This window comes from Caretta caretta, chromosome 2 (genome assembly GCF_965140235.1).
Source record: "Caretta caretta isolate rCarCar2 chromosome 2, rCarCar1.hap1, whole genome shotgun sequence".
Lineage (NCBI taxonomy): Eukaryota > Metazoa > Chordata > Testudines > Cheloniidae > Caretta > Caretta caretta.
The window spans coordinates 171,378,874-171,523,052 of record NC_134207.1 but is presented as its reverse complement, the minus strand read 5'-3'; the positions used below and the strand labels follow the sequence as shown (position 1 = coordinate 171,523,052).

The 144,179-nt window shown below is 42.8% G+C and overlaps 1 protein-coding gene and 1 long non-coding RNA gene across 4 annotated transcripts; one reads left to right on the top strand and one right to left on the bottom strand.

Moving 5' to 3' along the window:
• Positions 1-24,039: 24,039 nt before the first annotated feature.
• Positions 24,040-53,345, bottom strand: LOC142071134 (uncharacterized). Its single transcript, XR_012667132.1, has 2 exons — positions 53,206-53,345; positions 24,040-24,723 (listed from the first exon to the last, which is right to left on the bottom strand). It is a non-coding gene; the product is annotated as an uncharacterized LOC142071134 (long non-coding RNA).
• On the top strand, positions 32,546-134,051 carry RAMP3 (receptor activity modifying protein 3). Of its 3 annotated transcripts, XR_012667131.1 has the most exons (5): positions 32,546-32,874; positions 62,837-62,866; positions 71,378-71,510; positions 78,725-79,301; positions 79,701-80,294. XR_012667131.1 is itself a non-coding variant. In XM_075125581.1 (4 exons), exons 1-4 carry the CDS (start codon positions 32,589-32,591, stop codon positions 130,502-130,504), a joined length of 705 nt encoding a protein of 234 aa, XP_074981682.1. In that variant the 5' UTR covers positions 32,574-32,588; the 3' UTR covers positions 130,505-134,051. The 3 variants fall into 3 exon arrangements, 2 of the variants coding, with proteins under 2 accessions (XP_074981682.1, XP_074981683.1); XM_075125581.1 differs by lacking the exons at positions 78,725-79,301; positions 79,701-80,294 and adding an exon at positions 130,249-134,051 and having other exon boundaries at positions 32,574-32,874; XM_075125582.1 differs by lacking the exons at positions 32,546-32,874; positions 78,725-79,301; positions 79,701-80,294 and adding exons at positions 33,121-33,453; positions 130,249-134,051.
• Positions 134,052-144,179: the final 10,128 nt, after the last annotated feature.

Below are 144,179 nucleotides of genomic sequence, written 5' to 3'. Positions count from 1 at the left end.
GGGGGGGGGGGGGTGAGCCAAGGCCTAGAATGTCTAAAGGCACTGCATTTTTGACTTCTTCTTAATCAGTGTGGTGATATAGAAGTTCACTTTTGTTACTGGCTTGGTATAATAGAATAACCACCAGTTTGGGGTGTCTGCCCTGAATTTGGTATTCTTAGCTGTGACCCACTGAGGCATGGTGAAAGAACTACAGTCTCTTTTTATGTCTTTAGGTTATTTTGATCTGAACAGATTCTTTTTTTTTTCTAATAAAACTGAACTGAGGCCAATGGACGACAAACAGCCCACAGGTTTGGGGTTCAAAGGAGTTAATTAGAGAGGGCTTCCTGCAGCAAGAGTCCACTAAATTAAAGCATAAGAATTGCATAGCAGGTTTCTCCTCATCACAGGGTGGATCTATGTCTCAGAACTATGGTTCAAGGACCATAGATAGGTTGCTGGTACTCCCCTGGTACCAGCTGTCCTTGTTTCCAGCTGCTATATCACACTAAAGAGAGGTAAAAGCACATTACTTTTACTTTTCCACACAAGCAATTACAGTAGCTGCCACAGAGAGGTGAGGGAAAGTGATGAGGCAATATTTATTGAAATGTGATCAACATCATGAAAAAGTTTGAGAACCCAAGTCTAGCTTGTAACTCAGTCCAAGAACCCAGAGAAATGAACTGCAGTTCACTAATTTGTTGTGCCAACACTACAAACTGGGCCAGCTTTTTAAGAAATTATTTTCAAGAATCAATTTTGACAGTGGTTTCTGGTAAGATGGAGGTATCTGGTCAGTGTGGGCAGGACATTAAAATTGTGCTTGAAATTGAATTTAAGTCCTTAAAGTTTTCTGGGATACTATAATTCCTTCCAGCTGGTCTCAGCCACATTTTCCTCATGAACCCTCATGGGTTCCCTGGCCATCCCTGTAATGAAACAAAACTCTGGCAGCTTTTCTACTAAGGGGAAGAATGTTAACTTGTCGATCAGGGTAAGAGGTCTAGGATTCCTGTAAAAGTTTTGGCTTTTCTTTCAGTTCTATAGGAACTAAATTGTCTACAATTTTTTTGGGGGGGATGATGTTTCCATGTTCTTCCATACAATCTAGTTCAACCTTTACTTAAAAAATAAACAAAAAACACCCCAGTCTCTATTTTTAAGTGTAAGTATATTTGCCCTTCATGGGGGGATGAAGGGAGAGGAGGAAGACTGGAGGAGCAGATTCACACCTGAACACATGCCCTGAGAAACTATTCCAGATCCTGAGTCTGGGATGATAGAGGAGGTTCATTTTCCAACTGGGAGTCATGGAAAGACTCTCGGTATTTCCTTGTTACCAGTTTTATTCATCATACGTAAACAAGTCCTGTCCACCTTGGACAAGAGAGGTCAAGAACAATGGCAAATCTCCGCACAGGTAGTTCCACTAGCAGAACCCCAGATGAGATACCAGTGTGTTGACCTCCTTTTTATCAGGAGTCTTATGTCCCATTTTTCTTGTGCATTGTCCTTGTACTCTGGCCTGGAAGTTCCTCCACCCAATGACACCACCACCACATGGTCCCCTTGGTTCTAAGTAATGAACATGATTAAGCCCTGTGTCCAGTTCCTTTCCAACACAAAGCAGCTCTTCAGTCAGGCCCAACCAATCCCTATCTCTAAGGCTATGTCTACACTATGCAGCTTTTAGTGACACAGCTGTGCCGCTACAGTCGTGCTGCTAAAAGGTGCATAGTGTAGCTGCTGTTTGTCGGCAGGAGAGAGTTCTCCTGCCGACAAAAACATTCCAACCCTAACGAGCAGCAGCTTAGTTGGCAGGCAAGCACTCCTGCCGACAAAGCACTGTTCACACTGGTGCTTTTTGTCAGTAAAACTTTTGTCGCTCGGGGTGTGTGTTTTAACACCCTTGAACGACACAAGTTTTGCCAATGAAGTTACAGTGTAGACAAAGCTTTAGAAATGGGATTCTCCAGCCAACTAAAAGAGAGTATCTTTTAAGGGTTGTGATTGGATGAACCTGCAGAAGCCAGCTCATATATGTTAAAATTTATTTTGCCTGGGTCCTCTGTTTTTATAGTGTTTCATGTAAAATACTCATTTCTGAGTTTAGCAACATGCATTTCGCTACCACCTTCACCACAGCAATAAAGTAAATTTGACACTTTTGGGTTGTGGTAGGGGGAAGAGGGTGGTGCACATGTGGTGGAAAGGGATTGGATATAATGGTAAAATTTGAACAAACTTTGCAGAGAGTTCCAAAATTGACACTAGCAGCTAATGGGAAATAAGAGCTCACTCAACATTGTAGTATGCCAAAGACCAGTGGCCTTTGTAGTGGGATGGACACCCGCTTGGGCCCAGAGGCATTTAAGATAACCCTGGGAGAGGGCTGGGGCAGGGGAAGAGCTGGGCTGATTGGCAGAGCAGTCGCAGCTGGGGGTCATGCCGCAAACAGACCCAGGGGGGCTTATAAAAAGCCAGGGAAGCCAGGAGCAGAAGAGCACTCTCTCTCTGAGAAGGTGGGACCTGGCTGCAGGCTGAATAGAGGACCTAGTTTGGAGCAGGGCTGGGGAAAGGCTAAGGGAACCGGGGAGCTCTGGGCTAGGAAAGCCCCAGGCTGCAGGCCTGGGAAGGCCTGTTAGGTACTGTGGTTGCAGGGGCAGCCATGGGTAGGCGGGGGCAGCAGGTCCTACCCAACCTTGCCTGTGATGAGTGGCTCATACTGCAGTTTGCCGCAGGGCGTGGGGCTAGCTGGTGACTGGCAGGAGCGTAGCCTACGATAGAGATGACGTAGGGATCGTGGGTTGGGGTTCCCCTGGGAGGGGGAGATCCAGTACTGTGGGGTACTGCCAGGGGGCAGCACCCAGTGAAAGGGGCACTGAGGTCCTGGGAGGGACATGGGAGCCAGCAGCAAGGCGAGACACCGGCCTGAAGAGAGCGCTCTGGAGGCTGGAATGCTAATTCCCTGAGACGACCAGCAGGAGACGCTGCCAGTCAGTCATTGCCTGGTTACACCTTTCAATGAAAATGTGAATTCTCCAAAGGAACATAAAAGCTTTTGGCTCCTAAGTGAAAAAAGACTCTCTGTGTGTAAATAAACTGGGGGAGATAGGAAGAGTTTATCAAGGAAGGCTCTCATCAAAATTTAGTGGATGAGCTCAAAGGTTCCTGGTCATTAATGAATATCCATATATTCATGGGTTTTACAGCTGTCGGGACTGCATGCTCACATTGCTGTTCTCCAGTGCATAATAGACTGATTACTTAATTGGCTCCAAACATTCTTTCAGAGTCTGAGACAGATCTGGTAAAAATTGGGTACTTTTTCCTATTATACCAGCCTCAGAATGGTACTGAATGGTTCTGGCATTCATCACTTTGACAGCTATTCCTTTGTTAGAGTAAGTAAGTATCAGTTGGACCTCCAGGCTCTTCACACAAAATAGTATTTGTATTCTGTGACATGCTTATTTCTTCCTCTGTTATTCAGTCTAAATAGATTTTCCATTTTTGAATCTCCTGGTAATTCAATTTTTTCTGCTCCTACCAGTTAGATTTACTGTGGAGTTACTCCAACGTGCATGCATTGCTTGACTTTTCTTATGGTTTCTACCTTTTTGTTAATGTGTCAGTATGTTTTTCTTTTGATACTTCTCTGTTCCCTCTGGCCCTGCTCCAAATTCTTAGTTTCAATTTTTGTAATTATTTTTTGTTGATTTTCATGAAGTAGCAGACAATGAAAAGTACAAAAAGGTAAATGATTGTATATGTTTCCAAATACTGCATGCTTCACAGGATTTCCACTAGAACTATGTAAATATCCAATATTACAACTTTTCAAATCTGGAAGATCAGAAAATTTTAAAAAAGCCCACCCTATATAAATGTAGAACATTACTTGTCTTGTCTGGCAGTATCCTAGAGAACAGTTCCACTGAGTGTCAAGATACCTGTATGGAACATCATTTCCATGTGAGTTAAACCGAAGTTGCATGATTTTTCTGGATAACTGATGCAAAATTTAGGATACCTGTGGCATAAACAGTTCATGAATGTGACCATTTCTTGTTCTCTAATTTTAAGTAAAATGAGCCATTGCTCCTACTTCACTTCATGAATAGCTCATTATTGTTTATTTTAAGTTTCAAAAATATCCTCAGTGCCCACAGTTTATTGCAAGCCCAAAATTGTTCCCTCTGGATGGAAGATTCACTAATAAATACCAATAACCTTCAATTTAAAAAAAAAAAACCCTTGAAAGTGAAGAGGCAAAATACAGTAGAACCCCATTTATCCGATCTAATTGGGACCAGGACCAGATCGGATAATCAAAAATTTGGATAATCAGGAGAATGGGCAAAGAGCTTTCTATCCGTTATCTTAAGACATGGAGTTGCTTTTAAACTAACTGAACCTCCCTGCCCTCCCCAAAAGCTTTTAAACTAACTGACCCCTCCCTCCCTTTCTTATCTAATAACAGAATATACAAACCATTAGTTCTTGCAAACAATGTTTTGTTCATTATTAACAGAAAAACAGATGTGAATTTTTAACAAGTATTATCATTTTTACACTCTTTACTGTTTAACCCTGAACATTATAGGGACCATCTACCAAGTCTGTTTAATGTTATACAAGGCACCATCTCTATTCAGCTTGTTTACACATACCATCACAAACAGTACATTTTTGCATTTAAAAAAATGCAAAAATGATAATCCTTACAAAGCATTAAAACAGCTCCCTTCTTTATTTACAGCACATACAAACCATTACTAGTAAACAGTACTAGTTTTTAAAAATGCAGAAATGGTCATTTTAAGTTGCAACAACAGCAATACTAATGGTAACAACAATAACAATACATAATATGCATAAAGTATCAAATTAAAATCAGTCCTGTATACAGAACAGCGGTAGGTACAGCAACACTCACGTTTATCATGGCTGGAAAAAAATCTGACAGTTTGTGTTGTTTTTAGATGAGAAGTTCTCTTCTTCACTGCGCGATCATGGAATGGCTTGAACAACTGTTTAGTGAGGTCGTTATCAGCCTGTTGCTCCAAGTACTGAAGGAAGATGTTTCTTGCTGTTGCAGCATCACAGTAAGAAATTTTTTCCATCCCTTCTTCTTTGGCAGAATCTTCACCTTCTTCATTGCTGTCAGCATGTAGTACCATCTATGTGATTTCAGCATCCTCCAGTAACTGATGGCCAGGGACAGTTTTCACTTTGTAGTCACAGTCATTTTACAAGGCTGAAAAGACACAGTGGTTACAGTAGTGCTACAGAATGTCAATTTCCCATATTTCTATGTGTGCGCTGGTTGTTCGGTTAATACGGAGAGCCGGATAATGGAGGCTCAGATAAACGAGGTTCTGCTCTATGAGAAAATGTCTAATTTTGCTGTTTCTTTTCAGTTTGCCAAATTAAAATTGAAATGTGTAATTTCTGTGCTTAAAATGTGAACTGTTGATGATTCAAGTTGGGAGAGTGATTTAAAACCATATCTCTTGAGATCTTACTGCGATTTATTCTGTAGTCTTGTTTTATCTTTAGTTTTTGTTTATGACCTTTGGGCCAAACTTGGTTGTGTCAGTTTTGAAAAGCAGTCATTCTTACCATGACTTGCTACACTCTCCTGGCTCTGCTATATTGATTTAGAAACTACACAACAATTTTTCCCCTGTACTAAAGCGTTCCTCCTTAGTCTTCAGTAATTTGTGTGAAACCATTTTTAAAAAGATCAGGGCAGTGTCCTTGTATTCAGATACTGAGCCACTTGGCTTTTATCTCCAGTATCTTTTATGTTCTTCCTGTTGGGTTCTTTGTCCTGTTGTTCAGAGATTCATCATTAAACTGCATATCCTAAAATCATAGAAGTAAGAAATGGAAAAGACCCAGTCATTCATGTAGGTCATCTTTCATATCAGTGCAGGATTGTTCCCTAAACTATGTTCTTCAGTATTTTGTTCAGTCTATTTTTAAATGTCTGAACAGATGAGGGTCTCACCCATTTCACTTTAAAAGATTATTCAACAGCTTTATAGATCCCACTGTTATGATTTCTTCCTGATACTCAACCTTTAATGTTCTTAATTTTATCTCATTAATGCTATTTATATGCAATACTTCCAAAAATGTCCTTCTTTTCTAGTGAGCTTAAGTGTTGCCTCTTCAAACCTTAGCCTATATTCAAGATTTTAGTTTTCCTTTTAGTATTAATTTTCTTTTAATCTTGTATGTTTTCTCATCTAATATTTGTCTGTCTTTCAGCCTGTCTGTTTAGGGCACTGTCTCTGTTAATTATGATTGATTTGAACAATGGTTTTACCTCAGCAAACTTAATTGTTGTCTCTAATGCCTTTATCTTCATTGTACCAAAGACAAATGCAGCCTACTTAGCAATCCAGCTGGTCTCTTATCTGTATTAGTATTTGTAGTTGAAACTACTGTCTGTTCCTTCTATGTCAGCTAGGAAAATATTTGGAAAAAAATATTTCCCCCTTCCTAATCATATCATTTAAGCATGTTGTAATTTTACATTCTCTCATAGGATGGACACACCATTCAAAAAAAACAAACCCCAGCACAATATGGTGGTGAGGAGGGGGGAATTGGAATAATTCTTTCCTAGATCTTTTTGCTGCAGCCTCTGAATCCCCCTGTGGTGGTATCGCTCACAAGCTATGCTGTGTTGGACAGGGTCAGTACTTGGACAAAGGAATGTAGGTTCAGAAGGATGTGGTGTTGATGATTCACTAGTAGGTGGAACTCTTACTTTTCAATCAGTAGTTGAGCCAGTGCCCAGAGTGGTGCTGAGGATCAGTGTGCTACTGGAAGGGGTCCTCTTTCAAAATGGGTTGCTGAATTTTTATTGAGATGTGAAACCGAGTTCCTGATTACTTGTGATCAGTGGAAATCCTGCCCAAATTCCAACATAGGTAATTATGTTATGCCCATATAACTTCCCCTTGCAGTTTCAGTTGTATTTGGTATTCTTCTTTACTTCCTTCTCCAAATTAGTGGTATTGTTTAGTGAGATTAAACAATTGCTGTATTCCACTATAGCGGAGGCTGGATTTCAGTGGCACAGAAAACAGATCCCCATAAATTCTTAACCTACGTTGCAGGAATGTGGATGGAGCTTCATTAGTAAATATTCATATCATGCTTTGAGATCCTTGGATGAAAGGGGCTATGAAAGTGTAAAGTAGGTGGATTGCCTACCCCTGTGTGGGGAGAATAACCCTCCTCCCCAACCTAACAACAACACAGGAGGGAGAAAACTCTTTGATGTTCCCCTCTGTGTGGCATTTCCTCTACATTCTTCTGTTATAGGGTCAGGAGTTCAGTCCTCAGATTCCATGGATCCTGCAAGATCTAGCTTCCTGCTGACAGAGCTTCGTCTGCCAGCAGCTGACTCTGGATTCCCCAGCGTAACAGGATTTTACTGTGTAAAGGTGGCTCCACACCATAATTCATACATCTTTGGGCTTTGTGAACCCTTGAGGAGATTCCTCATGGGGTTAGTTATAGCTTTCTCCACAAGCTGAGCCTTTCCACTCCTGAATAGAGCTTGTTGAAAAATATTTTAATTTTTTTTTCATAAAAGCAAAACCCCAAATTTCGGAGAAGAGAGGCCTCTGTCATAGATTATGAACTCTACAGAGAATCCTCTGTAGGATCCTACAGAATACCAGGGTTGGAAGGGACCTCAGGAGGTCATCTAGTCCAACCCCCTGCTCAAAGCAGGACCAATCCCCAATTTTTGCCCCAGATCCCAAATGGCCCCCTCAAGGATTGAACTCACAACCCTGGGTTTAGCAGGCCAGTGCACTGAGAGTAGCTTCAGATACTTTCTGAGTCAGAATTTGTAGGTCAGTCTAAAAAGAATGTGTGATCAGATCTGGTTGAACCAGAATGATAGAAGGTAGAGACAAGTAGAAAGGGAGACCTTTCAGTGTTCGGATTGGCATTTGGATGTATTCAAAGATTTTTTCATCATTCGTAGTTTCCCTGTTTTTTTTTAAACATTTCCTGCATTTTAAACAACAGCAGGATCTGCCTGATTTTTCTCTGTTTCATGTTGTGTACAGCTGGTACATTTTAGTTTGATCACTTGTTTGATCTCCCTGACTCACCACCTTTCTCTCTGCATATGTCTACGCTGCAATAAAAAACCCTTAGCACTGACTCTCAAAGCTCAGGTCAGCTGACTCAGGTTCATTACGCTCTGGTTGCGGTGCTATAAAACTGCCATGGAGCCCAGCCTCTGAGACCTTCCCACCTTGCGGGAACTCAGAGCCCAGGCTCCACTGGAGTCTGAATGTCTACACTGCTGTTTTATAGCCCTGCAGCCTGAGCCTCATGAGCCAGAGTCCGCTAACCCAGGCCAGCCTTGGCCATGCTGCGGGTCTTTTATTGCAGTGTAGACACAGGCTCAATGACAATCATCGGTATGGCTTTTCCCCCACCCCCTTCAAATAACAGAGAATAGAAGATGGCTTTCAGCCAACTCTAACTTCACACTCTTCACTCATCAGCTTTTCCACCTAGTGCATGCTCTCTGCATAGTCCTGGTACTCCTGTGAAGCTGTAATTTGAACACAGATTCTCTGGCTTTTCACTTCAGAAGCAATGATGTGCTGTTAACTAGCAGACAGTCTGTCACCTCTGAAGTGCTCATTTCACCCTGAGACCAGGAGCGGTGGAAGCTTCTTAAAAGTGGGGGGGATCACTGATGCCCAAACCGTGGTCCTGCCCTTGCACTGCCCCTTCTCCCTGAGGCCCCACTCCTGGCTGCCTCTTCCCCCCCACGACCCTGCCCCCACTTGCTCCGCTCTGCCCCTTCTCCCCCTTCGCTTGCCCTTAAGGCCAGTAAAAAGAGGGAGGGCATAGCCCTCCCACTTTTAAAAGTGGTGGGGCCATGGCCTCCTGGCCCCTGCATGAGACTATGCCCTTTCTGGAAACTGATTTCCTGCAAGAGAAAGTAAATCCAGCTTCCGCATCCCCATGATTAATTTATTTGCCCCCCAGTACAGTGTTTGTTACTTTTGAAAGAAAAGTACATGAGATGCTCCTTTGTGATCTGGGATACCACTGCAATACTACAAAAGCAACCTGCTGAATCACCTGAGGGTTAGTGCCCTTGTGAATTTGTATTGCGAAAAAACTACAGATTATTCCACTCTGGAACCAATGTTATGAGACTGTGTGCAGTAATATCGCAAGCATGAAGAGGAGTGCCATTGCCCTACCAGGACAGGGATGGGTTAAAGATGTGGCTTGCATGAAACAGGAACCAGTCTCCATTTTTTTTTTTTACCCCCAACTTAAACTTTTTTTTTTTTTTTTTTTTAGAATTGAGATATTTTGGTTACTTCTAAAGTACAGTTTTGCTCCAAGAAATGATGGTGGAAATGGCCCTGTAGGATTCTGCTTCCATGGTTTTTAGATTAAATGTAATCAAATGACGACTGATTTTTTCTAATGGCTCTGCCAGTGACCTGCCGTGTGATCTTGTGCCAGTCACTTCACATCTCTGTTCCCTGTTCCTCTCCTTTGTTTTGACTGTTTAGGACTTTAAGCATTTCAGGGTAGGGATTGTTTCTTACTGTAGGAACTGAGATTCGAGCTGAGGTTTTATTTCTCATTGGTTATCCCCAATAAGATATTCTATAGGCCCAAGTATACCCTTGGTTTTTATATTTTGCCCTTACCAGAGCCTCTTACCCCTTACTGATGGGAACCTAGTTAACAATTTTAATGCCTAAAGAGGGGCTGCTCTCATAGTATTTCAGACCTAAATGGAAGGCGCAAGCAACTGAAATCTCACAACAGCCTGTTTTTGTGAGAGTTCAGGCCCAGTTTTACAGGTTTGAATAGGCATCCTTACTTCTGAGTGTTCATTCTAGCTGAACCTCCAAACTATTCAAGGGTCACTCATTCTTGTTCAGTAATTGCATCTTGCTTTGGCCCACTTCATCTTTGATGGGTTGTATGACATTTTTCCACTATAGAGGAGATGAAGAACTAACTTCATTTGCCCTTGACATAACGAACCCTCCAAATAAAATGAGATGCATGCATCTGATGAAGTGGGTATTCACTCACGAAAGCTTATGCTCCAATACGTCTGTTAGTCTATAAGGTGCCACAGGACTCATTGCTGCTTTTACAGATCCAGACTAACACGGCTACCCCTCTGATACTTGACAAGATGATCATGTAGAGATTGTGTGTAATATCTGTTTAAATGCTGAAATACTTAGGATTTTGTTTCAATATTGTGACTACCTTTTGTATTCTTTTTCATGAACACATTTTAGTGAAGTTTAAACACATTCAATATCAGTGCCTGCCATTCACATTTTCGGTATAGATTTGACCTGAGGTAAGTAAAATGAATGGGGTGTAGGCAGGGCCAGCTCCAGGCACCAGCGTTCCAAGCAGCGGCTTGGGGCGGCAGTTAGAAAGGGGCGGCAGTGTTTCCGTGGCGCCGGCAATTCGGCGGCAGCTCCTCTGTTTCGCTGCCCGCAGCGGCAAATTGGCAGCAGCTTCTCCCTTTTGCCGTCCGCGGCAGCAGTTTTTTTTTCACTGCTTGGGGTGGCAAAAACTGTAGAGCTGGCCCTGGGTGTAGGCTCTAGTATCAGTGATGGAGGTCATCACAGTCTGAGTCTGACCAATTCTGGTATAGTTTTTAAAGTCCTATGCCATTGCTCTTGTGCAGGCTTAAAAAAAATAAATAACCTGAGAGCAGCTGAACTCTGCAGAGTGGGTAGACAGCCTGATGATTCTGGTCAGTGTTTGATCAAAATCCACTGATGATTACACACTTTGGGGAGTGTCCCCTTCATTGATGTTGAGATCTGCAGAAGTCAAAGATTCTGTTTACTACCCAGCTATTTTGACTTCCTGCTGCTGCGTATCCAACTCCCTTAGGCTGCTGAAAAGGAGGCAGTTTCTCCTATGTCTGGTCTTCCCTACAGCACATGTCCTAACCTGAACAGCCTCATACTTTAGGGAGTTTTAAATACAGAGCTGAATTTTGCAGTTTGGAGCCAGTAAAGCCCTGGATCCAAACATGAACTTCAGCGAAAGTTTGTATCTGTATCTTTGTAATTGAGTTCCATCTCTGCTGTATAGGACATGTGACATTGTTTCTGGTCCAAGATCATGGCCCCCAACTCTGTGCACACAGTGGAGAGAGTGACATTGAACCAAGAAAAGGGAGGCCTAGGAAGCAGCTTGTGAGACTGTGTATGTGGAGGTGGGTGATAGACAATTCTGTGATATATTGTGGCTGAGTCACAGATTTTAGTAATCTGATTTTTTTTTTGCAAAATTTCCCATCACTAATTTCCCTGAATTAAAAAAGCAACATGAATCAAAATCATTGCACACCAAAAGGACTCACTTTCCAAATTTTTACAACCATTTCTAATAAAGTTTATTAAGCATCATTAGCTCATTTAAAAAAAAAAAGTAAAATGTTTAGATGTTCAAGAGTGGGTTTGAAAGACAAATGAGAAGCCAGGGAATTTTATAGTCCTAGTGAGTAGCTGCTGTGTAACTAGTTCAAAGACCACTTCAACTTAATGAAATTTTACTCTGACTACCCTGCACTAAAGTTTGATAAAAATGTACCAGATTACTTTGCGGCAAAATAAAATTAAAAGGACAAAAAAAGTCAAAGCTCTGAGATCACTGAAAGAACGCTCTCTATATACATGAAGCATATTGTACTGAGTGAGGGGAAGAATTTTTACTGTGGTTTCCATTAACCCCATAAATGTGTTTCCTAGATGAGAAATATATTAGCTCAAGTACTCAGGAATGCTCATTTCAGAGGAAAAGAAGCCACATCCACAATAACGAGAGCAAGAGCTTTGTTTTCTCCCTTGGACCATTTTGACATAGAATCATAGAATATCAGGGTTGGAAGAGACCCCTGAAGGTCATCTAGTCCAACCCCCTGCTCAAAGCAGGACCAATTCCCAGTTACATCCTCCCAGCCAGGGCTTTGTCAAGCCTGACCTTAAAAACCTCTAAGGAAGGAGATTCTACCACCTCCCTAGGTAACGCATTCCAGTGTTTCACCACCCTCTTAGTGAAAAAGTTTTTCCTAATATCCAATCTAAACCTCCCCCACTGCAACTTGAGACCATTACTCCTCGTTCTGTCATCTGCTACCATTGAGAACAGTCTAGAGCCATCCTCTTTGGAACCCCCTTTCAGGTAGTTGAAAGCAGCTATCAAATCCCCCCTCATTCTTCTCTTCTGCAGGCTAAACAATCCCAGCTCCCTCAGCCTCTCCTCATAACTCATGTGTTCCAGTCCCCTAATCATTTTTGTTGCCCTTCGCTGGACTCTCTCCAATTTATCCACATCCTTCTTGAAGTGTGGGGCCCAAAACTGGACACAGTACTCCAGATGAGGCCTCACCAATGTCGAATAGAGGGGAACGATCACGTCCCTCGATCTGCTCGCTATGCCCCTACTTATACATCCCAAAATGCCATTGGCCTTCTTGGCAACAAGGGCACACTGCTGACTCATATCCAGCTTCTCGTCCACTGTCACCCCTAGGTCCTTTTCCGCAGAACTGCTGCCTAGCCATTCGGTCCCTAGTCTGTAGCTGTGCATTGGGTTCTTCCGTCCTAAGTGCAGGACCCTGCACTTATCCTTATTGAACCTCATCAGATTTCTTTTGGCCCAATCCTCCAATTTGTCTAGGTCTTTCTGTATCCTATCCCTCCCCTCCAGCGTATCTACCACTCCTCCCAGTTTAGTATCATCCGCAAATTTGCTGAGAGTGCAATCCACACCATCCTCCAGATCATTTATGAAGATATTGAACAAAACCGGCCCCAGGACCGACCCTTGGGGTACTCCACTTGATACCGGCTGCCAACTCGATATGGAGCCATTGATCACTACCCGTTGAGCCCGACAATCTAGCCAGCTTTCTACCCACCTTGTAGTGCATTCATCCAGCCCATACTTCCTTAACTTGCTGACAAGAATACTGTGGGAGACCGTGTCAAAAGCTTTGCTAAAGTCAAGAAACAATACATCCACTGCTTTCCCTTCATCCACAGAACCAGTAATCTCATCATAGAAGGCAATTAGATTAGTCAGGCATGACCTTCCGTTGGTGAATCCATGCTGGCTGTTCCTGATCACTTTCCTCTCATGCAAGTGCTTCAGGATTGATTCTTTGAGGACCTGCTCCATGATTTTTCCAGGGACTGAAGTGAGGCTGACTGACATTACACCCCATAATGCTTTATGGGAATATGCTTATGAATGTATATATGACAAAACTGGAGTATGTCTTATGCTACATATACCATGTAACATATCTCCGTAAAGGTTATGATCTACTGAATATATTCATCCTATTTGTATGCATGTGTCATTTTTGTACTCGAAGTTATGAATATTGGCTGTGTACTTGCTTGATTTTAAGTAACCTTAGTAAAGCATTTGGTCAGCTTCTTGAGAAAGGGATGTGCAAGTTAAGTGCCCAATCAAGAAACACTTAATGGACAATGGATCTTGGAAGGCTCCAATCCACATAAGAAGTCTACTTGAGGACTTTCAAGATAGCATGTGAATTATGGCTGCTACCGGTAAGTTCTGAGTCATGCGTGGACATGTGACTTGCCCATGTGACTCCAAAATTCCATCTTGGAGCTGGAATTCTACACGGGAAGGGGTATCCACCCACAAGAGAGTCTATTTATAACCCCTGGGAGACCCCTCCATTTTGTCTTCAGCTGGCTCAAGAGATAGCCTCTCCACCCCCAAAGATACCTGAAAGAAACTGGAACAAAGGACAGTAACTATAGGGGGTATAAGTGATTGCTGGACCCAGACTAGAAGGAGACTAGTCTCTAAAAGAAGCTTACTGAAACATCTCTGAGTGTGATATTTTATCTTATTCAGTTTCTTCCTGTATTAGGCATAGACTTGCATGTTTTATTTTATTGTTTGGTAATTTACTTTGTTCTGTCTGTTACTACTTGGAACCACTTAAATCCTACTTTCTGTATTTAATAAAATAACTTTTTACTTATTATTTAATCCAGAATATGTATTAATACTTTGGGGGGGGGGGACAGCTGTGCATCTCTCTCTGTTACAGAGGGCGAGCAATTTGAGTTTACCCTGTATAAGCTTTATACAGGGTAAAATGGATTTATTTGGGGTTTGGACCTCGTTGGGAGTTGGGCATCTGAGTGTTAAAGACAGGAACACTTCTTAAACTGCTTTCAGTTAAGCCTGCAGTTTGTGGGATGTGGTTCAGACCTGGGTCTGGGTTTGCAGCAGGCTACGGTGTCTGCCTCAAACCAGGCAGGGCACTGAAGTCCCAAGCTGCCAGGGCAAGAAAGCAGGGGCAGAAGTAGTCTCAACACATCAGTTGGCAGTTCCCAAGGGGTTTTCTGTGATATAACGCGTGACAACCATATCACATTAACAATGGGGAGAAAAATCAACCATCCCCCTACAGTTGAAGGAGTGAGTCAGCTTCCCAAGTTGATTTTTTTGGGGGGGAAGGGGGTGTCAAATATTTATACCGCCGCTGGCATTTAGCTACATCTTAAAGGTTATACCATGACCTTTGCATATATGGTATTTAACTCAGATTTTCAAGTATTTTATGATTGAGCCAGATACTTTTCTGTCTGTATTAAAGATAATTTGCAAAGGAAAAATGAGCTTTGACTCCTTTTGTTACTTTATGATGCATAAAAAAGTCATAAAGTTGACTTTTTAAAAAGTGTGCATAATGTTTACCTTAAATACTTGTCTTGTCTACTCTGAAGATTTTATCGATGGTGACGAACTGGTAGGATTTCCTTTCTGGCTTTGAAGGAAGTTAAACATAATTGAGAGGACCACAGATTAGTGCTCAGAGCTCTTTAAAACTTTTTTGTTGACACTTATTTGACTAAAACACTTTGGAGAAAAGCTCTGTCTTTTTTTAAAGATTAAAAGCTCTCCTACCCCTGTAATCAGGTCTGAGAAAGCTGCTAATCTGTATTACTGAGGCCTCTGTCCTCTTGAAACATCAGAGATGGCCAGACTTTGACAATAAATTAGTCACGAAGTAGGAACATCTTTTTCCCCCTTCTATCCTCTAGGAAAAGAAAAAGCCCTTCTGAGTCATCTGTCCATCATAAAGAAACAAGAGGGACACAAACCTATTTTTTTCCTCCTTATTTGAAAATCTGGTGCCATCCACTCGGCCACACTGTGCATTATGGACACCCCATTATGGACTCATCCCAAGAAGGGGAAGGCATTGGATGAGGTGGCAGTAGGTGGGTGGCAATGATTCTCCATCTGGCAGGTGGGGGGAACATTCTCACCTTTTCATGAGCTCCAGGGGATGATGGGTGGTAACCACACCTAAGTAGGGCAACAGTGCCTTTCCACTGGCTGCCATACTACAACCTCCTAAGCTCTGCCCCCATACCTGTATAAGCCCCTGTAGACACTGGTATAGCAGTGGGAGGTCCCTAACAGGTGAAAACATGGATCCATTTGGCTGTGTGAGCCACCCCACCAATGTGGGCCATTAACTGACAGGTAGTTGTGCATCCTGTGCAAAGCGAGGTGGAATGCAGCAGTTGATGCTTCCCCTTCTGTGCCATTCCCCGTCCCGTCTGGGCATAGGTCCGTCTTGATGTCACACTGCATCCCATATTCTTCAGAGTTGTATGATTATAACACTTATGCATCTGGTACCAGATGCATCTTGCGAGGTGTCATTGGAAAAGTTATGATTAGCTGAATATGATTATCCTATTTGTGTGCATGTATTTTTGTATCTAAATTTATGAATATTGATTATGTATCTGTATTTCAAATGTGGTGACACCCACTAGGCAAAATGCTGGTTGAGAAGGGCCTATTCAAGTTAATGGGCCATTAGGGGAAACAAAAAGCCTTAACAGAAGCTTATTCCCCCACCTGGTGAGCCTTCCTGAGAATGCTCCAGACAGCCTATGGATAATGGCTGCTGTGACTTGGCAAGGCATGCAAGGGCATGTGACCAGACCACATGACAATGAACTTCATTTTGGTACCCGTATTTTTCCACAAGCTGGTCTGGGAACTGAGTTTGGAACAAAGGGATCCCACCATATGGAAAAGCTATATGAGGCGGGGAGTGACTTCTGGGCTCACTCCCCACACAACAGAACTCCTGGAAACACCTGAGGAACAAAGACTGAACCGGGGGAAGTGCTGGTCCCAGGCTAAGGGGATTTCTAACCTGTGCATGGAAACTTGGTGGACTGCCTGTATCATCAGTCAGTGTGAGAAACTGCTAATTCAAACCCTATCAATCTAGTATGAAAGACTTAGTTTGCATTTTTGCTTATTTGCTAGGTAATCCACTTTGATCTGTTTGCTGTCACTTATAATCACTTAAAATCTATCTTTTTGTTTTATGTTTTATCTAAACCAGTGTGCTCTTAAGTGAAGTGTCTAGGGAAAATCTCAGCTTGGTTAACACAAGCTTGTTGTGCATATCTTTCCCACATCGATGAGAAAGTGAACTATATTAATGAGCCCACTTTGTACAGATCCCTGTGTAGGGTAAGATGGTATAATTCTGGGTTTATACTCCAGCAGGGGAGCTGGGAAATTGGCTGTATGTCCTTGAGTGGCTTAGGTAAAGCACTCAGGTAACTCAGTTGGGCATGTAGCGCCACCTGCTGTCGTATTGGGTGATAACAGGGCCTGATGAGGCTGGCTGAATCTCCAACAAAGCAGTGTGAGAGCGGCCTGCCCAGGTAGGGGGTTAGAGCCCACAGCGGTTCCCACGGCTCCCTGACTGTACCCTGGGGTGACAACCCATCACACTTGCTCATGCTTCTGTGGAGGACATTACCTTGGTGGCCTTCCCTAGTGGACAACTTCCTCAGTGGATGCCACTACAAACACACAGCTATGGCAACACTGATCATCCCCACCACCACCCAAAAGCTGTCACCCTATGACTGCACAATACCTCTGATTTTGGGTGTTATGGGGATAGATGAGGCAATATGGCATGCTTGCTGAAGTCTCTAAGAGCCCTGGAATGCTAATGATGGTCTTGATGCCACACACTTCTTCACTGCTGGCAGCTGCAAAGTGGTCAAGGCCCACAGCTAGTCTGCAAGGCATCTCATGAAACTTGTCCCTGACCAGATCCTGCCACTTGTGCTTACACCTTGGTAGCATGGCTATCCACCCCAAAGATGACACATTGTTGGCACTATTTCTTCAGACCATTTGCCTTCTGGTGATCTCTTGTCTTCTGCCCCTGGATAACCTTGATGTTTATGATGACCATGCCAACCAACATATCTGCCTTTGCAGTGGACCAATTTATTGGCAGCCTGCTGTGGGCATTGCCCTTGCTATGTGGCTGCCCCTCACTGTCTTTGTCACTCCCCTGGGGAATGTGGCTACTATGGCATCTTTTCACTTGATGTCTCTCATTTGCAGCTACTTGTCTAGCATAACCTACTGCACCTGGCACAGTGTTTCAACTGATGTATGGGTGTGGCTTGTCCCAGTCCTCCTGCTGTGTTTGGAGAGGGATGCCTGTCTTGTTGGTGTGATTCCGCATGCCTGTCATGCTTTCTGCAAACCCTCTCAATTGTTACCAGGGATTGCTGTGATTTGCTGGCTGGCCATATGGGCTTCGGTATGTCCTAGCTGTAGTGCTTTTCCATTAATGCTTGTGGTCAGTGCAGACTTGGCCTCTGCCCTACCTGCCACCGCTGGGGCATTGCTTGTGGGTACCTGTGTAGTGGGGACTGGCAACTGAGTAAGCCAACCTCGGGGAATAGCTATGGGTTCCTGCTGTGGTTCTCTCTATGATCCATAACTCTGTCAGCATCAGTGCGTGCATTTGTGGTCATGTTGGGTGTGTGCAGGTCAGTGGGAATGACTCCAGGATCAAGAGTGGTTTGCCTCTGTGGTACAAGATGCTACTGTATTTCTTCTGGAGCAAGCCATGGTCACTGTGGTGGCCTTTCCACCAGCCACAATCTGAATGTGATCCCTGACAGCTGTGAGTGTACTCACCGAGTTACCAAGTTACAGCTGTGAGTGTACTCACCAAGTTACAGAGGTTTGCTTTGTTGCTCAGTCTATACTGTATGTTGCACGTGCGGGTCCTTGGTTTGACTCTCTGTGACAGCGTGTACAGTAGCTGTCGTGAGCAGTCTGATTTTTCTCCATCTCGGTGTGTTGACCTTGTGGCTGTGCAGAAGGGTTGGGATCCAGGAACGTTGGGATTTTCATGGAGAAAGGTTATGTGTGCAGTTTGCCGAGAGGATGGTGGGGAGCTGCACTGTGGGATTGCACAGGTGATGACATGGGTCTTAGTGACCACACATCTGGTACTGTGCATCCACAGCTCTATTGAGGTGTACACCGTGCTCTGGGGTTGCTTGACCAACACCTGTGGTGAGCTAAATCTCATAAAGGGACCGAGGGGGCAAATCTGGAGCTTGAGGGAGAGAGCCCAGGCATTGAGGGCTCATAGATTCGTAGAGTCCAAGGCCAGAAGGGACCATTGTGATCATCTAGTCTTACCTCCTATAGAACACAGGCCACAGAACTTTCCTAACATAATTCCTAGAGAATTTCTGTTTTAGAAAAACATCCAATCTTGATTTTAAAATTGTCAGTGATGGAGAATCCACCAAGACCCTTGGTAAATTGTTCCAATGGTTATTTACCATCACTGGTAAAAATTTACACCTTATTTCCAGTCTGAATTTGTCTAGCTTCAACTTCCAGCCATTCGATCGTTTTATACCTTTCTCTTCTGTTAGATTTAATAGACAATTATAACATATGGACTGTAATCAAGTCACTCCTTAACCTTCTCTTTGTTAAGCTAAATAGATTGATTTCTTTCAATCTATCGGTATAAGGCATGTTTTCTAATCCTTTAATCATTCTTGTGGCTCTTCTCTGAATCCTCTCCAATTTATCAACATCTTTCTTGAATTATGGACACCAAAAATGGACACAATTCCAGCAGCAGTCGCACCAGTGCCAAATACAAAGGTAATATAACCTCTCTACTCCTATTTGAGAGTCCCCTGTTTATGCATCCAAGGATCATATTAGCCCTTTGGGGCCACAACATTGCTCTGGGAGCTCACATTCAGCTGATTATCCACCAGGATCCTCAAATCTTTTTCAGAGTCACTGCTTCCCAGGATAGTGTCACCCATCCTGTAAGTGTGGCCTACATTCTTTGCTTCCAGATATATACATTCACATTTAGCCATATTAGAATGCATATTTTTTGCTTGGACCCAGCTTACCAAGTGATCCAGATCACTCTGTCTTAGTGACTTGTCCTCTTCATTATTTACTAATCTCCAATTTTCATATTTCTGCCAACTTTATCAGACTTTGTTTTTTTCCACATCATTGATAAAAATGTTAAATAGTGTAAGGTTCAGAACCAATCCCTGTGGGACCCCACTAGAAACACAAGATGATGATTCCCCATTAATAATTACATTTTGATACCTATTAGTGAGTCAGTTTTTAATCCATTTAATGTGTGCCATGTTAATTTTATATCATTCCAGGTTTTTAGTGAAATGTCACGCTGTATTGAATCAAACACCTTACAGAACTCTATTACATCTACATTATTACCTTTAGCTATCAAACTTGTAATCTTATCAAAAAAGATACCAAGTTAGTTTGACAGGATCTGTTTTCCATAAAACCATGTTGACTGGCATGAATTATGTTGCCCTCCCTTAATTCTTTATGAATTGTATCCTGAGTCAGCTGCTCCATTATCTTTCCTGGGATTGATGTCAGACTGACAGGCCTACAATTACCTTGGTCATTCCATTGATCCTTTTTAAATATTGGCACCACCTAAGCTTTCTTTGAGTCTTCTGGAACTTCCACAGTGTTCCAAGAGCTATTGAAAATTAGCATAAATGGTCTTGGGGCTGTGGCATTTTTTTCTCTTTTGCAGTGTATGCACCAGTTCTCTATTTGGGGGACGAGACGCTCTCCCCTGTCACATGGATGAATCATTATGCCTGGTTTCACACTGTCTGCAGGGCACTAGGGTAGCCCTGAGCCGTACTCTGTAGTACCGGTTGATGTGAACAGTACGAAGAGGAAGTAGGAGACATTTGGGCATTTCCTTATGCTGTCACGTGGACTTTGGTCTCCAAGTCTGTCAGGTCAATGAACTTCTGCATTCTGTTCACTCGTAAATTGTTTTAAAAATGAAACACAAAAACTCTATCTTTAAACTGTTTGCACAGCAGAGGGAGCTGAAAGTTAAAGAATGTATTCATTCTGTGCTAGTCTGAACAAGTTCAGGATGGGGGTGGAATAATGCATGAGGCTTTTTCATTCCCGCTCTGGGAGATGATGGACATTTATTCCAAACTGTGAAGTGAGTCAGAGGATGTAAAGCCTCAGGTGCTAATGCAGTGTAAGTTATAATATGTAAGACAGCAGTGTTGAGTCAACATAGCGCTTGATTGTATTACTTTCAACTAATATTAAAATACCTCTCATCCTTGTGTAATCATATTCACAAATATAACTTAAAAGGACAATTTAAATCAGAGGTTTTTGTATGTATTGAGTGACTTTTTCAATTAAATGTAAAAGTGTTTGTAAAGCATCTTGTGAATGTTTCAAAACTCCTTTTTTTTGTGTTTTTTCCTGTGTTGGCTTTTTAAATCTTGGTCTAATACAGTCAACTGTTTGTGCATGTTTTACACATGCAGTTTAGAAGTGTTTTTGAAAATGGGGTAATTCTTGTCTTTTTCGCTAATCAAACAGAGTCTGAAATTCCAGAAACATAAGCAGTAGTTTAATTTGTAATTGCAATTAGACTTTCCCTGGATGAAGAGGAAGATGACATGATCTCTGTAGAAATTCAGGTTGTACCTTGTACCCATTTAGAATTAATTGATTTAGTGTAGACCTGTAATCATCTGTCTGGCTTTCCATTTGGGCCTGATCTTGCAGGCTTCAAGATCGGGCCTAGTAGTTACACAATTAAGTTCTATGAAACATCTTCTCCCTACTAGTGTGGTGATCAACTTTCCAATTGTGACTTCATATTTTTAATTCATTTAATTTATTGGGCTTTATTTCATTTCAGACCATCCAGTTACTCTACCTAGTAGGCTGTAGTTTGCTACATTTGTAGCTATTGGACTACAACCAATTAATCAGCCAATATCTCTGAAGGAGACAGAGTCATCAGTACAACACCTGCTTGACCTGTCTTACTCTTGTCTGTATTATTCATATCCTTGCTCTGTTTTAGAAATCTCAAGAGAATATGATAAAGATAGCTCTGGTGAGTTGGAATTATTTTACATCTGAAGTTAAAATAGCTGCTTATCTCATCTAATTGAGCTATTCAGAGTTTCTGCTCATTTGTAGGTTATTCACTTCCTTTCCATGTAGAGTTGGATAGTTTTAATGGCTGTAAATTTAACTTGTCATGATCACCCTAGTGACTATAACACAACAGAAAGATACTACTATATTATCTACTATTGTGGTGTGGATTCACACCCCTGATCAACAGAGTTATATCCATGTTCATTTATTATAGTGTAGACCTGGCCTCAGGAGTATGAAAAATCCACACTCCTGAACACCGTAACAGAAGTATAATCTAGGTAGCATTCATCACTATGTCTTTTTTACAGGTTCCCATGTCCCATTTAGGGCTTATGTCCTGCCCTCCGTTCCCATTGGTGTCAAGGCTTGGTGCCGTCAGCCATTTTGAATTTTTTTTAAAAATTATTTTTATGTTTGACTAGGGGGAATGTTGCGTGCTTGTGTTTTGATACATTTGGTTGATTGTTTAGAGAAAAAGCTTGAAAGAATAAAGTGAGAGAGCTTAAAGATAAAAAAAAAGAAAGCTTTGGTAAGGTTTAGAGGGGAAAAAAGGAAAGAGGTTATTAAAGAGAAGAAAGATTGTTTGGTTAGGTTTAGTAAGGAGAGATGATTTTAAAGGCTTAGTTTAGCATGTTATTAAAGAATAAAAAAATTGAAATAAATTTAAAACACTTTTAAAATATCAAGTTAGGTTAAAAAAGAACACATGGCAAAAAAAAGGGAATTTTATAAAGTGGAGACTGTTTAGTAAGCAGATGGTAAAAAGTATAAAGGAGGTTAATAGAAAAGCATTTAAAATATTAAATATAAGGGTAGGTTAAAAGAGCATTTAAAAAGAGTTAAATAAAAGAGAAACATATAAAGATAGGTTAAAAGAGAACACGGCAAGAAAAGGGAAAAGAAAGCCCCTTTGCAAAGGGCAAAGATAGACAGCACGTGGTTGACTCAGAGAGAGAGAGATTACTTACCCTTGCGGCCCCTCCTGGGGAAAGAGGGTGCTTCCAAGGGTCAGAACCCCCTCAGACTAATTATCGCCGCCTTTGGATCGGACCAATCAGATGATGTTCTACAGCTGCGTCATAGAATACATTTCCCTGAACCAATCCTACAGTCCCTCTTCTGCCCCTCCCTACCCCCTCCTTTAATTGCCTTATTCTTATCTAAAAGAACAGACCCCAAGCATCTTTCCCGCCACGTAGCACTTTTACATAGGTGCTTTAATAAAGATTAAAGATTAAAACCATCGCTTTGTGACTGCATGAAGCTCAGAGATAGATTATGTGAAGAGCACCCCCACTCCTAGACTTTCCCCCCATACTTTAGCACTTTCTAAACATGCCATGTTTCATTATATACAGGGTTTTTTTACATTTAACATGAAAATACAACATTGACTGAGATGTAACATAACCTGACCTTTTTTAAGGATATTCTTTATGCAGTGAGGCCTATTTGAAGCATGATGTTTGTTTTTTTTAAAAGTTTTTAACATGAAAAAGCAGTATTGACTGAGCTGTAACAAAACAAGGCCCCTCTTACGGATATTTTGTAGAAGTTTAGTGAACTAAAAAGGCTTAAAATACTAGCTTATCCTTTAAAAACTAGTATTTTTAAAGTACCAAAACAGCAGCTAGGTAAGAATATGAAAACTGGCAATTGAGGGGAGTTTACATATGTGTTTTAATGACCCCCCCCCCAAAAATTAACAAAAATATAAACAAGATTGCTTTTTAAAGTTGGGTTTTATACCAAAAAAAAACAAGAAAAAATTAGCGTAACCGTTTTTCTCCAGCGATAAGGAGTCTGCTCCCCGCCGAGACTTTTCAACCCCCCTCCCCCATCTAATTTTTTAAAAATCTAAACCAAGGACAAACAAATTTTTAAAAAAGCCACAGCCACAGGAATCAGGCCATGGGGGTAAGAAAGTTGTCCTGAGTTTTAGGGGGAATGTTGATAACTCTTTTTAGTGAAACAGTTTTGTAGGCAGCCATTCTGTGTTCGTTGTTATGCTTTAGCAAGGGCAAGCATTTGTCATTCGGAAGCACTTTCCCACTTTATGAGGTATTATCTCCCCCATCCTATGGCCTATCAGAAATATTAACAAAAACAAACTTAAGGGTACTTTGTGGCAGTGCCTGCAAAGCAACAATTACAATTTTGTTGATCATCATCTTGCCTAGAGAATATATTTTTGTTTTTATAAAACACTTTTTTATGCAAACTATAACCCTAGATGCTGTACAGCATTCAACAAAATGAAACAGTAGAGGAGAGACCTGAGACATGGTTGAAATCAGAGGGTTATGATTAAGTCCTAATGCAGAGGGCCTGGGGTGGAAAATGAAAAGGTACAGCCGAAGTGGAAGATGGTATGATTTTAAGAGGGGTTCTGGGGCTGCTTTGCAGTGGTCCAGATGCCCCAACAGCCTATATCCCTCATGCACAAGCACCAGGACTGGATGGGGTGGGTGGGCCTTTGTTAGAGGAACAGGCCGCTCATATACCTCTTCTTGTTGTTGACAAACTGTAACCTAACTGCACGCATACCATGGGGGCAACCTACTTCTTTTTTGACGAACCCCACACCCCTTGAACTCCATAAAAACATGCTTCACACAGTTATTTTCAACTATTTTATTTTATAACACGCCCTGTTTTGTTCCCAAAACATGTTCTAACTGTTAGTGTTTTTTCTTAGCGAGGTTTTATAATTTGCTGAACGAAGAAGACGTTCAACATTTCGCATTAAACATTTATCTGTCGGTTTGATTTCATTTAAAATGCTATTTGGGTCCTCGGCCTCTGTCACTTTGTCCACCAATTCTGCCCCTAGAGCTAACTGTTCCTGGGTTAAACAGAGGCACTGCAGCGCATCCCAATGTGGTGATGATGATATTTAACACACTCTTCATACACAAACTACTGCTAATTTCTTTAATTTTACAGTTCACATCATCTAAAGACCAGTACATACAGTCATCATGCCTCTGACTGAGGGCATCTATAGCACACCCAGGAAAATCCTCATTTTGTTTCTCTCTCAGGCAGCTCTTGATGATTTCATGCACAGCCTCTCGTACAATTGGATGTATCACGGTTTTACGGTTATGAACTTGCACAGGCTTAATACTGAATTTCTCCCTCAACTTTAGATAGTACAGGCCTATAGAATAAGCATCCTCCTCTGTTACAGCATTCCATTGAGCATCTGGTTTTGGGTCTGGGCAAAAACCGATCGGGCCCAATCCACTCGGCGTCGGTGTCCAGAACCTCCAAGCCCTCTGAAGAACCATCGCTCAGCTGCTGAAAAAATGTACAGTAAGACATACGTGTAAGGCATCTTTGTACTTTTTCATAACATGATTTTAAAACCTTTTACACCATGTATCAAGAGACCCCTTCCATATGCAGCTTTTAAAAACAACAAACGCAATATGTCTCTGGGCAGGCTTGATCCAAAAGGCTCTAGCTAACTGAGCACCAGTGACCGGGTCCCTGCCAAGCCATCCCTTGAACGTTCTTACATAGAACATTCCTGTGCCTCGTCTCCATACAGCCCTTTGTTTGAATTGTTTAGGTTCTCCCACCCTGGGTCCGGAGTCTCAAATAAATCTTGGCCCAGTGGTCTGGCCTCTTGTTTCTCCACTGTGTCGTTCTTGTGGGTACAGACATCATTAGCTATCCCTGTTTCCCCACTCCCATGACCCATCTCAAACACTGTTTGCCACAACTGTATGTTTGTTTCTTCAGGTCCCATAGCAGCAACCGTATAACGTCTCTTCATGAGAGGCTTGACTGCCGATGTTGGCCAGAGCCTTCTAGGTGCAGCCATCTTTAATCATCAGACACATTTAAATAGAAGCTCCTCCTTACTTAGGGAGGGAAAGCAACGGCAGTCCTAAACTATTGGCTAAGAGTACCATAAGAGTACTCAAAATTTCAAAATGGCCGACGGTGCCAAACCTCAACACTAATGGAAATGGGAAAGGAGGGCAGGATATAAGCCCTAAATGGGGCGTGGAAACCTGTCAAAAATACATGGTGATAAATGCTATCGAGGTTATGCTACTCAGAGGTATGCTGACCAAACTCCCAGTGTGAATGTAACTAGGTCAATACAAGAATGTTAATGTTTCTGTTACTGTTACCATTGCTCGGGGAGGTATACTTACACCAACAGAAGCTCCTCCTCCTAGCACACACAAGTTTTTCAAACAGGAAAAAGAAAAAAGGAATTTTATGTGTGATTTGTGTAGCAGTAATGCATGGTGTTGAGAACAGTCTCTTTAGATTATTGTCTGCAAATAAGCTGAAATATTTAGAACTTTGCATAATGTACTGTAAAGGGATTTTATTTTTGTTTAAATATGTCAGGGTAATCTTGTGGCAAATGCTGTGGGAATTGCGACTGTTTTCATCAGTTTGAGTAAAGAGGCATAAATTGTGCACAAATTGTTGTTGCTTTGGGGCGGTAAAGATTTAGTGATTAAAAAAGAGGATTATTTGTTACAACAGAGTCACAACTGTGTGAATATAATAGCTAGTTGAAATCACTTTAATGCAGACATGCATCTTTTTTTCTATTTCTTATTTTAAAAGGAGAAATTTTTTTATATAGATCTGAAAACATTTAAATACACTATGTTGCAGTCCACATTGTGTACCCGAATCACTTTATTTGCACTGGTAATGCCCTTATATTTGCATAGTACTACTTCTTTCTGACCTTTTTTTATGGAAGATTCTCATGAAAGTACTGAACCAGCTTTATCCTGCTTAGTTCACAGTCTAAGACTGTGTCTTTCATGTGTCTAAGAAGGCTAATTTGTCCATTTTCATACAAGTAAATACAGGAACTGATACAAGATCACAGCACAAGGTGGTTTAGTAAAATCTTAGAAGTAGAATGATTCAGAAGCAAGAATGGTTTTACTATCAGGCTGGAAGTCAGAACTCCTGAGTTCACATTAAATTTGGGTAGCCTTTATTTTCTATTCTAGGCTGCTGTGTAGTGTTTGTTTCACCGCAGAGCCAGCTGCATTACAGAAGTCAATAAAATGATCCTTTTATATCCCTTACTGAGAGTGCCAAGATGGTGTAATTGAATTGTTAGTAGCTTTTATCCAAAAGTCCTTATATGTAATTACAGAGTATTTTTATTGTTAAAACATTTCCCATCCTACCTCTCCCATTTTCCTCATTGACTTACTTCCTTTTATTCTAACAGACTTCAATCACTTGTGGAACAGTCTGCAAATTTCTCACTGGCATTCTGAAAGGCACTCCAGCAGCCTATCATAACAGTTTTCAATGCATTTTCTGTGTAAAAAGCCCAATGGCTACAGCACATGTGACAGTGAATAAACTCTTTACTATCTTAAACAATTATGAATGAATTTTAGCTTTATTTGGTTGAAGATGAAATATAATTCTGTGTATTTCATGAGGCTATCACTTTGAAAATTAAAACAAGATTTATTTTCTGTGCCTGAGCCAAGTTTTTTTTTTTTTTTAAGTTAAAGCTTCTGCCTGATGTAGAAAGAGAAGAATAGTCATGTACAATGGGAGGAAAGGATCACGGTGCTTATGACACAAACGAGAACAATTTTAGGATGTTTCTTGCTATAGGACGTTTCTTGCTGCAGGAGGAAAAACAGTGGGAAAGAACTGCAAATCTTAACTGATATGGTCTAGATCTCAGGTGCGTTGTAAATATCCTCTTTATAGCACATAAATAACTCAGATCAGTTGAGTTAAGACTTGTAATAATTAGTATTTCCAGTACACTGTTCATCTGCAAAGCTCTTCACAGTGTTGGTTGGTGTTCCCATTATAGAGTTGAGAAAAGCAAGGCACGGGGAAGATAAGTGATTTGTCCAAAGCCGTACAGTGGTTCATTAGCAGAGCTGGGGATAGAATATTGTCTGACTCCCTGTCCCATCCTCTTCTAGACTGTGCTGCCAGGCTCAAGCACTCAGTTAACTAGATGAGTACGTCTGGGGGAAATCAGAAGACATTTTCCATGGACGGCCCTTGACTCTGGAATTCACTCCCCCACCCAGTAAAACAAAGATTGCATGTGTTGACTTTCAGGAATGTTGTTTGACTTCTCTGTTTGCCTGGACTCTTCCTCTGAGGTGATTTGAAGAGGAGTAGATGAGGAAGGGGTCAGAGTGGCTGTTTTTAGAGTCTTTACTATCACTGGTGGTTGACCTTTTGTGTGAAAGGATTAATGCATTTGTTTGGTTTGAAAGATTCTTTTTTTCATGTGCCTAGAATGGGATCATTTTTATACACTGGAAAAATTAATATATGACAACTCCTTCCCCTCTTGTTATAGCAACCAAGCTAAGACCTGACCAGTCTCCCAAGTTATTTATTTGTTACAGGAACCTCCAATTGAGATATCCCCTCTCTTCCCCACACATCTGTTCTGTTTTCCTTTGCTGTCAGAACTAAGAAGTTACAGTTGTGAATCCATTTTTACTACCCACAGTTGCTGGCTTTATGATGCCGAGTATCTAAATGTCTCTAACGTTGTTTGCCTCAATCAGTGCTTAATTTGTAATGAAAGAGGTGCTGGGGCTCAAGCAATTTTTTTACATTCATAACTGATGCAGCAAGCCCTGGAGTGAAGGGGCTATGAACTGCCAAGCCTAGAGGTGATGGGGCTCAGCCCTGGCAAAAATTAAGCACTGGTCTCAATACACTTCAAAATATCAAAAATAATAAAAATATTTGAGGGGTCGGGTGTGGGTTTTTGTTTTTTTTTGTTTTTGTTTTTTTTTCCAATTTAAGGCCAACATTTTCTGCCTACAGTTAGGCAGCCAGATCATATTTTATCACCTTTGGTAAACTGGCCTATTTTTTCAGAGGTGCCAAGAGTTCACAATCTAACACCACTGAAAATCAGGTCACTTTTATATTTAGATACTTACATTTTGGATTTAGGTGTCAACTTTAGGCATCAAGAATCCACTGAAGTGAGTGAGGCTTTGCACAGGTGCAGGGATCTTCTCATATGTTTCTTCTTTCAAGAAAGGAGTCCAAGTTGATTTGAGTGTTTGTGGGTGTTTTCCCAGTCTGTGTCTGTTTCCGTCTGGGAATCAAGATATTTACATACAAATCTATCTTCATTTTCTCTCTGCTCAGACCAGATCATAGAGGAGAAAAGAATTTAAGACCATAGAATTTGTTTTGCTTAAAATTCACATAATCTTTAAATGCATACAAAGTCTTTGAAGAATATTTCTCTTTGGTCATAGTAGTAGTCCATTTATCATTGTGTTTGATATTTTCTCTGGTGAAAAAGACTTGGATAAAACATTTGTATGAAATTATGCAAACAGAGTTCAGAGGAGAACACAGTTTTAATTACCTGTTTATGTCTCTTTTTTTTTTAAACTTGTAGAACAAAGAAGGCATGCTTTCAGAAGCATGAAATGGGAACCGAAAGTTTAAAAAGTTCTGTGCAAATTGACCTATTTTAGCTAAAAATAGAGATGAGCTGAACTTAGGCCCAGTCGTCCAGCCCTCACTCCAATGAGTGGTCCAATTAAAATCTATCTTGAAAATGTTAATGTACCTTTGGATACAAAGAAAATGATTTATTGGCCCTAGGGTATAGGGAAGTAAAATTTACCCTTCAGTACCAGATGAGACCATCAGTCCATCTAGACTAGAATACTGCTCTGTCAGAGGCGAATAGCAACCCAGCAGCTTCCACAACATGCTAGGTATAATCAGTTTCTCCCTGACATCCACAGTGGATCAGCTTAACCCTGGGCCCTGAAGCATGATATTTCATTACCTTACCTGGCATAAAAACGAGGAGTCTGGTGGCACCTTAAAGACTAACAGATTTATTTGGGTATAAGCTTTTGTGGGCAAAAAACTCACTTCTTCAGATGCTTATGCCCAAATAAATCTGTTAGTCTTTAAGGTGCCACCGGACTCCTCATTGTTTTTGTGGATTCAGACTAACACAGCTACCCCTCTGATACTTGTTACCTGCCATAGGTCATGAAGTAAATAAATAAATCCCGCTATTTATTTGACTCGATCTTGTGTTATGTCACAATAGGTCCTTGGAAGTTTTGTATTGGAACTACTACCAAGCTGCTATTACCATTATTTTATTGAGAAGTAGGACTAAAAGTCAGACTTCCAGAAATGGGATTGGAACATTTGAAAATGCTGGATGGCTCACACTATGGTGATGTTCTGTCAAGGCAGTACTTCAGGGAACTATAACAAATTGTACTTTTGGGAGTACTGCTATCACATATTGTAGGTGGAGGGGTATGGAGTTATACATGGATAATTGGTATTTGCAAGATCTCTCATATCCTAGTGTAATAGCTTTTTACTGTCATGTTGTTGTTACTGAACCGTAACTGCACAATATAAACTTCAGTTTTCCTGAAGAGGTAAATTTCATAGAGCTGTTGATGGGCGTGAAACATTATTAGTGAGTGTCAAGGTTCCCTCCCCACTCTGAACTCTGGGGTACAGATGTGGGGACCCGCATGAAAGCCCCCCTAAGCTTATTTCTACCAGCTTAGGTTAAAAACTTCCCCAAGGCACAAATCCTTTGTCCTTGGAGGGTACGCTGCCATCACCAAGTGATTTAGACAAAGAATCAGGGAAAGGACCTGATTTGGAGTTCCTATTCCCCCAAAATATCCCCCCAAACCCTTACATCTGCTTTCCTGGGGAGGCTTGAGAATAATATCCTAACCAATTGGTTACAAAGTGAGCACAGATCAACCCCCCTGGGTTTTAGGATGCTGAAAAAATCAATCTGGTTCTTAAAAGAAGAATTTTATTTTAAAAAAAGGTAAAAGAATCACCTCTGTAAAATCAGGATGGAAGATAATTTTACAGGGTAACAAAAGATTCAAAAACACAGCAGAACTCCCTCTAGGCTTAGTTTCAAAGTTACAAAATACAGAAATAAACCTCCCTCTAGCAAGATAATCTAATGAGCCTTGCCTTACTTTCTTTCTCTTTTTGCAATATTGAGACTCATTTTAGGATGGTTTGTAGGAGGAGTTGTCTGACCTGATGCGTCTCTGCTTCCCAAGAGAACACACAAACAAAGCCTTTCCTCTCGCGCCACCCCCCCACCCAGATTTGAAAGTATCTTCTTTCCCATTGGTCCTTTTGGTCAGGTGCTAACCAGGTTATTTGAGTTTCTTAACCCCTTACAGGTAAGGAGGAATTCTAGGCTACGGAGCTGTATGGTTATGACAGTGAGTGTCAGGATGGTAACTGAAGGCCCATCTATAACTAGTTACATCACATCGAAGGTGCTAATCCTAAAGCCTTTTTGCTCACAAGGTGTTCACAAATACATCTGCTTCTAAGAATTATTCATTTTTGTTCAGTTTGCTGAAAATGTCAGTTTAAGCAGTTAGCCGATGAATTTAAAATAGCTTCACTATCTCCAACTTAGTGCACCTTCCTCTAAATTTCAGCTATTATTCTGCCATAGGGTTTTATTTGCATTATGGTATTTCAGAAGTAAGCTTAAAATGGGTGGGACCGGGGGAAAGATCCGCTGAATTTTACAAGTTGAAAACAATTACTTTCATAGAAGATATTTGCTATGTGTTTTGTGCAGTGACTTTTCCACTCTGAAGCAGATAAAGGGAATGAACATGTGACCAGAAACACTGGCCACATTATATAAAAACAAAACTTGATTCTTTATTTGAAATGTTTCTTATGCGTTGGCCACATCTTTGTATCCTGTGTCAAAAAACTTTGATAACCAGTATAGTAAGCAGAACATATCTTAAATGCTAGTGTAGATCATGTCCCCTCTAAGTCCCTGGACTGTTAAATATTTATGATTTATAAGGGAAAATTGACATCTGCCAAAATCCTATTTTTTAAAAAAAGAAACAATCAATAAACATCATAGGGTAGCAAGCCTGTGCCTATATAGAATGTCATGGTTATCATTAAGCATACAGACAGGTTTCAGAGGAACAGCCGTGTTAGTGGTCACTCAAAACTTCATGTGGATAGTGGGAATAGAACTCAGCTCCTCCTTTAGAAGCAGAAGTGCTAATCACTGCAGCTAAAGCATGATCTCCAATAGCTATTAGTTGTCTAGGGCCTTTGATATTTCACCAGATATGCTTCCATCCAGGAGAAAATAGTGGCATGCACACACTAGCAAGTTCAATACAATATCTTTACAGACTTAATTCCCATAGCTATATTATAGTACTGAAGACTTAAAACCTTTAATGTGATTTGTTTACATTTTCCATTTCTCTCAGCTTGGACAATAAAAATTGGCGAGTCAATTTCACTTTGATTTATAGTCAATTTCACCTTGCCTTACACCTGCAATAAATAGCACCATGCTGCAATGTTTGGACTCTCCAAACCCTGCTTTGGCCTCTCCAAATTGCTTTGAAAGGCTGTTTCCCTGGCAGAGTTTCCAATCAATTGAAACATTACACACACATAGTATTCATAAAAATAAACGTATACACAGGCACACACATAAAATGCAATATATTATAACATTCGGTTTTATAAAAGTTTATTTTTTAAAAATTCTAAATGGTGTGCTTAATCTGACTTTATCAGTGACAGCGACTTCATGTACTATTGAAATGTAATTCCCTAGGTGCAATCTTTCTGCTTATCTAGAAATACTTTCCTGCTGTGTATGAAACTGAACAGCATACATGGTTTTTAGTTGTCTTGCTAGGTCTCCAGGAAGGCTCTCCTTGTTGCTTTGCCTCCTGGCATTTTTAAATCAGGAAGCTAACTTCAAATGCTTATGGATCGAGGAAAATAGGGTTTAAATATTGATGAAAATGAGCAATGTATGGTTCCCCCCCTGGACACGGTCATGCAGAAGTGAAATGGCAGCATTAAAACACATCCAGCACTTGCTTAAGGCTACTGGCTGTTCTGTCCTGGACTACATATTTTGTAAAAGTGTAGCGGCTGCCGATCTATAGGTATTAAATTTTAAATAACACACTGGCATTTGAGATAACTCATGTTGTCCATGAGAAAAGGTATCGAGGAACATATCTCAGCAGAAGTTTAGCTCACGCCAACTATGCGCCGAACAAGATGGTACCTGCCCTATGGGTGAGTCAGCCTATGGGTGAGAGTTGCCAAAGAGAAGAGAGAAAATGCCAAAACTTCCCACTTTAAAGGAGAGGTTTGCGACTACAATTTTACTGATCAATGGGCAACCGGGGCCCGCCCCTTTTCTGTGTGGAAGGAGGGACCGACGAGAATACGATTACTGCAGGCAGACAGATGGACACACAAGCCGACGGAGAGAGACCCACAGACACAAAGGCACGCTGCAGATGGTCACCCAAGGAGCCACACAAAGAGAGCCAGGGGCTCAAGAGGCTCAGATAACAGGCAGAGAGACAAGCGCGCACACACCCCCGCCCCAGCTCCCTGCTGGTCAGTTTCACTCTCGCCCCAGACAGCTGTGCAGGCAAACGCCTCCGTTGTGGGCCTCCCCCTTTCTCCTCCTTCTCAGAAACCTCCAGCTGCGCGAAACTCCCCATCGGCTGCCCTGGAGGATCCCAGAATAGCCACAACGACATCCTCCTCCTCCTTCCTCCCAGTCCAAAGGCGAGCCGGAGAAAGGGGGAGGACGAAACAAGGCGGGGGAGCGGGGGTGGGCAAAAATGAGAAATGGAAGTTGGAGTTGATTGGTGCTGCTGAGAGGCTGATGATCGCAACTCAGGGTAGGGAGAGGGAGGAGGAGCGGAGCTGGGGGAAAGCTTGCGGGCGCCCACCCACCCCCAGTTGCTGCTGCTGCTTATGCTTTGATGCAAAGGAATGAAGAGGGGTTTCCTGACAGGAAAGCGTGTGGTTGATCCGAGGTGTGTGTGTGCTGGTGGCTGCAGACCTGCCGCCCTCTTTCCTCCCCATGCGGGCGCTTTCCCCCCTAGGCTCTGAGTCCTGGTCGCTCCTACTGCGGGATGGAGACGCATGCTTTCTGGCTAGTGCAACTTTTCCTTTTTGCGCTGTGCGGTAAGTAGCTGGCTTGCAAGCTGATGCTCAGACCATCTCGGGCAAATGATCAGTAAAAGCACCTGGAGAAGTTATTAGCACTCCTAACTTATTAGCATTTATGAGTCTTTGCTGTTCTAGGAAGGAGTTTTGTCTTAAATAACTTAAAGCATTTATTATATTACCCTAGCAACAAAAGTGTTTAACGTACTGGTTTGTGGGTTTCCCTTACAAGGAAACGGAATCGATTTTTGCCAGGCATCTTTAGCTGAATGTAAATGTGGAAATGTAAATCCTTTCTACTAGTCCTGATTCTGCTGGAGAAGCAGAGCCCTTCCAGAAAGGTGATTTCAATAAGGGTGTTTTCTCTCTGGCATGTAATAAAATCATACACAACCTCTCACTCCCTAACTCCCACCTCACTTAAATTATTCAGTAACAGTTTGAGTAAAAAGAAAAGGAGTACTTGTGGCACCTTAGAGACTAACCAATTTATTTGAGCATGAGCTTTCGTGAGCTACAGCTCACTTCATTTGAGTAAGGGAGCCTGAAAAGAAGCCCTTCCCTAAGGCATTAATGAGTTTGTGGCTGTCCTCAAGGAAGATGTGCAGGGTTGTATTTTGTAAGGTTAGTGGCTTTTTAGTGTCATAGGCATTTTTGTGAGACTATATTAGCTGAAGTCTATTTTTAATATACAGCTCCAGCAAATGAGGTGAAAATCAAAAACTAGGGAAAGGCGACTGGGTTATAAAAGAACAGATCGTCTGTTTGGGGAGAGGGTTTTTCTAAGAGCAGAAGGAATCTCTTCCTGTGATATCAAGCACTGGGAACAGACCTCTGATAGTATCCCGGTGAGAAAGGAGAAGCTCTCTCCAGCCCTTTCCTTGTTTCCCCACACACGCCTTATCAATTAGTTACAGCGTGAGAGATGTGTACATTTCGCCCAGGGTGTTGGTGATGCCGTGACAGGCACGGAACCACCTCCTTCTCAGCCATGCCGCAGATGGCTGCTGTAAGAACTAGAGAACAAGAGTGAATAAATGTAAAAATAAGATACCAAAATCCTGAAAAGTGTTGAGAACTGAATTGGGGTTGTGCACCCAGGAACTGTATGGCTTTCTCCCCCTTTCTTCTCGCACTGATATTAACTAAGGGAGCACATTTTTCTGTAAAATAATCATCTTTGCCATGGTAGCTGGCTTCTTGTAGATTTGGCCAATTCCCAAAGTCCTCACTCAGGCACAGGGCTCATTTTCCTTGAATGAGAGCTGCAAGATTGGTAACTTAGGTGTTGACCACCAGCCCAACATCCCGTAAGCCAATTTTGCCAGGAGATGAGTCAAGAAATACATTACTATATATGCTCACTTTCCAGGAAGAATGAATTAATTAACTTCTGAATTATATTCATCCTTTTCACACTAGCTTCAGTGTGGGCTCCCTCTCCTCTCTTTGGGAAGCAGGGAATTTTCATGGTCCGGAGGCTGGATGATTCTATTTAGGATTTGCTCAAACAGCTACTTGTAATTGTGCAGATACCTTTCAGATTTTTCTCATTCTTTAACTTCAGTTTACACTATGTTGTTAATCACTGAGATTTCATTTTTTCCCCTTGTAGCTGTCTTTACGAATTCAAGATTTAAAACCTTACAGTCAAATCCAAAGTTACTGACCGAGTCTTATTCTGATCTTATTTACACCAGTGTGACTCAGGTGATCACAGTGGAGTTACTCTTGATTTACACAGATGTAAGTGAGAGGAGAATCAGGCCCAGAGTATTTAAAAGGGTATTCCAAGTACTTTATAGGGGATAAAACCTTGCAAGACCAGAAGTTAGAGATCTTTACATGAAAAGGCCTCTAAATAAGAGGAACATCTGGTTCTGACAATTTTCAGAAATGACAGCCCTCTCATAACATTTTTTGCTTTTAAAAAAAGTAAAGTGTTCATTTTGGTGGCTTTTTCTCTCAACACTGTTTGAAACCTACCTTATGCAGTCAAATGTTTTGTACATTTCCATTTAAAATGCATTTCAGAATACAAACGTTCCTGACACCTAATGGTTGATTTCTTCCCGGCTGAACACAGAAAAAGAATCAGTTATTTTTGAGTATGAGAAACTTTCAGCATTAGACTTTGCGATGACTCTCACAAGTGAAACATGTTTCTTAAGGATTTATTCCCAGACTGAGGACTACTCTTCCTGTACCTCCAACAATTACACACAGTTCTCACCAGAGACACTAATAGGTATAGTCCCAGACTAGAGTTTCTTGCCTAGGCCAGTTGCTCACCTAACTGAATGTCACTGAAGAACTGATTTTCATGGTGGTATACAATGGATTGCTTTTGGTCAGAAGCGAAGGGATGGATTTTGCATGAACAACAAAGATCTAAATGGAACCAAACTAATTCCCTGATTTAAAACAAACTTTTTATGATTACTAAAAAATTCACAATGTGGAATCTGACTATTTAAAATATTACTCAATAATTGTCGTAAGTGTAAGCCAACTGCAGTTTGCACTGATTCTTCTGATGGCAAGTAATACAAACATGGTTCCTAGAATCAGTGATTCCCTAGGGATATTGACTTTAATTGAACGCTTTGAACCATGGTTGTTCCTCCTTGTTTTTACTTCTATATGATCCAGTTTAAACACTGAAAGAAAAGGAGGACTTGTGGCACCTTAGAGACTAACCAATTTATTTGAGCATAAGCTTTCCTGAGCTACAGCTCACGATCTGTAACCTGAAACCTTTAAACACTGACTGACCCTTATGCCCTTTCTCTTTCAGTCAAATGTTGTTATGGTTGATCAGTCAATGCTCCTGTTGAATTACTCAAAGTGTATATTTTGAGAGCCTGTTCTGCACATCTATTTATCTTATTTAATTTACATGGCAGCCATTACCTTAGTATATGAGTGCCTCACAGTCTTTTAATGTATTTTCATCACAACATCCCTGTGAGGCAGGGAAATGCTATTATCTCCATTTTTTTTTACAGATGGGGAACAGAGAAGCTAAATGACTTGCCCAATGTCACACATGGAGTCAGTGGTGGAGCAGGGTTTTGAGTGAACAGTGATTTAACAGTCTAGTAGCATATTTTACAAGAGTAATTGTTCTGGCATTCTTTTCCAAACATTTCCCCCTCCATCCTGTAAAGATGGTTGCTTATTAGTAGTGCTGTGTCTATAGGTAAGGATGAAAGGTGCTATATAAGTGTAAGAAGTTATCATTTAAAGTGAAACTTCATATTTTTTTAAATTGTACAGGCATCTGTCTCAGCAAAACATGTTAAAGTAGAAACGTGATAACTATCATGATCTTTAGCACTTTAATGCCCAGATCTCTAAACATTCTACAAAGTTGTAAAGTATCATTACCACTATATTTTACAGCTGGGGAACTGTAGCACAGAGAAGCTAAGTATTTTGCCAGAGTTGCCCAGCAAATCAGTGTCAGATCTGAAAACTGAATATGGCTCCCCGCTCCCACTCTTGTATCTCATGCTCTGGACTACAAATCCACACTGCTGATTATCACAAGAGATTTATAAGAAGGACCCAATCCTGCAAGGTACTTGCGTGCCTTTTGTAAATACAGAGTCCCCTCAAGTTCAACTCCATGTAAGATTGGATTCCAGTGAGAAAGAGAAACAGATGAATGATTTTTAAAAAAATTGATTAAATTTGAAAAAAAGTTCCATATCATCTTACTGATGAATCTGGTCCACTGTTTTGTGGCTGAAAGGGTTGGGATGAAGGAAGTGTAAATCAGCGTGGGAATGACATTGAATACAATAGATCAGGTGTCAGTCAGTTAGACATAAGTATGAGTCTGTGTGTACTCTTAAAATGAGAACATCTCATTTTGAAACAGACCAGACCAGCTTAGCAATACACTACTCTGCCAAAGCGCTGCTTTTGTTTGTTAGGCATCCTGCATGTTTTCAAACAGCAATCAACAGGAAATATAATTAACGGATGCTATTGCCATCACTTTTGAAGCAAAGCAGACAAATGCTGATGCAGCCTTTGCTTCCAAGTTGCTGTTAGATCCTGGCACAGCTCCACCATACTTCACTGTTTCCATCGTCCTTTCTCCCCCTCTTCCCCTCCCCCCGTAACCTGAAGATTTCTGAGGTCTACCCAGACCCCAGTGTACCGACTCAGACTCGGTACAGTTAAGGTTTCTGGAAAAATGTACTGTGTTCATGAGAGAATGTACATGGATGTGCTGTGGGTGGCAGCAGAGAGCATCAAATATTGGAGCAAAACCATGCTGGTCCCAGAAGTCAAGAAGAATGACACCTACAAGATTAGAGATACATTCCAGATTAAAGATAGGAAATAGAGGGACACACACAAATTGGCAGACTGATTCTGATCCCATTACACTGATGCAATTCCAGTGAATTCAGTGGAGTTACTCCTGATTTACACCAGTTTAAGTGAGACCAGTACTTGGCTCTTACTCTTTTTTTTTACATGGGAATGAAACGGTCTCATAGTGTGTGATTTAAAAATATATATATATACGTTGTGTATACACACACACACACAATTTTATAAGGATATTATTGTGGATGAGTTCCTGGTGTAGGATGGCATGTCCTCAGTAAAAAGTGCACTAGCTGTGGTGGTTCTGCTTTTTAAGCCATATTTCTTTCTTGTACCGTCAAATTGTTATTTGTTTGAGATGCTGTTTCTTTCCACCACCTCAGTGCTGATTACACAGTTTATTCACTGGTTGCCCTAATTGCAAGTAAATCAAATTCCACCTACTTTCACCAAAAATAAGAAAGGAAAAAAAAAAAAAGAAATTGTGCAAAGGGGTCAGTGAAAAACTTTGCTTGCTAAATACCATTTGTGATCATTCTGCGGCTTTGTTTACTTCTCACATCTCTCTCTCTCGTAGCAGACTACCTTCCCCCATATGCACATTTCCACTGTAATAATGACACAAGTCTTAATTCACACTTTTGGTGGAAGTCTGTGTGTGGACACTTTCTGATTTAAAAATAAGAGTCCTATTTCAATAAAAAACAAAATTGAAATAGGATACTTATTCCAAAATACAATTTAATTTTGAAATAAGAGTGTCCATACAGACTGGCACTGAAATAAAAAGATTGTTATTTTGGCGCAAATTTATATGTAGGCCAGCCCTAAGAAAGCTATATAACTAGCCCCAGAAAAGAGGTGGGAATGAGGGAGAGATCTTGATTTTAGCATGACTTTTGACATACTCCTCACATTCTCATAAACAAACTAGGAAAATATGGTCTAGATGAAATTAATAAAAGGTGATTGCAAATCTGGTTGAAAAGCCATATTCAAAGTGTAGTTATCAATGGATCACTGTCAGACTGAGGGATGAGTCTAGTGGGGTCCTGTAGGGGTCTGTCCGGGGTCTGGTGATCTTCAATATTTTCATTAATGACTTGGATAATGGAATGGAGTGTATGCTTATAAAATTTGCAGACGACACCAAGCTGGGAGGAGTTGCAAGCACTTTGGAGGACAGGATTAGAATTCAAAATGACCTTGACAAGTTGGAGAATTGATCTGAAATCAACAAGATGCAATTCAATAAAGACAAGTGCAAAGTACCACACTTTGGAAGGAAAAATCAAATGCACAGCTACAAAATGGGGGATAACTGGGTAGTTGGTAGTACTGTTGGAAAGGCTCTGGGGTTACAGTGAACCACACACTGAGTATGAGTCAACAGTGTGATGCAGTTGTGAAAGGCTTATATCATTCTGGGGTGTATTAACAGGAATGTTGTTTGTAAGACACAGGAGGTAATTGTCCCTCTCCACTCAGCACTGGTGAAGCCTCAGCTGGAGTACTGTGTCCAGTTCGAGCACCACAATTTAGGAAGGATGTGGACAAATTGGAGAGAGTCCAGAGGAGAGCAACAAAAATGATAAAAGTTTCAGAAAACCTGATCTATGAGGAAAGGTTGAAAAACCTGGGCATGCTTAGTCTTGAGAAAAGAAGACTGAAGGTTTGTCTACACTGCAATTAGACACCCATGGCTGGCCTATGCCAGCTGGCTCAGGTTGTGGGACTGTTTCACTGCAGTGTAGATTTCCAGGCTTGGCCTGCAGCCTGAGATCTGGGATCCTCCCACCTCACAGTGTCCTAGAGCCTGACTGTAGCCCAAGCCTACAAATCTACACTGCAGTTAAAATGCCCCTCAGCCTGAGCCTCCTGAGCCCAAGTCAGCTGGCATGGGTCAACTGCGGGCTTTTAATTGCAGATATACCCTCAGGGAAACCTGATAACAGTTTTCAAATATGTTAAGTGCTGTTACAAAGAGAATGGTGATCAGTTGTTCTCTATGTCCACTGAATGTAGGACAAGAAGTAATTGGCTTAATGTGCAGCAAGGGAGATTGAGGTTAGATATTAGGAAAAACTTTCTAACTACAAGGGTAGTTAAGCTCTGGAATAGGCTTCTAAGGGAAGCTGTGGAATCCCCATCACTGGAGGTTGTTAAGAGCAAGTTGGACAAACGCCTCTCACAGATGGTCTAAATATACTTGGTCCTGCCTCAGCACAGGGGGCTGGACTAGATGACCTCTTGAGGTCCCTTCCAGCTCTACATTTGTATGAGTCAATAGGAAAAGTTAATGTGAGCCAACAAAAGGTTTCCTAAAACTTTACAGGACTGCTCTAAGATAATATCTTGACTTAATGTCTTCCCTGAAACTAATCCAGAAAGTACCAGGGAGAAGTTTGTTCTTCCCTGAAGTGAATTTCAAATGTGTGAGAGCTGTTACAAATGGTTCAACGGCCAGAGAGGAAGACAGCCTCTGTCTTGAGAACAGCTTGACCTGATCTCATTGGTGTCCCTTAGTAATGGCCTTCATTTCTGATGGGAATTCAGAGCTATGTTTGCCAAATTCTCTGTGACGTTTTTTTGCATCCTCTTGTCTGTTGAAGGCTACATGTTTAAGGATCTATCCTTTTATTTTCTGTATTTTCTCTACTTTATCTTAAAGTAAAGGGTATCTTGTTCTCAGTGTGTTGCCCACCTGTTTTCAGTTCTGGAGAAGCGGTGACTGGGAAAAGGGGATTAATTGCCAAGTTGCTGGTCTGAGCATATTGAGAACTGCTGGATTAGTTGACGAGCAGTGATGCTGGAACAGTTTTTATAGGGGGAGTGCTGAAGGAGGAAACCATAGATTGTTGTTACTACTTCAAGCCGCAGGGTGTGGCAGCAGCCCTAGTTCCAGCATCCATGCAGACAAGCCCTCCAGAAATTCTCCTGGCATGGTCTAAGGGCAAGCAAGGCACCAAAAGGACCATGGACAAAGTCCCTGATCCTTCAGCCTTTAAAGTCTTTGGCTAAGTCTTTATGGGACTGGGCGCAAGAGAGCAAGAACAGAGAAGTTGTTGACATGCATGCACATGCACAGCCCCAATTCTGTCTTTTGCTGAGTGGCAGAGTTGTGCACTAGGGAGTTTTCTGAAGGCTGGGAGGAAGAAATTCCCCTGAGCGGGCAGTGCAGCAGCAGGAGTTTGCTGCTTCACGGCCAGTCCTACATTGTGAGGGCTGAAGTAGTATTTGCAGCATCTGCCTGCCCTGCGCTGGGGCAGGGGGATGGCCTTTTGTTTTGGTCGTCTCTCAGCCCTATCACCAAATCTCTGCTGCTTGGCAGTGCACAGGGAGCTTCTGTGGAGCAGGGGTCTGGTTAGCACACAGGGAGAGCAACCCCAGCGTGGGCCCCTGCCCCACTCCCTGAGCAGTAGAACCACTCCACTTTTGCTGCTAACAGAGCTCTTCATGTCACAGGAGAGATGTGGCCAGATGTTCCCTATATTGTATTATTAGATTACTGGATTTAATAGCATAAATGTGCACATTCATATAACTGCATCCTTAATATTAATACAGTATTAGGCTTGCACAGTTATAAAAAACAAACTGGGAAATAGAAGTTAAAATTCTTACAGCAACATTAACTCTGTCACATGGCACATGCGTAACCTCACCTATTCCTGTTTTACTGTTAAATGAGCAGCCTAATATAGTGTTGTTAAATATATACCATAAAACAGGAATGCTCAAACTCCCATTTATGCCATAGACTTTGTGTGACCTTGGGCAAGTCACTTAGGTCCAGATCCACAAAGGTATTTAGGCTCCTAACTTTGACTGATTGCAATGGGAGTTAGGAGTCTGAACATTTTTCAGGATCTGGGTCTTAGTCTCTCTGTGTCTCAGTTTCCCATCTGTAAAATGGGAACAGTAGTACTTTATCTACCTCACAGGGTGGTGCGAGGATAAAGACATTAAAGACTGTGAAGAGCTTTGAGATCTACTGATGGAAAGTGTGGGATAAGAGTTAGGTATTATTATTGTTCAACTGAAGAAGTAGTGTACCACACTGAATATTCAAACCCACCTGGCATTCCAACTTCATTTTGATCAGCAGACCAAGAAGGGTTTTTTATTCTGATAAATCAACCTGCATCCCATCTGACTGGCGTGCATCTCACCAATGCTACATGTTCCCACAGTGTGAAAACTGCTGCCACAGAATACACACTAATGAGCAATGGGGCAGAGTGAATATTGCTGGAGGAACCTTGGGCCTGATTCTCCTTCACCCATGTCAGAGTAAATCAGAAATAGTTCTATCAAAGCCAATGCAGTTATACCCACATGTAAGTGATGTGAGAGGAGAATCAGGCCCCTTAAAACATTTGAATTTCCTGGCTTTCTTTATTTTAGTTCAGTGATTTGAATGTCATATGAATGTAGTTTTTTGTTGTTTGCATTTGATTTTAAGAGTGGAAGAACATTCCTGTGCTTAATCAATAACATTACCTTTTCAAGGCTGGGATTTCCAAAGTGGTCTAAGGGCATCAGGTGCCCAATTCCCGTTGTGCGGTGCCCTTATGGCTCTGACGCAGGACTGGGATGTTGTAAAAGAGTTTGGGTCTTCTGCTTAAGATCTTAGCTGTTGCTTACTGAGCAAGCTTAGATGTGGGATTGTTTTTCCACCCAACCGCTTTGTACTTTACCACCAAACCAATTTGTTTTAAAAACTTGTTTGTAGACATAGGCCCAGATTTGTAGGTGTGGCTCCACTCAGTCCTTCAGTGCATAACTGACTTAGGAAACTAGTGCCCAGAGTTTCAAAGCTATTTAGGTGTCTAGGTCCTATTGAAATAAATGGGAGTTAGGTGCCTAAATACCTTTAAAGTTGGGCCCTAGGTCTCACTTTCAAAAGTGACTTAAGTATTGAGGAGTCCTTAAGTCTCATTGAAAGTCAATTAGATTTATGCTCCTAAGTGTTTAAGATGCCTTTGAAAAAAAGACTTAGGCTCCAAGTCAATTAGGCAATGCAATGCAGAGCAGAGCAACACCTAAATACCTTTAAAACTCGGGGGCATGCTCCAGAATGGACACTTCCCCGGGGATGGGGTGGTTATTCCACCACTTGCAGTTTTTAAGTCAAGACTGGATGTTTTCCTAAAAGTTCTGCTCTAGCTCAGACAGCTGTAATGGCCTTGATGCAGGAATTACTGGGTGAAGTTCTATGGCAGAGGTGGGCAAACTACAGCCCGCGGGCCACATGTGGCCCGCGCGTCTGTCCTGTCCAGCCCCTGAGCTCCTGGCCTGGGAGGTTCGCCCCCAGACTCTCCCCTGCTGTTCCCCCCTCCCCCCCGCAGCCTCAGCTCACTGGTCCGCCGGCTCAATGCTCTGGGTGGCGGAGCAGCAAGCTTCAGGGGCAGTGCAGCTGCAGAGCCGCGGCCTGATCCGGTGCTCTGTGCTGAGCAGCGCGGCTGCCTGTCCTGGTGCAAACGCGCCGCCAGCCAGGCGCCAGGTGCTCCAGGCAGTGCGGTAAGGAGGCAGGGAGCGGGTGTGTGTGTGTGTGGGGGGTTGGATAGAGGGCAGGGGAGTTTGGGGGGTGGTCAGGGGCTGGGGGTGTGCATAGGGGTTGTGGTGGTCAGAGGGTGGGGAACAGGGGGGTTGAATGGGAGCAGAGGTCCCTGAAGGAGGCAGTCAGGAAGGGGAGAAGGGGTTGGATGGGGTGGAGGGTCTGGGGGTGGTCAGGGGACAGAGAGCGGGGGGGAATAGATGGGGCTGGGGTCCCTGGGGGGCCGTCAGGGAACGGGGGGGGTTGGATGGGGCAGGAGTCCCAGGGTAGCCATCGGGGGATGAGAAGCGCGGTGGGCAGGTCAGATAGGGGGCGGGGACCGGACCATGCCTGGCTGTTTGGGGAGGCACAGCCTCCCCTAACCGTCCCTCCATACAATTTCAGAAACCTGATGCGGCCCTTAGGTCAAAAAGTTTGCCTGCATCTGTTCTATGGCCTGTGTTATCTAGGAGGTCAGACTAAACCATCATAATGGTCCTTTCTGGCCTTAAAATCTGAGACTCCATATGCTTTCAAAGTTCAGCCATTTTCAGTTCTGTATAGGAAAAATGGTTGATTCATTTTTGGGGAAGGATGGAGAAGTTCCCCTGCTTCTTATTCTCCAGCTTCATATAACTCAACAGTGGCTAAAAGGGCTTCCTTCAAACTTTCACCAAAAAAATTGCCTTTTGTCTGAGATCAAGCATAGAAAATGTCAGTCCAAGACGAACACTTTGGGGCAAGTGAAAGCACAGAGATTACAGATACTGATCTGCAGCCTTAATTATAGCATTTGTACCAAACATATCTTGCATTGTGAAGAGAGATGATAAACACCTGGCTCAGAGTGTGTCAACACTTCCGTTTTAAATCGTATTTGCCAAGCTGAAACTTCTTTGCATTCAACCAAGTGATCAGAGAGCTTACGGATTAATCCTTTTTCAAAGCAGTCAAGGCTAGAGTAAAGTGCATGCTATTTGTGTTGTCGATAAAGAATTATGAAAAGTCTCCTGCAAAAATGCAGGGAGTTTGGCTACCTTAAACTAAGCAATCAGTTCCAACCCTGTTATCTGTGGCCCAGCTGTAAAATAGAAGTTCTAAGCCTAGGTGGGAATAACCTAGGTATACAATTAGTTCTGATGCTTTTTTGAAAAACAAAACATACTTTTGCTTTTGATTTCTGACTTCTATACAAACGTATATTGTTCTAGTACAACCAGACACAAAGCTTCTTTTAAAATCTAAGATTTTGTAGACATTTTAACTATTTAATCTACACTAGTGCCCTATGAGATTTGAGGAAAAATGTTTGAAGATGGTTTGGATATTGTCTAAAATGAAGTTGCTGTGCAGTAATTATGGTGCTTGATGATACTGCTTTGGATCAAGGGATCACTACCTTTGAGCTCAAAGGAGAAGCCATCTCAAAGCCTGTCCTTGAGAGCAGACTCGCTTCTGTTTTCCAGCCTGATCTTTAGGAGCTGGAATATAAGGCACTGGGGACTCTTGTACGCTTTCACTGAGTTTGGATTACTTCCAGGGATCCAGGGGAAGAACTGTGTTTCTTGTTTTCCCATATAGTGTTTTCTTTTTTTGTTTCCCATGCATGTTTATTGGCTTCCCCCCTAACACAGCCCTTGTTTCCCACAGTTTACAGTGTGGCTGCAGATCATCTTCAAATAGAACGTCTTTTTGCGCTTGGGCTGGGTGGTGTTGTACATGTTACCTTCCTTCTGATTTTTTTCTTAATAACATGTCGAGATAAAATATAGCAGAAAGGTAAATTGACAAAAGCAAAGAAAGCCACAGTTTAAAGGTGAAACACAGACTAAGTCATCTTGTTCCTGTCGGTATAACTTAAGGGCTAGAAGATGTTTATGGAACACTTAACTGTGAACGGCCTTGGTTTTATTATTTTCAGTCATATCTGTAATAAATCTGCAGTGTAGTTCTTATGCATGAAGATAAGGAGGGGGGTAGAGAAAAAAAGTGACAAGATTAACCCTCCATCTAATGTCTCTTTGTCCTGTAGTGTTGTCTTCACCATTGAAATTTTTAAAATGAACTGGTGGTATTTTGTGAAACAGTAAGATCAAAGAAAATATGGAGCTTTGAACCTTTGCCTCCTCTAAAAAGAACCATCACAACTTTCCCTTCGTGGGGAAACTCAATTCCATTAGCCCCAGTTCTGCCCTCAGTTGGACACGTGTAAATTCCACTGAAGTTAATGAGTGACACCAGTGTAACGGAATTGGGCTCTGTCATTTGGGCTCAAGTCATTTCATATACTTGGGTTCTCTTTTGTGCAAATGAGAATTGTTGCAAAAACACCTGCCCCCAATGCCACTTTAGTATGTTGGAGAGACAAGGTGAGTGAGATAATAGCTTTTATTGCACTAGCTTCTGTTGGTGAGAGAGACAAGCTTTTGAGCTTACACAGAGCTCTTCCCTTGGGGCAGGGACCTATTACTTTATTTATTTATGGAGTGCAATGCATACCTACCGTATGATGCTATATAAATAACAATATGTGCCAAGGCCTGGGATCTGGTTGCTACTTTGTAACTGCCATGGTGAAAGTACTGTTCTGTCATAAAAAGTCTTATGTGCTCATATGTGACCTGACAACCTGGAATTCAGGACAGAACGCTTGGGCAGTTTCAAGAACCTCAGGCACAATTATTCTCTTATGGTACATATGGACTTTACTGGGAAATTGACTTCGATGAAATCACATCAACATTAGGACATTTAACCGGTTACTGGTTAGCTGCATGAACAGGCTGCAAGAAGAGCACAAATAAACTGTGGGTGGGCAAGGTAATCAGGGTGGTAATCTTGTTGCAAGGGAAAAACAACATTTCCCTGATCTCCTGTGATATCAGGATCTTGATTTAAAGGTTCTGCTTCTCAAGGGAAAAAGAAGTTTTAAACATCTTTAAGTATCCCATGCTATAAACACTTCCTCAGGAGGGAGTGTGCTGTGACCCTCATGTGTGAAACTTACGTGGGTCACTTCCCCTTCCCAAGGCTTAAAAAAATATAAGCTCATTTGGCTCTCCCATGCAGTTCCTGTGATTAAAGTCCTTATTTGCCTTGAGGGACTCATACTGTACTTGCCATTTACAGGTGAATAGATGTTGAATTAAGCCAGTATTGGGCTGACCTTTATATTTCCGTATTATAAGTACACTTTATGCCACATCACCTTTGCTTTAGTTTTTTCATGCTTCTTTGGCTAAAGACTACATAGCATCACACGTGCTAAAAATATTTGCTTCCTGTGGTGCATTGTAGATTGGTAGGCTAAGAGTCATATATTATCCTAGAGTCCCATGGTCATCTTCCATTGCAATCTGTGGACTGAAGGCATAAGCTCCATAGGAATAATTTAGATAGCTGACATTCTTTGTACTCCACCTCAGCTGTTACCTTTTTTTTTTTTTTTTTGCATGCACCTTAACCATAATGTTGCCCAGCCACACCTAACATACACCTTTTGGATAGAGATGTTCGTCGCTATAACACACTTCATTTGGACAGAAACTGTTTCTTTGAGACAGAGGGAGCTGTGATCTAGTGGTCCTGGCGCAGAACTGGGTGTTAGAAATGCTTTTTCCCAAAACTGATACTGACTTCCCCCTGTGGTCTTGTGTAAATCACTGAACATACTCTGCTTTCGTTTCCCTGCTTGTAAAATGGGAACAACAAAAAAAATACTTCACAAGGATGTGATGATGTATAAGTACAAATGCTTGGAAAATAAAATATCCAAAACATTATGGTGTCTTTTCAGACCCTTGGCTTTTGCCCCTTTATTGGTATGGGCCGAGTATAACAATCATGCCCACTTAACCCTTTTGCTGCTGGCATCTACCATAGCAGGACATGGCAACCTGTAATGCACGTGCTGTTAACAGCTCACTGAGGACTTTAGCACCTGGATATTACACAGATTGGTGTTCTATAAAGGCCCGTGAAAAGATTTACTATGTAGATATGGGAGCACATATGGCAAAATGCATCTCCATCTTAGGCAGCACTGAAATGGTTAAAGGAGTAGCACTTAAAATAATCAACTTTTAGTGCTCCAGTCACAAAAACAAAACAGAAAATTTAACTGGTAAAGGAAGGTTGTTAAGATTGCCAGAAAATGTAACTATCCAGTGACTTTTTGATGTTTTTGTCAAACTATATTTTATAAATTAGCAGAGCCATCCTAAAAATAAAGGTCTCTTAAAGAAATGAATCTCTTAAAGAACAGTTTTGGTGTAAAACTGGATGGACAGGAATGGTGTCCCTAGCCTCTGTTGCCAGAAGCTGGGAATGAGCGACAGGGTGCATATGCACTCAAGAATTAGTGTTTGTAGTTCAGTGGCACTTAAAGATCACTTGATGATTGGTGATTACCTGTTTTGTTCATTCCCTCTGGGGCACCTGGCATTGGCCACTGTCAAGATACTAGGCTAGATGGATCTTTGGTCTGACCCAGCAAGCCGTTCTTATGTTATGTTCTAAAAAGTAAACATCCAGGCATACTCTTGAAAAATTGTGCAGAATATACTAGGGATGAAACCATCAGAGTTCTATAGAAGCTACACTAAAAACCCATATAATGTAATAGAAAATAATCTCTTTCTAGAGTTTTTTAAACTGTCCTTTAAAATTCTGTAACTGAAATAGAATTTTGCATGGGATGGTCCAAAAAGCCTATAGGAATGTCCTCATTTTAATTAAATTCTATAGAACTTTTCCATAAGGTGCATATGCACTCAAGAATTAGTGTTTGTAGTTCAGTGGCACTTAAAGATCCCAATCAGGACCAGGACTCTGTTGTTCAAGGCAACACATGAACATAGAGAGAAACACCTATATGGCCTTAAAGTTGAATTGAACAGCTTATGATGAGCCAAGTTTAAGATTTAAGGTTTCTCCCACAACACAACCACTTGCAGATTACAGCGCTCTGCAGACAGCTGCAGGGTATGCCAAGGTAACATCAGCGGGCATAGGATCAGGCCCATTATGTTGTAGGAGAAACATGGATCATTGGTCTGTGGTCTTGTGTGGTAAGCAAAGGAGGAAATAACCCCCCCCCCCATTTTATTTGAAATTATAATTATCTGTATTTTTAAAGTGCATACACATATTTTCTGCTAAGGAAAAATTCATCCCAGTGCAAAGAGCTTGTTTAAGGCTCTCCATACTATTTTGTACCCTTAATGGGTGATTCTTGTGTATCACACAAGGGGCCTGCATGCAGATGTGAATTCAACCATTAGCAATTTAGGAGTGAATCATAGAATATCAGGGTTGGAAGGGACCTCAGAAGGTCATCTAGTCCAACCCCCTGCTCAAAGCAGGATCAATCCCCAATTTTTGCCCCAGATCCCTGAATGGCCCCCTCAAGGATTGAAATCACAACCCAGGCTTTAGCAGGCCAGTGCTCAAACCACTGAGCTATCCCTCCTCTCTGTGTTTGTAAGGCTTTTCTGTTTGCCTTTTAACAGGTTTACACTGGATCATCTTTTGACTAGCTTAATTCTCTGCAGTTCTGCACTGCTAGACTTGGATTGATGCAGACCTCTTGGAGAGAGCACCATAGACTCCCTGCATGTGGTGCTGGGAGTCAGCCAAAAGCAGTTCCTGATTCTACGAGCTCAGTTATACTTTTGAAACAAAGGGATTTTTTTTCTTTATGGAACAGTGCTCCTCTGGGAAGGATCTGAGCTATGGTTCCCAGGAGGGTAAAAATCTACTTGAGAACTAATCTGTATAATTGTTTGTGTCATCCATTTAAGAACGTGAAGTGAGTTTACTTCATGCAAATGATACTGATATTAAATAATTAGTTTCTCTGCCAGCTACAGATTAGTTGTTGTGAAGACTGTCACTTTATATTTCTTTTAGATGAATTAATTCTACAGAATTTGAATAAGACAGAAAAGTTATGATGGAATCATAATTTAACATCTCTGGTTAAGTTTTTGTTGCTGAGTAGGGGATTTAGATGCACAGCTCCCATGATAAAATAGTAATGTTGTGCCTATAACTTACTAGTCACCTTTGAAAGTCTCTGCTTGGAACAGTAACAGTGGGTAGAGCCCTGCATGGATACCAAATTTATATTCGCAGATGCGGATATCCGCGGCTATAAAGCGGATAGCCGAGGAGCTGCAGGGCTTTACCAGGAATGGCAACAGCGAAAGCAGCTGCACATCTGGTCACTGCTCGCAGAAGCCAGCACCCCACACAAGCAACTACTCCAGCATTGCTGTACTGCCCCCAGCCCTGCCCAATGGGGTGGGCACCAGGCTCAGTGGCTTGCACGCTACTGGACTAGCTCGACCAGGGACAGCTGTTGCTGAGCCCAGGGTTGGATTAATCTTTTGTGGGCCCGGCGCCAAACTTATTTGTGGGCCCCCATGGAGGGAATGGAGCATGGCACATGGAGGTCAGTCCCCAGAGCGAGGGGCCAGTCAGGGGCAATGTGGCATGGCATGGCATGGCAGGGGCAGCCCTGCTCTGCCCAGCCCAGTGCAAGGGCACTATTTACAAACTGGCAGTTGCCAGACACATAGTGGCCCACCCGTCCCTGTGCTGCCAGCATGCCCCTTCCCCTCAGGGGGCAGGCCCATGCCGCGACACACAGCCCCCCAACCCCATATCCTCCCGACTCCCTATGGCCAGAGCCCCCGCCGCCCCACTATGCCCAGCGCCCCCCCAGGCCCCTCCCACAAATGCATAGCTCCGTGCACAATACCCACCCCTGCTTAGCACCCCCCTGCCCACAGCCACACCACAACTTCCCAGCACCCCCCACACAACCCCCACTCCCTAATGCCCCAACATACACATCTTCCTTGCCCCCTCATAGCCCAGCACCCCCACTGCAAGAAACCCACTCCCCCATGCCCTCCCTCCCAGCCACACTCACTTGCCCTGCTGGGAGGTAACTGTGTCTGCCAGGCTGAGCGGCAGTGCAACCTGGTCCCGGGGCGGGGAATCGCTCTGGTCCCTCGGGAGTGGTGTGATCAGCCAGGCACGTGCCTGCCCTGGCCGGGCTCCCTCAAGACGCACTTCCCTTGGAGGGACCCAGCCAAGCTCCTTGCACTGTCCCCTTCCCCCCGCCACACTCTGAGACTGGCCAGGCTTCTGCACTAGTCCCAGGCAGCTCAGCTCCGGGGAGACAGGTGGGGCCCTACAGGTGGTGGGAAGCAGAGACTGCCTGGAGCCAGAAGTGCGCTGGGGTTCGGTAGCGGGCAGAGAGGAGCGGGGGAGGTGGGGCCGAGGAGGCAGCTGGCGGACAGGCCAAGAGGAGCAAGTGGTGGGCGGGAGGACCCAGAGGGGTCTCGGGGCACAGTGCAAGCGGAGCAGGCCAGGGCCCCTTCTGAGCATGGGCCCGGCTCCATGGAGCCACTGGAGCCATTGTAAACCTGGGACTGGCTGCGCCTGGCGCCCACCCCATTGGGCGGGGTTGGGGGCAGTACAGCCACACCAGAGGACCTGCCTGCGTGTGTGAGGTGCTGGCTCCTGCGAGTGGCAGCCGGACATGTGGCAGCTTTCACTGCTGCCATTCCTGGTGAAGTCCTGCAGCTCCTTGGATATCTGCTTTATATCTGTGGGTATCCGCATCCAAGGATATAAATTTGGTATCCATGCAGTGGTCTAACAGTGGGGATGTCTACACTGTAGTAAAAAACCTGCGGCACTGAATATCAGAGTCTGGGGCTTGGGCTGCAGGGCTAAAAATTGCAGTGTTGACATTCAGGCTCAGATTGGAGCCTGGGCTTTGAAACCCACTTTCCTTGTGAGGTTTCAGAACCTGGGATCCAGCCTGAGCCTGAACATTTGTGCTGTAATTTTTAGCCCTGCAGACAAAGCCCTGCGACCCCGAGTCAGCTGATCTGGGCTGCTGTGTCTGTGTCAAAGGTCTTTTATTGCAGGGTAGATGAAACTGTTTTACTTACTGGGTACAAGTTAAAAAGCAGAAAATCTATCTCAGAGACTTTTGGGAATACATAGTGGTTATTCAGAAATTGTCAAGTATTTATATATTGCCAGAAGCAAGTTAAGTGCTTTACAAATAAGTGGGAGGACAGTGTTTCTGGCACAGTTGAAGTAAGATTTCAGAATAATTGGCATGCTTCTTGGGAGTCTCAGAAAGGATTGGGAAGTTCTGAACTGACAGGGAGACTTGAGCAACTAGTAACAGTAGTAGTATTCCTTGTTGAGATGCACTGATGGATGAATAAGAGAAGTTTGAATTACTCCATCTTCTGCTTTACCGGCTATGTGGAAGGAGAATGCCAGTGCCCAGGGTTGTTAACTTGCCTAAATTCCCTTACCAATTCAAAAATGAGACAATGATATTTCAGACTCTGACATAATATAGCACTGCATCGCACTGTTAGTTCCAAATATTAAAATACATCACTTAATAATTGTTTTTCATACCACCTCTACAGGAACAAAAATTGATTGGGGGAAGTAAATAAAAGAGCCAGGTAGTAGGGCAAGGGTCAAAGCAAAATGTTTTTTCATTTAAACCTGGATCTCCACTAAATTCTTCGTAGGTTTGTCTTTCTTTCTTTCTTTCTTTCTTCCCTCCCTCCCTCCCTCCCTCCCAGATTTTGGCTTAGCCAAAATAGTAAACTGGTAACACCATCTCTGGCTGCATTCTTTGCATGTGGCCTACAAACAATTAACACTGCCTCAGTTTCCCTGTCTGTAAAATGGGGATAAATGATGCTGACCTTCTTTGTAAAACATTTTGAATTCTACCAATGAAAGAGCTACACAGAAGATAGGTGTTATTATTATTTATTACTACTATTATTAAAAAAATACAAAGCAGATTGGGGTTATAGCCGAGTTCCCTCCAAACTCCCACTTTTAGTGAGCACAAACCACTCACTGTGGGAAATATGTGATCCTTCTTTAAAGTGCTGACCCTAAGGAGAGTCTGCTTACATACAGCTGAGAGGTAATGAGAAGTGAGTGCTCCTCTGAGTAGCCTCTGAACCTGTGCTGGGAGTAACCCCCCAGAACCGAAGCTGCTGTCTAGCTTGGATGTGGCCTTGTAGTAGGAGCAGTATACAGCAGGGGTGAGGGGACCTCCTCTAGAGCACAAGTTCACTACACCTGCCCTTATAGATTTATTTAACCTTTTCCCTTTTGTCCCTGTTCACTCTCTGATGTAGGATTTCCCCTCCCCGCCACGAAACTATTTTAAATTGTGCTTGTGATATTTCTTTCATGCGCTATATTTATTACAGCTTCTGTTTGTTTCCGACTTCCTTCCTTTGTGTTGTGTTCCTTCCATTGCCCAGATTTCTGAGCTTCATTTGCCTCATTTCCTTTGCTGCTTTCACAGTACATTATGATTGTTCTCTCTCTCTCTTTTCTATTTCTCAGTAGTCTGCTCCTCTTTATAAAGGACAAACATATAATGGACAATTAGTACCAATGAGAACAAAAGCTGACTTTCTGAACCATGCACAGGCACTTATAATTTGGGTTATTAAAATTATTGGAGGTGGGAGGCAACCTTTTTGTTCTCATAATGTCATTTTTCCTCCCAGTACTGTAACCTTCATACATGTCAAAAATAAGGACGTTTTATATTAATTTTCTCTTTGAGGGTAGGCTGCCTTATAACCGCCTCTCCTACTCCACACCCATGCACCAGATATATTTTCTTATCTTATTTAGCACACAGGGACTTAGTACAGGCTCCGTTTTTCAAAGCTGAGGTGAATGCAGTGGCACACATTCATTTGTACCCACCTATTTTTCGGTGCAAATACCCAATGTATGCACAAATGTCAGGCATATAGACAGGTCAACGGCCCACTGGCTACCTTTGCCTCCCTCCCCCTTACCTCTGTTGCTTTCATCTTAATTTAGACTCAGATCCTTCAATGATATCCACACAGTAGACCCCCCGAGACTTCCAATGTTGCACCATGCATGCAATGGTTTCTGCCTCCTCAGAACAACTTCCCGGACTGAGGCCTCAGAGTTCTTCAGGGTGGGGACTTCGCACTCTTGTAAATAATTTGCAGGCTAGTGATGTATTGGGTCCAAAGTTGAAGCTACCATCAAACCCTGTGACCTCATAACTTTTTGTAAAGTGCCATACTCCTCTATGGTGCTCCTTTTAGGTGCTGCTAATCATAACGATCAACTGAACCATGAGTGTCATTTTTAGTTGCTTCTGTGATGGAAAATTCAATCTTCAGTCAAATCTTTGACTCTTTGATTCCCAGCTCTAATTCTAAGACACCGTTCACTCTTCCACAGAGTTGTCCACTCTCCAAAGGCCTGTGAGGAAGTTGGTGCTGGTGTCAGACCAGGGTGACATTTCAAACAGAAACATTTGACTGTAACTTTTGAAAGAATCCTGTAACATGGCTTGTGTGACCCACTGCTGACCTGTTTGCCTAACGCCCAAAACCCATGCTAGAACCTGCTCTGCTCACCAGTGCTATGTGCGGCCAACCTTTTAGCAGAGAAAGAGTGATGGAAATACAGCCCTGGCATTCCAACCAGTCATGTACAAAATGGACACTTAACACCATACTTAACTCCCCCCCCCCCCCCCCATACTCATGCTGAATATTACTTCTGAGTGTTACACTGACTGTATGCCTGTACCAACTACAGTCATCAATGATTGTATTGGAATATAATGTAAGAACACATCCAAGGGAAGTAAGCTCAGGCATTAGTGAAATTCTAGCCCTGCTACTAGGAATTACTGTAGTGCAAAGTTTTTGTAACAGAAACTGAAGCCAGGTGAAACTAGCTGGGCTTTGGGTTTTATTATGAACCTTCCAATTTGGGCCAGATTCCCAAGTTTTTCAGGAAAACTGGTTCACATTTCATGCAAAACAATGTAAAGTTTAGGCAGAAGTAAGAACACTTAGTTAGACATTGTGGGCAATGCTCTTTGATATTGTTACACTGTAAACATGAATTCCCAGACCAAACGGTTTTAGTACAAACACTGGGGTTTTCCAGTAAACGAAATTCTGAATTCTTATGAAGACTTGAGAAGGTGGTGGTTTCTATTTAAGCTCCAGCAAGCTACCTGCATGTGGGCTTTCCCATGTTGCCTGGACTTTTAGGTGAGAGTTCTGATTGCAGGAAGGTTGAGTTTAATTCATTTTTAGTGAACTATGATTGGTTTCTCATTGCTTCAGCCCCTTCAGGTTGCATGTTGACTCTTGTGAGGTCATCCATTTTCTCTCCCTACTAAGCTAGAGTCACAATCTCCCTGATCAACATTTTCCAGAGTGACTAGTGATTTTTGCGTGCCTGGGTTTTTGGGTGACCCACTTCAGACAGTTTGGGACTGATTTTCAGAGGGTGTATGCTCAGCTTTTTCTGAAAATAAGGGCCCTTTAAAGAATTCTTAATTTGGACACCCTTAATCATGAGTGACTTTTGAACATCATGGCTGTTGTACTGAGCTGTCTCATGCTGAGCTTGATCTGTGTTACAAAAAAGTTATTTTAAAAAGCACTTTATCCTCTAAGGTGAGCAAGAACTGGATTTTCAAATTAATCTACTTAAAGTAAAAAATTAAATGAATTCTATGACAATGACAGCTGTGAAAGCTGAAGTTCTCGGTGTGGGCGCAGAACAGGTACAACGTAGGTGGCAGCAGGACCAGCTTGGCAATGCTGCCCCACTCCTAACCTGGAGAGATCTACAGATGGGAACTTAGCCTTCATGGTCTGTTCTCTGCTGATGGTGCAGATGATGCCAGTTGCTAATGTTTCTGTGATGTGATTGCGAACACATGTGTAGTAGGAACAGCACTCATCCCACATAGGCTATCAAACAGCTGAGCAGTGATTGAATATTGGTTACTACTGACCTGACTAGAACCAGGCACCTGGACATGAGCAAACTGTTGAAATTCTCAGCTGTGAGTGAGTACATGAGGACACAGTTGTTCGTAGCCTGGGAAAGATTTTTTTCCTCTAGCTGTTCCAAGCAAATCTTCTAGTACAGCTGAGATGCAAGCAGATGCTTTGAAGACCAGTCTAGCTGTTGCTGTGTAATGACATGTTTCGAAAAACTAGATCACAATGTACAACTTTTGAACTCCTCTGGGAAGGGGAAGAAGGGCTTTACTCTAGGATCAGCTGAGACACTCTGCTCAACACTAAGCCACAGTTTCCTTAAAATAAATGGGAAGCATTTTAGAGAGTGCCTGAAGCTAGATTGTTTTACTGTCGATTCCCCCACCCCCTATACCTCCCACTGCTTATTCCTCTTCCTCAGATGTTCTTTAATCTGAGGGCCAATTACTTTTCACTGGCTCCTCAGTGACACCCATTTGTAATGACAGTGCTCATGAGTAGCCCTAAAGGGCTGTCTCTTTAGTGAGCTGTGTCTAGGCTGTCTGGATGGGAGCTCATGTTGGAAACATCAGGCATCATCAGTTTTCACTTCCATGAGCCTGTTCCAGTTTTCTCTCTAACATCTTGCAGGTTTATGGTTGTAGGTCTAATCCATTTCTCAGGCTTTTGCTAAATTACGATTCAGTCTTATCAGGTGCATCATCTCCGTTTACAGCTTAACATCTTAATTTTGTTGGTAAATGAAAATTAGGCTCAGAAAAGCATTGTAAAATCACTGACTATGTTCAGCTGCTGGTGTAACCCAGGCCACAGCCTGGGGTGGTGTGAAATAGGTCTGAAAGGGCATTTGCAGTGGTGCAAAGTGCCTGAAACCCAGGTGTACTGGAGGGAGGGCTGGCCTTAAGACATCCAGTGCAGCTCAGAAAGTGGGCTGTGGTGCCTGGGGAGAAGATGTTCCCGGGGCTCCCAGGAAATGCACTCATTCAGGCATCCACTGGGTAGCCACTGCCTGTGGGGTGTCTGTGGAGTCCAGTCGTGATATAAAGCTTTGTTTTCCTTGGCAGAACTCTCACTGAGGGCAAAGGTATAAACACTGCTGTCTCTCCTCCTGGGATGATTCTCTCTGGACACAGCCCCTAGCACAGAGGGCTGCAGGGTGAATTTTGTTCAATATCTGGGTGTTTGTATTTTCCCATCATATTTGATTCATTTATAAATTAAGCCAAGATGCACCAGGGCAAATCTTCAGCTGGTGAAAATTATCATAACTCAATTGAAGCCAATTGGACCATGACAATTTACATCAGCTGAGGATCTGCTGTATTCAAAAATCCCTTCTGAAAATTTTTGTATTGTTCTAATTTTTTAATCAAAATGTTGACCAGTACTCAATTCAAACATCTTACAGAAGTCTAAGAATATTACATCAGCACTATTATCTTTACCAACCAAACTTGTAATCCAACATAAAAAGCTATCAAGTTAGTTTGACAGGATCTATTTTCCATGAACCCATGTTGCTTGCCATTAATTATATTACCCCCCTTCAATTCTTTATTAATTTAGTCCTGTGTCAGCTGCACCATTATCTTTCTCAGGATCAATGTCAGACTAACAGACTTATAATTACCTGGATCATCCCATTTATCCCTTTTACCTATTGGGTCAAAATTAGCTTTCTTCCAGTCTCCTGGAACTTTACCAGTGTTCCAACACTTATTAAAAATCAACATCAATGTTCCAGTGGGTCCTCAGCCAGGTCCTTTAAAACTCTTGGGTGCAAGTTATTCAGACCTGTTGATTTAAAAAATTCTAAGTTTAGTACTCGGTGTTTAATATCTTCTGGAAATACTAGTGGAATAAAAAGAGTGTTATATTATATGACTACATCATCTATATTTTCCCCAATACAGAACAAAAATATTTATTGAACACTTCTGCCTTTTCTGCATTCTTATAGATAGCCACATATGTGGAAAAAGCTGTAGAGCATGAATTAGACTCTTCAGCCATCTTAAGTCTCATCAGTGACTTTCCTCCTGTCAGACATCATCCTTGTATTGACGGATAGCTGATGATGATTGATAATTCTGCCATTTCCAATTGGTAATGGAGCAATACCATTACTAGGATTCTTTATCTGCTTAATATACTTTAAAAACTTGGTCTTATTATCCTTAACTCTGCTGGCCTTAGAGTTCTCCTTGTGTCCCTTTGCTTCCCTTATCAATTTTCTACAGCCTCTGGTTTATATTTTCTACTATTAACTTCTCCTTTCTTCCATTTGTTATTTGTTTTTAATTTTTTTATAGCAAACACTTTTCACAAAACCGTCACTTCATATCTGACCTCTCAGTCCTTGTCCTCAAAGGAAACCTTCACAACACCTTTAATTTTTTTGTGGGCAAACACTTTTCACAAAATCGTCACTTCACATCTAACCTCTCAGTCCTTGTCCTCAAAGGAAACCTGCACAACACCTTCAAAAGACAAGCCTAGGAACTTAAATTTATAACTTTACTAGACACTAAAAATCATGGTCTTAATAAAGACAGTGGATTGATGGCTTATTACAATAATCTGTAACCCACTAACTCCTCTTTTCATGTCCTATGATTGGAAATGTGTTAATAGGCCACTTCACCTTGAATGGTCTCTGAGAATATGCATTGACTACTTATGCTAAACAATCTGTTCCACCTTGTATTTAGCTGTGACACTCTGAGTACCTTTCCCAGACCTGAAGAAGAGTGCTGTGTAGCTCAAAAGCTTGTCTATTTCATCAACAGAAGTTGGTCCAATACAAGATATTACCTCGACCACTTGTCTCTATAAAATGAATATGGCACACATTAAATGGATTAAAAGCTGGCTAACTGATGGGTCTCATCATGTAACTGTAAATGCAGAATCATATCTAATGCGTGTGTTTCTAGAACTCTCAAGGATTGAACTCACAACCCTGTATTTAGCAGGCCAATGCTCAAACCACTGAGCATTGGCCCTTTTGGTCAGGTGCCAACTCCCTTCCTTTTACCTATGCATCTCAGGGAGACTTTTTAACCCTTTACAGGTAAAGCAAGTAGAGAACAGCTACTAAGAGGGATTTTATAGCTAACTGGCTGTCCATAAGAGGGAGCTACCTCCCCTTTTCATTTATCATGGTTCTAAGAATCATTTTGGGGTAGAGTCCCGTGGCCTGTGTTATACAGGAGGTCAGACTAGATGATCACAACGGTCCCTGCTGGCCTTGAAATCTAAGAACTGAATCTATGTACTTTTAAGTAAGAGGATAGATAACTAAATTTTATATATTGAACACTAAATGCTCAAGAGATAAATTTAATGTTTAATGACAAAAATTTAAATATTCAGCATGCTGCATACCTACTTGTTTCTGTAAGGCCAGTCTTCTTAGCATTTAGCATTAAGATAATATGTGGGTAATGGTATATTACATATTTTGTAGAGGGGTACAGAATTTTGTAACACTGTATCATAGCTTATGTCTTACAAATCAAAAATAGCTCTTGGCCTGTAACCATGTCACTTGAAACTGTAATCCTGCTTGTTTTTACAAACTACATGGTTCCAGGCCAGTACTTGGATAGGACAGCACCAGGGAAGCTATGGGTTCTTTGGGAATGGCCGATGGTGATTTAGTAGGTGTCATTTTCACCTCTAATGCAACATTGATCCAGCACCCCAGCATGCTCTTAAGGGGAAATCATTGGGGGTAGATTGCTGTCTTTAAAAAGAAAAAAGAAAACAAAGGTCTTCATTAAACATCCATAGTCACTTTTTGTAAGAGTAGAGATATTAATCTCCCTATCCCATCCAAATACCAATTTGGGTAATTATATTCTGTCTACCTGACGTCCATCTTTAGTTTCAACTGAGTAAAATATTCACCTCTAGTCTTATACTAGTTTAGTTGTGCAATATTACACTGCTAGGTTTCAGTCCAGCTGTAGCTGCATTTCAGTAGTGAATAAAGGGATCTCACTGGTTTCTAAAGTTCACTTGTGTGTAAAATATGTTTGTATGAGTGCTTGTCAAATGCTTTGGAATTTTTTGGGAATTAAAGTGGAATAAACATAAGAAGTTATGGCAATATATTAAAACTTCTGTGATAACAGAAGAATAGGGAAATAAAATTGCTTCTGTCCTTCAGTTAATGAGAAATGGGATTGAAGAGAATGATTTTTTGGAGTGGCAAAGACAAATTTTGAAGACTAATGTAGATACACCACAGGACACACTATACAGGGTATTACAATGCTTCCATTATTGAGGAAAGAACTGCATACACAATCCAGATAAAACAAGAGGCACGTCACACATCCTCTGGGAAATATGTAATTCTCTAAAATCATTGAGTCTTGACAGAAATTGCAGCTTCCTGAAGAAATATTTAGGCAAGAGGGAAATATCAGAATAACATTCTCTCTTATGAACTTTCAAAAGGTAATGAAGGTCATTATTGAAAAGTGTTTTGGGGCACCTTTAGTAGAGATTGACATTAGAGTGTCCAAATGCTATTTAAATTTATATGGCAATTGAGGTACTATACAAATAATACTGTGGGGGGGGGAAAAGCCAGTACATAATAAAACCATACTCCCATGAAGGAGTTCTAGTAATAGCATAAATTGTAAGAATGAACCATGAGCAATTTGTCAATGTCACCAGGACCCAGCAATTATAGCCTCACTTTCATGATTATAGGGCGAAAATTCTCCTCTTGTGCATCCACCCTGTTAATTTCTATATTGCCCTAGATCCCAGTGTAAAACTCATGTCGACATCAGTAGGAAGATCAGAATGCAGTGTGTGCAACAAAAGTCCATGGTGCAGCTCTGAGAATAGGATCTCATTCTGGGGGTATGCCTTCCCTGCCAGAAAGATGTGTTTTTACCATGGGATAACCAATGTGCATTAGCTGCCCTGCTGTAAAATCCTAGTAAAGATAAGGCATTCTAGTAGTTTTACTTTGAGGCAAATAGGCAAGGTCATCCATGGGATGGGGAGGTGGGATCTAGTGTTGACCTCACCTACATCATTGTAAAAACTTCAGTGCTTTGTCTCCACTAGGATTTTACAGTAGGATGCACATCACTCATCCCACAGTAAAAACACACCTTTTTTTTTGGCAGTGAAAACAAAGCCTTGATGCATATGATTTTTAAATGTGTGGTAATAAAAGAACACTTGTTTTCTTATTGCTTATTACTTTCTCCTGTCTCCCCTGTCGTTTTTCTTTTACAACACCTCAGCATCTCCAAACCTGCCTGTGATCAGATTTCTCGCATCATTTGCTAGAGCAGGGGAAAAAATCCTCAATTAGATGTGTGCTATGCAACTGTGGGGTGATTGATGGATTGCCTCCTGGCCAGAGGAGGTGGAACTAGGTGATAATCCATTAGATACCTGGGCTTTATAAGAAATCTAAGGGAGCTCAGTAGAGGGGGAGATTATAGAGGAGTCAGGATTCTTCTTCAGGGAGCAAGAGAAGCTCTTGTAAGGAAAGTCCTGAGGGAGGACTGTGAAAGAAGTGAGGGGATCTTAACATAGCCCTAGCGAGGGGCAGAAGGCCCTTTCTGTTGATGGCTGATTTGAGCTTGTGATGTTGGACTTTTGATATCTCAGGAGGGAATGAGACTGGAGAATCGTCTTGGCTAGAGGACTGGGCCACAGAGCACAGACAAAGGATGAGCCTATGCAGCACAGAGGAAGTCGCTAAAGGGGGCACTGGAGCTGCAGATCAGTGCCAATACTGACTCCTGATGCAAAGAGATGCTATGACCATCAGTAGAGATGGTTATGCTGCCACTTCCCACTCCCTCTGTCCTGTTGCTTTAGCTCCATCTCCAATTCCAAACTAATTGACCCCTTAGCCTCCAACTTCTGTCCTGCTTACTGGTAACCACTGTAGCTTCTGTCTGCATATGTAGAAAATAAAACTTAGTGGCATCTGTGATTAAACCAGCAGCCAGTTGGTGAGTTCAATCTTAACCTCTTTTTTTCAACGATTGGTTCAATTAAGAATGTTTATGAATGTATCTTCATGATCATTTACTAGTGAAATACTACAGGATCTTTCAACACTTTAACTACACTTTTCTTTAGTTATATGTATTATCTAAATTAATTTAATAGTCAATTAATTAGTAGGATTTTTTAAGGTGGAATACTGGACTCCGCCCTTCCTAAAAGAATGGCATGATGTTGAATCACAAGAAAATCGTCAATCGTGTCTCCTATTTTGGTCTCCTGGTTAAATCTTTGTCATGAGGGCATACATGATGTTTCTAAGTCAATCAAGAGTGAACCTCAAGAGGTTTGGGGTTTTACATGAACGTTTCTAGACTCTTTTTTGGTTGAGAATAGGCACAAAACCAATCTATCTTGTGAGACTTCCCATATTACTTTGTTTTGGTGAGGTCAAAAATGCTATTAAAGTTCCTTTTCATTTGACTGATGGTCTTGTGTTTAAAACATGAGACTGAGAGCCAGGAGCTATGTTCCATTGCTGGCTTTGCCACAGTCCTCCTGTATGGCACCGGGAAAGTCACTTAACCTCTCTATGCTCGGGTTATCCCACTTGTAAAATGTGGATAAATTCTTACCTCCTTTACCTATTCTTTCTTATGGTTAGCTAAGTTCTGACTTACCTTGCAATGGTAATGTGAGGAATACCTCACTCATGGCTGCTAAATACTTGGAGATCTTTGATAGAAATTTATAAAGAAGTGTAATGTAAGACTTCCAGAGGAAATCAGGAATTGTAGGGGTGAACTTGTGGTTATACATCAAAACTTTGGTTGCTTGGGAGTGGGTAGTTTTATCCACCCCAGAAAATGTTTACTTAATCTCATAACACAGTTGCCTGCAATTGATAAAGCACATTTTAAAATGTAGATTTAAAAAAGTTGGTGGGGAATCCACTATGTTTACCATTACATTGCCAGACTTGAAAAATATGTACTGCTTTTACAAAATAGATACAACTCTTAGGATGTATACTGGAAGCTCAATCCTTATGCTATCAAAGCATCCTGATACTTGCATTCCTGTTCTGCAGAATTCTAGTAAATTCTTGTCCAGTAGAAGTTTGTACTTGATCATAAGAAAAGTTTATTCCATAGTAGGGCTGAATTCTTCTTAGATATAGGTGCACAACAATTCTTATTCAATGGACTGGAGGTTGGGCATGTATTAACAAAGGTAGAATTTGTATCTATGCAATTTGAGCTATATTCAGACCTCCCACACTGTGCAATCCATCTGACTTCTGTGGTGTTGCACAGGGAGGAAATGAGAGCAGAAAATAGCCACTTGCATGAAGTTACTCACTTAGTTTCCTAAAAAGCCCGTGTGATTTGTGTAGATTAAAAGACAGATAAAAGGGGATTCTTTTTAAATAAATGTTGAGCAAATGTTAATCTTCCCCTCCAACTTCTAATAAAAATAAACCCTTATGACAGTACTTAGGGCATGTAGTGACTTGGAATGTTCTGTTGAATCATTAACTGTGGTCAAGATTACTTATGTATTATATCTAATACTACACAAATTTTCATCATGCTGGAATAAAACCAAGAAATTCTAATCAATCTCTTCTTTTTTCCCCTTCTAGTTAATGGTCTAATGACACTTGGATTAACAGGTGAGCTTTTTAAAGTTCTAAAACTCAAACATATATTACTTTTTTGTTAATGAAAGCCCTTTAAAAAATGCACACACAAAACCACAACGTAAGTAGGTTCAGCTAATCAACTCTAGACACTTTTGTCCATTAGCAGTTTGCTTTTAATTTGGAATATATCTGCGGGTTTGTCAACATGTTCTAGTCTTTAACCAGTCTAGATAGTGATGGGAAAACTTTAAAATGCAATTTGGGTCTGATTTATCTAAGAAACTTACGTATCAAAAACCTGTGGTCAAGGAATCAGACTGAAATGACTGTGTGATCAGATTCTTTCATGAGTCCCTTTAGTTTTAGAAGATATGAGCTCATCAGGATCTATTCAATTTTTCTTCAAATCACACATGTAAAAAAAAAAAATCTCTGAACAAACCCAAACCCAAACAAAAAATCCAAGTCTACAAAAAAGAAAAATTGAACTTGCTCACACAGCCCACTTAGGCATCTGAGTAAATAGATAGATTTTGTATTGTGTCCTGAAAATCAACAAATTTAGGTTTTATCAGATCAAAAAATGAATTGCCTTTCAAGTTAGACTCCCCCACAACTTCGAATACCCTGCCTGTAGCACTCTCCCACCCCACAGATTTAATGAACACATCACTGCTGATCTCCAGTTGTCAAACACATATTGTCACATCAGTTTTTGAATTTGCTCAGGGCTAGTGTTCATCAACATTAGCAAAATTCTGATGCACAATTTACCACCAGTGCTGCTCCACAGATGGCTGGAAAAGTGGAAATACTAGTATAGACAGGGCTCAGGCATTTGTTACCACCATTTTGTCTAACCCTGATCAGAGCAGAATTATATGACAGAGTAAAAATCCTAAAATCAGCTTCACAGTTTCTACAATAACTACTACCAGTGATAAATTATGGGTTTGAATTTTTCTAATGCAGAAAAAGCCTTAGGTCTGGTCTACACTAGGAGTTGAGGTTGAATTTAGCAGCGTTAAATTGATTTAACCCTGCACCTGTCCACACGATGAAGCCCTTTTTTCTCACTTAAAGGGCTTTTAAAATCGATTTCTTTACTTCCCCCCAACAAGGGGATTAGTGCTGAAATCAGCCTTGCCGGGTCGAATTTGGGGTAGTGTGTCGCAATTAGACAGTATTGGCCTCCGGGAGCTATCCCGGAGTGCTCCATTGTGACCGCTCTGGACAGCACTCTCAACTCAGATGCACTGGTCAGGTAGACAGGAAAAGGCCTGCGAACTTTTGAATCTCATTTCCTGTTTGGCCAGTGTGGCGAGCTGCAGGTGAGTGCAGAGGTCATCAGCAGAGGTGACCATGATGGAGTCCCAGAATCACAAAAGAGCTCCAGCATGGACCGAACGGGAGGTATGGGATCTGATCGCTGTATGGGGAAAGGAATCTGTGCTCTCAGAACTCCATTCCAGTTTTTGAAATGCCAAAACCTTTGTCAAAATCTCCCAGGGCATGAAGGACAGAGGACATAACAGGGACCCAAAGCAGTGCCACATGAAACTTAAGGAGCTGAGGCAAGCCTACCAGAAAACCAGAGAGGCAAACGGCCACTCTGGGTCAAAGCCCCAAACATGCCGCTTCTATGATGAGCTGCATGCCATTTTAGGGGGTTCAGCCACCACCACCTCAACCACGTGCTTTGACTCCTTCAATGGAGATGGAGGCAACACGGAAGCAGGTTTTGGGGATGAGGAAAATGATGATGAGGAGGTTGAAAATAGTTCACAGGAAGCAAGCGGAGAAACTGGTTTTCCCGACAGCCAGGAGCTGTTTCTCACCCTGAACCTGGAGCCAGTACTCCCCGAACCCACCCAAGGCTGCCACCCAGACCCACCAGGTGGAGAAGGGACCTCTGGTGAGTGTACCTTTTTAAATAGTATACATGGTTTAAAATCAAGCGTGTTTAATGATTAATTTGCCCTAGCATTCATGGCCAGTACAGCAACTGGAAAAGTCTGTTAACGTGTCTGGGAATGGAGCGGAAATCCTCCAGGGACATCTCCATAAAGCTCTCCTGGATGTATTCCCAAAGCCTTTGCAAAAGGTTTCTGGGGAGGGCAGCCTTATTCCGTCCACCATGGTAGGACACTTTACCACGCCAGGCCAGTAGCATGTAGTGGGGAATCATTGCAGAACATAGCATTGCAGCGTATGTTTGCTGGTGTTCAAACAACATCCGTTCTTTATCTTTCTGTGTTTTCCTCAGGAGAGTGATATCATTCATGGTCACCTGGTTGAAATAGGGTGCTTTTCTTAAGGGGACATTCAGAGGTGCCCGTTCCTGCTGGGCTGTTTGCCTGTGGCTGAACAGAAATGTTCCCTGCTGTTAGCCACGCGGTGGGGGAGGGGGAGGGGTTAGCCACGCAGTGGGGAGAGGCAAAATGTGACCTTGTAATGAAAGCACATGTGCTATGTATGTAATGTTAACAGCAAGGTTTACCGTGAAAGAGTGTACCCATTGTTCTATAAAATGTGTCTTTTAAAATACCACTGTCCCCTTTTTTTTCTCCACCAGCTGCATGTGTTTCAAGGATCACAGGATCTTCTCCTTCCCAGAGGCTAGCGAAGATTAGAAGGCAGAAAAAAATACAGTCGCGATGAAATGTTCTCTGACCTCATGCTGTCCTCCCACACTGACAGAGCACAGACGAATGTGTGGAGGTAGACAATGTCAGAGTGCAGGAAAGCACAACATGAATGCAAGGAGAGGTGGCAGGCTGAAGAGAGTAAGTGGTGGGCTGAAGAGAGGGCTGAAGATGATAGGTGGTGGCAGCGTGATGACAGGAGGCAGGATTCAATGCTGAGGCTGCTGGAGGATCAAACTAATATGCTCCAGCATATGTTTGAGCTGCAGGAAAGGCAGCTGGAGCACAGACCACTGCTACAGCCCCTGTGTAACCAACTGCCCTCCTCCCCAAGTTCTGTAGCCTCCTCACCCAAATACACACGAATGCAACCCAGTGGCATCTGGCCACCCAGCTACTCCACCCCAGAGTATTGCCCAAGCAACAGAAGGCTGGCTTTCAATAAGTTTTAAATTTTTTAAGTTTTAAAGTGCAGTGTGGCCTTGTCCTTCCCTCCTCCCCCACCCCTCCCAGGCTACCTTGGCAGTTATCCCTCTATTTGTGTGATGAATTAATAAAGAATGCATGAATATGAAGCAACAATGACTTTATTGCCTCTGCAAGCGGTGATCGAAGGGAGGAGGGGAGGGTGGTTAGCTTACAGGGAAGTAGAGTGAACCAAGGGGTGGGGGGTTTCATCAAGGAGAAACAAACAGAACTTTCACACCGTAGCCTGGCCAGTCATGAAACTGGTTTTCAAAGCTTCTCTGATGCGTACCGCGCCCTCCTGTGCTCTTCTAACTGCCCTGGTGTCTGGCTGCGCGTAACCAGCAGCCAGGCGATTTGCCTCAACCTCCCACCCCACCATAAACGTCTCCCCCTTACTCTCACAGATATTGTGGAGCACACAGCAAGCAGTAATAACAGTGGGAATATTGGTTTCGCTGAGGTCTAAGCGAGTCAGTAAACTGCGCCAGCGTGCCTTTAAACGTCCAAATGCACATTCTACCACCATTCTGCACTTGCTCAGCTTGTAGTTGAACAGCTCTTGACTTCTGTCCAGGCTGCCTGTGTATGGCTTCATGAGCCATGGCATTAAGGGATAGGCTGGGTCCCCAAGGATAACTATAGGCACTTCAACATCCCCAACGGTTATTTTCTGGTCTGGGAAGAAAGTCCTTTCCTGCAGCTTTTGAAACAGACCAGAGTTCCTGAAGATGCGAGCGTCATGTACCTTTCCCGGCCATCCCACGTTGATGTTGGTGAAATTTTCCTTGTGGTTCACCAGTGCTTGCAGCACTACTGAAAAGTACCCGTTGCAGTTTATGTACTCGCTGGCTTGGTGCTCCGGTGCCAAGAGAGGGATATGGGTTCCATCTATGACCCCACCACAGTTAGGGAATCCCATTGCAGCAAAGCCTTCCACTATGACCTGCACATTTCCCAGGGTCACTACCCTTGATATCAGCAGATCTTTGATTGCTTTGGCTACTTGCATCACAGCAAGCCCCACAGTAGATTTTCCCACTCCAAATTGCTTCCCGACTGACTGGAAGCTGTCTGGCATTGCAAGCTTCCACAGGGCTATTGCCACTCTCTTCTCTACTGTGAGGGCTGCTCTCATCTTGGTATTCATGCGCTTCAGGGCAGGGGAAAGCAAGTCACAAAGTTCCATGAAAGTGCCTTTACGCATGCGAAAGTTTCGCAGCCACTGGGAATCGTCCCAGACCTGCAACGCTATGTGGTCCCACCAGTCTGTGCTTGTTTCCCAGACCCAGAATTGGCGTTCCATGGCATCAACCTGCCCCATTAGCACCATGATGCCCACATTGCCAGGGCCCGTGCTTTGAGAGAAGTCTGTGTCCATGTCCTCATCACTCTCATCACTGTGCTGACGTCGTCTACTTGCTCGGTTTCGCTTTGCCAGGTTCTGGTGCTGCATATACTGCTGGATAATGCGTGTGGTGTTTAATGTGCTCCTAATTGCCAAAGTGAGCTGAGCGGCCTCCATGCTTGCCTTGGTATGGCGTCCGTACAGAAAAAAGGCGCGGAACGATTGTCTGCCATTGCTCTGACAGAGGGAGGGGCAACTGATGACATGGCTTACAGGGTTGGTTTACAGGGAATTAAAATCAACAAAGGGGATGGCTTTACATCAAGGAGAAACAAAAACAACTGTTACACAGAATGGCCCCCTCAAGGATTGAACTCAAAACCATGGGTTTAGGAGGCCAATGCTCAAGCCACTGAGCTATCCCTCTCCCCGCTATTCCAGGCAGGACTGAATCTCCATTAAACTTTTCAAAGTGCTCCTGACAGACCTCACGGAAACGATTTTCGGTTGTTGATTTCATGGAGGGAGAGAGGGACGGGGGAGCAAATGAATACAAAACAAATCTGGTCTATTTCTTGTTTTGATCCACTCCATCTATCTTTTACATCTTCGGCTGGCAGCAGACCGTGCAGTAGGATTGCTGGCCATCCTCATCTCCTGGCTGCTCGGCAGAAGATGGTGCAATAGGACTACTAGCCATCCTCATCTCCGGGCTGCTCACCAGAAGACGGTGCAATAGGACTGTTGGCAGGACTAAAGAGAATGACATGGTCGAATCACTCCTATTTATGTCCCTGTGCCCATGTCTGCTCAGGCGCTCCTGACCGACCTCACCGAGGCGGCCAAGAGCACCTAGGAAATGATGACAATGGTTATCAGGCCTATTGCACCATCTGCTGCCAGAAGGCAATGAGCTGCTACTGTGTAGCAATGCAGTACCACGTCTGCCAGCACCCAGAAGACGTATGGTGACGTTGAGCAGAGCGGGCTCCATGCTTGCCGTGGTATGGCGTCTGCACAGGTAACCCAGGAAAAAAAGGCGCGAAATGATTTTCTGCCATTGCTTTCACAGAGGGAGAGAGGGATGGGGGGGCCTGATGGCATGTACCCAGAACCACCCGCAACAATGTTTTTTGCCCCACTAGGCAATGGGATCTCAACCCAGAATTCCAATGGGTGGCGGAGACTGCGGGAACTGTGGGATAGCTACCCACAGTGCAACGCTCCGCAAGTCAACGCTAGCCTCGGTACTGTGAAAGCACTCCGCCGAGTTAATGCACTTAGAGTATTTTGTGTGGGGACACACACAATCGACTATATAAAAACGATTTCTAAAAAGACTTCTATAAATTCGACCTAATTTCGTAGTGTAGACATACCCTTAGCCTCAGCAATCTTTCTTTGATAACTGAAGGTGGTGAAAGAAGTAGGATAGGAACTACAGTGCTTTTGTTGTTTTAAAGTGCTTAGAAAGCAATGCAGTGCTGTGAGAAAATGTAACGCTACCATCTTGGCTGAGACACTTGGGACTGAACAAGGAACCTCCAGAGCTAAAAAGATGAGCTGTTACAACCTGAGCTAAAGAACCATATCTCCAGCTGTCACTGTAAGAAACACCTATCATCTATGCCAGTGGTCACACAAATGTACTTTTCATTCTCAGTGAAGATATTCCTTTTTGTAATTAAGTTCAGCCCCATCTTAGCTGAAGTCAGTCTGTTTACCTGACTCTAAGCTATATGCATTCTGTTACAGATGGATCCATGATCAAAGTCCCAACAACTGCAGACTCCAATACCCATGCCATTCTCATTTAGTAATGTTCCTATCTGACAGAGCATCTAAGACTATAATACAGGGTTGTTTTTTTTAATTGAAAAAGCACCTGGACTCGGTGGTAAAACATCCTTAGTGACAGGCCCAGATTGTTAACATTTGCTGTTGTTATAGCAAATGTTAACTGAAATAACTTGTAGGTGAAAGAGAGATGAAAAATCCAAACTAGTGGCAACCTTAAAGAAGCTCCTGGTTAAGTAGCAGTAAAGAGTTTTTCCACAGAGGAAAGCAGGACTGCAGGTTCTCTGAAATCATAGACAATGCATCTCTCTGGAGCAAGGTGGCAAGTTCTTCCTAGCACTGACAGGAGCCCATTCCTGAAATGTAACTCAATAATAAAGAGAAAGCAAAGGTTTTCTCCCCTTCCTGTGATGTAAACTGTGTCCAAATAATAGTTCTCCTTTTTCTGGCTGCAGAAGGAAAAAGGCACAAGTGTGAAAGTCTTCCACTTCCTGATCTACAGATCAGATCCAAATAGAAATCCTCTTTTCTGCGGTGTAAGTAGGACAACACAGTCTCTTCTCAGGACTGTGACTTCTGACTTTCCTCCAACAACTGGCCAGCCCTTTCCTTGGGTTTCTTTCATACAAATAAACTGGGTCCTGTTACACAAGTCCTACCTGCGTCCACTTGCCAGTCGCATAGGGCTCTCTCTGTCTGATTCCATGCCCCTGCAGAACTGTTGGCCTTGGCTCTTACTGGGTAGCCCCAGCCAAACTGCCTTCTAGGTCTCCTGGGACCTTGACAGCTAGTAAACCCCTCTCTTCAGTCAGAGACTTGTCTAATGCTCTGAAGGCCTTGGCATTTCAAACTCCTGAGATTCTGCACGGTGGAAGTGCTCTCATACATAATAGCCTATTTACAGATCACAGTCCTAAACAGTACCAGCCCAAAGGTGTTTTAGAACTAGCCAAAAGTGTAAGCCCAGGTTAACTATTTCCTTTTCTGCATGGCTATGTGCTTATAACACCAGTGCCAACTAATGCTAGCCAATCCCTCTAAGCCAGTCCCAGGAAGAGAAGAGTCTTCTACCCCACCCTAGATCTGCTTCTACCCAGTCTTTTATTGGTGACAATTTATTTTAAAGTCCTTTGTAGATGAGATGTGCAAACATTCCTGGTATTAAAAATATTATTTTATAGCTACAGCAAAACAGTTAGTTTAATGTGTTAAAGCTTGCCAAATGCTTTTCTAATCTATACTCTGACCCAAAACAAATCTGTGTGGTCAATCACTCCATTTTGTCTTCACTAATAAGGCTTAGAAATACTATATGATTGTAAATGCAACAGGATAGTTCCCTCGATGCTGGGCTCCTAAAAATGATGCAATATATGGTAACGTGGCTCAGCTGGCTACCTCTAGCCCAGAAAGACATACATGAGTTCAGATCCCACACCAGGATTTCACATTCACATTCAGTGATGTTACTGCACTTAGTTATTATTTATTACTTTTTGTATTTAATTATTCCAACGATTCTACACAAGTGGGTGGGGAAGGGAGTGCATTGCACTATTTAGAGTTGTTGTATTTCCAGATGTGGCTTTACTGTCCATCTCTAGCAGCAGCTGGAAACTGCAGCTCTCATGGTACTTTTCCAAGACACGAATCCAAGTGTCATGGACAAAATTCTTCCTCTCAGTAAAAAAAGTTTCTAATTCTTTGGGTTTTGTGAATTAATATGAGCATAGTCACTGCTGTCTTTGTCTGCCAGTCACTGTAGTTCTAATCTATTCCTTAATAAAATAGTTTGACATATCTAGAGTTTTAAAGGCTTGACATATAAAAACATTTTCTATTTTAACTGTAATATGTATTGCATTATAAATAAACTAAGAAGGATTTTTTTTGGATACAGCATAGGACTTTTAGCCAGAACACCTGGATTCTATTCCTGGTTCTAGCACAGACTTTTTATGTGACCTGAGGCAATTCATAATGCTCTAAATTCAGTTGTAGTGTAAGTGGTTCCCAATTCCCATTGACTTCAATGGGAACTACAACGTCTTACACCAGATCTGAATTTGGTCCTAAATTTCTTTGTGCCCATTTTCCTCATTTACAAAATGGAATAAATAACAACCCGAAGTGGTTGTATGCGACGTCTGTAAAGTCCTCTGAGGTGCTTGAGTAGAAGGGGTGATACCTTGTAAGTGCAAAGAGTTGTGCAGAAAATAATTCCACATTCATGTTCCTACTATCTTCAGTGTCTTGGGATTTAAAGTACTATCTGACTTGTTCTAGGTGCACATCAAAAAGTGATCGTCTGCAATGAATCGCTCATGTTAGAAAAGTTGCCCAGATGTGGAAAATCCTTTGAAGAGATGATGAAGAAAGTGGACTCTAAAAAATGGTGCAACCTAACGGAATTTATCACGTAAGTTTCATGCTTTTGTCTTTATTATTTATCACTTAAGGGTGTCAACCTTTCAAAAAGTCAATTTCATCAAGTGTCAGGAACATCTCTATAACTACCAAGGATGTGGTGATTCCCCACTAGAATCAATTTGGACACCAGTTTGTTTATCTTGTTGGATTCAAACTCACAAATCTGGGGCCAAATCCTGCAAAATTTGATGGGAGTATGGAGGCAAAACTTGTACTGAAGTCAAAAGAAAATATTAATGACACTTTGAAGTTAATTGGAGTTCTGCCTGAGTAAAAACTGCTGGATTTGGCTCTTTTTTATTGCAGCAACAAAGAAGTATGAAGAGTGGCTACATAAACTGGCAGCTCCATTACCATTCTCATCTGCTTCAATCCACCTCACACCACTCCTTCTGGTTATCTGAGATTTATATTCAGCACTTAATGGATACATTATCTAGTACCTGCTGAAAGCAGATGTACCACATCTTTAATATTTATAAATGACTTATGTTCCAGATAAAGTTTCTAACACTGAAACCCATGTACTTGATTCTTTATTGCATAGGGCTAAACTGTGGCTACCCTGCCCCAGGAGCAGCCTAGGAAACTGACTGACTGGACACAGATATACAGTCTACCTTATAGTTTCTCCCTGTTCATGGGGTGTGTGTGTGTATGGAAACGTAGCCCTCACCAGCTATGTGGTGAGGGTTGTGAGTGTGCGAAGATGGCTTAAAGCAACACAAAGGTAAAATGAGGCACAGTCTCTCACTTGAAGAGCACCTACTCTAAAATATATTAATAGAGGTTAATCAATAGGCTGCTTGTTGTTGATATTCATTTAACATACGTCAACTGTCTCACTGTATCTATAGTGAATCCAGAGTTCAACACATTTAAGGCAAATGTTCTCTAAATCCATAGTTTTCTCATTAAGTTACTAATGCAAGGTGTATTTTCAAATACAGCTACTCCATTCTCTTTATTGCTGTCATTTGTTTGTGTAGCCTCTGCCGCAAGGTGGGGCTCAAGCCTTCTTCCTGGTGCCTGCTGCTGGGTGTGGCTTCTCCCCTGTTGGGTCCTGGGTTTGTTTTCCTATGCCTGGTGTCTCCACCCAGTGTGACCTGTCACTGTGCCTGAGACACAGGGGGTGATGTCCTTTGGAAGGAGGTGTGTTTGTGTAATGTTGAACATGGTCCAGTTTTGGGCCCCACACTACAAGAAGGATGTGGAAAAATTGGAGAGAGTCCAGCGGAGGGCAACAAAAATGATTAGGGGTCTGGAACACATGATTTATGAGGAGAGGCTGAGGGAACTGGGATTGTTTAGTCTGCGGAAGAGAAGAATGAGGGGGGGATTTGATAGCTGCTTTCAACTACATGAAAGGGGGTTCCAAAGAGGATGGCTCTAGACTGTTCTCAGTGGTAGCAGATGACAGAACAAGGAGTGATGATCTCAAGTTGCAGTTGGGGAGGTTTAGGCTGTATATTAGGAAAAACTTTTTCACTAGGAGGGTGGTGAAACACTGGAATGCATTACCTAGGGAGGTGGTTGAATCTCCTTCCTTAGAAGTTTTTAAGGTCAGTCTTGACAAAGCCCTGGCTGGGATGATTTAATTGGGGATTGGTCCTGCTTTGAGCAGGGGGTTGGACTAGATGACCTCCTGAGGTCCCTTCCAACCCTGATAATCTATGATTCTATGGTTTTCAGAAGGGCCGCCTATCCACAAAGCCAGTTGAAATGGATGGGAGATGTCGGGGTTCAGCACCTCTGAAAATCAGATTCAGGTGAACTAGTTCCAGCAAAGTAAGAATTAAACAGGAATGAACATTTTCCCCCAGGTCTGAGACCAGTTTAAATTTCCCCATACTCTGGCTTTCTGGCCACTTATGGCAGCATATTCTTTTCTCAAATGGTCTCTGATTCACTCCCCCGCCCTATGACAAGTCATCTGTGGGGCTTGGAGAGACCAGCATGGTTCTTTCCCCTGCCTCTCTGGTTACCAGTAGATAAGCTATCTGATGAAATGCAGCTTCTCTTCTGTGCCCTACTGCAGCAGCTTGCCAAGTGACACTTTGGGGCTTCCCGGGTATTTGTATCCTGACCCACACTGAAACCTCAAAGCGAGTTAAAATGTCACGTGATCTGGCAGCCAGGGGCGGCTCTACCAATTTTGCCGCCCCAAGCAGTTGCCGCTGAATCGCCGCCGCGGGACATGGATTGCCGCCCCATTCCCAGTGCCGCCCTAAGCACCTGCTTGGAAAGCTGGTGCCTGGAGCCGGCCCTGCTGGCAGCATATTAATCACCTAGATACCATCTTCTGTTAGTCCTTGCCTTTGCACGCATAGGGTCATTCTAAAGATCACTTTTTAAAATATATACATTCCTTCAACTCTTAGGGCATGGGTGAAATCACTGGGGGAGGGGGGCGGGAGGGGTAAGAGGGAACATGCCTCTCCCACTCAACTTCTTATGCTTTTGTTTATGTCCCAGAAGCGTGTAAAATTAATGCATTCCACTGCTAGCTCCAACCAGTTTTTTCTAATGTAGTTGCTCTCCTGTCCTAAGACCAAATCCATATAGTTGGACTGGGCACTGGGGACATGTGTGGGAAGTGGATGGAGCAGGAGGAGGAATCGACTTGCTCCAGCTGTGGAATGACTGCAAAAGGGCTCCATGGAGCCTACTCCCATCTAGTACCTGGAGTAGCCTGCACAGCCCTATGTGATCCCTTTTCAGCAGCAAGAGGAATCAACAAAGCAGCAGAGCTTCTGGCGCCACTCCTCCCCTCTATGTATGTCCTACCCACACATTCTCCTAGGGCGAAGTAGGGCGTCACTCTAAACTGGGCTATATGGTATGCAAGGGGGATGCACACCACCTGTACCATTCACTTAGTCCAGAGCTGCCTCCTCCTTTCCCCTCAGTGCAGCAGAATCTCTCACTGGTTTTGCTATTGTGGGACCTTGATAGTGATGGAGGCGAGGGCTGGGTTTCTCACTTTATGAAGAAACTTGTTTCTCTAACCCCAGAGGCCCATACGTGTTGTATTTGAAGGGCTGCATTTGATACATGTTAGCAGTGTGACCAGCATTGCCAACTGGATGTCCAATTATCCCTAAACTATGTTGACACTTGAAAATGATGGATCTGTATAGCTTTCTTCTCTAGGACTAGGCAGTAGACATGCTTGCATGGAGGAGCTGAGAGCCTGGTGAGTTCTGATGACTTGTTGTTTGACTTCCCTACGCTCTCTCCACCCCCTTCCAACCCTCAGCTTTTTATACTATGAGTATAAAACTAAATGCTGTGTGCCCGGGCTAAAAATAAGCTTTCATTCTGTGACAACTGCACAGTTGGATGGCTGCACTATATTTTCTGCTCATCTGAAAGATTTAAAAATAGGAAAAAGGAAGAGAAAAATAAAGGAATAAGCATTCCACTGAGTTGGCATTTATTCTGAAAAATGTTGAGGATGTGAAACTCTTTAAGTGCTCTTTTGCCTGAGGAAGCCAAACCTGTGGAAGCTGTGAAATAGCAAGTCTTTTCAGTGGAGAGGCAGAGGGCAATAAGTTGCTTGTAAGGCAATAGAAGAAACTGTGATTTTAATTTAGTTGTCCTTCCCCCATTAAATAGGCAGGAAGAAAAGTATCTTAAATACACAGAGGAATCCTTGTCTCCTTCCAAGGCAAGTTCGGGAGAATGTACCTTTATGGTGTAACCTTGGGTATGTCCTTGAGATTCAGATTCTGTCATATGGACAAGTGTTGAAAAGATATGATACTGGGCAGTCTGACACACTGGAGATCTTGGTCTTTTCTTGTTCCCATCACTATAATGGGAAGTTAGCTTAGTTTGCCGCTATCACAGTATGGGTATCATTGTTATGGATAAGTGTGTTTTGCAACTTTGAGCATAAAACTTCAAGTTCTGGAGGTTAAGCATTGCCATTAATATAGCTAATGCACTTTTGCAAGGAAGTATCTGTTTTGATTTATATCTTAATTGCACAATTTCTAATTAAGGTCTCTTCTGAACTGAGATATTGCAGAGATGTTTAGCACTTTGCAGTAATACCCATTTTATCATAAGGGTATACTGGCATACTACAAAAAGCAACAAATTAAGGGTGAATTCATGCACTTGACGGATCTATTTCCTTCTCTAACATTTTCCTCTCTGTACATGGGTAGCAATCTCATTGACACCCCCATGGGAGAAATGTACGTATGCAAAAAACATAGTGTTGGAATCAAGATCCTGACATATTTTTGTAAAAAGGAATTTAAAATAAGCTGTGGAGCAATAATTTAACATTTTAACTCAGACAGGTCATTTTTTCATCTTTAAAGAGACACTGTCATTCTGCCCCTCCCCCCAAGGGTATGATCTGCATTATAACTATGTTATGATCCGCTGGGGAAAATAAACTACTTTGAATCAGATTCTGATAACCTCATGTTGACTAATATCTTAAATTAATGGGACTACTTGCAGAACTAAATACTATTCAACATGAGTAAAGGGATCAGAATCTGGCACTGTTTATGCAGGATCAACAGGCGGTCCTTGCTAGAGCTGTTAAAATATTTCTGAGAGAGATTTTAGAAGGCACCAGGGAGACTCAGGCTTCCAATTCTCATTAACTTTCAGTAGGCAGTGGGTGTTTAATTGCCATAGAAAACCTCTTCTCCTATCACATCATATATCTTTCCAATATCAGATCAATTATGTTTGTGTACAAAGATTAATTTTGTCTGACAAGCCACCCTTGCTGAACAGCTATATTCATTTTACGTGAATATACAACACAGTGGGAGAAAAGTATCAATCTTTTCCAATGTAAAATGATACAATATGCAGGGAGGAATTATACTGTAAAAAAAACTTTCTAAGAAAGAATTTAAAATATGAGCAACAGAAAGACAAAGGGGAAAAACTCTTTAAAAACGTATTGGATGGATAAAATATTTATTGGCAATTTCTGGTGAAGACTGCATGCTCTCCTTAAAGCAAATTCAGTGTCAGCTTTAGCAATTTAACCTGTAGTCAGAGGAATTACACGATCCTTTGACCTCACTTCATAGGGTATGAAAAAAACACCATGAGCTATAAATTAAATGTTGTCCCCTCTCTAGCTTATCAGACAGAAAAGCCTTGGATAATGAGAAAGTTATGATAGTCAATTTTTTATTTGGAGTGAAGATACATAGGATAAACTTGTGAAGAAATGTCATTTTTGGTGATGGTCTCTTTTAGCTCAAATGTTTTGCTGCTAAGCCTGCAATATATAGTGAAGCCTGATTTCAGATCTCCTCTCTAATGGTAAAAATGAGTCATGGCACAGCAATCAATGGCATGAAACTAATGTAAATCGAATGTCAGAGGAGACTCTTTTTTTGTAGGCATGTTGAAAAGGGTAGAGCAATTGCTGTATTGCACATTCCATAACAACAAACCTTTGCTGGTAAGAATGGCCCTGAGCTTGCAAAATTTGGATCCCTATCAAAAGTTTGAGGGTGTTTGTATCTGGGGTTCTGATTTTGGCCCACCTTTGTTGGCTTGTGAAGTAATTTTGTGTCTTCATGGTACATAGTTATGCACAGTGTTGTGACAGGGTGACATAGCAATTATTACATTTACTGTTTGTCCAAAATGTCTCAAAGCAGATTAGAGTGGCTTTAATTTGCTTTATCTTAATTATGATCCTAAGTCTTCTGTTAACCTCTAATATTTGGCTGCTTCACTTACAGTAAGCTTTACTTTTAACCTCCAATCTGACTTTGTCTTAGAAAGAAAGAAAAATATTATTGTCAACTGGCTTTAAATATATAACTTGATTGACAGATGCTTCGAAGACTGAGACAGATTTGACCAAAAATAGCAGAATGGTTTTATCATAAAAAACACACCTTGACAAGTTTAATAATCAGTTTGTTTTCCTATGTATCCTTGTAGATATGGTAACTGTCACTTATATAACCTTTTAACTCCTAGCAGATAACCAGCTAGTCTGAACTCTTCCGTTGATCTCCTTTGAAACTGAGCAATAACAACAACTGTATAGCATTGCAATACATAGAGTAACAGTTTAACACAAAGCTGGGGTTTGTAGCACCATCTACTGATTGAAGTATTAGCCGTACTAATCATCACAACTTGCACTGCTAGAAAAAATCTCTTCACTGATGGATTGTGTTATGGTGACCACAAGTCCCTTAGAACACTCAATGCTCAATGCTCCTAACCTAAAATAGAACTAGATATTCAATTTGTGGAGGGCATTTGACATATTATGAATATGATATTTATATTGTATTTTTCCTATTTAGATTTTGTACTAATTTATATTTGATGTACAAAATCAATTGTAAATGTACATGTGATGAGTCTGTAAATATGTATATGCATATACATCTGTGTATGTACGCATAAATTTTTCTGGTGGTAGGAATGTATTCTACATATTCTAGAATACTCATTGGTATTAACAGGGTAATATTTGACTTAAAATATATTTGTATTTAGAGACATTTAGACTACATTAGATAATATAGGTGGGGGGAGGGCAAGATGGAACTGAAGCCATCAGGGATCTGAGCATGTCCACCTGGGCTTGTTTTAAGTCTGTTAATTATTTTTGTTTTCTGTTATAAATATACTTTGGAAGACACATGATATTTAACTATAGATATTTTTATATAGCTGACACTCTTAGAGTCTCAATTGAAGGCATAAATTCATTAAAAACTAACCAGTACCTATATATATATAAATATAGACCATATTCTAGAGATGTGGTTTTACAGCATCAACAGGGAAATATGTATCTTTAGTATAAGGTTATATATCTTAATATAACTTTTAAAACTTTGCCATGAATTATCAAAGCCCTGGTCTACACTACGAGTTTAGGGTCGAATTTAGCGGCGTTAGGTCAATTTAACCCTGCACCCACACGATCAAGCCTGTTTTGTTGACTTAAAGGGCTCTTAAAATCGATTTCTGTACTCCTCCACAGCGAGGGGGTTAGTGCTAAATTCTACCTCGCTGGGTCGAATTTGGGGTAGTGTGGATGCAATTTGACGGGATTGGCCTCTGGGAGCTATCCCAGAGTGCTCCATTGTGACCGCTCTGGACAGCATTCTCAACTCAGATGCACTGGCCAGGTAGACAGGAAAAGCGCTGGGAACTTCTGAATTTCATTTCCTGTTTGGCCAGCGTGGCGAGCTGATCAGCATAGGTGACCATGGAGTCCCAGAATCGCAAAAGAGCTCCAGCATAGACTGAACAGGAGGTACTGGATCTGATTGCTGTATGGGGAGAAGAATCCATGCAGGCAGAACTCTGTTCCAAAAGACGAAATGCCAATATATTTGCCAAAATCTCCAAGGGCATGATGGACAGAGGCTACAACAGGGACACACAGCAGTGCCGTGTGAAAGTTAAGGAGCTGAGGCAAACCTACCAAAATACAAAGGATGCAAACGGTCGCTCTGGGTCGGAGCCCCAGACATGCTGCTTCTTTGATGAGCTGAATGCAATTCTAGGGGGGGGCCCTACTACTACCCCATCCCTGTCCGTGGACACCTGCAAGTGGGGAGTCTCACGCAACAGGGATGAGGATTTTGTGGATGAGGAAGATGATGAGGAGGAGGAGGTTAAGGATAGTGCACAGCAGGCAAGTGGAGAATCCCTTCTTCCTGACAGCCAGGAACTTTCATCACTCTGGAGCCAATACCCTCCCAACCCTCCCAAGGCGGGCTCCCAGACCATGAAGCTGGAGAAGGCACCTTTGGTGAGTGTACCTTTGTAAATATAATACAGGGTTTAAAAGCAAGTGTGTTAAATGATTAATTTGCCCTGAAGACTTGGGAGGCATTTGCGGCCAGTATAGCTACTGGAAAAGACTGTTAACGTGTCTGGGGATGGAGCGGAAATCCTCCAGGGACATCTCCATGAAGCTCTCCTGGAGGTACTCTAAAAGTCTTTGCCACGCGGTGCGGGGAGGCCCGTTCATGCTGAGCTGTTCGCGTTTGGCTGAGGGGGATCTTCCCTGATACTAACCAGGCGGTGGTGGTGGGGAAAGCACATGTGCTATGTAATGTGAATCGCTTGATTCAGCGTGAAATAGTCTTCCCTTTGTTCTCTAAAATGTATCTTTTAAAATACTACTCTCCCTTTTTTCCTCCCGCAGCTGCAAACGTTTCTACGCCCCCCCATCATCTTCGTCCCAGAGGCTAGCGCAGATTAGAAGGCAAAAAAAGGGCACTCACAATGACATGTTCTCAGAGCTCATGTAGTACTCCTGCACTGAAAGAGCTCAGCAGAATGCATGGAGGCAAACAATGGCAGAGTCCAGGAAAGCATTAAATGAATGCAATGAGAGGAGGGAGGAGCACACTGAGAGGAGGCAGGATGCAATGCTGAGCCTAATGGGGGAGCAAACTGACATGCTCAGGTGTCTGGTGTAGCTGCAGAAAAGGCAGGAGCAGCACAGACTGCTGATGCAGCCCCTGTATAACTGCCTGCCCTCCTCCCCAAGTTCCATATCCTCCTCACCCAGACACCCAAGAATGCAGGATTGGGAGGCTACAGGCACCCAGCCACTCCACCCCAGAGGATTGCCCAAGCAACAGAAGGCTGGCATTCAATAAGTTTTGAAATGTAGTGTGGCCTTGTCCTTCCCTCCTCCCCTCATCCACCACCCCACCCAATGCTTCCCTCCACACCCACCCCTCCTGGGCTACCTTGCGAGTTTCCCCCCTATTTGTGTGATGAATTAATAAAGAATGAATGATTTTGAAACAATAATGACTTTATTGCCTCTGAAAGCAGTGATCGAAGGTGGGAGGTCAGTTGGCTTACAGGGAAGTAGAATCAACCAAGGGGGCAGGTTTTCATCAAGGAGAAACAAACAGAACTTTCACACCGTAGCCTGGCCAGTCATGAAACTGGTTTTCAAAGCTTCTCTGATGCGGAGCACGCCCTTCTGTGCTCTTCTAACCACCCTGGGTAACCAGCAGCCAGGCGATTTGCCTCAACCTCCCTCCCCGCCATAAACGTCTCCCCCTTACTCTCACAGATATTGTGGAGCACACAGCAAGCAGTAATAACAATGGGAATATTGGTTTTGCTGAGGTCTAACCGAGTCAGTAAACTGCGCCAGTGCACTTTAAAATGTCCAAATGCACATTCTACCACCATTCTGCACTTGCTCAGCCTACAGTTAAACTGCTCCTTACTACTGTCCAGGGTGCCTGTGTATGGCTTCATGAACCAGGGCATTAAGGGATAGGCTGGGTCCCCAAGGGTAACTATAGATATTTCAACATCCCCAATGGTAATTTTCTGATCTGGGAAGTAAGTTCCCTCCTGCAGCTGTTCAAACAGACCAGATCTCCTGAAGATGCGAGTGTCATGCACCTTTCCTGGCCATCCCACGTTGACGTTGGTGAAATGTCCCTTGTGATCCACCAGTGCTTGCAGCACCATTGAAAAGTACCCCTTGTGGTTTATGTACTGGCTGCCAAGGTGGTCTGGTCCCAAGATAGGGACATGTGTTCCGTCTATCACCCCACCGCAGCTAGGGAACCCCATTGCAGCAAAGCCATCCACTATGACCTGCACGTTTCCCAGAGTCGCTACCCTTGATAGCAGCAGCTCAGTGATTGTGTTGGCTACTTGGATCACAGCAGCCTCCACAGTAGATTTACCCACTCCAAATTGATTCCCGACTGACTGGCAGCTGTCTGGCATTGCAAGCTTTCAGAGAGCTATTGCCAGTCGCTCCTCAACTGTGAGGACTCTTCTCATCTTCGTATTCTTGCACTTCAGGGCAGGGGAAAGCAAGTCAAAGTTCTATGAAAGTGCTCTTACACATGCAAAAGTTTCGCAGCCACTGGGAATTGTCCCAGACCTGCAACACTATGCGGTTCCACCAGTCTGTGCTTGTTTCCCGGACCCAGAATCGGCATTCCACAGCATGAACCTACCCCATTAGCACCATGATGTCCAAATTGCCAGGGCCCGTGCTTTGAGAGAAGTCTGTGTCCATGTCCTCATCACTATCATGATTGCGCTGTTGTCGCCTCCTCGCCTGCTTTTGCAGGTTCTTCACATACTACAGGATAATGCGTGAGGTGTTTACAATGCTCACAACAGCAGCGGTGAGCTGAGCGGGCTCCATGTTTGCCGTGGTATGGTGTCTGCAGGACAGCAGGAGAGGAGAGTTGCAGTGGAAATGGTGGATGACGACAGTTAGCTGTCAGCAGTTAGCTGACAGCAGTATGGCGTCTGCATGAAAAAAGGGCGCAAAACGATTGTCTGCTGTTGCTTTCACAGAGGGAGGGGCGACTGATGATATGTACCCAAAACCACCTGTGAGAATGTTTTTGTCCCATCAGGCATTGGGAGCTCAACCCAGAATTCCAATGGGCAGCGGGGACTGCGGGAACTGTGGGATAGGTACCCACAGTGCAACGCTCCGGATGTCGATGCTAGCCACGGTACTGTGGACTCACTCTGCCGACTTAATGTGCTTAGTGGGGACACACACAATTGACTGTATAAAGTCGCTTCCTAAAAATCGACTTCTATAAATTCGACCTAATGTCGTAGTGTACACATACCCTAAGAGTATGCTCCTGGAATGTGAGGGGACTTAACCTTCCAAAAGAATTAAAATCCTGAGATACCTCAATTAAAAAAATTATCTAGTAGCTTTATTGTAGGAAACTGATCTAGGAGAAATAGATACCCACAGAATCAAGAAGAGGTGGGTAGGTGTTGAGTATCATTTATCATTAAATTCTAAGAGCAGAGGCATATCCATCTCAGTTCATAAAATCATAACTTTTCAATGTATACAGTTTTGGTCTGAAGCTGAAGGAAGCTATGTTCTTCTTGAAGACGGTTTCAACTTAAAAAAGTTAATTTGAGGAAGCATTAACAATCCAAGTGGAGGTAATACTAAATTTTTCAAAGACACTACAGACATTCTTTCTAACAAAAAAGACATTCCTGTAATAATGGGAGGCAACTGGAATACTACACTAGAAAGACATCTGGACTATCCAATTACATGAGACCCACCTCTCAAAGCACAATAGGCCAATCATCACTATTAATGAATAAACTTGATTTAAAAAGTATCTGGAGACTGAGACACCCCAAGGAGCATGACTATACGTATTTCTCTGCAGTACATTCATCTTAATCCAGAATTGACTTTTTTCTTGTGTCTGCAGAACTGATTCCAGCATGCCTAGAAGCAGCTATTGATAATATATTAATTTCAGATCATGCTCCAATTGTACTTATCGTCAGTGCTGGTTACATATCATTAAAGTGTTCTTGGTGAAAGCTGTTACAAAATGATGCAAAGTTTTGTTCCATAGTTCATTCGGTCACCTCTAATTTCGTACAAGAAAATAAGCACCCAGTTACCTCAGATACCCTCCTTTGGGAAACTCTGAAAGCTAGTGTAAGGGGTGAATGCATAAAGTATACCTCCCAAAAAAAGAGACAGACTCAAGTTATTAGACTCTTAGGACAATGAAATAGATCAGTTGCAGAGAAAGCCTAAGACTGAACCAAATAATGAAAACCTACGTTCTGTAATCAACGCCAAATATAAATATAATGAATGCTTTTCCAGCCATGTCGAATTTGCACTCAATGGGGGTCAAACAAAGATATTATGCATGGGGAGATAACGCAGGTAAACTACTTGCAGAAGACTTAAGATTGAATTAGCCAACAACAATATTTCTTCCTTAGTGAAAGAAGATGGGAGTACCATCCTTGAACCAACAAATATCAATTTAAATAATCAATTTAAGCATTTATATCAAACTTTATATAAATTAGACAATCAGTGTGACTCTGATAAATTTGATCATTTCATTGAAGGCCTACTTTTTAATACCTTCACTTCAGAACAAGTGTTGTTTATGGACAAAGCTGTCACAGCACAAGAGATCAAACAGGATATAAAAATATGAATTCCAGCTAGGCCCCTGAGATGGATGGCTTTCCAGCACATTTCTGCAACACATTTTGTAATCAGCTATCTTATATTCTTTCAAAGGTCTTCACTGAAACGCTCTGAAAAGGAACAATGTCTTGTAAGATGAGAACTGATTTAATTACTTTAATATTAAAGAACAAAGATGGCTGCTACCGTAGCAACTTCTGCCCCATATCTCTTTGAACACGGATTGCAAAATAAATGCAAAAATTTTAGCGAGACAACTGAACACCATGATTCCATCAATTATACACACAGATCAGTTTTGTTTCATTAAAGGAAAATTGGCTGCTAATAATATGAGAAAAATCACTCACTTGATCCGCAAGCTCAGATGTCAGATGTTCCTTCCACAGCCTTATCTCTAGATGTACAGAAAGCCTTTGATAGGGTTGAATGACCCTAATGGCTGCCCTAAAAAATTTGGCTTTGGACCAATATTCCTGAACTGGGTCAGTGTATTATACAACTCTCCCCTCGCTTCAGTATCAACTAATGGAATTATTTCTCCCACATTTCAACTAGAAAGAGGGACACACCAGGGATGTCCCCTCCTGCCCCTCCTTTTTAAGGTTCCTCTTGAACCACTGGCAATGTACATATGTTGGCATGAAGCCATTGAAGGTGAGACTCTAAACAGGAAAGAATACAAAATCAGTTTAGTAGCTGATGCCATTTTTGTACGATTGAAGAATCAATCCCATCTCCTCCTTCTATCCTTACTGGGGAAACTAGAAATAGCCAGAATGAATATCTGCCCAATTGTGACTCATATCATTAGCCTGTTGCCTTTCAAGGTTTCTCTCTTGCTCTTTGGTCAAATAAATAGGCTTATCATGCTATTTATATGGGATAAAAAACAGCTTCCCTTGTCATACAATACCCTTAAAAATCATGGGATTGCCAGATTTGCATCTATATTATCTCGCATTCCAAATGCTTCCTATTGCAAGGTGGTTCCTCTCCAGTAGCTCTGTATACACACCAGCCTGGTTTGAGATTGAAAAAACTTAGTTATGCCAGTTGGTTCCCTCTCTTCTTTTATATACCCACAACCTTAAGGAAAAATCAATCTTTGCATCTACATGTGACATCCTGCAATGTGTTAAGATGATTACAGCAGCCAATCTTACTAATTCTCTTCTTGTACCACTAGGGGATAACCCCTACCTCAGGATCATGGCAAACTCCACACTTAAGACAGTTTGGATAGAAAAGGGATTAACAAAAAATAAAGATACAATACAAGACGACAGACTGGCCTCCTTCAATTTTATGTGCAACAAATATCAGCTACCGCAATCTCACAGTTCCTTCTTTCAGCAGCTATGCTCAAGGATTCATGCAAAAATAGTGGACAATTATTCTGTTTCTACTCTCTCACCTCCAGAAGAGCATGTTAAGAAACATGGAAACAAAAGTAATTTTGTAGGAATTACTTATAGGTGGCTTAATGCTTCACATTACCCTCCCAATCTCAGTCTGAAAGAAAAATGGGAAAGAGGACTTCGCCTTACTATCACAACAGAAACCTGGGGCGATATCCTGCTTAATATGAAATATACTTCAAATTCCTTATCCTTGCGATTCTTCCAGAACAAGGTAATAAATAGGTATTACTGGACTCCAGAATATTTGTTGAAGGCTAGGTTGGGAACACATAGTGAATGCTGGAAATGCAAACAGCCCCATGCCAACCATTCATACTCTATACCTGTCAAAAATGCATGCGTTCTGGAACACCATATTCTCTCAACAACGTTGTGTTGCTATTTTTTTTCTTCTCCAGCCTTATATATGTTATGGGTGCTGGATGAGTTGGTATTACCAGTTAAGAAATGGATTGCTGTAACTATTTTAGTGGCCAAAAGAGTTATTTTGAGAAAATGGAAACCTGCAATTCCTCCCTCATACACAGACTGGCTTAGTGAGCTCTCTACTACTGTGTTAGTGGAAACAATGACTCTGTGTAATAGAAATAGTTGGAAAAAATATGAAGACGTCTGGTGACACATGAAACTATTGCATGCTTTTGCAGTTTAGTAGATATTAGTCCCCAATACTCATAAGTTGTGTTCTCACTTATTTATCTATTTAGTCACTTCAACAATTGATGGACCTCTACAGGTTCAGAGTTTTGCTTGTTTGGTTGGTTTTTGCTTTTTGTTTTTTCCCAGGTTTTACAAATAGTGAACACTGAATTTTGTTATTTATATGGTATTTCCATCTTGTGCATGGATAACTATGTTTTGTTTCATTGTGTTTATATTTTATATAAAATAATACAAATAAAGTTTATAAAAGAAGAAAATGCTTTATGTATGCATGTCTTGTTGGCTGGCAGCTATGATAGGAGCAAAGATGCATTTGTGTACATGGCATGCCATTTGTAACAGTTTCAACAATAGCCATAAAAAAGGAATTTATAAAAGGCTTTGCTAAATTAGAAGTCTATATTTAGCAGCTGATATAATCAAATCTTGCTGTATTACTGTCAGCCTTAGCGACTGGTTCATCCTGGACTGCATACCTCTAAGCACAAAGATGTTTGGAAGTTTATGAATAAGCTGGTATTTTCCAAGCCTGTCTTACCTCAGCACAGGTGGCTGTGATATTCTCTACTGCTGTCATTCCCAGAAGTACTCATGCTAAGGTGGAATTTTTGAGACTGATGTAGACCCTATCAACATGGAAGATATTTTAGTGACATCTGTCATTAGTCGGATATCACCACTGCAGACTGTGAGAGCCTAAAATGGAAAAGATTGCTATCGGGTATTTTTTATAGGTAATCTTAATATAGTTTATAGTACCTTCTTTCTCAGGGGTGCATCCAATAATGCCATGCAGTGACAACACTTCAGAAGAAAATCTTCTGAAATGAACATACATCATAGCATGAGCTAAGTAGCTTTTCTAGTGCTGCATTGATATAATTGCTGGAAGAATCACTTATCAAAGGTGTCTATAAGATCAAAACCATTGTGGTGCTCACTGCAGTTCATAGGGAAGCTATGGTGGGAAATACCTTTATTGTCCACTGACCACAAAAACACCTCTGGGTTTTTGTGGTCAGTGAACAATAAAGGTGTTTCCTACCATACTACTTAGCTCATGTTGTGATGTATGTTCATTTCAGAAGATGTTTTTCTACTCTCCTCTGCCTATTAAGGATTTCCATACATACTGATCACAGATCATATGAATACTGTAAGATGTCCAGTCAGCAGCTTTTCTTTCTCTTTCTCTTAATATACTTGGGTAACATTTTTATATGTCTTATCATGCCGATAAAATTATATAATTGAATTCCCATATGTGCTTGGGGTTTGCCATTTGAAGAGTGCAGTCCAAGGCCAGGTTCTCATTGTATCAGATAGAATGGGAGCTTGCTTTCTAGTAGCAGTCACTAAATGCAGTAATTGGTAATAATAATTCAAGAGACAGAAAATAGTATTGAGGTGTAATTCCCAATGTTTCAGTCCAATAACCAGTTCTTCAGGGAAGATATCAGCTCTGCTAACTTTTTATTGCTATTGGACTGAAATATAGGAATGTAGGATTTGGTTGTGATCTTTTGTCTCTTGATTTAATCATGTATTATATATTTCAGTGCAAGGTATAATTCTCTATCAGTTATTTCTAGCCTGGGCTGCTATTGCAAAAGTCATCTTGCAAGCATAAGAGCACATACCAGTTACCCAAAGGAAATATCATTTTGGGTTATGTCAGCCAGGCAATTACAATAGATCTGAAGGCTGAGGGTAAAATTATATTTGTTGCAGACAGGGAAGCAGAAAGACACCATGCCAGAGTATGGTGAAATGCAGAGGCTGCAACTTTATTAAAATATTAGCCAATTATCCCCAAACTACCTGCCAGGGCCATTTCAGGGCAGAATTTAATTGGGTGCCACTGGCCCTGGGTGGTAGCTTAATGGGTATGAAACAATGTTCCCTCTACACCCCTAGACCTGCTTGGGGACCCTGCAAGAAGCTAGAGTCCCAACCCATTGTCCTCATGACACCAGAGAAATGAGATGAGCCCCACACTATGCAAGACATAGAGGCATACCCACCTCACCATGCAGGCCCTGTGCCCAAGCAGCGCATTGGGTTACTTGGACCTCACATCAAACCATTTCTTAGTCCACCAGCTGCACTGGAACCCATCAAAATTGTGATAAATGTACTGTAAATCCCTAGACCAGACCTCTGGTGATGGATGGAAGATGACAGTCATTTGTCAATTTGCCATATAGCAAAACCCATCCAGAACCCAGTTAAAATGTGGCAATCAGCCTAGCACTATGGCTTCTTAAGAGATCCAGTATGCCCAGTACAGGTGGGAGAGGGTGGAGCAGAAACAAAAGCCAAATTGCAGAGGGCAGAAACTACCTCTCCTTCCTCACTCTGCAGGTGTGAGCCAATCAGCTTGTCTGCCCTAATCCCAAAAATTTAATAGCAGCAGGAGCAGGTGGGGGAGGGGGAAAGAGAGAACTGGCTCAGAGTTTAAAAAGTTAGAGCCAAGCCACTTGCTCCTCCCTGCCCCTGAGGAGGAAGGAGGGACCAACAGGAGTTCCCCCAACCCATCACTCCTGGGTCCACCAATTATACACACCAATTAATGAGTGAGCCTTTGTGTGTATTACACCAGCAATCTGGTGAAGGAGTATGTATATTGAAAAGAAATGGTTTCTCCATTTTAGAAAACATTTTTCTTTGGTGTGAAATCAAAATTCATCCTATGAAATCGGTTCCAAATAATGTCCTACAAATCTGGTGTCTGATCCAGAACAGCTGGCCACAGAAAGTTGTAAATTACATCTTACTAAACTCCCTATGCTCCAGAGTTTTTCTCCTTGACCAAGGGTAGGTTATGTTACCGCTACCCCATCCTCTGTAGTATCTGTCAGGTTGGGGCAGCTTTACTTCACACTTGGTTTGTATAAGAATTCTTCCATTTGGAGCCACGGAGGGAGACACTTAATTAGCACGTTCCTTGTCCACCCTTGTCATTCCTCCTTTTCTGCCAGATCCCACTTATGGTGTGGCCTCTGGCACTTTTTAAGACTGCAGTGTATTGGGCTACTGCAATCTCATGTCCCATGAAAATTTAAGCTGGGGAGATAAGGAGTGAATGGTAACGGAGACTGTAGTATCATCAGTCCATGCGCTCACTTCTACATTATCATGCCTCTGGCTCTTCACTGGGACAGATGATGTAGAATCTTCATCTCTCTACAGAATTAAACTGCATTTAGGGCCCTTGCTACCTGCAAAATGGGCAGGATATTGCCTTTAGCCTGGTATTGTTATGAAGACAATATTCCTACAAGTGTATGTGTAAGACTGATTCACATCACAGTAATTGTAAAGCTAATGGGGTTATTTTTCACTATGATTTGGTCCAAGGTTTTGTGCTTACTCCAGTAAATCACCTTATTTTCTATGTAGTCTCAGTTTAAACTCCCCAGAGCACTTTACATCAAAATAAATTACACATGGAGAAACAAGTTAGGCTAAATAAAAGCAAAGATAAGTAAATTAAATTTGAAAACAGTGGAGGAAATCTGCCCTTATCCTGCACTGATCTAGAAAAATTCACAAAGCAGAGGATCCAGCAGGGGAAAGTAAAAGCTCCAAACAGTGTGGTCCAAAAAAATGCTGTTTTCAGAAGTCTATGGGAAACAGAATAGAATACTCTCCCTGGGACACATGGGATCAGTGTTATTTAAACAGCCTGGGGAAGAGGGGAAAACTATGGGGTGAATCTTGAGCAGAGAGCAGCTATAGTGAAATACAAATACAGAGAGTTTCTCTGTGGGAAAAAAAGGAGCAGAGAAGAAAAAGACTGAATTAAATATATACTCTGTATGGCATAACCCACTTTGTCTGCTTAGTTTCTGGTGGGATAGAGATGGTTCTTCTGTCACTGATTAGGGCTGTCAAGTGATTAATCACACTGTTAATAATAGAATACCATTTATTTAAATATTTTTGGATGTTTTCTACATTTTCAAATATATTGATTTCAATTACAATGCAGAATACAAAGTTTAGAGTGCTCACTTTATGTTTATTTTTATTACAAATAATTTCACAGTAAAAAACAAAAGAAATAGTATTTTTCAATTCACCTAATACAAGCACTGTAGTGCAATCTCTTTATCATGAAAGTTGAACTTACAAATGTAAAATTATGTACAAAAAACCCCTGCATTCAGAAATAAAACAATGTAAAACTTTAGAGCCTACAAGTCCACTCAGTCCTACTTCAGCCAATTGCTCAGTCAAACAAATTTGTTTACATTTGCAGGAGATAATGCTGCCCACTTCTTGTTTACAATGTCACCTGAAAGTGAGAACAGGCATTTGCATGGCACTCTTATAGCCGGCGTCGCAAGATATTTACATGCCACATGTGGTAAAGATTCATATGTCCCTTTATGCTTCAACCACCATTCCAGAGGACATGTGTCCCTGCTGATGATGGGTTCTGCTTGATAACGATCCAAAGCAAAGCTGACCGATGCATGTTCATCATATGAGTCAAATGCCACCAGCAGAAGGTTGATTTTCTTTTTTGGTGGTTCGGGGTCTGTAGTTTCCATATCTGAGTGTTGCTCTTTTAAGATTTCTGAAAGTATGCTCCACACCTTGTCCCTCTCAGATTTTTGAAGGCACTTCAGATTCTTAAACCTTGGGTCGAGTGCTGTAGCTATTTTTAGAAATTTCACGTTGGTATCTTGTTTGTGTTTTGTCAAATCTGCTGTGAAAGTGTTCTTAAAACGAACATATGCTGGGTCATCAACCGAGACTGCTATAACAAGAAATATATGGCAGATTGCAGGTAAAACAGAACAGGAGACATACATAGCATATTTGGCACATAAATACCTTGCAATGCCAACTACAAATGTGCCATGCAAATGCCTGTTCTCACTTTCAGGTGACATTGTAAATAAGAAGCAGGCTGCAGTATCTACTGTAAATGTAAACAAACTTGTTTGTCTTAGTGATTGGCTGAACAAGAAGTAAGACAGAATAGACCTGTAGGCTCTAAAGTTTTAGATTGTTTTGTTTTTTAGTACAGTTATGTAACAAAAAAAAATCTACATTTGTAAATTACACTTTCATGATAGATTGCACTCCAGTACTTGTATGAGGTGAATTTAAAAATACTATTTCTTTTGTTTATCATTTTTACAGTGCAAATATTTGTAATAAAAATAATAATATAAAGTGAGCACCGTGCACTTTGTATTCTGTGTTGTAATAGAAATCAATATATTTGAAAATGTAGAAAAACATCCAAAATATTTAATACATTTCAATTGATATTCTATTGTTTAACAGTGCGCCTAATCACAATTAATTTTTTTAATCACAATTAATTTTTCTGAGTTAATCTTGCGAGTCAACTAGTGATTAATTGGCAGCCCTATCACTGATACATAGCAGAGATTCCCTTTCACTAGAAAAACTATGTGGTCCATTTTTATTGAATTCCCTTAACTGATTGACCTTACACAACAACGGAGCCCTCAGTAAGTCAGGTTTCAGAGTAACAGCCGTGTTAGTCTGTATTCGCAAAAAGAAAAGGAGTACTTGTGGCACCTTAGAGACTAACCAATTTATTTGAGCATGAGCTTTCGTGAGCATCGTGATGCATCCGATGAAGTGAGCTGTAGCTCACGAAAGCTCATGCTCAAATAAATTGGTTAGTCTCTAAGGTGCCACAAGTACTCCTTTTCTCAGTAAGTCTGTAAATCTAAAATGTGTTTGAAAGGTTTGCATAACCCTGAACTCTACTGGATTGCCCCATTCTTTGAATAAACTATTCAAATGCTTACAGGCAATTACTGGAACTTCAGAGTTAATGGGTTGTCAAGTCAGAAGCCAGTGAAGATCAGATAGAAGTGGGAAAACGTAATTAAATTATTTAGTCCGTGTTATAATTTGAGCTGGAGAATTTAAATACATAAGATGATTTAAGCTGCTGAAAGTATCAGGTATGCTGTGGGACAAAATGCAACTCCAATGCTACCTGATATGCCTTTGAGAGGGGAAAAAAGATTAATAAGGCCACTAAATGTAAATGCCATGCATGAGTTAAGCTTGCATTCAGCAGTTGAAAGGGATCAAGAGTTGGAAAAAACAGCAGCCACCAAAGAATCAGAATAGTTGAATTATTATTTTTATGACAGTAGTGTGAGAATATTGTAATCCAATTGTGGTCCTATAAGTGGTAGCTGCTGTTCAAACACATCTTAGAGAATATCTCTGCCCCTAACTTACTGTCTAAGTTAAAGGGCTAAATAAAACCAATTAATGACCCATATTTTCCTAACCCTGACAAGTGAACACATGTCAAATATGGAAATAGTCATTAAAATGATAATAGGGACCATCATGAAGTGCCACATAAAAAAAGAGTTCTGAATCCAAAATACGAGTTTTATTAATTTTAGCTTAACTTTAACTTCAGCTATGCACATGAATAACTAAAGTTATTAACATGCATAGCTAAAGCCAGATTTGATCTAATAATTTGGACAAAACCTGAAGTTTTTGCTCAATTTTAAAGTCAAGTGGAGTTTTGCTGGTGTCAAAACTAAGTAAGAATTTAGCATCTGGCTTATAATTGGTTCAGTTTATTAAAAAATGACTAATTTTCAGAGGAACATGGTTGACTATGAAGTAAAGGAAAAAGATAACATAAAATTAATGGAAAAACTAAGCATGCAGAACTACAATGTGACCTAAGATAAGCTCTTATTTTTGCTTTCAGAAAATTATATATCCATGGTCCTTTTAGTGAAGCTGTTGGCTAATTGGCCTTGTTGGCTGAGTGAGCATGGCAGAGAGCTCTTCAGCTCAAGACATTGGCTTTTGGCTATGCCTTTTTATCTCCTCCATTGACTACTTCAGGAAGTCTGACCTAGATGCTGGCCTGTGAGCGCATCCAGCTGTTGGTTTTACTACATCTATGAAAGGGTGGCAAAGAGTACAAATTTCAGATATGACCACCAGCTTCATTCTTTGGCCAAGGTGTGACACAGTTTCATGTGTAGCGAGTTATTCCCCTTAATTACATATTTAACAGCCAAAAAATTCAATTTTGGAATGTTACTACATAAGCTGCGGCTGGTTTTGTATCAGATTTGCTCCCATGGAAGACAATAACAAAACAACATCAGGCATGTTATAGGATCATGTGCTTAATGAAGGCTTCAAATTTTTTTTTGTAGGGCTCTTGGTACAATGTAAAACATTTGTTACTGAGTGACTTGCACATTGTGCTTTTGTACCTACAGTAGTATAGAGCAAAGGGACTCACACTCATCACCTACTGCGTATGTTTGAACAGTGCTGGTGCTAGCCTATTGGGGCCCCTAAGCAGGAATATTTTTTGGGTTCCCCCAACACATACTAATAATTAATAGGGCAATTGCTTAGTCTGCTTATGCCTAGAACCACTGCGAATATCTATAGGTATAGCAATACACATACATCTGTTATCGGTATGCTAAATCTTAGATAAAGTTCTGGTAAAAATGTTGCAAATCAGGAACCATGGCAATGTGACTGAAGCGCACTGCAGTAGTATTCTTAACCATGTTAGTGTCCATTAGGTGGATGTTCAGAAAGGTTGCATATTATTGTAGCTCCATATATGTCCAGTACATTTACAGTGAAATGTTTGACGCTCGGGTATTAACAATTTAGGGACTGCCGTGGTGCTGGCATCTCCCCTCATTTTAGTAGGCTGGTACTCTTCTGGTGGTCTGTGTCATGTTGAGCGCACACAAGCAGGATGCAAGGAGCAAGAAGGCAGAAGTGGTTGCACCAGAAATAAATGCTTCTTTAGTAACATCCTTGGGAGGACACAGATAGACAGCACTAGTTCCAGGGGTGTTGTGAGACCAACAGGGTTAACCTTGTAAGTGCCAAGACTGATGCTGAATTAGGGAATTACAGTTCTAACTCTGTGAATCCACCAACTGATCTTTGTGTCAGTATCAGGACTGATCACCTCCTCCCTCCTGACCACCCATGTAGCTTACACGCTGCTTTCTCAAGCTGAAGTTTAAATGTTGATCCCTCACCCTGTGTCCTCACTTCTTCCCTCCTTCTCTTTACAAGTGTCAATACTCATGGACATTTTATATTCAAAAATCCTCCTGAAAATCCTGGAGGCCATGACAGCAATTACAAAAGCAGAGTGGTACTAATTACCACCAAGTACCTATTACTTTCCTTTTGCAACACATGCATTTGTTTTCCAAAGTGAAGAAAAGCAGTTTATAAATCAGTTAGGCAACAATAATAATTGATTAATCATCATCATTATTTTATTATAAAAGTGAGCTTAGTATTGGAGCAGTCATGCTCACACCATGCTGGCTTCTGACAACACCCAATTCTTTATCACAAAAGGCATTCTGCAAGACCGTCTTTGCAATCTGTAATTTAAAAATTAAAAATAAAGGAGCCCTCACCAGATCTTAATTCTGTGCTTTGAAATGACCCAAAGTTCAATCTGTGAATACATAAGCCCCCGGCACTGTATGGAACAGGCCATTCTAACTAAGAAGTAAATGTGGAGTCATTTTTAAAGTGCAGCTGTACTCTGAAAAGGGACTATATGAAAATTACATTGTGGAGTTCCATTTTTATTTTTCTCAACTATTTCCACATAAAATGTGCTTAGCTTACAAGCAATGTTCCCTCTAATTTTTAACAGGCCGTGGGCGCAAAAAATTTCTTCTGTGCCGCCGCCGAAGCAAAAAAAAAAAAGAATAAAAGAGCCGCCACCAAAGCTGGAGTGTGCGTGGTGTTTCGCCGTGTGCACGGGGTTTAAGAGCTGTGTGTGCGTGCACACGCGCACAGCTTAGAGGGAACAGTGTTTACAAGTAAGAATAGTTTTTCGCCTCTAACTGCTGGCCCAACAATGTCAAACTAATTTCTTTATTTCTAAATGTCAAACTAACTTCTTTATTTCTCCCGTGTGAGGATTCCTTCTTGCCTATGTAGACAGGAAATAAAGCACGTTTTTGCTTTCATCCTGGTAGAGACCGAGGCTGAAATATGGTTCCTTAACATGGTTATGATTTATTTCTGTCTGCATAGACAAAAGGAAAATGTGCTGTAATACAATTGAACCATGACTGCAATATTGGACAAATGGTTTCAATAGTCTAAGTGGATATAGGAATCTGGGTAGGCAGGAGAATTTTTCGTAAACTGGAATTGCAAACCGACCTGGTTTCCATGCAAGAATACTGATTTTGACAGGTCTGTTCCACAGCTTGCAAATGAATTATGCAGGTAGCTAGATTCCCGAGTTCCTTTTGGGGGTGTAGCAATGCCATGTATTCGTGATGCTTTATGTTGATATGATGTTTTCAAATTGTGATGCAACATCTGGAGGTGACCATGGGACTCTGGTTAGTTATCCTTTCTGTTACTCTGCATAATTCTCCACCCATTATAGGGTCCAATAGAATATTTGGTTTTATTTAAATTTTAGAAGGTGTCATGGTTCTTGGGGTACACAGGACTGTGAGTCATCTGGTTCCCCGCCCCCCTTCATTGAGAGGGAGTATTGCTTGTGGTCGCTGAGCGTTAGCTCCCTACCACCACCTGCCTATCAGCTGCTCAAGACCTCTCCTCCAGCTGGGCCAGCCCTACCTTTGCCTTGCAGTTAACAAGAGATGTACCCCAATTCCTGAGATCCCTTGAGTATTTGTCTGTGATATCCAGCCCCTGACATTGGCAAATCCCAGAAATCCCAGATCCTGTACACCTAAGAAACAGTGCACCCCAGTTTTACCTGAAATCACTGCTTTCATATAATGCACAGCACTTGTAAGCACTTATAATAAACCATAAGAACATTTATTTAAGAGAGAATAGAGGTTCCACTAGAAACAAGAGAGAGTGATGGAAACAAATGGTTCCCATATAAAACAAAATCATAAATCATGAAGTAGGCTCTACACTTATAGTTAAGTTAATAGTTACCTTTCCAACCAATAAAGAGCTTCCTTGCCTTCTCTGCCTCCTCCCACCCCCCCAAATTTCAGTCTGTTGCAGAGCTAGCTGGCTTTTCAGGAACCAGGATCCAATCTTTCACGAAACACCCCCACTCAGCAAGGTGTCGCCTTAGCGAATAGATGCAGAATGTCTGTCTACACCTTCTGATATAATGAATCAGTTTTTGTCTTTATTCACAGGCAGGGCAATCCCCTATCTGTTATAACGTTCCTTTTTAACCTCCAAGTGGTTTTGATTGTTTGCAGTTGACTTTGATGGTTTTCCATTGACTGTTCTGGATTGGGGCAAGGGTAGACAACTAAACCTTGCATTTACATCACCAGCTAACCAAGGAGGGGATGACAACTCCATTCCGCTTGAATGGGCCATCACCGAGACATATGATTCTCTGATGACTAACTTCTACTTGAAGACCATAAGGCCTAATTTTCAATTTAGTTACATTATTCCTTAAATAATACTCCTACATACATCTTGCAATGATTAGGAGTATCGATAAGTTATATGTTTTCAGTAGAGACATCACATGCTGCTCTTTATGGATAAAAACCATGAAAGTTTTGTATCAGGTGTAGTGAGTTTGTCAGGTCTGAGACAGGAGTTGCTTGTAAAGAACAGTGAACCATTTGTCAGTTGGCACCAGTGGCTGCCTCTCTGTCACAGAAGGCTAGATCTGAAAAAAGTTGGATACATTGTAATCTTCTGTACGAGTATCTGTCATGAAAAGGGAATCCATATTTTATATTTCCATATGGTGAATCGTGTAAGCATGTAAAAGTCCTAAAACCTTTTACTAATATTGTCAAATCAGTAAATTTATATGTCAATGCATTCCTAAGTCCAGTCCACTGCTGTAACTTGACAAGATGTAGAAGACAGCAACACACTTATTGAACCACTTATTTTATAATGGTACTGTCATTGTTCTGACATATTCATTTCAGAAGCTTCATGAAACCTGAAGAGCAGTTTGTATATAAACTCTGAGCCTGTTGCTCAGTTCAGCAGCATGTTGTAAACCTAGCCTCAGCATAAACTAGCTAAACCTTACTACAGTTTTTCATCTTTCTCTAATTTGCATGCTTCTCAGCTTCACACACAGAGAAACCTGGAGATTCCTCTTTACAAAACATCTTTGAGATCATTATATGGGCTACGTGAACAGTTGGAGCAGAAATACAAGTTCTTGTGGTCCAGCCATTCTAGTGTCGGACAGACATGCTGTAGCCTCAGCCCACGAGAGCCTGCATTCAGGGAAACCATCCCCAAGGAATGGGGAGAAGGAAATGTGATTGGAACACCCTCTTCCCCTTTGGGGTAAGTGTGGCTCTCATCAGAGCACAGGAGACTTCAGGTCTGGCATTGCAATGTGATGATGATTGCATTTTGCCAACAGTCATTTTCTTGATCCTGCTCAGCTTGGCTTCACCAAACTTTGTGGGGGTATCATCCCTCTCACAGAAGAATTAACAGGAGGGAGCAGGAAGAAAGTTCACTGAGGTTCTACCTGCCGAGATTTCTTCAAATCATTAGAACAGATTTACCCCTGTCCTCCTCACCCTCAGTATGAGCAGAAGGGTAGAGTTGGGTCCCCAGATACCTCCACTCTGCTGCTGACTACAAGAAAAATCTCCAGTCTGAACACTGAGCTCTCCATCACAGCTCACCAAAAGCTCATCTCTCTTTAATATGAATTTTCAACTGTTCAATTCTCTTTTCAGTTAATCTTGGAATTTGTTGCATTCCTTCATTATGAACAAGTGATTACAGAAAAGAAATTGAAATACGACACTTGTACCATATATCACTGAAAGATAGTGAAAAAAAAGAGATCATGTTGGGTATGAGACCTCCCTCCATGGCAGTGAAGTCAAGGCAGGACAAGGCCACTCTTTCTGTTTACCTGATTTTAGCCAAGACAGCTGTTGGAGTATTATGAAATGAATACTTGAGACAAACTTTTGATCTAGTTTTGTTCTGTCTGGAAGACGTAGTTCCTGCATGATTGTGCTGTAAATCAATCAGCAACAAATATATTATAACCCAAATTAGCTGTGCAAAGGCATAGAGAACTGAGTTTTATTTCAGGCTATATGAGGTGTTAACTGTTGGCAGCGCAACAAAGTAGGAGTTGTTAGTACTTATTTGTTCAACGTTCAGTGCCTTGTTTAAATTATAAAAGTTTACTGTACAATGATAACTTTAAAATGATTTTATGTGGTTAATTGACAAAACTCCTAGTTACCATTGCAACACAGTGTATAGTTCTGTGAGAAAGTGAGTTCCTCACCATGAAATGCACTGTGATGCAGCCACTGCTCACAATTCTTAAGAGATTGCTTGATTTCTCTAATATATTGTGTAAAAATATATATTGTTGGCTGCATAGAAGAGGTTGTGGACAATTTATAAAAGAAATTAAATAGTTACTTTTAGAAATAAACTGACATCCAAAAACTGAAACCAGTTTTGTAAAATTACAGACTGTTTTTAGGGTAAGAGTTGAAAGTGGAAGTGAAGAGGAGGGCTCCAAACGCTAAATGAATAGCTTGTATGAAGTGTAGTTGTAATTGGTCCCAGGATACTAGAGAGTCAAGGAAGGCGGGGGTGAGGCAATATATTTTAGAAGTTGGTCCAATAAAAGATATGACCTCAGCCACCTTGTCTCTCTAAATGAATAGCTTGAGAATTAAAAACATACTTGTTTCCATGTTCAAGAATCTGTGGCTTGTTTTTCTAGAATTACACCTATCAATGTTTTTCTACTGCATACATTCCATTGGCTGTGGACAGACTGCAAAGAGGAGCACTCTATACTATTTAAAGAAAGCATCATTTTATAACATTCGAAAGGGTGGATTTTGAAAGGGGAAGGATGGTGTTGTGGGATTAAGAAGATCACAGAGCCGGTGGGACATTGAGTTAGTCATTGATCCTGATTTTTGTCCCGGGAAATAAATTAATAGGCAGAGAGCTGTTGAGATGGTATATGATAAATGTATCACGCAGTCACAGAGTCAGTAGTTTATCACATTTATACTTTACCACATGGATGTTCCCATCACATTTGTGAGGCTTATGAGTATGCCTACACTATGGAGACTACACAGGCTTAGCTACATTGGCGAAGCTATACCCACATAACCCCATAGTGTAAACGCAATCTCGATGGTAGCTACAATGATGGAAGCATTCTTCCATTGACATAGCTGTGTCTATACGGATCAAGGATGTGTTTTTTCATACCCCCTCACCAAAGTATTTATGTCAATTTAATGTTTAAGTGTAGCTCAAGCCTTAATGTATGTGCATGTGTGCATATATAATAATAATAATAATATAATATATAACATGGCTTTGGGATTCTTCAGGCTGAGAGATATTGTATGTGTGTAAGATATATTTTTTTATAAAAGATGGTCCAAAAATAAGTGTCTGTGTCTTAGGCGAATACAGATGAGTGTGCTTCTGGTACTCTGAGTGAATGATCTACTTTCAGGAAGGTTTAGATGTACATATTCATGGTGGAATTGAGGTAACTTTGGTTTTTACATCATCTGAATAGGAATTAGATAAGGATCAAAAGCAAAAAAAAAATTACTGGACTGATCAGTGATTAAAAATTACCAAAGACATTATTGGCCTCTTAAGTAACCTTCATGCCTATCACAAATGAGCATGCAGAATGGGTAGGAGACTACAACCAGTTTGGGCAGAAGTAGCCAAAGCAGGGACTGCTGCTTGAGAAAGAATGGGGCTCAACACCCCTCTCCATAGAATCCTCTTGGGCCCAGAATGGGTCCTGTACTGATTGGCTGTTTGCTTCAACCCTCCCGCTCTTCCTCAATCTCTTCACCTCCATGTCTCTCCCCTTACCCTCATCTCTCCTTCCCTTTTACCATCACCCCCCATTCTCTTCAATGTCCCCTCCTCTTTCCCTTTAGCTAATCCTCTGCTAACTAAACCCACTTATATATCATCTGTAGTTATAGCTAATGGGGCTAACATGCTGTTTGCTGCCATCACATTGTTCACTTTGCTTGTGAGTTCTGCCCATTCTCCCACCTGGTGTCTGTCTCGTCTATTCAGATTGTCAGCTCTTCTGGGCAGGGACTGTTTTGTTCTGTGTTTGTGCTGTACATATCACAATGGGGTCCAGGTTCATGACTTGAGTTCCTAGGCAGTATGGTAATACAAATAAGAATAAATAATAACTACTGGCTCCTCTGCCTGCTTCAGCTCCTCTGTACTGAGCTCCAGAGGTGTCAGATCAGAACAGAGCAGCCACTCAGCACAGCAGGGTATCAGTGCAGGAGATAAGGGCATGCATCTCTACTTCACTGAGTGGGGAAAATGGGTGATGCATATTCGTGGGTCTGGAATGAATTGGAAGGGGCAGAAGAGGTGATGAGGAAAGTGGGGAGATAGTTAATAATTCTTAATACTACCCCAATCAACTATTTACATATAGAGAGACTAAGTGGGTGAGGTCATATCTTTTGCTGGACCAGCATCAGGTCAGACGTGAAGCAGAGCTCTGTGTATTTCAAAAGCATGTCTGTTTCGCCAACAGAAGTTGGCCAATAAACGATATTAACTCATCTGCCTTGTCTCTCTGATATCCTGAGACCAAAACGACTACAACAACTTTATTTACATACAGTAGAACCTCAGAGTTATGAACACCATGGTAATGGAGGTTGTTAGTAACTGAAATGTTTGTAAATCAGAACAAAACATTATAGAATCATAGAATCATAGAATATCTGGGTTGGAAGGGACCGCAGGAGGTCATCTAGTCCAACCCCCTGCTCAAAGCAGGACCAATCCCCAACTAAATCATCCCAGCCAGAACTTCGTCAAGACTGACCTTAAAAACCTCAAAGGAAGGAGATTCCACTACCCTAGGTAATGCATTCCAGTGCTTCACCACCCTCCTAGTGAAAAAGTTTTTCCTAATATCCAACATAAATCTCCTCCACTGCAACTTGAGACCATTACTCCTTATTCTGTCATCTGCTACCACTGAGAACAGTCTAGATCCATCCTTTTTGGAACCCCCTTTCATGTAGTTGAAAGCAGCTATCAAATCCCCCCTCATTCTTCTCTTCCGCAGACTAAACAATCCCAGTTCCCTCAGCCTCTCCTCATAACTCATGTGTTCCAGTCCCCTAATCATTTTTGTTTTCCTCAGCTGGACGCTTTCCAATTTTTTCACATCCTTCTTGTAGTGTGGGGCCCAAAACTGGACACAGTACTCCAGATGAGGCCTCACCAATGTCGAACAGAGGGGAACGATCATGTCCCTTGATCTGCTGGCAATGTCCCTACTTATACATCCCAAAATGCCATTGGCCTTCTTGGCAACAAGGGCACACTGTTGACTCATATCCAGCTTCTCGTCCACTGTCGCCCCTAGGTCCTTTTCTGCAGAACTGCTGCCTAGCCATTCGGTCCCTAGTCTGTAGCGGTGCATGGGATTCTTCCGTCCTAAGTGCAAGACTCTGCACTCGTCCTTGTTGAGCCTCATCAGATTTCTTTTGGCTCAATCCTCTAACTTGTCTAGGGCCCTCTGTATCCTATCCCTACCCTCCAGCGTATCTACCTCTCCTTCCAGTCATCTGCAAACTTGCTGAGGGTGCAATCCACGCCATCCTCCAGATCATTAATGAAGATATTGAACAAAACCGACCTCAGGACCAACACTTGGGGCACTCCACTTAATACCGGCTGCCAACTAGACATGGAGCCACTGATCACTACCCGTTGAGCCCGACGATCAAGCCAGCTTTCTATACACCTTATAGTCCATTCATCCAGCCCATACTTCTTTAACTTGCTGGCAAGAATACTGTGGGAGACCGTGTCAAAAGCTTTGCTAAAGTCAAGCAATAACACATCCACTGCTTTCCCCTCATCCACAGAGCCAGTTATCTCATCATAGAAGGCAATTAGATTAGTCAGGCATGACTTGCCGTTGGTGAATTCATGCTGACTGTTCCTGATCACTTTCCTCTCCTCTAAGTGCTTCAGAATTGATTCCTTGAGGACCTGCTCCATAATTTTTCCAGGGACTGAGGTGAGACTGACTGGCCTGTCATTTCCCGGATCCTCCTTCTTCCCTTTTTAAAAGATGGGCACTACATTAGCCTTTTTCTAGTTGTCCAGGACCTCCCCCGATCACCATGAGTTTTCAAAGATAATGGCCAATGGCTCTGCAATCACATCTGCCAACTCCTTTAGCGCTCTCGGATACAGTGCATCCAGCCCCATGGACTTGTGCTCGTCCAGCTTTTCTAAATAGTCCTGAACCACTTCTTTCTCCACAGAGGGCTGGTCACCTCCTCCCCATGCTGTGCTGCCCAATGCAGTAGTCTGGGAGCTGACCTTGTTCGTGAAGACAGAGGCAAAAAAAGCATTGAGTACATTAGCTTTTTCCACATCCTCTGTCAATAGGTTGCCTCCCTCATTCAGTAAGGGGCCCACACTTTCCTTGACTTTCTTCTTGTTGCTGACATACCTGAAGAAACCCTTCTTGTTACTCTTGACATCTCTTGCTAGCTGCAACTCCAGGTGTGATTTGGCCTTCCTGATTTCACTCCTGCATGCCTGAGCAATATTTTTATACTCCTCCCTGGTCATTTGTCCAATCTTCTACTTCTTGTAAGCTTCTTTTTTGTGTTTAAGATCAGCAAGGATTCCACTGTTAAGCCAAGCTGGTTGCCTGCCATATTTACTATTCTTTCTACACATTGGGATGGTTTGTCCCTGTAACCTCAATAAGGATTCTTTAAAATACAGCCAGCTCTCCTGGACTCCTTTCCTCCTCATGTATGGTTGTTCTTTTAAAAGTTTACAGCTGAACATTGTCTTAGCACTGCTTTGAAACTTTACTATATAGAAGAAAAATGCTGCTTTTAACCATCTTAATTTAAATGAAACAAGCACAGACCCAGTTTCCTTATTTTGTCAAATCTTTTTTTAAACTTTCCCTTTATTTTTTTTAGTAGTTTACATTTAACACAGTACTGTACTGTACAGTATTTGCTTTTTTTTGGTCTCTGCTGCCTGTTTGCATACTTCCGGTTTCAAATGAGGTGTGTGGTTGACCTGTCGGTTCGTAACTCTGAGGTTCTACTGTATACATATACAGATCTCCTGTGTAGAGCACTCTCATAACAGTGGGCGGGAGGGTCGGGGAGAAGGGGAAGGAGGGGGGGATATCCATATTATGCAAAGTATATGGCCCACAGCTTCAAAACACCTTTGAAAATCTAACATACATTTGAAAAACTAAGCACTTTTTTCCATATTCAGCTGTTCCCCCATCTGATTTTCATAATATCCTTTAAACCTCTTTTCTGTAACAATCCTGTTCCTCTAATCCTGAATTTTTGCAAGCAGATATTGCACATTTTCCTGTTTATGAATTGTCCCTGAGCAGGCTGCAATTTTTAGGAATTTGTTTGTTATTCAAAAATGTAAGGATTTGGTATGAACAAATTTCAGTTGTGATATAATATTCAAGTTGTATGTTTGGTCACCTGATTCTCAAATTGCATTATTTCTATTCCCTGATTGTATGACCAAATTCATATAAATAACAACCTCTGTCTCCCCAAAATTAATTAAATTTTGTGATTAAATGAATTCTGGCTACACACCTGAAATTCACTTGCTACGTACAATCAAACAAAACCTACCTCCTAGAATACTCACAAAAAGAAAATAAGAAAGACATTGTTGGCCAGTTTTATTTAGAAGCTCTGGAACTGTTTGTGGATGATTTTTTTCTGTCTGTTCACCAGCTCCAGTGGAGATATTTCTCAAAGCATACACCTGGCTGACCCGTAATTTATGTTCCACAGATGGATATCTTCACTCAGTTTCTCCATTGTTTTCAGTGACAAAAATTTACAGCATCATTTCTTAAAGTGCACGTGATACTCTGGACTAAGTGAAGTCTAATAACAGCCATGTCCCCAGCAGATGACACTTTAATGTCTTTTTTTAAAAAATGGGGTCTGAAAATGTATATTTGTGGATGATAACTAAAATGAGTGCAGAGATGCATTTATTAATCACTGGCTCCCACCCCTTCTTTTCCTCCCTCTGTGTTGTTGCCTCTGGGTCAGATCAATGACTCAGTTCACAGGGGCCTTTAGGGTTGGAGTTCCAGCTATGCAGTACTGATCTGGATCTAAGCCAAACTCTCTCTGCTTGACTGTCAGTTCTGCCAATATTATCTAGATAGAAAGACAACGTGTAGAGTTGCGGAGGTGATATGGAAAACATCTGAGAAATGACAGACTCAGTCAGAGCAGTCATTAAGGGTGGAGTACAAATCCCCATCCTCCTTGCAGCTTTCCCACAGATGTTATAGGATTAGATTAAAGCCAGTTGAATTTAGATTTTGTATTAGGGGGATTGTTGTTTTTTTAGTACTACAGCTGAAAATGAATCTTTTCAAGAAAGATAGCCAACAGTCTCAACAGAAATGGAAGATAACAACTGGCGTGCAAAAATGGCCCATTTTCACAAAAACAGGCGGTAATTTTGTTCCAGGATGTGTGAGTACGCTTACGTGTGAATCCTCAAACGTGAACGGGTGCAGAGACCGAAGAAAACACATGGCTGTATTTTAGAAGCACATTCATTTCTTTTCCATGAGAAACACATATTGGTGACCTGACTCAAATCTTTCTGATGATTGACTGGAGGGACAGACGCTTTTCTTAGTCATGGGCCCACATTTTCAGAAATGTGAAGCCTGGTTTATTTGGGTCGAAAGAAGTATATAAATTCCACATTGCTGGGGAAGGGGCTAGAAAGGCTCTGAGGGAGGAGGTTACGCCACCTCTCCACCCCTGCAAATCATGCATGGTAAGAAGGAGGCTTTTAAAAAGGAGGAACATGCAGTCAACAAGCCGGGGGGGGAAGGACAGCAAAAGCTGGAAGCTGTTGAAGTGGATCCTGAAGCAGCAGGGAGAACTCCCATGCTGGAGAGCTCCAGCAAACTCCCAGGGTAAGCCGACAGAGAGAGCCTGATTCAGCTACCCAGCCACATGGACTCCTGTAAAACTGCTACATAAGCTTCCCCAAAGTAAAAGTGGGTATTGCTGGCCTTTTTCTCTTGACTTGGCCCTGGGAAGAGTTTATTCTTAGCCACATTGGAACATTTGCTTCCCTTTTGATCCCCATGGTAAAGAAATATAAGAAGGCTCAGAAGGGGCGGAGCCCACAACAAGGGCTAAGAGATAGGGACCTGAGCTGGGTCCACCCAAGGTTGATAACTGGGCTTCTCCAGAGGCTTCAACCAGGTGGGGGAAGCTCCCAAGGGGACTTTTTTAGAGGCAGGTAATTAATTATTCATGCTGATTTTTGGTCACTTCATTTTGCTTGATGTTTATGCTCCTGTGGGCAAGGACAGAGAATATAACATTGAAGGCCTGAAAGCTCTTTCAGCAAACTACCTGGCATATGATGGTTTGATAGCAGGGATATTTTTAATTGTGCAGCTGATGACGGGACTGACAGAAATCATTAAGAACTTTACCTATTATGTTTTAACCAGCTGTCTTCTGCTTGGCAAGTCAGTTGAGGTGTAGAGGAGTTTTAACCCTCTGATGAGACAATATACTTGGTGGTGGATAGCGGTACTAGTTGTTTTCCTTTAGCAAGGCTGGATGGGCATTATGTCTTAAAAAAATCCCATAAATATATTGCACTGTCCCTGATGGGTTCCCTGATCATAGTCTGGCTACTGTGTTTTATTTTGTCCTCCATGCATAAACATTGTCTGTACTGGCACATTAAATATTAAACTTTATATATAGTTTATTGGACAGTTTTAACTCTTTTTGTGGAGAAAGGACCAAATCCACGTACTTCCCTGTGGTGGTGGTGGTGGTGGATAAGGTTCACTTTAATATATATTTGTTAGCAATAAATACAACAGGTATCACTGAGCCCACACCCAAGCATGGAAGAGTTAAGGAGGGGTGTCAAACTCATTTCATATGGTGGGCCTAAATTGATATCCTGACCCTTGGCATGGGACACATTTAGCAAAAGTTATTAAAATAGAAATAGATAAAGATAAACCAGGCTGGTAATTACTTACATTTATTTTAGATTTTAGTGGCTGCTTCTGCTGCTCCCTGATACTTGGCATCTCTTAGCTAGAACCAATGCATCAACATTTGAGCAAGTGACTAGGCTGAGGCTATCCTGAGTATCGAGTCCAGGTGTGTGTCACTTAGTTGAGAACATAGTTTATATTTGTTGATATTAATGATGGAGAAAACTTGTTCACATGTGTAGGTGTTCCCAAACATGGAAGGAATTCTTGATGCAAAGGACTTCAGTTTGGGATAATATTATCCTAGGTATCGATAAAACTCGGGAACACCAATACTAAAAAATTTGCCCCAGAATGTCACACTGCAGTTCAATAAATTCCATTTGGAGCTTCTCTGGTACATCACGCAGACTGACAGAAAATGGTGTGCTGAAAATTGTAAACTCAGGTTCCTGAAGTCAGAGAATTGTTCTTAAAATTGCTTTCTCAGTTCATCAGTTTTTCCCAGGTCCCTTTATATGATATCATCAAACTGAGTCCAACAGTGTTATACAGTGATTTCAAGATGGGAACATGTGCCAAGTTATGCTGGGAAAGTTGCTTCTCCCACAGCTGAAACTTAATTTCAGATGTTGTCATATATTCTGTTACAGCTTGGTTGCACACCTGCATCCTTGTGTTGAGCGAGTTCAACTGCTCTGTATTATCTTCCATAAAAGCAAATTCTTGAAGCCATTGTCTGGTACTGAAGTGACAGATTTCTCTTTCTGATCCATGAAATGTTGGATCTCACCACACAATTCAAAAACATGTTTCAACGCAACTCCCTGGCTTAGCCACCGAACTTCAGTGTGATACAGCGGTTCTTGATGAATGTCACTTTTTCCCGACAGCTGACTGAACTGGTGGTAGTAGAGACCCCTAGCTCAAATAAAATTCACAGTTTTAACATGAGTCATTTTTAAAGAGAAGCTTCTCAATGTAAAATGCAGTGAAAACCGCCAAACTGCTGGTTTATGGTTGGTAGTTTGCAATTTGGCCTTCAATTTTATCACAATTCCAGCTTTTTTGCCCTCCATTGAGGGTGGCCAGGCTCACAGCTCTTTCCAATCTACATCCAATTTGTTCAGAGCTTCCACCAAGTTGTTGAAGAGGTCAGTTGCTGTTGTATTTGCTGTTGTGTCTTTCATCTGCACCAATTCTACTAGCACCTTTGCTATGCATATGTTCTCATCAACTCCATGAATGAATGCCGCTAGCTGAGACATGTCACTTACATCTGGGCTTTCATCAATAACAGCTGAAAAAAGCAGCAAGGGACTTTGCTTTTTCCTGGAGTTGACTGTTCAAATTCTCAGCTAAATCATTGATTCTTTCAGTAATTGTGTTTCTTGAGAGGCTGATGTTTGCAAAAACTTGCCACTTATCTTGATACACGATTTTTGCAGCTTTTAGCATACAGTTTCTCAAAAATTCTCCTTCAGATACTAGTTATGATGACACAGCTATTTCATGGACAGTCACACAGCTCACTTTAACCGCAACATCACTTATATGATGAGTATTAATAAGCACTGATTGATTTAAATGATTATGCTAAATTCAGTGCGTTTATCTTTGTGTAATTTTCCTGTGTACTTATCGCATTTCTCACCACGGCTTGATTCATCTTGTCTTTGAATATGGCATTCTTTTACCACAGCTAGCTGTGGGCTTTCCATTCACGTCCACACAGAAATATGAAATTCTCCATTTCTCTTGAAACCCAGCACACTCTTGATCTATCTTTCTCTTCTTGGATAAAGACACGGTAGGCACTTGTCACAAGCTGAATGAAAAACTGAAGGAAGGGAAGGGTAGAAGCCAGGGTATCACTGCTTGCTTTCTTTCTGTCTGTCCGTCTGTCAGCCACAATAGACATTCATCCTTTGACTTATTTAAAGTTTCCTTTTCTCTGACTTTCTAGGTTGGTATCTGCTTTCCAGCTGCCAGGTGAGTGTTCTTCACTGCCATTTTCCCTCATGTGGATCCATTCAAGCGTCTGCCAGACTTATGTCTCTCTAGTGCACCTGAAACACAATTAAGTGATTCTACACCTGTATGCGAGGTTTTGCAGGATTGCTGCACTAGAATCTGGACTACGGGGGTGAGATCTGTAGAGCACACCAGTGTGCTGCACTCTAACTCTTGCATGTGGACCCTGCTGGCATGCACTAAATGTTCCTTAATGCACATTGACATGGTCTTGTTTGAAACAGGGCTGTATCCGTGCACACTAGCAGGGTCTACATGGGGAAGTTAGAGTGAACCACAGTAGGGCAACTCTGCAAATCACACACTCATAGGGTGGAGTCTGGATTCATGTAGACAAGCCAAAAGATCTGACAGCCCTGAGCTAGAGAGAATTAAATAATAGAGACAGAAAAGGCACTTGATGAGTGTCGGAAGTATAAGAAATGGATCTTCATGGAGTTGGATTGCAAGACCCAGGGTGCTCTTGTTAAAGGTCAGTATTAAGGAGGTTGAAGCATCCGCTCAATATTTCTTGGGGCCAGAAAAGAAACATGCAGAGTAGAAGATAACTAGCCATGTGACAATTGCACCTTTGGAATCAGGGTTAAGTGAACCTGTGAGGATCCAGATGTTAGCACTCAGAGCACTTGGACTTGAACTCTGCAGAGGCACACATCAGTCTGAATCTAGCAGTATCTTGAGGATCTCAGCTTTGCAAGCAGAAGGACTTGAAGAGGATTGAGCTCTTCAGAAACTGAAAGCAGCCCTTTGTGAGCTGACTACCAGAGCCTCTCCTGGCACTGGTGGCTTTTCTGCAGAGCTTTATAAGGCATTTTTGGTCTTCTCTGGGATGTGATTTAATGCTGGTCTGCATGAAAAGCAACAAGGAGAGACAGTTGCCTCTCTCCCTTGTCGCCAAGAGGGATAGCTCATTTGTTGCTCCCACCCCACACCCCAAAGAAGGTATCAGAGAGCTGACAAACAGGAAACCCCTATGGCTGCTCTGATTGTAAAAAACTTTCCCCAAAGCCCTAGGAAATAGACTGAAAAAATTTATTAGCTCAGAAGTGCACCTTGATCAGACCTCTTGCATCCCCAACAGGCCTGTTTTGTCTTTTAAACTTCTTCAGGGATATTAATCATTGTTTGAAGCAAAGTGTTTTATCCCTGCCCACAGTAGAAAGGGTTCAAGGGCTAATAGATCTTGTAAGCAGAGTCGGTGCTTTCTAGCTGCTGTCTCTGCAGAGGCTAATTTAATTGGAAAACACTTTTACTATGGATGGTTGGCATTCACTTTTCTCTGGCAGGTGGGGAGAGGACTGGTGTTAGGTTTTGATCCAGGGCTTTTTATGTTAAACCTTGACAGATTTGGTGATGATGCATTACCTGTTCTACATGAAAGTGTATTCAGTGCTTGGCGACTTTTGAAGGTTAGGAGACAGAACAGGCTTCTGCAGTTACTAGGGCTACTTGTAGGACCTCTTTCCGATAATTCTGTTCGAGCTGTTGACAGGTCTAATTCCAGGAGTCTGATCTTCTGTTTCCTTAAAGCAGGTATAACAAAATTGTAGCACATGATAGATTTAAAAAGTGTTAATTGGATCATAGCAGATTCCCTTGCTGCCAGGCTGCAAATTAATTCTGTTCACTGTTTATCAAAGATTTTGTTAGTGATAACATCTGCCCTTCCCAGAGACACCAAAGAGGAACTAGAGCATTGTTTCTTAGCGATAATTGTCCCTGAGAAATTTTTCTTTTTCTCACAAACAAGATCCTTTGTTGATCAGTTTACTTACAAAACAGTTTATTTCCAATAATCTTTATAAATTATCTTTGGCATTAAGCACCAGTTTAGCATAGTAGCAGAGACTATGCTCAGCTGCTTCAAACCTGAGCTCTGGCAGTTATTCATTTCACTGACACGAGGGGAAAATATTGACATTACACTGTCCCTTTTCTAAGACACCCTGACACTGTGTACTTATACTGTCTATCCAACACCTTCAGGGACCCCTGCGATTGTCCTAGTCATCCATTCCTGGTTGTGGATGTGGTTGTAAGTGACATGAGTTATGCTCCATGACAACATTCCTCTCTCTGAGAATCCTTACCTCATCTTCAGGTGGTATTTTCATTCTCCACTGACCAGCAAGCACCCCAAGTTCACTCCTTGGTGTCCTCCATGCTATCAGCTCAGTGATATGCTCTCTTGCTGTATCCTTTTTGCAAAATGTGCTGATAATCTTGATGTGACACAGCAAATCAAGGCAGAATTCAACCCTTATTTTTTTAACATATTCACCATAGAGCACATTCATTCCTTAATTTATACTTCAGTTTTTGCTGTTTGGTATTGAGTTCCGTAAAGTGTTTTGGGATAGCTCGCATCAAGTACTCCGTGCAAGTTAAATGTAGATTGTTATTATTTATTTGTATTATCATAGTTATGAGGAGCCAAGACTCATGGACAGGTCATGTGGTAGGTACTGTACAAACACAGAACAAAAAAGATGGTCCCTGCCTCAAAGAGCTTACAATCAAAGTATAAAACACGAGACAACAGGCAGAGACAGATGGAAGAATATAAGGAAACAATGAGACAATATTGATTAGCATGATACACTCTTGTATGAAAACACTAGCCATCATCTAATGAACTTACGATGGAATTTAGGCCAGAATTCTTTGGATACCTAAGTGCATGCTTAACCTTAAGTACTGACTTCAATAACACTACTCACATGCATAAATTGTAGCCCATGAGTGCTCGCAGGGTCAGGGCCTTTGCCAGAGCCGGATTTAGGCGCAGGCAACTGCCTGGGGCACCGGGCTTGGGTACTAGGGCAGGTATTCAAAAGTTTAACAAATGGATGGGGCGGCACTGAATATGCTCCTCACCTGGGGCGCCATTTGGTCTAGGGATGGCCCTGGCTTTTGTAGTGAACAAACGCACATCTTAAGTTATAGTGTCCTTTGACAACAGATGGTAGCTGTTTTTAACACTTATTTTGTATTATCATGAGCAATGAAAATTTTGTTTTCTGAGAGGTAATACCCAAGATGTCTTTACATTGTCTGAGATGATCAGGTCCCTTGCTGACCTGATTGTGTCACTCCTTTACAGCCCCCAAAACTCTACTTCTTCATAATTCTTCAGTGATTGTCTAAATGGCTGCCTAACACTATTCTTAAATATAAAAAGCCACATTGGAAAAAAGGGCACTGGACTGCAAGTGTAAAATACATATGCACAGATAACAGGTAATTGGTATAATACCTGTAAAATATAGTTGGGTGCAATTTGCAAAACAGGCTTGTGTATATAAATACCTGCTTATGTATGTGTAACTGGAAATGTTACTTCTGCAACATAGCCATCTGTTTTTGCATTTAGCCCAGAAGGACAAAGCAAGGCAAACAGGGAAAAATATGACAAGTGTATGAGTTAGTTCATATTTGGGTAGGGTGTTTGAGAAGTCAAAGTCAGCAGCTGCATTGCAATCTTTATGTAGAATGTTTTCCTTTTAGAGATAGCATTCTGTGCAGTTAGCACATTCACAAATTAGCCAGGAAGGAAAACATATATATTGGAACAATAAGAACTCGACATTTAGCCTTCATGCACATTGTTCAGGTTCCCTCAGTTTTGTTGTATCTGACCCTGCTGATCAGGAGATGTCGTCAACAAATATGTCAGACCCCTTTTCCTCCTGTTGTTAATTTTCATTTACTTTCAGCTGTGCTGGTATGCAAGAAGCAATGAGACAACAGATGTCCTTGTAACAATGCAACTTATTAATACTGGGCAAATGCTGCTAAGGCATTCCTCAGGGTTTCAGTAGTGTTGCTTTGAATACATTTGGAAGAGGATGAGACTGACAAAGCACTGCATCAGCCGTCCTGGTATTACGGCAGTCCTGCTTACTCAGTCTTCAGAAGAATGAAAATGGAATGAATGAATGAAATAAATATTTTACCAATAAGTTGTGGTGACTTCTAGTGACCTCTAGGATTGTAGTAGTGCAGCCAAGTGGAAACTTTCCTCTAGCTCATGTAGTTGTGTTACTGATTCAAACTGCAGTAGGAGCAGACGTCTCAGTCTGAAAAAGGTATCTATCAAATTAAAGAGACTAAGTTTAAAACTGTTCAGTGGGCCATAAATGTGGACTCCTGATATATATTCATTACATATCTTTCACAAAGCTATCCAGCCTTGATCTGAGGACATCAAGAGATGGAGGATCCACCACCTCCCTTGGTAGTTTGTTCCAGCAGTTCACCACCCCCACTGTTAAAAATGTGTGCCTCATTCTCAATTTAAATTTCTCTGGTTTTAATTTCTAGCGATTGGTTCTTGTTATATCTTTCTCCACTAGATTAAAGAGCCCTTCAGTACTTAGTATTTATTCCCGGTGAAGGTATTTATACACTGTAATCAAATCACCCTGATAGTGTGATTTGCTTTATTAATACGTATACCAGTCCTGAAATGAGATGGTCAAACAGCATGCAGGGCTATCCCTTCTTCCAGGAATTTCAGCCCAACAGCAATGCCTAAAGAATAGACTGTAATCAGAACCCAAGGCAGAGAGCAACCTCTCTTGCTGCTCACATAACTCCCTTTCTCCACTGAAGCTGCATCCACACAAATCTTGCATAACCTAAAACTAACACAGCACAACATGTCTTCCCAACAGTCAAAACTTGCTTCTGCGCAAAGAAAAAGGAAGTGGAAGACTAGTGCAACGTAGTGATACCTATTTGAAACGTTATATATCGCATGCTCGAACACATCAGCAAAATGTGAATAGTTGGATAAATGTGGTTCCTTTCAAACATGGAAGAACGTATCATCTCACAAGCAAGTTATGTATTTAACTAAAAGACCTACCCTCAATTTATTAAGGAGAGTCATTCCTTTTGGTACATCAGGCTTCATCCTTTCATATGTAAAGAAGGAGAGAATGTCTCATGACACCACTCCATGGTCACAGGAATGTGATGTGAGAAGCTAGACTTTCCACTCACCACGATAACAGTAACCCTAGAATAGATATCTTTCGTCAGTAATGGTTTTCAAGCCCCAGCTTCCTTTTGTGTGTGCCTGGGAGTGTGTTTCCTGAGCATAAATTGAAAGTTTCCTCCCATTTTTCTGAAGAGGTGATGCACACTGACCGGCTTCCATCTAAATAAAAACATTAATGACCCCACATATACAGGAATCACGAACATTCCTCAGGTGTGACTGAATTCAGAGGTCTGGTGTATTGTTCATTTGAATTATTTCTTTCCCAGCTCATTTCTTTATTGCAGACCATACATTTTTCCAGACCTCAAAATAAAAATTTTTTTACAAGACGCTGCGGGGGAGGGGAGAAAGAGACTAGATGTGAAAACTGAGTTCTAAATAGTTGTGGCAGGATCACTAATTGTTAAATTCGCTTTATCTGGTTGCCTTTACTGCCTTCTTTTTGATGGATCTAGAAATCATGATTTCAAATCATCAAAATGCCCAAGGATTATTGAATATACATTTATTTTTGTAGGCTTTTCCCATTTTTTTTTGACCATGGAAAAAAACAGGTACCATAGAAATTAGAGAGTCATTTCAGCAGAGAGTCTTGGATACTATTTTTCGTATAATTATTTACAACTTTCACTGTATAGGATACGTACATGATGTTTAACCCATGATGCTGTGGGGAGTTTTGGGAGGTCACCAGTCTTCCAGCTGGAGTTGTGCAAAACTTACAATGAAACACAAAATTCACTCCAGTTTTTCAATCTATTCATTGAGTTAAGGCTGGGTTTTGTGTGAGCCTAGGTTGACTTCTGGTTTGGGGTGAAAAACACATCAAACTTGATAAATTTGCATGGGGTAGGACTAGGAACAAGGCAACCTTTGGTGGTTTCATCTGAGCTTTGTTTCAAGTTTCTGAGTTAGTTCAACTGAGTGTGTGAACCTTCTCAAACCTAAATGAATTTGAACAAACTCTCTTTGGACAGAATCCACCAATCCCCCTTTTCATCTTAACACAAGACAAATACAGAACAGCCTCCTCTATCTCAAACAGCAGGCAATACTGAAAAGTCATGATTTCAGCTTTTATGTAACACACAATTGATAAGGGCTTACAGATGCTTTCTCTTTTAAAATCTTAACCGCTCATGTTGAAAGATAATTTGTCTTACATAATGAGAGAGCTCAGCTGTTGCTGTAATTAAGAATGAATCTGAATAGGTGCAGATTCAAGGTTTAGCTACAATGTTTGGTGGAGTGTGAACCTAATACGATGGTGTTTATTAGCTCTTTAGGACTAGGGTCCTGTCTGCCTCTGTGTTTTGAATCATGCCAAGCACCCTGATGGGGTTAACGCATAAATAATAAATATGCTAGCTCAGTACAGCCTTCATTCTGGGGCTGGGTTCAGGTGGTAGCAGGAGAGACCCCCAGCCTCAGAAGTGGGCAGCTTATTTTTCCTTCCTGTGTTCCAGGGATGGCTTCTCTTTGTGGCTTGTCCTCTCTTGCCACTCATGCTCTTTGGATGGACATCCAGAGCCTGGCTTAGCTGGACTGGCATCATGAGACAACGATACATGATATTCTGATTTAATTTAGCACATTACAAACGATGGTTCAAATGGGTTCATGTTTTCTTTTGCTCAAATGTGCAGATTCGAATCTCAGTTGACCATCTTGTTGCATCTGATCACATTGCCAGGGTTGACTCCCGCATACTTAATGGTGACTAATTCTGTTTTAATACATGGGGCATCACTTAGCTACCTAGTCCTGGGGAATGATTTGTCTTTTTTTTTGTGTTTAAGAACCTGGATAGATATATTTCAATCTGTTACTACTTCTTTTATGGCCTGGATTATTCACTGATGCCTCTGGATGAAAAGTTTAGATGAGGCTCTCTAATTTGCCATGGACTCACCATGGGCAACATTTCCCCCCTGGTATGTACGGCAGATGTGGCAGGAAGATGACAGGTGTGCAGGGAGTCTTTCACTTTGCCCTCCAGCTCATCCACGCAGAAACAGAACTAAACCTAGATATAGCAGTTCCATGGCCAGCTGACTCCCCTGGAAGATATAGGGCTTGGTTGTTCGGAACTCCCAGTTCCCTGAAAACATTCTGCTTTCTGGCAGCAGGTACTGGGGGAGTGCACAGTTCTCCTTTTTGAAGAGACTGTAAGGAGAGCTGCTGAGTGTACTGCTTCCAGGCCTCTTCTCCTTTCTGCCTGAGCTGTTTGACCCTGCATAGGCAGAATGGCTCAATAAGCCTCACATTGAAAACCACCACTCTGCTCCCACATCCCCATCCAGCTCCAGAGCAATGGTAGAATTTAACCCTAACTAAGGATACTTTTGAAAGTGCTCAGCTGTATCTGTCAGTGAGGTCTCTGTGCTCTGCTTTGGAGACCTTACTACAACGTGCATATCTGCTTCCACATGAAGAAGAATGTTCTGTTTCGTTCAGAGTTCTGAATGGGCCATAGAATTGGGATAAAGGTGAATTTTTTTCATTCTCATTTTATTGTCTTATTTAAGAGGTGACCCAATAGCAGAAGCAGCCTGACATATTTAACTAGGCTGGGATTTCTTGTGGGAGTTCGACACCTAATTCCCTTAGGCTCTTTTTTTAAAAGCCACCCCCTTACTTAGCCTTAGTGTTGCCTAGTGGATAAAGCACTAGACTGGGACTCAAGAAACATGGATTCTAGTCTGCTGGTTGGCCTTGGGCAAATTGCTTCACCTCTCTCTGCCTCAGTTTTTCCATCTGTAAAAAGGGGTAATGATACTGACCTGTTGCTTTGAAATCTATGGATAGTAAGTGCTCTATAAGAGCTAGATATTATTAGTATTTTATTATTTATGTTTTATTTTACTAACATCCAAACATCAGTAATAATATTAACTATTGAAATGGTGCATATAAAGGTGATGATCTCAAATGCCATTCGCGTGCCTTTACATAATATATGTCCCCAGTCTCTGTTTAGGAAGCAATGATTTTGTTTTAACTAAGACGACATTTGAAACTGGGAGTCTTCAAAAGCTATTGAGTCCCCACTGCTGTTTTTATTTATTTCTTCTTCCTTTGGTAATGTCTGGTCTGTCCCGCACTGCAAGGATGCTTAGATGTGTGGGTTGTTAAGTACAGATTTTTGGTGAAGCAATGCAGAAACTAATCTGAATTCATGCCTTTTATAGCAAAAGTTGTAGGAGATAGGGCTTTCTTTGTTTTCTGTACTTGACAGCCTTACATGTTTTCATGCTTAACCTGTTACCTGTAGCCTGTGCAGCACAGCAGGGGGAGTTGTGAGAAGAGAGATCCTTTGTTGTATGCTTACTTACAACATTGGTAAAGCAATCAGATCCCACAGTGATAAATTGGAGCGGGTTCAGAGAACAGCCACCACAAGAACAATTAAAGGATTAGAAAACGTGCCTTATACTGATTGAGCTCCTTAAATCTATCTATTTAGTTTAACAAAGAGAAGGTTAAGCGATGACTTGACTGCAGTCTCAAGGTACCTACACGGGGAACAAATATTTAGTATTGGGCTCTTCAGTCTAGCAGAGAAAGGAATAACAATCCAATGGCTGGAAGTTGATGCTAGACAAATTCAGACTGGAAGTCAGGCATACGCTCTCAAGAGTGAGTAATTAACCATTGGAACAATTTACAAGGGTCATGGTGGAGTCTCCATCAGTGGCAATTTTTAAATCAAGAGTGAATGTTTTACTAAAGAATATGCTTTATGAATTATTTTTGGGAAATTCTATGATCTTTGCTATAAAGGAGGTCAGATGAGAAAATCACAATGGTCCCTTCTGGCCTTGGAATCTATGAATGACGAGCATAGTATAAAAGAGTTTTTCCAGGTACAGTCAAGTAAAATTCAACTATTTGCCTTGGGTACTTATATGACCCCCAACACTGCAGTATTTGAGTACCACACAGCCTTTAATGGGTTTATGTTCACTATACCCCTTTGGTAGGGGTAGGGAAGTATTATCCCTATTTTACAGATGGGGAACTGTGGCACAAAGAGATTTGGGGCCAGATTTTCTAAGGTATTTAGGTGACTAAAGATGCAGATAGGCGCCTAATGGGATTTTCTGAAGCACGTAGGTGTCTCTCATAAATTTCAGTGGTAGTTAGGCACCTAGGTGCTTTTGCATCTGCTTATCTGCATATTCAGTCCCTAAAATACATTTAAGCATCTGACGTTAAGTGATTTGCCTATTAAGTCTGTGGGGGAACCCACATCACACAGGGAGTCTGTGGTGGAGTCTACATATCCCAATTTTGTCCAGGGAAATAAATTAATAGGCAGAGAGCTGGTGAGATGGTATATGATAAATGTATCACACAGTCACAGAGTCAGTAGTTTATCACATTTGTACTTTACCACATGGATGTTCCCATCACATTTGTGAGGCTTATGAGTATGCCTACACTATGGAGACTACACAGGCTTAGCTACATTGGCGAAGCTATACCCACATAACACCATAGTGTAAACGCAATCTCAATGGTAGCTACATTGATGGAAGCATTCTTCCATTGACATAGCTGTGTCTATACGGGTCAAGGATGTGTTTTTTCATACCCCCTCACCAAAGTATTTATGTCAATTTAATGTTTAAGTGTAGCTCAAGCCTTAATGTATGTGCATGTGTGCATATATATATAATATGTACATAGGGCTTTGGGATTCTTCAGGCTGAGAGATATTGTATGTGTGTAAGATATATTTTTTTATAAAAGATGGTCCAAAAATAAGTGTCTGTGTCTTAGGCGAATACAGATGAGTGTGCTTCTGGTTCTCTGAGTGAATGATCTACATTCAGGAAGGTTTAGATTTTGGTGGGTAGGCAAGGGGGTGACTAGAACATACAGAAATGGCCTGTACAAAAGTAGTTTGGTGTTTGCATTCAGTTCCCAATAGACAATCACAGAGGCCCTGCCACAATAGCAGCCTCAGCAGAGAGGATAAATTGAATAAGCCACGGAATTTGAACCATCCCTATCCCTAGAAGTGTTACATCAGGGTTAGAGTTGGGGAATAGAAGTGGGCAGTGTGGGGGGAAGTTTGTAGGGCCACTGCCCATGCTGTTCTGTACATAAATGGGGGACTCCATTATTTAGGGTTGCCAATCATGCAGCTTATGCAAGCATTGTGTGGTACACAATTTAAACAAACAACCCCAACAAACAACCCCCAAGCAATCCATCTGCAGGGGGGCTCCAAGAAAAAGGAACAGAATCGCTGCCATTCTGATTGGCTAACGTATTTTTAATTTAATTTAGTTCTTATTAATCCTCGTCCTTCCCTCTGCCTCTCTCCTTCCCTTCTCAGCCGTCCTCACATTTTCTATGAAATTTTCTGGTCAAGGTTCAGGAATTTGAACTCTTTTTCTATTCTCAAACTTTAGTCTGTTTTAAATGACTCTGCTTTCTTTCAACATTCAGCTGAGTAACATCTCTCCTCTCAGTGCCATATTTTCTGTGCTCTGTCAAATGTTAGTATTACCGTAATAGTGGCCCGTAAAGGACCAGAACAGACTTTGTTAAATAGTACCAAATGCAGTCCTCAAACCTATTTTCAGTCTTACATGTTAAGTTCTTTCTAAATTCAAATAGCGGGGTGGCTGCTGTGTGCCAGAGTATATATGATTACAAATGATCTTGGTTAAAAACAAACAAACAGCGTTAGTATGCCTCAGAACTTTAAATAGGCTTGAAACAGAAATTTAATTGCAATCTCAACTAAGGGTTGACTAGTGGCTGCTCTGTCATCAAAAATGGTGTTTCAGCTGAACTTTCAAAAGGCTGTGGTTTGAAAGTGAACACAGGTGGTCTACAAGCAAATTACGATTTAATTCTGCTGTATTTAAAGCATTGATTCCCGAGAAGTCATGACTTAAAACTAACATCAGACAAACCCTGTCTTTTCCTTATGTTGGCATAGGGCATGTGGAAGCTGAAATGTCTTGTTGCAGGGAAATTTTTATTTACCCTGTTTTAGCAGTGAAAGACATCTATAGTGTTTATGTTTAATCAGCCACACGAGTAACCCATGTTGACACAGTGTGGCTCTTATTTCCCTCTCGTGGCAGGACCACGTATACAGATTTATGAATCTGCAGATGTCTCTAAACTCATGGTTCTGGGCCTTTAGCTCAAGCAGTTCAAGATGCTGATTTTAGATCCAGGTGTCATGGCTCTGGTCCCCACAGATAACTTGACCAGGAGCACTGTTACATAAAGTAACTATAAAGAAATATGTAAAAATATACTGATTCAAGGCACCCACTAGTCAATGAAAGTAGTTTTTCCTCTATAAATTAAGATTCAATTGCCCTGGGAAGCCAGACGATTTTTCTCTGCTTATTTAAATTAAAAATATTTCCTGATCTTTGAAAATATTAATTTTAGGATACATAGAGGTGAACTGGACACAACTATTTGTTCTAGAACTTTCCAAGACAGGATATATATGTCTCCTTGTTTGTTGAAAGATACGCATTGCCACTATTTTAATTTTGAAATAGGTGTAGTTTAGAAGCCTGACATATCATGGGTAATATATATAATAAATTAGGGAGATATTTGTCTTATCATGGACATTTCTAATACAAATAGTGTGTTCAGCGAACTTCTGTGTATCCTAAAATTAATGTTTTCAAATATCAGGAAGTATTTTTAATTTAAATAAACTAGAAAAAAACCCCATCATCTGGCTTCCCAAGGCCACAGAATCTTAATTTATAGTTTTTAAAAAAAGTCTTCATTTTCCCCATCAGGTTATGGCATAATTAGGGAGAAGGGTATAAAGCTTTCCAAATTCTTTCATTGATTAGTGTGTGCCTTTAAACAGTATATTTTTATATATATCTTTCTTGATGCATTTTTTCTCCTAAAAACTAATCCCAGATTCTTTTTTATGAAGTAGCTCAACCCACTCCCTTGCTTTGGATTATTTGTGCCCCTGCAGAATTCATGAGAAAGCTTTGTATCTTGTGATAAAGAAATAGTTTGCATAATAATTTAGAAAATAATAGCTTCAAACTAGATCAAGATATTGCCTCTGAAGCTTTTGAGGGAGTGTCATGGAGTCATCGTGCGATGCTCTGGAAATACTCCCTACAAAGCCAGTCAGGTCTCTGGGGGAGTCTCCTCTCTCTGAGCATACTGTTTCCAAGGCAAGAAGCTTACACAGCTTCGACCTTCCTTGGTCTGACCTCAGAGCATTCAGCATCCCCTTCCACACTGTGTGCTTCCCGCAGCGAGTCCGCCTGGGCAGGGCTCCTGGGGAAGCCAGAGGACTCTGCCTCCCAACTCTGCAGTCAGATGTGACTCTCAGCCAGCTGGTGAAACAGAAGATTTATTAGTCTACAGGAACATAATGTAGGACAGAATTTGTTACCACAGAAATCAGTGTCTTTCAGCCAAGTCCATCTTCGGGGGAGGGGAGCCCCTGAACCCCAAGCCAGCTGAGCCTGACTTGCTTTCAGCTGCCTGGCCCCTGCCCTGCCTGTTGCTCCTCCTCTGGCCTTTGTCTCACTTCCCAGGCCAAGAGTCACCTGGTCGCATCCCCCTCATGGGTCTCAGGTTATGAAGGGGTGGCTATAGCATCCATGCAGACAGCTGGAGCAACCCCCACAAAGGTCACACATGCTTATTTCCACTACCTAGACATTGGTGCAATACACAGGGAAACGGAGGCACACACAGCATTCATGTCAAACGGTAAGACTCACATAGGCTCACATACAACATAACGAGGGAAAATCCCCACTTCGTCACAGCCAGTCTCGTCATAAAGAAAGGAAGAGGAGTGCACCTGTAGCACTGCAATGTTATAACCCCTGACTTGGCTCCAAGAAACAAAGCAAGCCCTTGATTTGGAAGGCAAGGGGATGGGACTGACTAGCTATGCTTAGCATTCCAGGCCATCACAAGTATTTTTGTACTTTCTTTTCTTTGTACATTTTGTTGGAAAGAAATAATGTTACGTCACCAAGGGCTACACTGTGCCATGAAAGTATGGGACTGAGTGGTGGGTGGTATGGAACTGCAGTGCCACAGAGAGGTGGCCTGGGCATAAGTTACTGGAAAGTCCTGGCCACTATTGCTCCTGTATCACTCCTTAGGTTGATGCAGCTTGCTTACTCCTCAGTAGCCATCCAGTTCATCCCTGCCCTAATTTGGAAGGCAAGTGCCAGTCAGGGTGCTAGCCAGGAACAGACCTGTATTCAGGGGAATTCAAGGGTGCAGACGGGGTTTACACACCCACAAAGGGTCCGGCCATAATCTGGCCCCAAAATGACAGATGGCCAAGAGTATATCTATAGTGTAGCACATGCAGAGGTAACCTTGGTCTACACTTAATTCAATTGACCGAGCTGTGAAAAATTTCTTACCCCAGTGCCCTAGTTAGGTTGATGTAGCCCCCATTGTAGATGCAGCTAGGCCGGAAAAATTCTTCCATTGGCCTAGCCTCTCAGAGAGGTGACTAGCTCCAGCAATGGGAAAAAACCTTCTGTCAGTGCATGAAGTGTCTATGGTTCAGCGGCACAACTGCGGCACTGTCGTGGCTGTAATGAAAACATGCCTGTAGTGTAAACTCCCAAGCTGCCTGAGCAGTGCGCCTCACCTACAGGAACCATATTTTGTGTGGAAAGGACAGGTCAGTCTTCCATTCCACCTCTGGTGTTCTCTACTACAACTACCAACCAGAGTGCTAATTAGTTACAATTGTGATGTAGACATGTGCCCATAGGTGCTGGAATGAGGACTGCTGGGGGTGCTGCCTAGCTTGAAGTGTCCCTAGCTTGAAGTGTATTCCATTATATACAGGGTTTACAGTTTTGTTGAATGGCTCTCAGCATCCATACTATAAAAATTGTTCCAGCACCCCTGTGTCTACTACTATAGGAACTTACCCGAGACAACCAACTCATTTCGCACAGGTCAGTGAATAGCCATATATCTGATGGTAATGACTGGGGCTAGTGGTCTGTCAGCGTAAGTGATAGGAAAAAGAGAGGGAGAGTTCTTCAGGGGAGAAAAAGGCAATTGTAATGAATTTATATAAAAGAAGGTGAATTTATGAGCAGTCTCATTTAAATCAAAATAGCCTTTCTTTCGATAAACTGTTCAGTCACTTTAATAGCCTCTAAAAGTTTAAACCACTTAAAACTGGTACACTCTTTTAATAAACATTGTTATTTGCAAGGTATTATCAATCTCCGGGCATCACGGAATTCAATTTTGTACCCAAAATAACTCAGCCTTGCCAATTCTGCTGGGGATAGAGTGGTGGCGGCTCGTCCAATACATACCGCTTCTCTGCCTCAACTGCAAGGGCAGCAGCTCTGTAGACATGGCTCTTAAGCCAAATAATCTTCTGTGGGCCAGATTCTGATCTTCCTGGCAGGATTGGGGCCCTGCCACATGAAAACACTGAAGGAGGTGTGTAACTTTATTGACCTCAGGAATCCCACTGATGTCAGGGATGCCCAAAGACTGATCAAATGCTGTGATATAAGTATGTACAGCATGATCTATCAAAACAAGACATGCCATTGTGATGGGCTTTAAATGGTCTACAATGTTGAAAGGTTATTAAATGGTTTTTAAACATTTTTTATTAGGCAAAAAGGAACGTTTTGATTCAAATAATACAACCTGTAATTTCCCCCTTTTCATGACCTACTCACTTCTTTTCATATCATTTACCAAGTCACACTGCTAGCCCCAATCATTCATTACCATCTGATGGTGGTGATAACTCTCATGGGACCGTTTGTGCATAACTATGCACATACTTAAGTGTTTGCAGGATTGGGGCCTGCATCTGTTTACACTGATGCAATACCTTTTACTTCTAGTTTATTTACTCCTGATTTTCACCACTGTGTAAGGAGGTGAGAATTAGATCCTGCAATGTGTTTTTTGGAGGGTTTTTTGGGTCAAAAACCTGATAAATCATGGAATCAGTGACCTCCCACAACCACATGACATACCACTGGCCCTAGTAAATATTCTGAATCTCCTCTGACCTAGTCCAAATCTAAACATGTGATCCCTATTTGACAGGTGGTGTTTAATAGTGATAATCACCAGGATACAGCTCAGGCAGGTTTGAATGCAAAATCCAGTGGCTAGTAAATGCTGATGTTTTAATGCAATCTCTCTACTGCTAAATTATCTTTTATATCATGATACTTAACTGGTATCAAACATTTTTCTTCCTGATTCTACTCTTTGCTGAATACAGGCGCTTCTGTTGTTCAATAGACATTGGGCACTTGGTATCAGAGATGTTGCATAAATGAAGAGCTGCTCTTTATATCTACATATTCCCCTATATCTTTAGGTATCTGACAACAGTTTGGTACTAAATTTTGTATATTAAGATTCTCAGTTAGGTTTAGTCAACCACTTTTCATTCTCTAGCAGTCTGTTCAGGTGTAAATATCTCGAAAGGAGACCAAGTGTATTTTTGGTTTTCAGACCCGAGTGTGTAAATCTGTCATAATGTCATCCATAATTTAATATAGTAACAGTCAACTATACTGTATGATTGTCTCATTAACCTGGCTGTTTTTCATTTTCATGTTAATTTCCTTCCCTGTGCTTTGTGGAGTTTTATTTTCTTCTGGCTGAATTCTGTGTCCATGATACATAACGGAAGATATGATTCAATTAGGGAAGTACAGTCTAATAATAATACCTCACTTCTTATATAGCACTTTTTAATGTTAGTGCTCAAAGTGCTTTTAAAAGGAGGTCAGTATTATTATCCTTGTTTTACAGATGGGGAAACTGAGGCACAGGCAGGGAAGTGACTTGCCCAAGTTCCTGCAGCAGGTGATCTGGATTTGTGCATGAGGTTGCTCCTTTTGGCCAAAGGAAATCACTTTATCTTTGATGGTATTTAAGTGAAGGAGGGTGAGATGCAGTCAGAAGTTCACTTGGTTAAATGTTCATATGAAAGAAGTAGAGAAACGTTCCACATCTTTACAGTGTCTGCTTTGTCCAATATAGCTGTGGAATTGTAAAACAGAAAATTAAACTTTCCTTGTGTTGTGATGGGGAAACCTAAGGAGATAATCAACTGAAAGGTTGGATCCTTAATTTAAAGTTTATCTAAACTATTCACACCCTTTAATTCTGCAACATTTGGCTAGGAATCACACAAGAAGAAGCTTTCTTGTGAGTTTTTTTGGTATTTCCTGCTTCCACTACAGTGGAAATAACATAAGACCAGCCTTTCTCATGGTACGATATTTATAATTATTATTATTTCAGCACTTCTGGTTCTAGTTCTGGCAGGGATGTGCAAAAATGAAAGAATAAAAATTAAGACTTTTATCTGAATATTGTTTTGAAGGGAAGCTGTTATTTTTTTCAGACTGGTTTAGCAATTCCTATTATTGGGTAAATGGCTTGAAACATGTGAACTTTTTTCTTCTGACAACCACAAGTTTTTTCTTGAAGGCAAGTTGAAAACATTGTGCTAGATATTTGTTATATAGTTGTGTTTCTAATTTGAATTCATTTCTAGTTTGAATTCATGTTAAATGAAAAGGCAAACGGTTGGCCAAATTCATTCCTGATGTAATTCCACTGAAGCAGATAGAGTTGCAACAGGGATAAATCTGTACTATGTCACCTGATTACCTGATTTGAAACCCACTTTTAGTTATGTGACTATGTGAGGATGACATTTCTAGGTTGGAGCTGTGTTTTCTGGATGGAGACTCATGTATTTGATTAACATATACTGTTAGTTGAGAGGCATGAAGTGTTTGGATTAATTAAGAAAATTGGTACACAGATGTCAGTGCTGTAACTAGAATTTTAAGCAGCTGTTTTTAGAGGTGCAGGTAGCCATGGTTGGGGTGATTATAGCTCATCCTATTGCCCTCGGGATGTAATGCTTAGTGTGGCCCATGACCAGGACCGGCTCTAGGCACCAGCAAAGTAAACACATGCTTGGGGTGGCACAATTCCAGGGGCGGCATTCTGGTCACCCTTTTTTTTTTGCTTGGGCAGTTGCGCTCTCGGAGCTTTGGGTGGCAAATTTTTTGCTTGGGGTGGCAAAAAACCTAGAGCTGGCCCTGCCCATGACTAGGACTCCAAAGTTCTACAAGACTAGTACTACTTATATATAAACTGAAGGTTAGCTGAATGAGGAAGCTTGTCCACTCTGAGGAATACAAAGAAGGGATTTCATTTCTCTGTTAATTTAAGAGTGCTACATGAGAGGCTTCAGAACAACAAAAGAAGAGACTGTCTCTAGAAAATCCATTCCAAGACTTAGAGTAAACCCAGAGAATGCTGGGACAGGACTTTGGGAGTTTATTCATTCTGTAATGTGTGAATACTCAGAGTGGAAATATGATCAATAAGCTCATGGTTTATGTACCTTGCTATCCAATTTCAGAGCCTTGATTTAAAGAACTCTCAGGGAGCTTAGGGCATAACATAACGATGAAGCTAATTGTATATAAGGTAGATTGTGACATTATGGTGAAAGTTTTCTTAAAATACGTTACTCAGGTAAGGCAGAGCACTTTCTTACGCTTCTTGCAAAGTGTCTGAGGTTCATAGGTGTATAGTCAAACATAGTCACAAATATGGGAAGACTCCACAGAGTTAGCTAACTGCATGCATGCTGCATGTGTGCTAGAATATTATTGGATTTCTCTGCTAGTTTGTTCAGTAGTTCCAACAAACAAATTTGTGGATTTGTCTGATGTGGCTTGACACATAGTACTGTACATGACACATCCTCATCTTCTATTCCTTCGCATGGAGGTTCCAGAGAACACTTATCAGGACAAATGAACATTTCTGCACCAGTGAATATAAATTAAACAGTAATCTGAGACTGCATGTATGAATATTCATTAAAATTTCACCACAGGCAAAAAAAATCACTGAAAATTCATGTTTTCACGTCTTTCAAAAAATTAACCATATTGCAGTTGTGATCTGTGTTATTCTTTGTTTTCCGAAAAGCCTCAAGTGCAGAAAAAGAAAAGCTATTTGTGCTCTGAAAACAATATAATTGTTTTGCGAATATGGCAACTGTTTGAGAACTTGCAATTTATTCCAAGGAGGAATTTGGCGATTTTTGTTGCTGTGAAAAGCTGTTTGCTTTCATATATTGGTAATAATTTCAAATGTGACAGAATATGCAGTTTCTCATGAAAGCATACACAAGTATTTAGGTTAATGGAGCATTACTCACAGACACAGTTCTCAGGTAGTTCAGATTTTTCGTTATCTTCAGTCTCACAACTATGTGTTGCAAAAGCAGTTATAATGTAGCTAAAACATTAGTATTTTAAGGCATGAGGTGTTAAGTAAATGTTCTGCAGAATTCTGCTTACGATAACATGTGTGGGTGTGGATTGGCTTTTAGGGATTCAGTCTTTTGAACACACTATACCAAACCTAATTATTTTTATCTTACTATTTGGGAGAACTTAGCAGCTGTTTAGTTCAATTTCTTTGGACTGTATTAGACTTCAAATACAAAAGCAGTGGGTCAATTTTTGCTGAAATCAGCCAACACTAGTGGAAAAAGTCCTACAGAACTTATAAAAGAATGATAACTTTTCTATAGAATTTGTAAGCCATCCTGTAGAATTTGATGGTAGGAATATAGTACTTAGATTTATAGAATAATTTATATTCACTATACATACCCATTCCTGCACACCTCCATTATTATTAAGTACTATTGTCTATTAGGAAGCAGTGCATAGCCCAATGGATACGGCTTGGGGCCCCGGTCCTTCTAGGTATTTAGCCACCTTTCTGCCTTATTAAGAACCTAAATCCTCCGTTAAGTTGCCATTGACATTTTTAAAACCATCTCTCAGCTGTTGCCTAATTCCATAGGTGCCTAAGTCCCCAAGGTGCCTAAATTGAAACTTGTTGGCATTTGTAAAGCCACCTAAGTGCTGTGATTGCCCTGCTGCTAACAAGCAATTCAGAGCCTTTTCTCAAGCCAAAGCCCTGGAAGCCCCAAAGTGGAATCTCAGACGAGGCGGGGGAACAATAGTCCTGCTAACGGGACCTGATCCCATAGGTGGGCTCTACAACTGCCTAAGCCTGATACCTGTCAGACTTCATGGCAGGAGGGAGGAATGCAGGTCATCAATATGTGGGGCTTGGGGAGCACAGCTCCTGCACAGAATACACATGGGAGCACAGGGAAACATAGGGCCAGAGTCAGAGAGCAAGAGACATGGTTTTGGCTGCTTGGACATAGGCTAACTAAGCAGCTGACCTGGCTGAGGCACCCAGCTCCATGAGAGGGTTTGTGGCTGAAGATCCCAAGCAGAGAGAAGCACCTATCTCTGGTTCATCAGCCTGGCACACTAGGCTGGCCCCTCAGGGTATGTCTACGCTGCGTCCAGCCCAGAGTGACGGGCTTGGGTTAGCGGGGCTCACGCTAGTGCCCTAAAAACTGCTGGGTAGACAGCACTTGGAGTTGCAGCTCAGGATGGAGCTTGGGCTCTAGGGCCCCAGTCTGCAGAGCTTGATCTACACCACAATTCTTAGAGCTCCAAAATGCTGTGTGGACATACGCTTTGGCACCCAAGCCCCTCTCTTCACCCCATTCTTCTCCTTGCTCTTTCAGTCCCTGCTATCTGCGATGGCTCACAGCTCAGCTTGCTGGCTTCAAAGGCTGCCTTCCTTATGTGCCTAACTCTCCCCATGCATTGTCTGAACAGCCTGGGCCTAACTCAGGGCTGATGATTCCACTAGGCAGTGGGGCACTGAGTGGAGCATCACCTTAGTACTTTTAAGGACCTGAGACCATGCTTCTCTTCCTGGCTCTGTTACTGGCCTGCTGGGTGGCCTCAGGCAAGTCACTTAACCTCATGGTGCCTCAACTTCCTCATTTGTAAAATGGGGATAATGATCCTGTCCTCTTTTAAGTGCTTTTAGATATAAGCACTATACAAAATTATTATTATGATCTCCAGGATTTTGGAGTAATTTCTCTAGAAGCATCCTTACTACCCGTGGATATCTATTTCATTTCTGTAGTATACTAAATTTCTATAGAATCCTATTGGTTTCATCCCTATTCAATTATCTACAATTTTTCATTAGGGATTCTATTGTTCAGAAGGTGCACTGAAGCGTAGTCGGACAGGGGAAGCAACTGAGTTGTTGTATTCTTCTAGTCCTTTGGGATTGTCTCTTCCATATACAGCTAGTCCTCTTTAGATTCTAATTTAGTCTAGGACATAAAGGATGGAAGCTATTGGAATGTTTGAAGAAGGTCACTATTAAAATAATTAGAGGATATTATTTGTTTTTTATTTTTAACTTCTTTACCGTTAGTGCCCTGCTGCTCTCAACCATCACAAAAGCTTCCTTTTTTCTTCTTAAAATGGTTGTATACTCTACTCAGCGGTTCTCAAACTTCATTGCACCATGACCCCCTTCCGACAACAAAAATTACTACATGATCCTGGTCGAGCCCTGCTGCTTTGTGTGTGTGTGTGTGGGGGGGGGGGGGGCAGAGCCCTGCTGCCCCAGACTCAAGCCCTCAGGCTTCGGCTAGCCCCGGGCCACAACGAGTCTAATTCTGGCCCTGTCAACCCCATTAAAATGGGGTTGTGACCCACTTTGGTGTCCCAACCCACAGTTTGAGAACCACTGCCTACACTCTCATGCTAGCGGTGATGTGCCATGGCATCTGGGTGTGGTCTTACACTGGCCCTTAAATGACCTGGTGTTTGCATCGGAAGCTACAGGCAGTGATTTAGAAACTGTGCCAGCCCCAGTAGGAAGGGGAAGGGGTAGGGACTTTGCCTTGTGCCTTTTTACAAAGCTGCTGTTTGCTCCTATGCATGTGACGTTAAGAAGGTAGCCATAGACCTTATCCATGTAGTGTTCTGCCCCTACATGGCAATGTCAATCCTTATACAATGGAGTACAATCCTTGACCCCAATGCTGAGTGGTTAACCTCCACTACTGCACAACCCGGGACTGAGTCACCATCAGTTCCCAGGGGCGTTATTTTCCTATTGCAGGAAATGTGTCATTCAAAGGCAATTACTGTACTCATGTACTGGGTGGAGGCAGGGGCTCACCGACAATAGTGCAGCATGCTGTCCCTGAAGGCATCAGGTAGTCTCTCATTCCCTTTGAAATAGTTCTACTAAGTCACACATCATTGAAGGGAACATTGCAAAGTACAACAGACAATAATTCCTTCCTTCCCCTCTCTATATGCTGTCCAGACACAATTCAACTTCTTAATTTCCTCTTACCTCTGGCCACGCTACCCCTTTTCAAATCACGTTGGCTCACGATCCCATCACAACAATCTTTCCAAATATTCAATTTAGTGTTTCCTTGCTCTTAGCATAGCCTGGACTCATAAATACAAACTTTGGTTACTATTGAACATTATGTGCATCTTTTTGTATGCTTTACAGCGCTGAAATTAAGTGCTCTGTGCTACTGGGTGTAGCAGATCTCTCTTAAGGGTGTAGACAGGCATTAGAGTCTAACTCTGATGCGGGACAGGTTAAGATTAAAAAAAAAAGAATGCTTTATTTAATTGTTATTTGCCCATTTTCTGATTATTGCATCCATGCACAGCAGGACTGAAATTATTATTCAGCGGTTCATGATCTCATGCTGGGACTGCACTTGGCCTCAGCCTCCTGCCCAACAACAGACGATGCATGAATTATTTATAATTCACTCACAGTTTGTTGCAGTTGCCACATTAGATTTTTATGGGTATTGTTGATGCCTCTGCCAAGGGAACTGCATTCTAATTTTACATGAGTTAGAATGAGAGGATGAACTACAGGCCACATTAAAATCACTGGGAGCTTTGCCATTGGCTCCAGTGGAGCCAGGATTTTATTCAGCCTGTTTTAGAAGCCTGACCAGAGGACTAGGAGTTAGGAATAGAGTATTCTCAATTCTGCCTCTGACTCATTGTGGCAAGGTGCATGTGGTCTCTCTGAAATCCTGAGAACAACGTGGCTACAACTACACTGCATCTGACTCACTGTGTCATCTCTGGCAAGTCTCACACTGCTTGCTTTTCCAAGGTGCTGAACACCCAGAGATTCAATTTATTTCCTTCAGCAGAAATATCTACACTGTAGGTACAACCATATACATTAGACGTGATAACCGTTTCAATTCTACTAAAACCCATATAAATCAAATGAAAAACACCATGAGGTTGAACAGATTGGCAGACAAAGATCCTATACAAAGGCAATGTCAAAAACACTTTATTGCAAATGCCAATATGTTGTCCAAAATTACTATTTGATAAACCATGTTTTAGAACAAAAAAACCTGGAATTCCAAAAGGTTTTTTAATCTGGTAAGAAAACCAGGGAGAAGATCTATTTACAGCCCATCTGAAATATCTAAAAAACCCCCCAAATTATAGCAGACTAATTTTTTTTGAAGAGAAACAAAATAATTTTTTATTCAGACTTATTTCGATTTTCTTCTCTCTCTAGGTATTACGACAACTTCAGCCTCTGCACAGAACGGGAAGCCAGCGCCGCGAGATGCTTTTGGCCAAACCGACTCGCACAGGGCTTCATCATTGGAATTCATAAACAGTTCTTTTCAAACTGTACATCAGAAAAAGTCCCCTGGGAAGATCCACCGGATGAAATTCTCATAACTCTGATCTTAATCCCAGTATTGCTGATGGTTGCCATGACATCTCTAGTGGTGTGGTGCAGTAAGAGAAGTGACATTCTAGTGTAAGACATGCCTCCTGGCTTTTCTCATCCCATGCCTCTCTCTCTCTCTTTTTTTTTGCATAAAGAAAAGAAGAATCAGAAATATCAGATCTGCAGTGTTCTAACCTGTCAGGTACTACGGGAGGAAACTGTCCTGTATTCAGAAAAGTGTTCTGCCTCTACCGAAAGTCAGTGCTTCTGTACTGCAGGTTTTCAATGTTGCTTATGCAAAGACACTTTCCAACCCCTCAGAACTGACAATCACAGCTAATGTGTAATGGAATTCACACTTAATTCTGGATAATGGGAGACTTATGATGGCAAGTGAATCTGCTAACTTCAGCAGAGGTAAAGTTTCTTACCCAAAGTTAAAGCTTGTGAATAAGCTTAGTTTTCCAGTATGTGTGTGTGTATATACACAACGAGTGATTAATTTGTAATATTGACAATGGGGATCTTTTGAAATTTTTTTTGCTGGACACTTTAGGTTTTCATTTGTGACCCTTGTGACTCGAATGGAAGTTCGTCACCAAAGGAACTTAACATGGATGTTGCTGAGGGACACTCTTGGTGGTGAATAAAAACCACACACTATCCAGGACTGGAAGTATTGTCTTGGTAAGAAAGAATTCATATGGCCAGTGGATTATCCTTGTGGAGAAGAGACTGTGCTAGGTTAAGTAGTTTTTAAAATGTCCTTAAAGATGACTTCTTAGAGCTTGCTGACTTGAGAACACACTCCAGGAAGGATGCAGGCTTTTCCCCAGAGGTGGAAAATGAGAGGAAATGGGTTGACCATGAATTTACCAAGGGCTGGTGAAGGAACTGTCATATGCCAGACCCATCATTTTATTTTTTTAATTATTATTCTTACGTTGATGAGTGTATTCACTATGTGCTCCTCATTTTCACTTCACCCTGAATCTTTTATGCAAGTGATGTCTTGTAAATAAAAATAGATAAGAAGCTATGTTAATTGAGGTGCCTTTCAGTGTTTGAATACTTCATTTTTCATCACTTACAGAATGTGGAAGCTTATGTTGTTAACAGCAAGGCAGTTTGAATGATGCTTGGAATTGACAGAGGGCAGAGAAATGGAAACGGATTCCATTCAACAAGTCTATATTCATCATATTCCTCTGTAATGAAATATTTAGATACAGAAGGCTCCAAATAAAATAACTTTAGATCCTATGGTAAACTTTTCTTGTCTGTCACATGAAGTGTCCTCCCAGCCAAATATTTCATTTTTACAAGTGTTCAAGATCTTTTGCTCATGAATATACATTTTCATACCTCACACACTTAAATAAAGTACAGCTAGTTGTGTCTTCCACATGTATTAGTTAGATAGTCTTCTTTAAGATTTTGATCTAATGGTTGGGATGCGGGTCCATGTGAACAAAGTGTTGCTGGGTCTCAACACAGAAGTGCTCCCTATATGAAAATTGCATATATGTGGAAAGTTACAGTATCTATAGCTATATATCTTGGTTTTCACATTCTTTCCCAATATTTTAACATAATGCAGATATGTTTGCATTCCTATTGGATTACTTATATTGGTAGGAATGACTGGTTAGGTCAGATATTTCCTATGTATATTGTAATAGATGCTGATTCATTCTCTTCTTTGATGCTAAGAAGTTAATATTTGTAAAATGTTTGAAGAAGAAAAGTGATATGCGTTAAACATTTATTATATTTAACATAAAGATAAGAAACAGCTATTAAGGAGCCTGGTATGTTATTGTCATTGTGCATAACCTAGACTGGCCTTGGAAACTACATGATGGTGAAAGTATGTTGTGTTTGGATTACGCCTCCCCAGAGGAGAACTATTATGCTTTTAAAGCAAAAATTATCTTTACATGAACTGGTTTCCAGATTCCATTTGATTATCTTCATTTGTTTTGTTTCACATTTTCCCCATAGTTTAGGGCTAAAACTTTCAAAAAAGTGACCAAGTCCCTTAGGCATTTTTGAAAATTATGCCCTAGATTATATCATTTGAAATGAAACAGAATTGGTACCATCCTATCAGAGAGGTAGGAAAAGAGTATCAAAAAAAAAAAAAGACGGATTTTTGCTTCACAGCTAATAATGCTCAAAAAAGACAATTTTGCAGACACAGAAATATCAGTTTGCCCTGGATGTGAAACCTGATATAATCCTGCTCAAGATCTCTTGCAAACAGATTAGGACCTTCCACTATTGTTGACAAGAAGTGAGAGCATCTAAAGAAACAAGTGGGAAATGCCATTGGCAGTCAGTCCAGCCAAGGCAAGACTGCCAAGAGCCTGCTGAAGCACTTCTAGCCCCCAGAGAAGCAGAGAGCAAGCTGTCCAGCCTCTAGCAACTCCATTATATTAATAAGAAGCAACTGAGATACGTAAATCTTTTGACTTCTCTTACATTAAGCTGGGGAGGGAGAATGTGGGCCATGGTTAGTGAAGGAAACAGTCAGGATGCCTGAGTTCTCACCCTGACTCTACAAGTGATTTGGGGCAAGTCATAAAAAAAAAAAAAACTCTCTTCCACTTCTGTTTAGAGCTTCCTGGGTCCTGTGCCAAGCAACCCTTTTCTGGGTCCAAGGCTATTTTTGATAGTTGCAAATTAATTTTATATTACAACAGAATCTCAGAGGAAAATGGACAGACTAAAAAACCCAAACAAACTCACAGTCCAAAAATCCTGTTTAGAATTGGAGTAGAGTTCACACAGGGGAACACACCGAGAAGAAAAATCAGAAGACAGCGCTAATACCAGAGGAGGAATAGCGTCCTTGCTAAGCAGTTTTGAAAAGACAAGTAGTACCCTGGTACGAGGAGGCAGACACAGATGCTTAGGGAACTGCAAACATGTAGGTGCTGAGTAAGCTTAGGCACCTGCAGGGTTCTGTGGCTGTTGAATGGGGGGTTTTGTGAATCCCGGCAGGGTCTGATTCTGGGATGTAGGCCTCTAAAAGTGGCAATTAGGCCCCTAAATCCTTTTGTGCATCTAGCCCTTAGTGGGATTTTCAAAAGCAGCTTGGTACCAACCCTCATGATTTTAATAGATGGTAGGTATCCTAGTTCTCTGCAAAATGGCCATAATAGCATTTCCCTACCTTACAGGGGTAAAGTGAGGATAAATAATTAAAGACTGTCAGGTGCTCACATACTGCAGCAATCAGGGTCATGGGTACAATAGGTGCCAGATTGACATAAATTTTTTAAAAAAATCAACGGCAGCTGAATGCAGGGAGAGCTTTTAGAATTGAGTCCATTTGGTGGCATCTTTTCTATTGCATCAGTTGTTTAACAAGAATAGCTGAGCACAACACAGAGTAGTGTAATTAATTGGCAGTAACCTTTTATATTTGCAGCAATACAGTTTTATCACGCTCTACTGCAGGGGTTGGCAACCTTTCAGAAGTGGTGTGCTGCGTCTTCATTTATTCACTTTAATTTAAGATTCCACGTGCTGGTAATACATTTTAATGTTTTGTAGAAGATTTCTCTCCCTATAAAAGTCTATATATTATATAACTAAACTATTGTCATATTGTAAAATAAACAAGGTTTTCAAAATGTTTCAGAAGCTTCATTTAAAATTAAATTAAAATGCTGATCTTACGCCGCTGGCCCGCTCAGCGCGCTGCTGGTCTGCGGTTCCGTTCACCTAGGCTGACAGCGGGCTGAGCGGGGCCTGCGGCCGGGACCCCGGCTGGCAAGGGGCCGGCAGCCAGAACCCCAGACCGGCAGCGGGCTGTGCGGGGCCGGCGGCCGGGACCCCAGACCGGCAGTGGGCTGAGCGGCTCAGCCCGCTGCTGCTCAGGGGTTCCATCTGCCGGCTCCTGTCAGCCAGGGTCCCGGCTGCTGGACCCGCTCAGCCCGCTGCGGGTCTGGGGTCCCGGACCTGTCCACATAGAGTGGGTACCTACCTTCTCCTTGGTTCTGGCCCATTCGCTTCCTCTCTCTTTGCACTGAGCTGAGGGTGGGAGTGCACTGAGCACAGGGCTGGGGGTGAAGGAGCAGGCTGGGCGTTGGGGTGTAGGGTCTGGCCAGGAGCTAGAATGAGGGAGGGGGCTCAGGGTTGGGGCAAAAGGTTTGGGTTTGGAGTGCTTACCTGGGCAGCTCCCATTTGGTGCAAGGGGTGCAGGTGAGAACGTGGGGGTGTGTGTGCAGGAGCTCCTGTTGGGAAATGGGGTCGCACTCAAAATCTGGCCAGAAGGCAGGAGCCCACTTTATAACTTTTAGCCCAGTAGTTAAACCACTAACCTGGCATGTGGGAGACCCACGTTCAATTCCCGCATCTCTGCCAGGGATGGGGGGAGAGGATTTGAGCAAGGATTTCCCACACCTTTCATTTGAGAGCTCCAACCACTGACATATAGTACAGTTAGGTGAGTGGGTAGGGTCTCTCCTGTTGAAGCTGATCCACTGTGGATAAATGAGAGAGATTAGAGCAGGGGGCAGGACCTAGGGTCTCCCACCTCCCATGTGGGTGCCCTAATCACCAGGCTACAGAATCAGTCACTCTCTCCCTCTTTGGCCCAATAACTGCTCCGCTTTGGATAAATACTTAGTAGCCCCCCCCATCAGCATGTCCTATAGCTCACTGTTTAGAGCATGCTTGAGGGAGATGCTTGTTCAAATCCCCTCTCCACTCTGGCAGACAGGAGGTGATTGAACCTGGGTCTCCTGCATCCCAGATGAATGTTCTAACCACTGGGCTAAAAATCACAAAGGTGGACACCTCCTCTGATTGTTGTGTGCGGAAAGAGATAAATGGGGGGAACACCCCCTGCTCCTCCAGCCATCTTGTGTGGAATAGGGCAAATGCCAAAATCATTCCTGCACGAACCACTTTAGGCACCTAAACTAGCTGACTTCAGGAGATGGGTTCCTGGTTGTGGATCACTTTGAAAAAGAGGCCCTTACATCTGCAGGGAGGCACCTATCTCAGTGAGGGGGCAGGGATTAGCACAAACCTCTCTCATCAGCATCTCCTATTGGCTAGCTTAGGTGGTTCCCCACATAGCATGCTGGCTGGATCAAATAGTGGTATTCTCCAGGGGTGTGTACTGGGACCAGTCCTATTCAACATATTCATAAATGGTCTGGAAAAAGGGGTAAATGGTGAGGTGGCAAAATTTGCAGATGATACAAAATTACTCAAGATAGTGAAGTCCCAGGCAGACTGTGAAGAGCTACAAAAGGATCTTGCAAAACTGGGTAACTGGGCAACAGAATGGCAGATGAAATTCAATGTTGATACATGCGAAGTAATGCACATTGGAAAACATCATCCCAACTATACATTGTGACAAAGTTCCTGCTCTACATTGGTGGGTCTTGCGCTTATTGGCAGATTTGCTCTCCTTATTGCTTCACGGCAGCCCTCAGCTTGGCCATTTTTCAGTCTAGGTTGACTCCTCCTGTGTCTGACCCAGAGTTGGGAGGATTTGGGGGGAACCCGGGCCCACCCTCTATTCCCGGTTCCAGCCCAGGGCCCTGTGGAATGCAGCTGTCTAGAGTGCCTCCTGGAACAGCTGTGTGACAGCTACAACTCCCTGGGCTACTTCCCCATGGCCTCCTCCCAACACCTTCTTTATCCTCACCACAGGACCTTCCTCCTGATGTCTGATAATGCTTGTACACCTCAGTCCTCCAACAGTCCGCGTTCTCACTCTCAGCGCCTCACACGCACACCACAAACTGAAGTGAGCTCCTCTTTAAACCCAGGTGCCCTAATTAGCCTGCCTTAATTGATTTTAGCAGCTTCTTGATTAGAACACCTGCAGCCAATCTGTCTTAATTGTCTCCAGAAGGTTCCTGATTGTTCTGGAACCTTCCCTGTTGGGAAACGGAACGTCTTTTGCTTGCTCCTCAGCTATCTGCTTTCTGTTCTTTCCTAAAGCCCCCTGGCCCGGATTTTTCTTACTTTTTGCACCTGCCTTAGTCCCCCCCCGACCGGGCCAGATGCTTTTTTTGTTTTCTTTTCATTTTTTGTGTTTTTTTTCCCGTCTACGTCCTTCGCCAGCACCCGCCTCCCCCACACCTGCTTTCGGGTGCAGCTATTTGCCTTAGCTGAGCCCCCGGAGGAGGGGGGGGAAGATTGCCGATTTTGCTGTCCGGAGGGGGGAGTGGAAACCCCCAGACCCAGCCGTTTTGCCAGCAGCTCGGACTTTACAACATTCTTAGCATGCCGGAAGCCTTGGAACACAGCCAACACAGCCGGAGAAGAAGATTTCAGCAGACAGAAGAAATAATATAAATCATCGTGAAGAGGGCCGTAAGACTGAGTAATTTTCTGAATTATACTTTTGTGGGGGGGAGTTTGACTGTGATTATTTGCGTTCGTGGCGGCACAGGGGGTGTGGCGTGGAGACCCCCACCCCCGATCCAACGGTGCCCCTACCCCCCCATCGTTATTACAACTGTCACGGCCCCCCCGCCGTCTGTCCCTGCTGGCAACCTGCCATCTCCCTTCGGATCCAGCTGTCCGCTTTGAACTTTGCCTTCCGGACCGGACATAACAGCCAACCAACCGAGACTCTTTGGACAAACGTGTGTGGGTCTGCACCCCCCCCCCCCGGATTGCTTATCCCACAATTTGCCCCTATTACTGGACCCCGATTTTGTCCCCCCCCCTCTTCCCAGTCCCCCCCCCCTCGGCATTCCTCCCCTTCCTGCCCGCAGCCTAGCGGAAGGAGGGGCTACTCCGTTTTCTCCCCTCCCCCCTCCTCCTTCCGGTGTCTCCCTGTCTCTCCCTGCTCACAATGGCGGGGAATGAGAGGGGCGAGACTGCTTCAACAAAATTAGTTGGCCCTTCCCCACCACCACCCCTGCCCGACCCCCAAGGTCCCCCCCCTACCACTATTGTTAAGATACTTGCCACCCCCCCTGCTGGGGCACCGGTAGCAGGAGGCACCAGGGTGATTGCTGCTGCTGCTGCACCCACCACCCACCCAGATTCTGGGAAACCCCCCCCCCGGTTCGCCGGAAGGGCCAGGGCGGGTGGAAAGGAAAGGGCCCCGCTAAAACCACTGAGCCCTCCATGGCAGGGGCTGCCCCCACCGCTGCGGCCTCGTCATCAACCGTGGCGCCCCTCCCTGCATTTCCCTCCACCAGCTCTGCGATTGTCCCTCCCCCGGCCCCCAGGACGTATGCCCGGGTGGCAGCGGGCTCTCCCCTGCCTGCCGCCTCGTCATCTCGCCCCCCCCGCCTCCGCCACCATCACCAGCGGCTGAGGCCCTTTCCCCGCCTTGACCAGGAAGCACGGCGTCCGTTGCCTCCTGGTGCCCGCCTCGCCCCACGTGGAGACATACGTGCAGGCGTTGGCGAAGGTGGTAGGACCCACGGCTATTGTGGCGGCCTCCAAGATGTATGGGAAGGTCGTTTTCTTCTTAGCCTCGGAGGATGCTGCCCAGGAGGCGGTAGAGAGGGGCCTGACGGTGGGGGGGGTGTTTGTCCCCCTAGAACTGTTAGAAGACCTGGGCGTTCGCCTCGTCCTTACCTCCGTTCCTCCCTTCTTACCCAATGCTGCCCTGTTACCCACTCTTTCCACCCTGGGGAAACTTGTCTCCGTCATCAGCCCTCTCCCGTTGGGCTGCAAGGACCCCACCCTCCGTCACATTTTTTCGTTCCGCCGGCAAGTGCAGCTTCTACCACCGCCAGGGGCGCGTGATGAAGAGGCGCTTGAGGGATCCTTTCTAGTCCCCTACCAGGGAGCCCGCTATCGGGTCTTTTATTCTACCGGAGAGGCCCGGTGCTACCTTTGCCGTTCAGCGGGGCATGTCCGCAGAGACTGCCCTTTGGCCCGGGGGGGAGGGGCACCCAAAACCCCCGAGACCCGGCAGGACATCGGCCCTGTCGCTGCTGACGCCCCTGGCTGCCCAGCACCTGAAACCAACCCTCCTCCTACTCGACCCATCGCTGCTCCCATCCGGGCCCAAGAGATACCTTCCCTACAACACCCGGGCGAGCAAGGGAGTTCCACCCTTGTTATTACCAACACAACAGAGCCCATGGAGGAGGGTGTGGCAAGGATATTATCGGGTATAGGAGAGGGCCCTCCCCAAGGAGAAGCCCCCGCCCCTCATGTTGCCTCACCACTACCTCCCCGAACCCCTAAACCATCGCCTCCGCCCCCCGACATGACCCCTGCTAACCAGCCCCCAGATGACGCTATGGAGGGCTGGACCCTAGTCCAGGGGAAGCGAGGCAAGCGGAAGGCTCGAGCTCCGCTGCATCCACCCGACGCGGAAGCCCCCCGGAAGACCAGGAAAGGAGGCACTGCTATCGAGCCTCCCGCCACGACCACGAGCGAGATCCATCCGCTGGTGTCGGGAGAGGAAGACGGACTGGCATTGGAGGGCAGAATCCCCCCTCCACGGGAGACCCTCCCCTCCGAGACTTCTGAGGACGCCCCTTCTGCCTGGACGCTACCCGAACCCCCCGCGGACCCCGAGGCGACCGTTGAGGCGGGCCCTAGAGGAGAGGCCCCCGGGGTGGCAGGAGTTGGCCTCTCCCCCGTGTACGCGGAGATTGAGGCCCTAGATTTGACCCTGGTCACCCAGGGAGGGGATGATCTGCTGCTGGCTGGCCTCGAGCTGGGCAACCTTACCCCAGCCTCCCTTTCCCCATGCTCCCTCCCCCTAATTGCCTTCCCGGGTGAGCACCCTGCAGAAGGTGGTCTCCCACCTGATGCCATGGCCGCTAAGACCACCATGGAGCCAGCATCTAGCATTATTGGGAGCCCCCTCCCTTACCTCTTAACCCTTGACTCTGCTCAGGAGGCACTTTCCTTTAGCTGCTTGCCTCCTGCACCCCAGAGCCTTACCCCTGCCCCTGCCCCCACCCCTGCCCCTGCCCAAGTTCCCTCCTCCTGCAATGTTAATGCCGCCCCTGGGGTTATTTCCTTTCCGCCTTTCGCAGATTCCCCCCAGGGAGCAGTTTTTGCACTTTCTAGCCGCGACCCATTAGGAGTGGCAATTTTTCCCCTGCCATCCCCCTCCACCCCAAGGCGTGAAATGAATTTAATAACCCCAGCCTGTCAGACGCCCTGTCGGTGGTCCGCACCCTGTCTACCCGCCTTAGCGGACCACGAGGCTGTATTAAGAGGCCCATCAGGGAACACCTCGGGAATTGTAACCCCACCCCCCCATGAGCTGCGGCATGCGCTACGGAAGTTCCTAGAGCACACCCGTGGCACCCGCAATAGGGCACAGCTGGCTCTTCAGCTATGGGGGGACTTTGATCAAATCCTCCAGGCCACAAGAGCCCTTATAAAGGAGGGCAGGGGGCAAGGAAGGCGCGGTGCTGCGGCCTACGAGCGAGCCCGCAGCTTCCGACGCGATCTACTTACCCACGGGATGGGTCATGGGTTGCTGTGAACCCCCCCGCCAATACGAGGCCCCCACCCCCCCAGCCCTCCGCATGACGCCTCTTATTATTGCGACCCTGAATACCAGGGGCTGTAGGATGGCTCTTCGCAGGTCCCAGGTGCTCTCTTACCTTCGGGAAGGGAGGTACTCTGTAGTTTTCCTGCAGGAGACCCATACAGACCCGGCCGCTGAGGACAGGTGGCGGCTGGAGTGGGGGGACGGGGTATACTTTAGCCACTTCGCGACCTGGCAAGCTGGAGTGGCGACCCTGTTCTCCCCCAACCTACGGCCTGAGGTGCTAGGGGTCAACGAGGCCGTGCCGGGCCACCTGCTGCACCTTCGAGTCCGTATGGAAGGGCTCGTGGTTAATCTTGTTAACATCTATGCCCCGCAACTGAGCTCCAGGCGGCCACAATTTTATCAGCAGGTGTCCGACTTTCTCGGCACCCTGGATTCGCACGAGTGCCTGGTCCTGGGAGGGGACTTTAACACCACCCTTGAGGAACGGGACCGCTCAGGGGCCGAGCCGAGTCCGGCCGCTGCGAATATTCTCCAAGGGATAGTTGACCATCACTCCCTAGTGGACGTCTGGCGTGACCATTACCCAGATGACACCTCCACGTTCACCTTTGTCCGGGTGGAGGCCCATCGGTCACACCACTCTCGGTTGGACCGTATTTACTTATCCCGTTTCCATCTTTCACAGGCCCACTCCTCCGCCATTCGGCCGGCCCCATTCTCCGATCATCATTTAGTCACTGTAACGGTCTCCCTCCGTGCAGAGAGACCGGGGCCGGCCTATTGGCACTTTAATAACAGCCTGTTGGAGGACGAGAGCTTTGTGATGTCCTTCCGGGAGTTTTGGCTGGCCTGGCGAGAGCAGTGGCGTGCCTTTCCCTCGGTGCGGCGATGGTGGGATCTCGGGAAGGTGCGCGCCAAGCTCTTCTGCTGTGACTACACTCGGGGCACCAGCCGACGGCGAAATGCGGTGATAGAGCAGTTGGAACGGGAGGTTTTAGAGATGGAGAGGCGCCTGGCCGCCGATCCCGAGGACCCGTCCCTCTGCGGAGCGTGCCGGGAGAAGCGGGAGGAGCTCCAGGCCCTTGAGGACCACCGGGCCCGAGGTGCCTTCGTTCGGTCCCGCATCCGCCTCCTTCGGGAGATGGACCGCGGCTCCCGCTTCTTCTATGCCCTGGAGAAAACGAGGGGGGCCAAGAAACACGTCACCTGCCTTCTTGCGGAAGACGGCACCCCCCTCACGGATCCGGAGGAGATGTGTGGGAGGGCCCGTGACTTCTACACAAGCCTTTTCTCCCCGGACCCGACCGATCCTGACGCTTGCGAGGTGCTCTGGGAGGAACTCCCCACGGTCAGTGTGGGCGACCGAGACCGACTAGAGCTGCCTCTCACCCTGGCCGAGTTCTCGGAAGCCCTCCGTCACATGCCCACCAATAAATCTCCGGGCATGGACGGGCTGACTGTGGAGTTTTACCGCGCGTTCTGGGACATTCTCGGCCCAGACCTAGTCACCGTCTGGGCTGAGTCCTTGCAGAGTGGGGTCCTCCCTCTGTCATGCAGGCGAGCGGTGCTCGCTTTGCTGCCGAAGAAGGGGGACCTCCGCGATCTACAAAACTGGCGTCCCGTCTCACTCCTTAGCACGGAGTACAAAATCGTAGCGAAAGCAATCTCGCTGCGGCTAGGGTCCGCGATGGCGGACGTGGTTCACCCAGACCAGACCTATACTGTCCCGGGTCGCAGCATTTTCGACAACCTCTTTCTAGTCCGAGACCTTTTGGAACTCGGGCGGAGAGATGGTCTATCGTTCGCCCTCCTGTCTCTTGATCAGGAGAAGGCGTTCGATAGAGTAGACCATGGGTACCTCCTGAGCACTCTGCAGGCGTTTGGATTTGGACCTCAGTTTGTGAGTTTTCTCCGGGTGCTGTATGCCTCCGCGGAGTGTTTGGTTAGGCTCAACTGGACCCTGACTGAACCGGTCAGCTTCGGGTGAGGAGTGCGGCAGGGGTGCCCCCTCTCAGGCCAGTTGTACGCACTGGCGATCGACCCTTTCCTCTGTCTCCTCCGCAGGAGGATGACAGGGTTGGTGCTGCGGGAGCCGGAGCTGCGGCTGGTTCTGTCGGCGTACGCCGATGACGTACTCCTCGTGGTCCAGGACCCGGGCGACTTGGCGCGAGTGGAGGCATGCCAAGCCATCTATTCGGCAGCCTCCTCCGCCCGAGTCAACTGGGTCAAGAGCTCTGGCTTGGCGGTGGGGGACTGGCGGCAGGTAAGCTCCCTCCCACCCGCACTTCAGACCATCCGGTGGAGTGCGGGTCCACTGCTCTATCTTGGCGTTTACCTTTCCGCCACGCATCCTTCCCCACCGGAGAACTGGCAAAATTTAGAGGGCGGGGTGATAGAGCGGATCCGGAGATGGACGAGGCTACTCCGATGTCTCTCCCTCCGAGGGAGAGCACTGGTGCTTAACCAACTAGTCCTGTCCACGCTCTGGTACCGGCTCAACACCCTGGCCCCGGCCCCGGGTTTCCTGACCCACCTCCGGAGATTGATTCTAGAGTTCTTCTGGTCAGGAATGCACTGGGCCCCTGTTGGAGTTCTTCATCTACCCCTGAAGGAAGGAGGGCAGGGCCTGAAGTGTCTGTACACTCAGGTCCGCGTTTTCCGCCTCCAGGCCCTGCAGAGGCTCTTTTATAGTGCACGTAGTTTGGCGTGGAGCATACTGGCGCACGCCTTCCTGCGCCGTTTCCAAGGGCTTCGATATGACCGGCAGCTTTTTTATCTTTCTCCAAGGGGTTTTCCGCGAGACCTCTCCGGGCTGCCGGTCTTCTACCAGGACCTCCTCCGGACCTGGAAACTGTTTCTAACAACCAGGTCCGTGGCAGCCACCGTGGGAGCAGATCTCCTCACGGAGCCCCTGCTACACAACCCCCAGCTCCGTGTGCAGGTGGCGGAGTCCCGCTCGGTGCGCCAGAGGTTGGTCCTGGCGGAAGTCACGAGGGTCGGAGACCTCCTGGACTACGACCGGAGAGACTCGCTGGATCCCCTGACGCTTGCTCGGCGCATGGGGCTCTCCAGCCTCCGTACCCCCCGGCGCGTACTTCAGGAGGTGAAGGCCGCCTTGACCCCCACTGCTCGGGCTTATGTTAGCCGAGCCTTGTGCGAGGGCGCACCCCGCCCATCCCTTACCCCAGGCCCGCCGGACCTTTCCATCGGGCCCCCACCCCGTAGATCCCAACAAACCCCTCACCCATTCACTGCAAGCCGGCTGCACAAACTGCAGCCGGTTAGCTTTCAAATTGCACCACGGAAATACTTATATACACTTACGCTTCACACCCTTCACGCCCACACCCTGGTGTCCCGCCCCGATACAAAGTGGCGGGATCTCCTGCCACCTTTGGAGGGTGAGCAACCTCGGTGGGCCAGCCTGTATTCCACCTTGGTCCCAAGGCCCGTCGGGGACATCAGTTGGCGGCTCCTTCACGGAGCTGTGAGCACGGGCGTGTTTCTGACACGGTTTACCCCCATTCCGGACACTTGTCCTTTTTGTAATGTGAGGGAAACCCTGGCGCACGTGTATTTAGAGTGTGCCAGATTGCAGCCCCTTTTCCGGCTCCTCACAAATATTCTATTACGCTTCTGGCTTCATTTTTCCCCCCACCTTTTTATCTATACACTTCCCATCCGTGGCCCCACAAGGTCGCGGGATCTTCTGGTCAACCTCCTCCTAGCTTTGGCTAAAACAGCCATTTATAAAACCAGAGAGAGGAGGTTGGCCCATGAAACGTCCTGCGATTGTGGGGCCGTTTTCCGATCCTCAGTACATTCATGTATCCGGGCGGAGTTCCTCTGGGCGGCATCCACCGACTCCCTTGACGCCTTCGAGGAGCGGTGGGCGCTGTCTGGGGTTCTCTGCTCGGTGACCCCGTCCGGTTCCCTCTGTCTGACCCTTTGATTGAGGGGAAGAGCGAGAGACGCCAGCCCCAGCCGTTGCCGCTGTGGATACCATCATTCCTGTCATCTAGGAGGGGTCCTATAATACATGGGTGTCTACCCCCCCCCCAAACCGCCCACCCCGCAGCCGTGCCCATCTTACCGGGCACTCTCAGGAGAGGGAGGATCGGTGACACTGGGCGCGGCACTGGGTAACTCGAGGGGGTGGAAGACCACGAGTGTCGAGGAAGCCCCCCCGCTCTAGGCCACCAGGTAACTCAGGAGGGTGGAAGACCACGAGTGTCGAGGAAGCCCCCCCGCTCTGGGCCCAGGCTAGCCTGAACACTTCTCCCTCCTGAAAGCTGCTGTGTTATAC

Bases quoted from the DNA above. Each gene is read 5' to 3' on its own strand.
- RAMP3 (XM_075125581.1), top strand. From the start codon at position 32,589: ATGCCAAAACTTCCCACTTTAAAGGAGAGGTTTGCGACTACAATTTTA. The intron at 62,867-71,377 runs GTGAGCTTTTTA...GACTTGTTCTAG, and splicing joins AATGACACTTGGATTAACAG to GTGCACATCAAAAAGTGATC. The intron at 71,511-130,248 runs GTAAGTTTCATG...TTCTCTCTCTAG, and splicing joins AACCTAACGGAATTTATCAC to GTATTACGACAACTTCAGCC.